The following is a 121,896-nucleotide window of genomic DNA, read 5'->3' as shown; positions in this document are numbered from 1 at the left end:
AGGGACCGAACCCGCAACCTCATGGTTCCTAGTCGGATTCGTTAACCACTGCGCCACGACAGGAACTCCTGACCTCATTTGATCTTAATCATCTCTGGAAAGGCTCTATCTCCAAACATAAGACACTCTGGGAGTTAGGGCTTTAACATATGAAGCTGAGGGGGACACAAAACATATGATCCATAACAAACATCTTACTTGAAAAAGAATGGGACTTCCGATAGCGTTTGAAAAGCTTCTACGCTTTTGAGAGCCCACTCAGACAGAGAAGATGGGAAGGATGGGCCAGAGAGGGCTTTTGACTTAACCAGGCCACCCAGTGAAGGGAGTGGAGGGTGGCAGGGCTGGAGCCTAGTCTCCACACACTAGTGCACACTTGGGGCCCTCCTCTTCCATAGGTTACATGTAAAAAAATCACTGTGACATATAGGTCACCAAGTCAAAGAGAAAGAAATTAAAAGAACACCCCCACCCTCACCCCTGGCAAAATTAGTTTGAGGCTGAAATGCCCTGTGGACTGAAAGCAGGTGGGGAACAATTCTGTTGAGACATGCCCTTGAAGCAAGTGAAGCTCAGAGGGCATGTTTAATTCATCTAGAATGAGTGAAGAGTTTAGTTTTGAGATAAAGACTTGCAGAGATTCAGAAGAAAACTTCTGGGTAATCTTGATAACCCTTACGACTGTGCCTGAGTCCACTTACTTGGACACAGTGGTTCCCTGGCTTCTACCTTTTTTTTTCCTTTTTCTTTTGGCTCCCCCGCAACACATGGAGCTCCCCATCTAGGGATCAGATACGAGCTGCAGTCGCAATCTACGACACAGCTGCAGCAATGCTGGATCCTTGACCCACTGTGTCAGGGGTCGAAACTGCATTCCAGTGCTCCCAAGACACCGCTGATCCCATTGCACCACAGTGGGAGCTCCCTTGACTTCTACTTTTAACCTCTCAGCCACTTTAGCACCTCTTTTCCACTCACAAATGCCATGGAGCAATAAAGAGGTCATGAACTTTTCCAGATGTAACTGCAAAGGATCTCAGCCCTGTATCACCCATCAGTGCAGCATTTGATACATAGCAGCTGGTTCATTAAATACATATCAAATGACTAGAGGAACAAGGGCTAAATGAGAGGGGCAAGGATTAGGGGATCAAGTGGATGCTGATTCACAAATAAAAAACAGATGGCTTGAGGGGGCATTTCTGGAGCCTGGTGCTTGCCTGGTTCTGGTTGTCCACTCACCTCTTGGTGGCCTCTTCCATTTTGGTGGTGCCGTAGGGGCTGATGCCAATTGGCCTGCAGTTCTGGTGAAGCCTGAAGGGGAGGCTTATGTGGGTCCCTTCGGGCCAGTGAGGAAGCACTGAGCCCTCAGGTCTGTGGCCTGGGCAGCAGCTGTCTCTGCGGTTTTCACTCTTCTTTCCAGGGCTGGGACTTTTCTCCTGGCTCATTCTTCCCTCACCACCATGTGGCCTCAGTTTTCCTGGCATAAGGAGGACGTAGGGGGCGGACGGTGCTGGTGTGTCTGTATGCTGTGTCTGGGGGAAGCATGGGGGGAGCCACCACTCTCCCCACCAGGCGGCATTCGGGGTCACATGAGTGAATGGAAGAACGAGACCTGGGTGCCTAAGAAAGGGTGAGACGTCGCTTGGCAGGAGCCTGAGGGGAGGCTGGGGAAGGACCCGTCTCCAAAATCAGGTCAACGGAAGGGGCCAGGAAACCAGTGCTCCAAGGAGGCGGAAGTAACCTCTTTGCTCACACAGGTTTTCCTGACTGAAAAGTGATACCGCTTCCTCGTAGGAAATGGGCAGAGGTAGCGGCTGTAAATCGACCCAGGGTGCGGCGGTGAGGGTGGAGTGGGGGCAGTGCACAGAGCACGGCCAGCCCCAGAAGATTCTGGGTTCCAGGGGGCTGGACTCGAACGTCCTCGGGAGCTGGCCGAGGTCCAGGGCTGGGCGTCTCTGACTCCCCTACCCGCCCGGTTACTGTGCCAGGAACCCCTCACGTGGGACTCTGCCACTCCCTGTCCTTTGGCCCCCAGAGGTGGCCACCCTGGAAGAGCGGGATGGGGGGATGCCAGAAGGCTGGTGAGAGAGAGAGAGGAGGAGCCGTGCGCACCGAGTCCACAATACTTTGGAACATGGGCAGAAAAACCTAAAAGTGACGAGGTTTCCCGAAAGCCGGTCACCAAGCGAGAACGCAGGGATGCGGGCGGCCTTGGGGCTTCTGAAAATACGGCTTCCGGCAGGGTTCTGGGCGTGCCCCGCCGCCCCACCGCCCCGCCCCGCCGCCCCGCCCGTCATGTCAGTCCCTCCCATCTCCTGCTGATCCCAGAGAGGCTTAGAGCTGGCCTTCCGCTCCGCTTCGGACTTGGGGCTGCAGGACTCCAGCTAAAGCGGTCCTTGGCCACGCCCAGCTAGCCTCCCTCCGCCCCCTCTGAGCACCCGCGCGGGGCGTGAACTGTTTGGGCGCCAGGGCCACTCTTGCCGGGTGACTGCAGCATCCTCTCACCTTCCAGCCTTTCTCTCTTGGAGTCTGGAGTCACCTCCCCTCTCTTCTCAGTGTGTTCCCTTTTACCTTGGTGTCTCTAATGGTGACGTGAAGGTAGGGGAGGGGGTCCTCAATAAAGACAATATAAAGATCCGTGGGCCATGGGGACAGAATCAGCGTCTCTGGGCCCCAGACTGCATCGCTTTCTTGGAGTCCCACTCAGGCCGTTTGGGGTGTCGGCTCAGGCCCCGAACTTCCCCAGCCGGCCCCACTCCAGGGCGGAAGACAAGGACCCTGTGTGGGCGCTGGACTGAGGCCAAGTGGCATCTTGTCTCCACAGTGCCGGGCACAGGGCGTGGTCTAGGAAACTGCTGTGGGAGGGCTGCCTCCCCTCCCCGCCCCCACCTGGTTTTGCAAAATGACTGAACAGGCCTCTGCTTTGGGCAGACTTCCGGTGAGTTGTATGTTTCCGGGGCCTGATGTTTTGCATCTGCAAAACCAGCAGGGCAGGTCCTGGTCCTCAGGGACCCCAGATGCTTTTTTCATGACCACCCTAACCCCCCTGTGGACATGGCTCTTCCTCTCCTCAGCTTGGTGAGATTGGCTTTCAGACTTTCTGTCTCCACGGTGCCTGAGGCAGCTGCCCCTCCATTCAGACCTTCTGGAGAGCCTGCCAGTCCTATGCCAATCACCTCCATTTCCTTCTAGGGCCACGGGTCCCACTTGTGTGCACCTGCCACCCCTTGTCCCTGAAGCTCCAACTCTGTGGGAGGCACAGCTGTTCATCCAGGGTCAGGGACCCCAGAGTTAGTGTCTCAAACTCAGAGGTGCAGCTGATGGGGGAGCATGTGCCCTGGGCAAAGAGCAGAGCCCCCTGAGTCTCAAACTGTCACCGTGGAGCCTCCTCCTGGCTGATGGCACCTTATCTTCACAAGTCTGGAGTTTTAAATAAGTTGTCCTGATGTCTTAATGTTGGCAACTAAGCAACATGGGGCTTAGCTATCTTTGACTGATGGGTGCTGTGGCTACTCTCAGTGAGCATTTCACGTGTTCTCAGTAACGTTCTGGGCCTTTCTGCACAGTCAAGTCACCATTACTGTTGTCACATCTCTCAAGCTGGAAAACAAATGCCCTAGATCATGATTTAATACATGGTGTTTGAATGCTAGCAGCCTAGGCCCGGCTCCCACAAGTAAGCTCAAGGCTTCCAGCCCTTTCTATGTAAGACTCTGAGTCCTAACAGCTGTTCTAATGAGCAGCTTCTATGTGCATGCTCAGTACACACTAGCATGTTCAAGCCTCATAGCAGACCCGAAGTCCAGTTAATAACGTCTTTCCATTAGGAGTCAGGATGCTCAGTTCAGAGAGCATGACTTCCCAGGGTCTCTCAGCCTCCGGGTAGAGGGCCATGACCAACGCTCGGGTCTGTCTGGCTCCCAAGTACCAGCTCCTTCCATGCAACCTGGTTTCTCTCCGAATCCCCTGTGTCCGGCCTTGGGCCAGGCTCAGCAGGGCCATCAGGGATGGTACTTGAGTGTCTGAAACTGGGCAGGACTCCCGGGACAGCCTTCTGCGAGGGGCTCAGTGCAGCCTCCCTCCTCCCTGGAGAGGCTCACTGCTCTCGATCCCGCTCTCTTCTCTGTGGGGAGAGGCACTGCCAGATTCCCCTGTGCACCATCTCGCTGCCCAGGGCATAGTTGATGGCGTTGACCGTGGGCACCATCTTGGCGATGAGAGCCGGCACCTGTTGTGACAGAAATGTCCAGGAGAGAAGTTTCAGAGCCTCTGCTCCTCCTTCTGTTTCCAACTGGTGACCACAGTCCCCTAACCCCACTCCGACGTGTCCCCAGTTGCCAAGCATCTGTCTTGGCTTCCTTCTGCAGCCTCTAAGCCTTCTCTGACTAGCTGGTGGGTGAGGCATGGAATTCCATTTCTCTCTGGGTGCCAGTCTCAGCCTCTGGTCCCAGAGTGGCTGCTGTCTGTCTGCCTGTCCCTGTCATCTCACATAAGGCCCAGGTAATGTCAAGCAGTGGCCCTGTGTGGCCAGGGGTGTAAGCAAATACCCAGTGTGTTCTGAAAGTTTGAAGGAATAGAGAAAGAGATTATACTGGAGGCCAGAAAGCCGGAAAGAGGCGAAATAGAGGCACAGAGGTGGAGAGACTTTTGGCTTTGGGTAGTGGAGGGGATCATACCATCTGCAGCTTGGGGGAGATGGAGGTCACATCCGCGAAGGTTGCATATAGATACAGGAGGGCATAGGGACCCCAGGCGAGCATCAGCGTCCTGGCTGGCAGAATGGTGTTCACCTGGGGAGATACAGGCATGGGAGGGAGGCATCGATTTGCTCCAGGTGGCTGGCAGCCCCAGGAGGCCCAGGGACCAGGTTGCCCCTCTGCAGGGCTGTGGGAAGATGCTGAGCCTGTGAGGGAACCTGGGACCAGATGCCTCTCTGGTCTGTTTAGGCCTCTTGTTCAAGCTTACTTGACCTCAGTTACCTTGTCTGTAAAGTGACCTGGTAGTGCCTGCCTTGCCTGGAGGTGGGGGCTAGGGTGGACAATGAGCTTCCATCCTGGTCTGTGCTCTGAGAAACCCAGGGCTCCGTGAATGTGGCTGTGTTCCTGAGGGTCCTCAGGCTGAGCTGCTCTCACAACTCAGTCCCTGATCCAGCTCGCCAGTAGCAGCCGCTGGTAGTTCAATCTGTCCTGAGTTCAAAGGGGCTGCTTTCCCAACAAGATAGTTAGGCAGCAGGTGATGCAGTCCTACCTGTGGCCACAGGAGAGTGCACGACTTAAGCTCTAATTTCAGGGTGGAACCTGCTAAATTCCCACTCCGCACCTCACTCAGATGTTAAAATTCTGAAGCTAAAAATCAGTGCCTATTTTCTCACTGACCCTGTGGCCCTTTAACAAAGAAGGCTACTTAAGCTCACACCCAGGGCCCCTGAGATAATGCGTGGAGACCCCTGCTGATGCTACTGGAACAGATGGTTTAAAGTCAACCCAGAAAAATGAGAAAATCAGGGTGGCAGCCTTCTTTCCCGGCTGATTTAACCTCCGATAAGTGTAGCGACCCCCTGGCAGGGCTAGGGGCTGGCACAGTGCAGAGGACAACCTCTGAAGCCGTGATGAGCAGGAGAGCAGCACAGCCCTGGCCCTCCTTCTGACTCAAGAGAACCTGGGTCCACAGCTAAAATTGATTTGTACTTTTCCAATTCATAGGAAAAAACAGTGATTTTTTGATGTACTATGACTGCCCACTTGGGTGGTGGAGTCCCAGATCTGGGTTTCATTCAAATCTTTTTACTAATTGTGTGGCTTTGAGTTGCTTACCTAACAATTCCCTTTCAGCCTCAATTTTCTAGTCTATGACATGGGGATAATAAACCTTCTTTCCTCAGACAGTTGGTGCAAAAATGAAATGACATAATGCACATCAAGTTACATTAATATCTGGGTTTGTTGTGTTTGTTTTGTCTTTGGTGCTGCTTATGACTCTCTGCTAGAGATTGTTCAGATTACAAAATTAAAAGAAAATTGCGGCAAGATAATATGAATGCAGAAGCTGAGAAATGGCCAGGAGGGCTTATCTGAAGCATTGTTTTTCTTGGACAAATATGCTTGCTGGTGAGATTTTATGGCATGGGTAACACCCTGTGCCTGTGATTAAATTAAACATCTCTAGGGAGTTCCCCTTGTGGATCAATGGATTAAGAATCCAACTAGTATCTATGAGGATGCAGGTTTGATCCCAGGCCTTGCTCAGTGTGTTAAAGGATCCTGCCTTGCCATGACCAGTGGCGTAGGTGGACAGACATGGCTCGGATCTGGCATGGTTGTGGCTGTGGTGTAGGCCCCTACCCTTGGAACTTCCACATGCTGCAGGTGTGGTCCTCAAAAGACACAATGAAGAAAAAAAAAAAAAACTCACAAAAAATCAAAACATCTCCAAGCAATTTAAAAGTAGCATTTAAGATGTGCACAATTTTGTGCCGATCCCCCATGTCCCTGGGAAGAAGCAAATGTAATGGCAAGGATGGCAGGGCACCCTGGCTTTAGGGTTCTAGGGTCTTGGTAAGTCTGAGCATTTCTGATCCTCTCTCCTAGATCTTGGCCAAGACCCAGCAGTGGGCCAGGTGTGTTCCTGCCCTGATACTCCCTGCTTTCTGTACTCAAGATGGATTTTTCTCTTGATCATTGAAAACATAAAGCCCCTGATTGTGTCACATCATTCAGGTCCCCAGTATTCCTGAGAGGGACACAGATTCCTCCTGCTCCAAGAGAGGCTCCTTACCGGGGGACGGCCAGTCTTCCCAAGTTTCTGCTCCATGAGCCGATAGGAGGTGACTGTGATGAAGAGGGGCAGGAGGAAGTTGAAAAAGGCCATGGTAAAGAGGAAGCTGGTGAAGTTTCTGCAGGCAGAGGAGAGGGAGGAGTCAGAATGGCCTCTCAGATCTGATCAGCTGCCCTAGAAAGCCCATCAGGCTTGGCTCTAGACACTTGGAGGTGAGGTCTAATATGAGAATTCAGAGTGTGGGTGCTTCCAGGTCCCAGCTGACTCCCTATGGAGCCAGGGGGCTACTAGATCCTCCTAGAACCTGTAGGAGCTAGGGAGCTGAGACAGGGACAGTCCTCCTTTACCTTGCTGTCGGGCAGTTCAAGGGCTCAACCTTGCTCTCTGTAGGTGCTCCAAGCATAATGGTGAATGGGATGCTTGAGCTTGGGAAACTAAGTGGAGATGTCAGTGGACCAGGAGGAAGGATCATTCAAGGTGTGTTCAAGGATATGGAAGGACCCTGTGGATGGACACTGTATCACTGAAGAAGTCATTGAAAGAACCGGAGAACAGCCTGGGGTCCCAGGTAGTGGTCATGAGGAGGCAAGAGGGCTGACCAGGAGCAGGTGGGGGCCACAGGGAGGCAGAATCCCATTCCCTGAAGGGGAGAACACATCACCTTGGTGCTGTCTGCTAAGGAGGATTGGGAGGGAGGGCTGCCAGAAGGCCTGGACACCAGCTGGGGGAATGCCCTGGAGGGACACTTAGACCAGACTTGGGGTTCTCCAGTGGGTTTCGCCTGGGAAGCCTGTCATCAAGGCAGGTGCTTTATGTGTGAACAGGAATGACCTGCTAAAGCAGATGAATGTCCCTCCCCAAGGCGGTCCCTAGAGGGAGCTCTGGACTCCCCAGAGCCCCGTGGACTGGAGCAGTAGTAAACCTGTGCTCCACGATGGAGTGCGCCACCATGCGTTTACTCCTGTCTCTCCAGGGCCTGGCTCACAACAGGTGCTCAACTCAGGGAATTTGGAGAACTGAACTCTGTGCCAAGGAGATCCTTCCCATTGCAGAGACCTTCTAATTCTTTGACTAGCAGACCAATGATATGGCTCCCTGTGGAATCTGGTAAGTCAGAACTGGGACATCTTTCAGTGCTAAAGATGACAAAAGGGCCATGGGGCCCAGAGACTGTTTTAACTTACACAAGCCAATGGGTCCCTGGATAGCACCTCTTCTGGGGCCCAACTCTGTACCCCAATTTACATAAAATTCCCATCATTTGGCCTGTCTTCAGAGTGGGTTTTCTTAGTCTCACTGTCAGCTTGCCTGTCGATATTTTGACTAAGGAGCTGAGATTGTCTGGCAAGTGTTGACATGTCCCCATTTGGATTTTCGGCTCATACAGCTGTCCTACAGGCTAAAGGCCAAGATTCCCCCCGGAAAGGAGCTGCTCCCCTACCTCACCTGTCCACCCTGGAATAGTCTAGGGTGCAGCACGTCCCCAGCGGCTCATAGTCATAGTGGCCCCAGCCCAGGAGGGGCAGGGCTGCCCAGAAGGTAGAAGACAGCCACACAAAGAACACCAAGGAGACAGCTGTGTTCCAATCCAGTCGGCTGCCTGAAAGGAACACAGGAGGATGGTTAGGGGAGGGGATAGCTTGGCAGAGAGAAAAATAAAAGACTCCACAGTCACACAGCATGTCCCTAAATCCCGGCTCTGATGATTAATCACACAGTGCCTCAGGCAATTTAAGAGTTTCTCTGAACCTCAATTTTTCTCTAACAAAATGGGAATGATGGTCCCTGCCTCAGATGATTGTTATGAAAAATAAAAGGGATAAGGAATAGTGATGCTTTCCTAGAGACACCCTATACCATCTTCTTTAGAGGACACAGAGAAAGAGCAGATAGCAAAGAGACAGGTGTGGTTCCCAAAGCCAAGTTAAGGATGAAGCATGGAGAATGGTTCAGGTGAGGGTGATGGGAGCAGAAGGCAGAAGTTGGGACTTACCAGCATTTTTAGCTTTTGCTCAGAAGGAGGCCACTGTCTCTGCTTCTGGGATACCCTCTGAGAACTCTCAGCTTTGGGGGTGGAGCTCCATCCCAGTGCCAAAGGCAGAGACTGGTTCCTGACAGCATCTTTGGTATGACCAGCCCCACTGACCTGACCTCCTCCATGATCCCTCCACTTATGCCCTTCACAGCCTCCTCCAGCCTTTCTCCCCAGTGGTCCTCCTGGATCTGGCTTCAGATTGCTTTTCCTGGCGCCTCCTTTGTCCCTGGTTTCCTTGCATGTGTGCTCCTTTGTCGACAAGACCCCAGGGCAGAGGACAGGACTCCAGGTGGGGTTTGATCGGTAGAGAAGAGCAGGTCTACAAACTCCCTGATCCCAGCACTTTGCTTCCACTGATACAGCCTCAGATGGAATTTGCTTGGATATGTCCCCTTGCTATGGATTGAATGTTTATGTCCCCTCCCTCAAATTTACATGTTGAATTGTGATCTGCTGGTATTTGGAGGTGGAGCCTTGGGGAGATAATTAGTTCCTGAGGGTGGGGTTCCCATGTTGAGATTACTGCCCTTACAAGAAGAGACACAGAGAAAGGATCTCTCTCCTCCATGTGAGGACAGAGCAAGAACGCAGCCATCTGCCAGCTGGGAAGAGAGCCCTCCCCAGAACCCAACTGTGCTGACTCCTTGATCTCAGGCTCTCAGCCTCCAGAACTGTGAAAAATAAACTTCTGTTAAGCTGCCCAGTCTATGGTATTTTATTATGGAAGCCTGAGCATACTAAGAACCTCCCTCCTATCCCCCAACTGTGGGGGAAAAAAAAAAAAAAAATGAATATCCACCTTGACCAATGTGGCGTATTAGCCTCTGCAGTTTTAGAAACAGATGATGAAAGTGACACATCATCCATTAATGGAGTAGATGAGCTCACACCTCCACTTCCCTCTGTTTTCATGCTGCTCCTTTGCACCCTCCAGCATAGGAAGGCCTTTGATCCAGAGGCCCCTGGAACAGGGATTAACTGCTCTATATTAAGACAGAGAGTCTAGGAGTTCCCATCCTGGTGCAGTGGAAACAAATCTGACTAGAAACCATGAGGTTGCAAGTTCGAGCCTTGGCCTCTCTCGGTGGGTTAAGGATCTGGCATTGCTGTGGCTGTGATGTAGGAGGGGGCAGCCATAGCTCCAATTGGACCCCTAGCCTGGGAATCTCCATATGACATATGTGCAGCCCTAAAAAGCAAAAAAAAAAAAAAAAAAGACAGAGAGTCTATTGCCACTGAGATGGTGTGCATTTGTGTGTTCACGTGTGTGTAATGGTCCAAGGGAGCTTTGGGCACAGGGCTGTGGTAGCAGTGGTGGAAGAAGAGCTTTGTTAACCACTGAGCCAGATAGGGGAGGAGGGGCTCCCCTGCCAGATAGGAGTTTGGACAGGATAAGAACAAAGCCTTTTTTTTTTTTTTTTTTGCCTTGGAGAAAGGCATGTAACTTTGTGGAGAGCAGGGGGGAGTGTGTGTCTGTGGCAAGGGCAGATCTGTGATTTCAAAGGAGATATGCCCAGGGTTTGAGGCTGTGCTAGCCATGGACTCCAGAGTAGCTTCTATGCCAGGCAAATCAGGATGCAGAGCCCAGGAGACAAAGGGGGAGACTCCCTCTGGAGGCATCCATGCCAAACCCACTCCCAGCTCTGCTCCTAGAGCTGTGTGACCCAGGGCAAGCTACTTAACTTCTCTGAGCCTCTGCTTCCCAGTCTGCAGGCTGGTAGGGTTAACTGAGCCATGGCCTCCCCAGAGTATGTTTATATATCTCTGTGGTGAGTGGGATTCTATATGGTCTCTGGGTGAATGTGCTTTTTTAATTTAATGTGTATTAAAAATTATAAGGACATTGAAGTTGTGATTTCACAGACATTTTTTTAGAATGAGACTAAAGCAGGTGTTTAATTGTTTGTAAAATGAGTTTTTTGTTGTTGTTGTTGTTTTTTGTTTTGTCTTTTGCCTTTTCTAGGCTGCTCCCATGGCATATGGAGGTTTCCAGGCTAGGGGTCAAATCGGAGCTGTAGCCGCCGGCCTACGCCAGAGCCACAGCAATGTGGGGATCCAAGGCGCGTCTGCAACCTACACCACAGCTCATGGCAACGCTGGATCCTTAACCCACTGAGCAAGGCCAGGGACCGAACCCTCAACCTCATGGTTCCTAGTCAGATTCGTTAACCACTGCGCCACGACGGGAACTAAAATGAGATATCTTTAAAGAAAAAATCGGGTAAATTACAGAGCAGGTGGTACACTGGTATGGCTTATATTAAGATGGAATTTGACAATACAGCTTGGAAAATTCAGAGTTACACTCATTTTCCATGAAGGCTTTGAATGATGAAAGTTCCATGAAAGTGTAATGTGCAAAGGCACATGCTCAGTTACCCCCTCCTGCACACACACAAAAGCCACCTCTCTGGCTCCCAACAATGCCTGAACAATGCCTATCTTCAAGGGCATTTTTTGTATCCATGATCTCATTTGATTTTCAAAATAAAACTATGAGGCTGATTACAAAAATCATCTTGCAGAGGAGGAGACTAAGGTTCAGAGAGGACCTCTGTCTTGCTTGAGGCTGCAGTGAGGGGACAGCCAGCCAGCATTCCCAGCATGTGCCTCAACACCTCTCCTGCGCTCTCCCACCCTCCCTCCTTTCCTGAGTGCCTGCCCTACTCTCACGCACACTTACACCTACCCACACGTCCCTGAACTGGGAAACACTGAGCAGACCTTAGTCCTGATCACCCTTGGAACGTGGAGGTCCTTCCACTATGGGACCCCAAAGACATACGTGTGCAGTAGTGGTGATAGCGCCCCCAAGCGATGGCTGCGCTGCTGCAGATGCTAGCCAACGCCGTGGCAAAGCCCTGGAAGCCGTGAGCCTGGCAGCCTTCGGAGCCATAGGGCCAGCGCCTGTGGAAGACACTGGGCGTCAGTGACCCTGCCCCCGTGCCTGCCCTCCTCCCACACCTGCCTGGCAGCAGCTTGGAAGGCACCTTCAGCTCCTCAGAAAAGGGCTTTATTATCTGTCTTTCCCATGGGAAAACTGGAGCCTGGGCTGCAGTCTCTGGGTCCTTCACTGCACCTTGGTTGGACCAAAGGGTCTCTCTGGTGATCAGATGACTGCATCAAAGGATACGGAACAACTTGGTTGGGAGGCGAGCTCGTGCCTGAGGCTCAGAGAGGAAAAGATACAGAGCCGAGGTCACATAGCAGATGAAGGCAAGGTCAGAGAGTAGACCCCCAGGACTCCCCACTCTCAGCCCCACGGACCGAGCAAGGCAGAAGTTTCAGTCGCCCCTCCCCCACCCTGGGAAGGGGTAGGAGAAAAGGGCAAGGACTCCACACTGACCCTCATGGTCAGCCCTGAGCTTTCCATACGGTGTGTGTGGGGGGGTGCTCTAGCTTCCGCAGGAATGTCCCATCTGCTTAAGAAAACAATCCTGTAAACACCTTCTGAGGCTACATTGGAAGACGGTGGTTTGCGCTTAAGGAAGTCTTAGACACTTGTCAAAATCCTGTTTGCTTTCACTTCCTAGCTGTGAAGCATTGTTTTAAGCTATTTACAAATGACAATTCAGTATTGCCAACTACCCTATGAATTAGCTAATAATTTACTGAAGAAGCTGAAAGAGAGAGAAAGAAGTCAGGATTCCAAACTAGGCAGCCTGGTTGCAGGGCCCATGCTCTTAATCCCCACAGTCAGTCAGTTCTGTTAGTCAGGTCCAACTCCCATGTTCCAGAAATTGGCTGTGGTTCTACAGGGATAGTCTGGGATTTGGCTTTAACCCAGCTCATTCTGCCCTCTCGCTCCCCTACAGTTTTCTATAGGAAGGAAGAATGTCTCTGGCCTGCTGCCCAGTGCCCAGAGATAGGCCCCAGAGCCCAGGGACTGGGGAGAGGGATGGTACCGGAGGAGGCTGGATGTGGCGGCAACGAAGGCGTTCAGGCTGATCCCGCTGTCTGCCAGAGCCAAGCTCAGCACTAGCAGGTGGCTGGGAGTCCGCAGCTCCGGGGTCTTGCAGAAAGAGAGGATGGTCAGACTATTGAGGCTGAGACCGGAGAGAGCTGAAAGGAAGGGGAGAGCTGGCATTGGGGCTGGAGAGGCCCCTGGGGTCAGAATAAGGTGCTGTAGGGGATGGAGCCTCAGCAACAGTGTTCCCCCCGCCCCCTGGCTGCTCGCACTCAGCATCCATCTCAGGGCAGCTCATCAAGCACCCCAAAAGGTGGGCTAGCCCTCCGACACCAGACGCCATGAGCTGTACACCCTGTTGTCTACCACTGCACAGTCTGATGGGAAGGCCAATGAGGAAGAAATCTAGTGAAGCACAGCATGGTTCGTGCTGGAACCATCGTAATCATGGACAACCACTGAGCACTTATCACATGCCCTGCAGGGTACTGAGCACTTTAAGTGGATCCTCTCACTCAGTCTTCACCTGGACCCTGTCGTCCCCATTTCTAGCTGAAGCACCGAGGCTCAGAGATGCCGGCCAACTTGTCCTAGGTACACAGCTTGTAAGTGGCAAAGCTGGGACAGTAACTCAGGTCTTTCAAACTCCAAAATGCCTCCTCCAAGGGCTGTGGAACAATATCAGGAAGGGCCTTGGAGAGGAGGAGCCACTGCAGAGCTGGAAACTTCCCAGGACGCCAGGCAGCAAGGTGAGCTTGGAGCAGGTGGTCTCCAGCAGGACCCAAACCCAACCTTGAATTTCAGCTTTGTCACTTGCTGCTCCTTATGCTGGGCTGCAGCTTCTGCCATCTAAAGTGAGGAATTGGGAAGGATCCTGCCTTCAAACTGTGATTGTTCAACTAGGAAGACAAGGTGTGGAAGAGCATTCTAGAAAGAGGGAATAGCAAGTGCAAGATCATAAAGTCGTAAACTTTCGAAGTGTATTTGAAAACCTAGAGGGATGGTAGATGGTAGGGTCTCCTGTGGAGGGGAAAAGGGGGCTGGGGCCACCAGACTTTGATGTCTAGGGCCTCCAGGACCAGCTGCTGCTCCCTTTCCACGGTCTGTTCTTTTTTTCAAAAAAAAAAAAAAAGTCTTTTTTTTCTGGATCTGCTTTGAACAAGGTCTGCATCTCCCATCAATCTAGTCTTGGGTTCCACCAACTCCAGGGTCTACCGTCCCACCTCTGGCCTTGGTAAGTCTTTTAAGGATTCTGGGTTGAAGCTTTCACCTCAGGGACCTGAGTCGTCCCTACAGTGAAAGGGTTTAGGGCCAAGGAAATGGGAGTAGTGGAAGTAATGGTGGCGCTGGAGAGGAAAGAATTGATAAACTTAAATCCCTGGATTTCTATCTAGGCGAGCACTGTATACACTGATACCATCTAACCTTTACCACCACCCACTTGGAATGTCAGGGAACTGAGGGTCAAAGAGCTCAAGTGTCTTTGCTATAGTGACACAGATAGTGGGTGGCAAAGCTGTTTCCAGAACCTACCTGGGTTCTACCAGGGACCTGATCTTATACAAGATTTGTAGCAGGTTTTCCATTCTTCTGGCTGTGGGGGCATGAGTGGTTCTTGGTCATGCCCTGGGCAGATGCCTCCCCCTCTCAAAGTCCCTCCCTCCCTGACTTTCACCTGCCTTCTCTCTCTTGGCTCCCAGCCTTCATGCTGTGTCCCACAGGTGCAGCTATCAGAAGACTCTATGGGTACAGGCCCTGAGGAGTAGGGTTTAGAGACTTTGCAGCTGTGACGTGGGTTTTGGGAGCCCACTGAGTTCCCACCCCAGCTCCTGCCTGGCTCACCTTCCACCAGCAGCAGTGTCCCCACCGCCAGCACCTCCAGTTCCCCGAAGCCGGTAGGCAGGGCCCCGGGCTCTGCCATTCTCTGGCCTTCTCACAGCTGACCCAGCTCTTCTCTGGCTCTCCCAAGCCAGGCCCCTCCATTATAAAGGGTCATTCCACGTGCTGGCACATGCAGGTTATTATGCTAGACCACGGGCATCTTTTTCCTGCCCCCTCTGGCCCCCCAAATCTTCCTCTTGGCCCAGGCAGAAGAAACCCATTCATCAGTTAGACAGTGCAGCCTTTGTGAAATGGCTCATTCTGTTCAGCCCCATCGGATTAAGGACCTGGAATCCAAAGGATGCGTGGCTGAAAGCTGAATTAGAAAAGAGTTGCATAACCAAGGGAGGGGTGGGAAGCAAAAAAAGGGATTTGAGCTGCAGCTGAGCCTGAGAACGGGTCAGGAGCCAAGCCCTCCCATGTTTGTAGGTGCTGACAAGCTGCGTGCCTGTGTATACACATGTAACAAACAGCAGGACCCTATGGGGTCTTCCCGGGACAGTCCCCTCCCCTCTATCCTTTGTTGTAGCTCCTCAGTGGAATAACCACAATAATAGTATCTCTGGCATACTGCCTGAACTTTTCAGATGCTAAAAACTGCAACCAAATGGAAAAAAATGATCTACCTGATGATCATGAGCACATAGCCTCCAGACTTTTTAGTGCCTAAGGATTGAGCTCTGTTACCTCACCATCAACCAATCGGAGAATTGCACATGCCACGCAAGGAGAACAGGTGGCATTTGCTCCCCAAACTCTAAACTCCCTGAAGGGTTTCAGAAAAGCATTTTAAAGGCAAGGCAAAGGAGAAGTAGTTGATTCTTGGTGGTTGGTTGTTGCAAATTTCTTTGAGTCAGAGCCCTTTGTTTTTGCAGCTGTTCATGTGGGTCACAATGTCCCTGTAAACCTCCAACAAGAGAGATGTTATTCTCTGTTCTGCAACTTTTTATCTCTCTATGAATGGGAAAGTATTATACCCTTAAAGGTCAGAGCCTTTAGAATGGGATATCTTGTGTATTTCAGGCTCTAGACAACATTCTTACCTCTAAACAAAAGCAACAGAATAACAAGAAACAGATCTAATATGGACTCAGATTTGTTCTTCCCTATTTCAGTACTAGCAATATAGTTAATGTTTATTGAGTGCTCACTAAGGATCAGGCACTGTGCCAAATGATCTTATGATGATTCTTACAACTCCATGAGTTAGATTCTATCTTCCTTTTCATTTCACAGGAGGAAACTGAGGCTCAAAGCCGTTAAGAATGGGCCTGAGATCATGCAGTGATTCATGGGTAGAACTGGAACAGAAGCCAATCTCCCACCTCCCGGGCTCCTGGTCAAGCTGCTTATTTTACTCTGCAAATGTCCATTTCCCATGCCCTTTCTTTCTTTGCTCCCCACTTTTGTCCAAGCTTTAGCACCCCTCAGGGATGAGCTGACAGTTCACATCCTCCTGGAAGCCTTCCTTGATAACCCAGTTTTCACAGTCTTCCCTGTTTTTCCCAATTTCTATCTTGCTTTACTGCAACCTATGTCAGACTTTTTTTTTTTTTCATATCTGCAAGATCACAAAATATTCAAGGGAGGAAAGAAAGTCAGGACGGGCCTGTGAATCAAGGGTCGAGTTTAGGAGAGAAGGGAAGGCATCTCCAACAGAATGAGGAAAAGCCAGAGATCAGAGAATGGGCAAGGCTGGCCTTTTGGTTTGGGAAGCAGGAGATACAAGGGGGAAGCACTGAAAAAATATTGGCTGAATTGGAAGAGAGGAAGGGATGGGAACCAATAGTTCCTGGAAGCCAATACTGTTAAAACAGAACTGGCACAGGCATTTTATATGTGTACTGGGACCACAGATATCTGCCTTGGTCACACCTCACTGGTGTAGGTTTGTCTAGACCCATGGGTATGAGGAGCTGAGGAACCTTCTGGAAAAGCCACAGGAGGAATTCCTGTCATGGCCCAGTGGTTAACGAATCCGACTAGGAACCATGAGGTGGAGGGTTTGATCTCTGGCCTTGCTCAGTGGGTTAAGGATCCAGTGTTGCCGTGAGCTGTGGCGTAGGTCGCACATGCGGCTTGATCCCGTGTTGCCGTGGCTGTGGTGAAGGCCGGTTACTACAGCTCTGCTTAGACCCCTAGCCTAGGAACCTCCATATGCCACGGGAGCGGCTCAAGAAAAGGCAAAAAGAAAAACAAACAAACAAAACAAAAACCAAAAAAAAGCCACAAGAGCCAGGTAGGGCACGCAAGGCCAGAGAGCAAAACCTTGGAGTCAGATGTTGAGAATCAATGAGTACAAGGTAGTATCTTCAGTGAGATGAGTTTGGGGATAGGGGACAGTGGGTTAAAATGGACAGGTCCTTCTCTAAAAGCTCTGGGACATCCCGCTCTGGGACCCTCTTCAGAGTGAGACAACTTGAGGAGGTGGGCACTCTCTGCCCTCATGCTGAGACATCTCGTGCCTTTTTGGCATTGGTGGTTATGCCCAGAAAGGCTCAGCTCAGAGAGCAGTGACTGGAGACTCAGGGTGTCTCAGGGAGGGGGTGCTGTCAGAGTTCATGAGCCCGTGGGAGTCACTTTTGCTGTCGCCCCCAAATACCTGGATCTTCCCAGCACCCCTACAAGCAGGTACTGGAAATGCCAGTGAAACTGGCCACTTACTACTTTCAAGAAAGCTTTGAGGCATTCCCGCTGTGGTGCAATGGGAATGACGGTATCTTGGGAGCAGTGACACAGCTTCCATCCTTGGCCAGGCATAATGGGTTAAGCGTCTGCTGTTGCTGTAGTTGAAGCTTAGGTTGCAACCGTGGCTGGGATATGATCCTTGGCCTGGAACTCTATATGTCACAGGGCAGCCAAAAAAGAGAAGAAAAGAAAAAGAAGAAGAGGAAGAAAAGAAAGCATCTGTTCTGACAAGGTTGTCAGGTTCTGAGAAACTTGGGTTGTTTAATTCTCATAAACACCATGAGTAGAGTAACATTACTTCTCTTTGACAGATGAAGACAGAAGCTGTGAGAGACCTATCCAAGGTCACAGCCTGTAAATGGAAGTGCTAGGATTTGAACCCAGCTGGCCTGACCTGGAGCTTAGGCTCTTTCTAATGCCTCTAGCATTTTCCTCTTATTGCCTTTTCACTATAAGATAGTGTCACTGGACAGAATTCCCAGTGGCCCTTATTAGAGGCCAGGGTCTGTCTTCATCACCTTTGAGCCCAGGCACCCAGTGGGGTCTGTGCAGCCACAGCGTGGCTGACATGGGGCAGCCTTATAGGTGGGTAGCTCTACTGGCTGGGCCAGCAGCCCCTTGCCCCAAGGTGGCTGTCCACCTCTTGCCTGGCCCTGGGTGCTCTGGGACTGGGCTGTTTCTATGGAAAGGGATTCCCCACCCCCATCTTCAGGGCTGGGTGTTTCCAGGAAGCAATAAGCCGTGAGTGCTGTGGCCGGGGCTCCCCTCCATAATCCCCAGCCTGTCTGTGTTTATCCGATGGCTTCAGGCGGGGGTGTGGGTAGCCCATGAGCCAGTGGGCAGCTGCTGGGCTTACTGGGCCGTCAAGACAGAGCAGTCAGGGACAGGGCCCTGCCCGGGCTACAGAGGAGCCAGGAGCCATGAGGGTGGCAGTGGGTCTCCTCTGGCTCCTGGCCCTCAGAGGGCCCCCCCAGGCCGGGAGCACCTGCCCCTCTCAGTGCAGCTGCAGTCTCCATGTCCTGGGTGATGGCAGCAAAGCCAGGTATGGCACCAGGTGTGTGGGGGTGGGTAGCTCAGCCCCCAGGTCTCTTGGCTGGGCTGGGAGGGGTTGGATGCAGGGCCCTCAGACTGAGGCCGGGTGAGACCCCAATCTCCCTGGCCCTCAAGGTCCAAGGGTCTTATGGGGCTAGTCTGTGCTATGTTTTCTTCCAGGCAGCAGGGTGGGGTTCTGCTCAGGTGGTAGCAGGTACCTTTCCACTTGGAGCAGGGATGGGGCACAGATGCGTCAGCTCCAGGAAATCCTTTCTGAGTCCTCCTCCAGGATCCTGTGAGAGGAACCCTTGTTAAGGGCACAGGAATGCTCCCCTTACCTCTTTCTTTTTCTCTCCTTCCTTCCTCTACCTCTCCCACCAGCCTCTATCTCACCCACCCCTTCTTTTCTAGGCCTCTTTTGTTCTCTTGCCTCACCTCCTGGGGGCACCCAATCATACTCCAGGTATTTCTTCCTACCCCATCCATGATGGAACCACCTGCCTCATGCTCTCCCTGCTCCAGGTATCCCCTAGCCCAGCCCCCAGAAGCCTCAGCCTTAACCCCTTTCTGTGGGCTTTTGCAAAGGCAGAGAGTACCCATTCCAGTGCAAGCAAGTGCCCCTCCACCCTTAGCCTCTTTAACTTTCCCCATCCCTCCTCTGATCCCTGAAAGCATTTCCTTCCTTGCTTTTTCCTCTTTCTGGTCTGTTCCCAAAGTCACCGTGGTTTGTGGACCCTTGCTCTTCCCCCATGGCTCATTCCCTGTCTCTCTTTGGCAGTCATTAAACTGTCTTTTTTACCTCTTTAGTTCATCCATTACTGACCTCTGTATTTTCTAACTTTCTCAAGGATTTCAGCCTCTGGCTTAGGGTCTTTCCTACCATCTTTCCAGCCTCCTGGAATTTCATTCTCTCTCTCTCTTTCATCTTAGATGGGTGTTGGGGAGCCACTGATAGTTTCTAATCAGGGTAGCAATGTTATCAGTGTGACTCTTTCAATGATCTTAGCAATGGGGGTCAGGCTGATTGAGTCTGGGTGCAGGCAGAGAATGGAGAGGCATCTCCAAGAAAGGACACTCCATATGGTCTGAAGAAAAGAGCTCCATTTCTGGTCCAAGTTTGTTATGCTCCAATTCATATGGGCCATATGAAATAAGAATCTCCCCAAGAGAATCAGGGCTGAGCCCTGAGCAGTTCAGGAAAGAACCTATGGCCAAGGAGAGTGTGACAAAGAGCCTCCTGTGCAACCTATAGAGAGCACAGGGCTCAAAGTCACACAACATCAGCAGCAGAGCTGGTCCTAAAAGCCAGAGCTTCAGTTCCATTTCCAGAACTCTTCTTACCTGATGATGCTGCCATGGGCAGGGACCAGGGAGGGCTTTTGATTGCAGGTTGGCTTTAGGATGTAAAATGAAATTCCAGAGGCTGTTTCCAGGGCCTCTAAATTCAGCTATTGGTCATGCTTTCTCTGAAGCTAGACCTCTCACCACTGGTTCTACCTGCGTGACAGTGCCCCGCTCATATGCACTGGCCCATTTGCATGGAGTGTCCTATGCTATGAGGGGAGCGAGGTCATGCAAGGCTATAGGGGACCCTGAAGTCCTCACTGGCCACGGGCACAGATTGTACAGGCAGACTGAGGCTCCTTCTGCATCTCAGATGCCTTCCTTAGCACCATCTCTAAAGGGCCTTTTGGAGGCCCAGCTTTTGCATCTGAGCAGCCTGGTGGACCTTTTTGTGCTTTCTGTGTCATGAAGAGAGTGTGTGTACTTGTGGGTACTGGAGTTTCAAGGGGGGATGGGGAAGGTGAGTCTGGGCACCTGAACAGATATGTCTCCATGTCCTTCAGGCCCAGTTTGCCCCCTCAGGACCTAGGCTGTCAGCTTGTGCTGGGCTCTTATTGGTTTCTTTAACCCCTCTTAACCATTTTCTCCCCCTTCCAGCGCATGTTTTCCCATCAACTCCCTTTCTCCCACCAACATCCAGACCTTCCTTCCTACAACACCCAAGCCTCTATTATCATTGACGATATCATTACCTCCAATGCTTTTTCTTCCTTAGCTAGATTATAAGCTGTAAGGGGAGAAGGGCTATTGAGTCTGATAGACTTCTGAATCTCCACAGCACCCATCCCTCAGTAGGGGTTCCACGTACAGCTGAAGAATGGAATACGTGGGTGGAAGTAACTGCCTTGTGGGCACCATTGATAAAAACAAGCCAAAGCCACTGACTTTGAGTAGAGTTATGTGAATTAAGCTGAGGGATGATGCTAGAGTGTGTGTGTGATGCCAGGAAGAATGTTCCTGATATGATATGAGCAATACATTATGAAAGTACAAGAGAATCTCCCTTACTGAAGCTCAGCAATACCTCCAACCCACTCCCCTCCTTCAGCGTGAGCAGATAAGCCCTAAAGATGAAATGGGCTGCACAAGGGCTGAGTCCCTTGTGTGCAGCCTCCAAGTTTTATTCTCTTGAGAATCTTTCCTTTTTACTACTTATATATGTGCTGCTCTCAGTGATGGTGTGTGATACAGCCCTGCATTGTAGGCTCCTTGAGGGTGAGACTGCTTCCTGTGATCCCTCTATCCTCTGCTTTAGAACAAGGTTTAAGTTACTGTTTGGACAGAGGGAACATTGGAAGGAGCTGGTAAGGCTGACCTGATGTACTTACAGTATGGGATGCAGTGCTGGACCCTAACAGTGGTCAGCGGCAATTGGGCTTCTACAAGTGACAGGTACCCAGAACTGGTACACACATGACCGCATTTAAACCCCTAAATCATCCTGCGAGGTGGAGTCTATTATCTGGAGGAAATTGAGGAAAATAGAGTTTACATAACATACTCAAGGATACACAAGCAAAAAGTCCAGAGGTTAATCTAGCCGTGGAGCTGCAAAGTCCCAGCTTTTAAACACCTTGATCATCTCATGGTCCCTCAGAGTCTGGAAAGATTTGAGGTACCCTATGTATGGCTTCCATTTCTGATACCTTTGCCATATATATATTTAAGTGAAAAAAAAGCCAAAGCAGTTACAAAAACATATAATTTAACAAAAGAACACTTTTAACTCATAGATGCAATGCAGGAATGCACAAGATGATCTTGGGATTTATGAACAGTATTAATTCTTAGTGCAGGTGGTGTGAGCAGGTCTAGGTCCTTCAGGCCAGTGAGCAAGATCAAATGGCCCTAGTGGGACCCCTGTGAAATGTTCTGAAAGCGAAGATGCACCCAAATAGAGCACAGGAGGCTGCTTGTTCCCTGCCCATCTCCAGGGCCCATCACAGCCTGGGTTTGTTGTCCTGTGTTCTATGCAGACCAGGATGCCTCTTGAAAGGTCAGGAAAGAGGGGGGATCTCCAACGAGACAAGACCTCTGGTCAAATACTGTCGTTTCTGTGACCAGGACTGTGGTGTGCAACGACCCTGACATGACGCTGCCCCCTGCGTCTGTCCCTCCGGACACCTCCAGACTGCGCCTGGAGCGGACCGCCATTCGCAGGGTGCCCGGAGAGTCCTTCAAGGTGCTGACTCGCCTGGAGCAGCTGTGGCTGCCCTACAACGCTCTCTGCGAGCTCAGCGCCCTGATGCTGAAGGGCTTGCGCCGCCTGCGAGAGCTGCGCATGCCCGGGAACCGCCTGGCCACCTTCCCCTGGGCAGCGCTCAGGGACGCCCCCCAGCTGCGGCTTCTGGATCTGCAGGCCAACCGCCTTTCGGCTGTGCCGCCGGAGGCCGCGCGTTTCCTGGGGAATCTGACTTTCCTTGACCTCTCCAGTAACCAGCTGTTGAGGCTCCCGCAGGAGCTGCTCACCACCTGGGCTCACCTGCAGAAGGGGCCCTTCCTTCCCGGCCACCACGCCAGGCTGGTCCTAGGTAAGAGATGGCATCCCTCACTTGGAACCACCTTGGTGAAGCCTTGTGGTCTTAGGCAAGTTTACTAAACCTTTCTGAATCTCATTTATTTACCTGGAACATAGAAATCACACTTGCCTTCTGGTTTTGAGTGAAGAGAGAGAGAGGCACACATTGGTAGGTAGGTTTAGGAATTCAAGCTGCTAGCCAGGCTGCTGCAGTTCAAACCCCGGCTCTGCTGCTTTCCCCTGTCCCATGAGGGGTTGGGAACCATGGTAGGGCCCTGCTGTAGGATGGGTGGAGAGTATCAGAAGAGAGGCCTCTTGGAGCTCCCGCTGTGGCGCAACAGGATCGGCAGTGCCTAGGTAGCACTGGGAAGGGGGTTTGATCCCCAGCTGTGCACAGTGGGTTAAAATCCCACATTACAGCAGCTGCAGCTTAGGTCGAAACTACAGCTGGGATCTGATCCCTGGGGAGGGGGGAGCTCCAAATGCTGAAGGGTGGCCAAAAATGAAAAAAAAAAGAGAGAGAGGGCTCCTGGCAGATGTCCCTGGAGCATGCCTTGGCTCTTATGGGGTCCAGCACTGGGAGCTGGAGCATTCCTAGAGTGGTTTGGGAGAAGTTCCTGCCTTGAGGCCCAGGAGTGTCTCTCAAGGAGAGAATATTTATTTATTTATTTATTATTTTTGGCCATGCCTGTGGCATACAGAAGTTCCCCCGGGCTGGGAATCAAACACGAACCACAGCAGTGACAACACCAAGTCTTAACCACTGGGCCACAAGGAACTCCAAGGAAGGAATGTTTCCTGGAAGCAGGGGAGGGCATTCCAGCTCTGTCTACTCTACAGACTTTTTCACCTGATAGAGGACATTGTATAAGGTAGTACTTATACGGAAAATATTGTTGTTTGTTCGAAAATAAAATTTGAATATCCTTTTTATATGTATATATAATATATTTATATTATTTATATGTAATATATATTTATATTATTTTATATATGTATAGTATCTTCTTATTGCAATTGCTTCTCCCTCTCCTAAAAGGTAGCCACTGTTATGTTTATTTGCTTATTTCCTATCTTTTATAATACATTTGCATACACATGCATATACATAAAAACATGGACACAGAAATTTTAGCTGTGTGTTTTTACATAAAATTGCATCATATTGTACATATCAACCAGTACTAACTTTTTTTATCCAGCAATATGTCTTGGAGATCTTTGTAAATTACTACAAATGGATCAACTTCATTTTTTAAAAACTATGGCATAATATTCCATCATATAGTTATACTAGGGTTTATTTAGCCATTCCCCCTTTTATGAATCCATGGATTATTTCCATTATTTTGTTAATGTCTATGATGTCACATTCTTGACAATGCATCCTGGTGCATGGAAGACAAATATTTCTCTAGGATAAGAACTGGGAAGTGGAAGTGGAATTGCTAGGTCATGGAGCATATATGTTGGATTTTTTTTTTGCTTTTTAGGGCCGCACCTGCAGTATATGAAAGTTTACAGGCTAGGGACTGAATAGGAGCTGTAGCTGCTGGCCTATACTGTGGCCACAGTAATACAAGATCCGAGCCACATCTGCGACCTACACCACAGCTCACGGCAATGCAGGATCCTTAACCCACTGAGCAAAACCAGGGGTCAAACCTGCATCCTCATGGTTCCCAGTTGGGTTCGTTACCACTGAACCATGACAGGAACTCCCTGGATGTTTTAATATTAATCACAGTCTCGAAAGTGGCTGGGCCAATTCTCATCCCCACCAGTAGTCTGTGTGGCCACCCATATGTGTGTTCACTCTGCAAACTTGTTTGAGTGCCAGTCAACGTGTGAGCTCAATTCTAAGTGCTGGGGATACAGCATTGAACAAGATGGATGAAAATCAGTTCCCCAGTGAAGCTAACAAAGTGGTCAGAATGTTTAACATTTGTCAGTCTGACCAGTGCAGGTTTCATTGTCTGTTAATCTTGGCACTTGCATGAATTCTTGGGGGACTATGTTGAAATGAGGATCACTGAGGTGGTATCTGTTGAAGCCAGATAGCTCACCACCAGAGCTGGGCAGTGACAACTCTACATCTTGGGATGCAGATGTATTATGAAATGCACTTAACCGGTGACACAGGGTAGCAATCAACGGGCTGGGGTTGGGGGTGGGAGAGGAATGGGTGCTAGTGCTCAAAACGACCAGAGAGTCATGGATGTACAAGCAGGTTTTACTCCACCTTCCCCGACCCTTGATATTTCCCCTTGCAAATATATGTATGTAAATATATACTTTGCTATTGATTTTACACTATCAAATTTAATAACAACCCATGGAGGATAGAAAGGACATCACATTAAATGCATTCATTTTATATTTTAGAAATGCAAATATATGAAAAGAAATTGTGTCTTAGAACTGAGGACACACAATACCTCTCTATCTCTAGAAGGTCCTTTGACAGGGTAGGTGCAGTGACCTGCTTTCAGCTCTATGGAGATGTTTATTTATTTATTTTTTTAGGGCTGTGCCTGCAGCATATGGAAGTTCCCAGGCTAGGGGTCGAATTTGAGCTGCAGTTGCCAGCCTATGCCACAGCCACAGCAACGCCAGATCTGAGCCAAGTCTGCGACTTACACTGCAGCTCATGGCAACGTCAGATCCTTTAACCCTCTGAGCGAGGCCAGGGATTGAATTTGCATCCTCATGGGTGCTAGTCAGATTTTTAACTTGCTGAGTCACAACGGGAACTCCAAGAGGTGTTCATTTGAAAGTAAAGAGGGCTGGAGTTCCCACCATGGCGCAGCGGAAATGAATCCGACTAGGAACCATGAGGTTTCGGGTTCAATCCCTGGCCTCGCTCAATGGGTTAAGGATCCTGCATTGCCATGAGCTGTGATGTAGGTCACAGACATGGCTTAGATCCCGCATTGCTATAGCTGTGGCGTAGGCTGGCAGCTGTAGCTCTGATTTGACCCCTAGCCTGGGAACCTCCATATGCCACAGGTGCGGCCCTAAAAAGCAAAAAAATAAAGAGGGCTGAGGATATAACATAGGATTTGATTTCCTGGCATCCTCACTCCTGTCCTCCTCACTCCTATCCTTTTGAGCCTGTGTCTAAGGGACCCTTGCTCAAAACAGCCACCCTCTTTGGTGGGGTGATGCTGAACGTGCCACTAATACTGAGAGGACAGGGGTTAAGAGTCAGGGGTTATGAAGTATTCTAGAAATGGATTTTGACATATTGCAGCTATTGCAGAAATACCCATTGCCTGACCTGAGAGGATCAGTCCAAGAGTGGCAGCAGTAACTGCCAATTTTGTCTGTATGCTGTATGGCTTATCCAGTGCTTAATATGATTTATCTTTAGTTATGCTCATAGCCGCCCTCAAAGGAAACTAATGCTATCATTCTAGATGAAGAACCAGGCTTAAGGTTGCATCACTTAGTGAAGCAAGGAGCTGGGTCTGGAGGCAAGTTCTGTTGATTCTGAGTTCAAGATAGGCCTTCTCCCTGGGGGAGAAGAGGAGCTGGGTTGGGGATCTGAACATCTAGGGCTCACCTCTTGCCTTCCTTCCCACCCCCCGCAGGGCTTCAGGACAACCCCTGGGTGTGTGACTGCCGACTCTATGACCTGGTCAGTTTCCTGGAAGGCTGGGCCCCAAATCTGGCTTTCATAGAAGCCAGGCTGAAGTGTGCCAGCCCACGCAGCCTGGCCGGAGTGGCCTTCAGCCAGCTGGAACTGAGGAAGTGCCAGAGTCCTGAGCTCCGTCCGGGGGTGGCCAGCATCAAGTCCCCTTTGGGCACCGCAGTGTTGCTACGTTGTGGGGCCACTGGGGTCCCTGGGCCTGAGATGAGCTGGACTAGGGCCAATGGGCACCCAGTCAACGGCACAGGTATGTGAGCTACAGGGACCGCTGTGCTGAGATCTTGGACTGGGGCGGGTGGGCCAGCATCCCAAATGGAGGGGACAGATCAGGTTTGCAGGAAGAGTGGGATAGGCTAGGCCAGGCTCTTTACTCCCATCCTATCTGCATGGAGTTGAAGGACTCTGCTCAGATGGGGGACATGGGGACAGTGATTTCAATGATGACAATGGCTCATTAACTGGTCCTGTCATATTCCATCAGCCCCTCTGTCAAAGATTGGGGGCCTACCCTGACAGGAATGAAACTCTGGCTTTTTGGTAGAAGATGCTATCTTAGTAAATATACTATGCATTATAGTACAGTGGCTATGAAGCCAGTATCACTAGGAGTAATTAATGATAGACATTACCAACTATTGAGCTCTTCATGTATTAAATGTATTATGCACATAATGTCATTGAACTTTAAAGAACAACCTGATTCTCCTTCTCATTTTGTGTATAAGTAAACTGAGGCTCTGAGAGGCTAAATGCTTGGTCTACATCACACAGCTCATATAAGGAGTTGCTGAGACTCCTTAGCCTGTGCCCTTTGTGCTGGGTAGACCAACATGGTTCATCTCTGGCACTGGGTGGGGGGTTTGCAGGAGTCATGGCCCACCTACATGCAAAAAGATGGTGGAGGAGGAACAATTACTCAGCATCTGACCAGAACACCTCCCTTCCCTCCCAGGTTTCTTCGTGTTTCCCCCAACTAGCTTGGCAAGCATTGCTCTAGGACCATGGGTTTAAAATCAGTTTACAAACAAAATTGTGCAGGAGCTTCACTAATGTAAAACAGAAAGTTATATATGGCTGTGATTGAAGGGACAGTGAGGCCAGCGAGGGATGTGCAGAGCTCTTCCAGCTGGGCCTCTGCCTCAGGGTCATTCAACCCACCTTGCCCCAGAGCACCAGCACACCGCCCCTGAGAGGTCAGATCTGCAGAGCCCTAGGGCCCTGAAAGACACAGTTGGAACATCTTAGATTTAGACTTAGCCTCAGCCTGAGTCTCTCCAAATTTAAACCCAGGCGATCTCCATCCCCTTGGCTAATCGAAGAAAAGTTCAGTGAAGCCCAGTCTTTCTTGGGATAACAGGGTCTTGGGCAGAATGTACGTAGTCCAAGGCTTGTGAACTTGGCCCTGTCAGGAATCTTAGGGCAGATGGGCCCATGTGTTCTCCCACATGTGCCTCTTTCCCGACAGTTCACCAGGAGGTCTCCAGTGACGGCACAAGCTGGACTCTGCTGGGCCTGCCTGCCGTGTCTCACCTGGACTCCGGAGACTACATCTGCCAGGCCAAGAACTTCCTGGGAACCTCTGAGACTCTTATCTCCTTGGTGGTCACTGAGCCCCAGACATCCACGGAGCATAGCAGGAGCCCAGGGGTGCTGTGGGCGAGGCCGATTGAGGGGGCGGAAGCTGCCGCATATAACAAGATGGTGGCCAGGCATGTCCCCCACATCCCTGAGCTTGTCCCAGCCACCAGGCCCCCTGTGCCCAACACGAAGGAGCAACTGACCCTCCAGCATCTCCAGTTGGGGGCCCCAGGAGACCACTTGGATGTGCAGGCTGGACCCCAGGAGGCCCTCATGGTGAGATCTCTCAAGGTGGTGGGGGACACCTATCAGAGCGTGACCTTGGTGTGGAAGGCCCCCCAGGTTGGGAACACAACTACTTTCAGTGTCCTCTACACAGTCTTTGGGCAGCGTGACATGCAGCGGGTGGTTGTGCAGCCTGGGAAGACCACTGTCACCATCCGTGGGCTGGTGCCCAAGATCAAGTATGTGGCATGTGTCTGCGTGCAGGGCTTGGTGCCCCGGAAGGAGCAGTGCATCATCTTCTCCACAGACGAGGTGGCGGATGCTGAGGCCACTCAGCGGCTCATCAACGTGGTGGTGATCAGCGTGGCCGCTGTCATCGCCCTGCCTCTCACACTGCTAGTCTGCTGCAGTGCTCTCCGGAGGCGCTGGCACAAGTGCCGCACCAGTGGCTCCACTGAGGCCACAGGTGCCTACGTCAACCTGGAGAGGCTGGGCCACAGTGAGGACGGCTCCGAGGAACTGTCCCAGCACAGCCTCAGCGAGGCTGACAGGCTCCTCTCCGCCCGTTCCAGCCTAGACTCTCAGGCTTTGGGGGTCAGAGGGGGTAGACGGATCAACGAGTACTTCTGCTGAGGGCTGTGCTCCCCCTACGCACACAGATGCCTAAACCTGCTCCCCCTCTTCCGCTCCCACAGCTCACTGACACCCGAGTCCATGTTCACCCACTCTTACCCAGTTGGGTACATGCTTACTCACATATTTATACACAACAGCTAATGCTTATATAAGCACTTACTATGTGCCAGGAAGTATTTTAAGTGCTTTATATACATTAACTCATTTAATTCTCATGACAACTCTTTGTAGCAGGCACCAGTCTTCTCCCCTCTTACCTGGATAGGGAACAGGGGGAGTAAGTAACTTGCCTGAATCAGTCAGTTTTTGCTGTGTAACAAAGGCAAAAATCACAGTGGTATGTAGCAACAACTGCTTATTTTCACATAACCCACAGGTGAGTGGGTTGACTGGGGTGGCTCTGCTCCATGTGTCCTATTTGGGCCCAGGATGGAGAGTCAGTGGCTTCCTGGGGCAGGCTTCCTTCATGGATGTGTCAGATGTTATCAGAGAAATGAGTAAAAACATGCAATGCCTCTTAAGCTCTTAATGCTGCCATTTCTGCCCATACTCTACCTGCCAAAGCAAGTCTCATGGCCAAAACTAAATTTTAACAGGGCAGGAAAGGACTGTTCTCCCATGGAGGTGATGGTGAGGCAGGATATATTTTGCTATGCAGTGATCTACCCTTTATTGCCCACAAGTACATAGCTAAGAATTGGCGGATCTAGAATTTGGACCACACATTTGGTTCCAGAACTGATTAGTCCTTACTACCTTCCTATATTGTGTCTTTTTTTTTCTTGGCCACACCCACTGCATGTGGAAGTACCTGGGCCAGGGATCAAACCCATGTCACAGCAGCAACTCAAGCCACTGCATTGGGATTCTCAACCGGTTGCACCACCAGGAAACTCTTCTGTAGGTGCATTTTGATTACACTTATGTTAACTTGTAGACATTCACACAATCTCTTTATGCACTTGCCACATTTGTACAGTCACACACATACACACACAAAGACACATACCATCCCCTCCCTGTGTACACTTAGAGATTCTAACATTTTTTCCCTCTGGGTGCCATCCTACCTAGAGGTAATCATTTGATCTTCAGTACAACCTGAGGGTTGGATGATGCCCAAGAGACTACTGCTCATTTACTTTCATAATGTAAGGGTGGTGGGATCTGAGAGTCCCTCTGTGGCCTTTGGCCCAGTAAAACCAATGCTGTCTGGCACATGGCTCATCTCTGGTCTCATGTAGCAGCCTTTGTGATTCCAACTGAAACGTACCTGGATTCCTGAGGGTGTTTTGGAGCCTTCTGGGTCTCTCAGCAAAACACTTCAAAGGAGGATTCCAGTTCATTTTGCTTAAATCTAGGAAATCTCTGAGATGTCTCTGTGCCCCAAAGAGGGTGAACATTCCCAGATGAAGGGCTGATGTTCTATCTTGTCTGCAGGGCTGAATTCTAAGGAAGACAGGGTGTTTGGTGCCAAGGCCTTTGGGTAACAACTGAGGAAATCTGCGGACAGAAAGTGATGCAAGGAAGCTATTTTGCTAGTATCACCTAAGAGACTCCATATCGTCTTGAATATTTGCTAAATATAAAAACCGGGGTGATGCAGTGGTTTCTAAAATTACTATACTTTTATAAAAGACTTTACAACATATTTTCTTGTTTCCTCTCATTTGACCCTCACAACAACCTGTTAGGGAGGTTCAACTACTTGATTTTACAGATGAGAAAACTGAAGCCAAAATAGCTGAATGATTTATAAAGGATAGTGATGGATTTTCTTGGAGGATCTAAATCTTTGATAACATTCTGGCCAGGATGAGGGTCTTTGTGCTCGTGAATATTCAGTGTTGACCTCTGCAGTTTGACCCACAGCAGGTTTACTATGGAGTTTTTCAAGATGCTGAAACCTGGGATCAGAACCACGAGAGCACCAGTGCACATGAACTTGGGATTTCCACATGTGGATATTTCCTGCCTATCACCTAGAGGGAATATCTGACTATAACTTAGGGGTCATTGCTATTGGTTAGAGGACTTATTTGGTTGGAAGATGGCAAAGCCACAGTCCACATCACAGGTTAGCAAGCTTTTTTTCTGTGAAGAAAACAAGATATGTAAAACGTTAGGCTCTGTTACTGCGGCTCAACTTGGTTGATGCTGTGTGAAGGCAGCCATAGACAATATGTAAATTAATAAGCACGGATGAGTTCAATAAAATGTTCTTTACAAAAACAGATGGCAGGCTGGATTTGGCTCCCAGGCTATAATTTGCCAACCCCTGATCTAGATTTTTAAAGGCATTTCTGCTACGTCTTATGAGACTAAGACTCAACTCTGATTGTTTGACATATGAGATTGACAGGCACTCCCCAAATCAAAACAAATCTAAATACAGTTGACAAAAGCAACCATCTGTTGAAGTGATAAAGATGTTTTCTTTAAATGATTGGCTGAGCCGATCAAGACTGAACCCAACTCACATATAGTTTTATTGAAGCTTGTTTAAAGAAAAATCAGGAACTTGAAGGTAAGAATGTGTAAGTATTTATTCAGCATTGCATGTGTGTGAGAGAGAGAGGGAGGGAGGGAGGGATGGAGCAAAGGAGAGAGAGAGGGATTTTTAACTTCCCAGTGATTTGTGAAGACCTACCTTGGTGGTCTGAATGGAATGGGCCCAGGATGGTCAGCCTCCAATACCCATTGGTCAGCCTCTCTTTGTGTGTTCTGTCTTCTCTGGTTCACTCTTGTAGAGAAGAATCATCCTAGATTGTGCTCATGAATATTCAAGTCATTGGAAAAAACAAATTCACATTGTAAAAAATAAAATGATGTCTGGTTTATATGTTAGTCTTTTGGTATGAGTCTGGTTAGTATGAGTCAGTCCCTGGAAACCTAGTGTCTTCTTACAGTCCTAGGAAAAGAATTTCTAGTCTCCCAAATGCTGAAGACCCAGTATACACTATGGTGATCCCACAGCATGTGGCCCCAGAATCCTTGTTTGGAGGTTGATCAGGATCATGGCATCTTCATGATTTTATTTTGGCAGCGCCTGTGGCATGTGGATATTCTGGACAGGGATTGAACTCTTGCCACAGCAGTGACCCAAGTGGCTGCAGTGACAATGCCAGATCCTTAATCTGCTGCACCACAAGGAAACTCCATCATATCTTTTTTTTTTTTTTGTCTTTTTAGGGTCACACATCTGGCATATGGAAGTTTCCAGGCTAGGGGTCGAATCGGAGCTATAGTCACGGAACTACATCACAGCCACAGCAACGCCAGATCCAAGCTGCCTCTGTGACCTATACCACAGCAACACTGGATCCTTAACCCACCGAGTAAGGCCAGGAATCGAACCTGTGTCCTCAGGGATACCAGTCAAATTTGTTTCCATTGAGCCACGACAGGAACTCCTATCATGTCTTTTTTTTGACTGCAACATTCCTCCTGATATTCCTCTTGACCTAGGGGGAGGGTATGTCTGATATCATTTAATATAGACACAAAGCCTTGCAGGGTACCAAAAGGCAAACAACAGAAACTTTATCCTGGAAAGTAGATGTGGCTATTAAAACTAGGTTATTAAGGAGTTTCCTGGTAGCCTAAAATCATCCCACCAGAAGGGAAATGCAGGTGTAGTATTATCAGACCCCTTCCCTTTGTTGTTTAATCTCTTGACTTTAGGGACACCACTTAAGTTCTAGATAGTTAGGATAAATACAAACCAAGCTGACTTTAACTGTCCTAGTCTCCTGTTTTAACCAACACAGCTACTCCCTAGGCTCATATGCCAAATAAGGAATCCAGAAGATGAGGGGAGGGAGTCAGGGGAGGAGAAGAAGCAGTGCAGAAGTGACCTGGGTGACTCCAGAGATGACATGCCAGTGGGGTGTTCTTCTCAAGCGTCCAGCAGACCACTGGAAGGTTGAGTTGAGCTGATTCATTTGAAGAGGGTAGCATGGGATGAAGAGAGTAGTAATTACAGAGGATGGAGGGCTCTATCCACCTTTATATTTTGGAGTGAGAAAACTCACTAATCATTTATGATACCCATGGACTGAATCATATTTTCCTACAAAGCAAGCCTGATAAAACCTTAGCCCACCTGGTAGGGAACTCTGGAGTGAGAATCACCCGTCAGGGTTGTTCCATATCAGGCCAGACTGGCCAGGGCCCTGCTCCCTAGCCACCCTCAATCTCTGCATGGGCCTGCCTTGGGAAGAGTGTGGCCTCATGCAAGCATTCCTCGTTGCTGAGCATCAGCTCACTCCTGGAAGGGCATCTAAGCAGCACCTCTCCAAGTCGGCCACAGCTTTGTGCCCATGCAACCTCCTTGTTCTGATTTTTACTTTGAGAGGAACCCCAGAGATCTAGCTAGACTGTAGAGTTAGACTGTCTGGATGGAAACCCTGGTGTGTGTAATCAGCTTAGCTGGTGACCCATTTGCCCCCTCGCTGGTTAGCTACTAAGCGGATTTTCTTCCCTGAGGCCTTTAATAGGGTATAACATACATCATGAATCTTAGGGGAACCCATGGAATTTCAAGAGTTATCAAAAATTGCCCCATGTAATGGAAAGTAGACTTTGTTACTCTTCAAGAGTCTAGGAGTTCCCGTCATGGCTCAGTGGTTAATGAATCTGACTAGGAACCATGAGGTTGCGGGTTCAATCCCTGGCTTTGCTCAGTGGGTTAAGGATCCAGCATTGCCATGAGCTGTGGTGTAGGTCACAGATGCGGGTCGGATCTAGCGTTGCTGTGGCTGTGACATAGGCTGGCGGCTACAGCTCTGATTCGACCCCTAGCCTGGGAACCTCCATATGCCGCAGGAGCGGCCCAAGAAAATGGCAAAAAGACAAAAAAAAAAAAAAAAGATTCTACTGGTGTGTGGGGGGTGAATTAAACTTTATTGGGCACCTACTGTATGTTAGGTACTTTATTTTTCATAATCTTAATTTTTCCTAGAAGTGCTATAAAGTACTCATTAATCTCACTTTGCAGGGGAGAAACTGACTTTTCGGAGATCTCAAGACTAGGAAGCATAAGCTAGAGAGAAGACCCCCATGGGACTAGATTTATAACAGTCTTGCTCACCACGGCATTCTTTGCCCCTAGGAAGGGTATGGCTTAGAGGAGATGATCCACATATTCTTGTTGAATGAATAAAGAATGGGAGAGCAAGTATCCAAAATCACCTGTTATCTCACTTGAAAATGTAGGCCTTTCTTTTTTTGGGTACACCCATGGCATGTGAAAGTTCCCAGGCCAGGGATCAAATGCATACCCCAGCAGTGACCTGAGCCACAGCAATGACAATGCTGGAGCCTTAACTCACTGAGCCACATGGGAACTCCAGGCCTTTCATTTTTAACCTATGAAATACACAGTATTCAGGAAAAGTTATGAGATCCAAGATAAGAAAATGCTTTGATTTAATCAGAAAACGCAGTCTTGTGTTATAACCTCTATATTAGGATGCTTCTCTGATTCTGGTCATCCAAGGGGAATATGCAACTGTATTAACGCAGTAGAAAAATGAATCCACCACACGAGGTGTTGGGGAGATAGGAGCGGTTGCAGAATTACTTTGTTAACCGTCATCTGCATTCACTTTTAGGGAATGGTGGAAAATTCTAGGTTTTAGGAGTCAGTTGTGATTGTGAAGTGTTAGATGGATTCTGGCCCAAATCACCCAAACAATGGTGCTCAGAATAGCATTACCCTGCTTGTTTCTTACATCTTTTTGTATGAGACTGAGGGAAGGCAGTATCAGGACTTAATTGGACATCTGGCTTATAGTTTGCTTTCTGGTCTCAAGAATCAGAAAAAGGATGAATTTTCTGACCTTAGATAAGAGAGATAGCTCCCTCTTCTGGGTTCTTACAGAGCTTGTGATCTGGGCCATAACAGACCTCAGAGCACCCAGGACTTTGCTGCTGCTGTGCTGACCTACATTGTTATGGATTACCTATAATAGGATTTTCCACACGGAAGCTTGAACTATGCTTATTTAAAAATTTGTAAGGCAGTTTCTTACAGAAGAATATGGCTTCAGTTTCTCACTATTTCCTGCTAGTTCTGGTCTTTCTGGATTCACATGCTGCTCAGCCATCGTGTCTGCCAGGATGTACCTGCTCAGAGGAGAGTTTTGGCAGGTGTGCTGTGCTAGCAAAATCCTAGAAGGTTGTGGGGATGGGCTTTCTTTGGGGATGATGTAGAGTGGGAGAAGACCAATATTTGGCAGAAAATCAGCAAAATCTCTGAGACTGATGCTAGTTGGTGCTGAATTTTGGTAAACTGTGCACTTTTACAAAAATGGATCCAACTCTTGTATTTTAAGTGAATGCCATTTTTTTCCTTCTAATTCACAGTCTAATGCCAGGATAAGCATGATCCTACTTCCCAGTTTCTTGATATTCATCTCAAAACTGTTCTGGTTTTTTGTACAGGACTCTGCAGTGCATGTCTGTCTCTTTGGGAACAATCCCAAGGAACCTTCCTGAAGAGTTCAAGCAAGTGAGAATTGAAAATTCACCCTTATTTGAACTGCCTCAAGGGTCTTTCATCAATATGAGCACCTTGGAGTACCTTTGGCTTAATTTTAACAATGTCACTGTAATCCACCTAGGAGCGCTGGAACACCTGTCAGAACTGAAAGAGCTGAGGCTAGAGGGGAACAAACTCCGGTCAGTACCATGGACAGCGTTCCGTGCCACCCCACTTCTGAGAGTTTTGGACCTCAAACACAACAAGATTGATGTACTCCCTGAATTGGCTCTTCAGTTCTTGGTCAACTTGACCTACCTTGACCTGTCCTCCAATAGGCTTACAGTTGTATCCAAGAGTGTCTTCTTGAACTGGCCAGCCTACCAGAAACGCTGGCAGCCTGGCTGTGGGGCTGAGATTCTCTCTAGCATGGTGCTGGCACTGCACAACAACCCCTGGCTGTGTGATTGTCGCCTAAGGGGACTTGTCCAGTTTGTAAAGTCCATCAGGCTTCCAGTCATCCTGGTAAATCCCTACCTCCTGTGCCGAGGTCCTCTCTCCAAGGCAGGACATCTTTTTCATGAAACAGAGCTCAGCATTTGCATGAAGCCTCAAATCTCAACCTCCAGTGCTAATGTCAGTATCCAGATAGGACAAAATGTGACTCTGCGGTGCTTGGCACAGGCTAGCCCCTCACCAACTATTTCGTGGACTTATCCCCTGAGCACGTGGAGAGAATTTGATGGTAAGCTACATGCACCCTCTTGACATATCTGGGGGAATGGGGAGGTCTGTAGCCACCCTGTCCTCAATAGAGAAGTTTTAAGCTGGGTCAATCATGAAGGAAGGGTGCAGGTTAATTGGAACAGGACTGAATTATACTCACCACAAGAAGAAGAATTCAAGTTAGTGTTCCACTATTGGCAATATTTTAAATGGTTGCACACAGATCTCTTTAGGATGGGTATGTGTGTATGTTGCTTTAACATATTGTACAAGTATTGTAGATGGTATGTGAACAAATATATTCTTTGAAAGTCTTCTAGATGCAAAACACTATATTGTGTATTTTTAAATCATCAAATTTCTGATGAGAACTTATTTAGAGATTATCTGTTACTTATTTCTTACACTTGTCTGAGGGAACTCACCTTGGGTGCTTGTTTGAAATAAGATTTCCAGGCCTCTGCCCTGGAGATTTCATTCAGTTTGTCCAGAGGAGAGACTGAGAGAATGTATGTTAGTAAGTATTTCCTTCCTCTCCCGTCTCTTACCCCCCAACTAACTCTTAAGACCAAGGAAGGTTGGGAAGTCCTATATATTGATTGAATTTTACACTTCCCACCACTCTGTTGCTCACACCTAATTGGTTTGAAGTGGTAATACTGGAACCCATGGAGAGGTAATGACCTCTGTGTGTCCCACAGCTGGGATCCAAACCTGCCTCTCATTTCCTGGAGCTCATGCTCTGCTTTCAAACCTCAGCTGGAAACAACTTTAATGCCACTCTGCCAGGTTGGGGCACATCGCAAAACCAGGGGTGCCGTCTCTAGAAGTATCATGAGGCTATCTAGAAGACAACTAGAAATATCTAGGTAAAACTTGAGAAATACAGTCACCTTGATATTTGCTATACATGGAGACAAGACTCTGGATGATTAAAAAATACCTAATTAGCTGAAATTTTGACTTTCCCTCTCATCTTACTGGCTTTAGGTTAAATACCAATGAAGGAAAATTATAGGATTTGTAGTTGTACTTTGTTGTACTTAGAGAACTGTAAGATGCATCTAGGTGTCCTTTGTGATGCTCTAGAATCAGTCTCTTTGGCACCATGTTAAATCCATTCTCTCTGAATAATAATAATAGCTAACACTTACTGAGCACTTATTATCAAACTTATGGAGTGAGTACTATTATCCCATTTTGTTGATGAGGAAATGGAGGCCAAAGGAATCTAAGCACTTCATCCAACACCATATACTTAATAAGGGATAGATTCCAGGTATTTGGCTCCAGGGCCTAAGCCACTCTACTTCTTAAAACTCACAATATGGCACAATCACACTTTTGTAAGAAATCTCCCAGAAACCATGTGTTACCTTAGTAAGGCAAAGGTAGCTTGCGGAAGCAACTAGTGAAGTTGAAAGAGTGTGGTCTTCATAGCCGAAGAACAAGATTCCAGATCAATCAGTGCCTCTTAATATTTCTCACTATGGACAAGTTGCTTAATTGCTCCAGTCCTCAATTTCCCATGTGCAAAATCTGGGTACTTACCTTACGAGGTTGCTGAGAGGCAAACACCAAATACATGCTTAATAAATGGCCACCACTTGGGAGTTCCCATTGTGGCGCAATGGAAATGAATCCGATTAGGAACTATGAGGTCTCAGGTTTGATCCCTGGCCTCGCTCAGTGTATTAAGGATCCGGCATTGCCATGAGCTGTGGTGTAGGTTGCAGACGGGGCTATGATCTTGCGACGCTGTGGCTGTGGTGTAGGCTGGCAGCTGTAGCTCCGATTTGACCCCTAGCCTGGGAACGTCCATGTGCCCTAGGTGCAGACCTAAAAAGCAATAAATAAATAAATAAATAAATGGCCACCACTGCCTTGTAACAAAAACCTGGCATTGCTAGATACTCTTCAGCTGTCTATCAGAGAAATGTCTACCAGGGCTGTTTTGCTCTCTCTCCACCCAGTGCTGACCTCGTCTCCTGCAGAAGATGCTGCTCTGTCTGAGCTGGTCATACCTGCTGCCCACCTGATAGACAGGGGCAATTACACCTGTGTGGCCTCCAACTCCATTGGCAGGAGCACCCTTGTCATCTCCCTTCACGTCCAGCCCATCCAGACCCTGCCTGCACCCCATTCTCTTTTCTCCCCTTCGGAGGGCAATGCTTATGTTGACCTGCGGGTTGTCAAGCAGACTGTGCGTGGGATCCTACTGGAGTGGTTTGCAGTGGACGACACCCCTGAGAAGTGGTTCACCCTCTACATTGCGTCAGATGAAGCCCTCAGGAAGGAGGTGGTTCACATGGGCCCCGGAATCAACACATATGCCGTCGATGACCTCCTCCCTGGTACAAAGTATGAGGCCTGCCTTAGCCTGGGGGGTCAGCCACCACGCCAGGGCCGGTGTGTGGTCTTTGTGACAGGCAGAGACCACAGCCGGCTGGAGGGGCGGGAGCGCCTCTTGCATACCACAGTGATCCTCTGCATCGTGCTGCTTGCGGTGCCCGTGGGCGCCTATGTTTGGGCTGCTCAGGCCCCCTGCAGCTGCAGGGAGTGGGTTCTGCCCCTCTGTGCTCATCGTAAGAGAGCCCCCAGGTGCCCCCTTGCCATCCCACAGCACATGGACCGCTCCTATACAGACGACACAGCTGTCTGTGAGGAAGGCCTGGAGCACAGAGATGCTGAGGGGGAGGGGGACAGGCAGAAAGAGAGGGAGATAGTGGCTGAACAGCCTTGGGCTGGAGAAGGTGAGGGGAATGCTGCAGGCCTCTAGCCCCTAAATTTTTTTTTCTTCTTTTTAGGGCTGCAGGTGTGACATAAGGAACTTCCCAGGCTAGGGGTTGAATCAGAGCTTCAGCTGCCAGCCTATGTCACAGCCACAGCAATGTGGGATCTGAGCTGCATTTGCGACCTACACCACAGCTCACAGCCACTCCAGATCTTAACCCACTGACGGAGGCCAGGGATTGAACCCGTGTCCTCATGGATTCTAGTTGAGTTCATTACTGCCGAGCCACAACAGGAACTTCTCTAGCCCCTAAATTAATTCTCTGTGACAGCTCAATTTGGCTTGCCTCTTTTATTCAACAAGTATTTATTGAGAACCTACTCAGTTCCAGGCTCTGAAGTTGACATAGTGATGATCGAGACAAAATTCTTATCTTCATGGAACTGATGCCAATGGATTATTGTCCCGTCCAATTGACATTGTATTATCCATAGCGATTGGACATGAATAGGGATCTTTTTTTTTTGTATTTTTTTTTAGGGCCTCACCTGTGTCATATGGAGGTTCCCAGGCTAGGGATCTAATTGGAGCTACATCTGCCGACTTGCACCGCAGCCACAGCAATGCCAGTTCCAAGCTGAGTCTGCAACCTACACCACAACTCATGGCAACCCCAGATACTCAACCCACTGGGTGAGGCCAGGGGTCAAACCCGCAACCTCATGGTTCCTAGTTGGATTTGTTTCCGCTGTGCCACGATGGGAACTCCATGGACATTAATAAATGTTATTTTATATGTATATATATATAGCTCTATAACATTTACATGTTTACATGTAACATTTACATATAACTTCACATGTGGAATCCCACTGGAGAAAGGTAGAATTCCACTCCTCTACAGGTAAAGAAATGGAAGCCCAGAAAGTTGCAGTGACTTGCCCAAGCTTACCCAGCTAATAGGCAGGAGGCACCACCCAAAAGAGGTTTCTAATTCTATTCTTTCCTTTAAATGTCTTCTTTGAGGTCTTCTTATGTCTCCCATTATTCAGAAAGTGTTATTCTTCCTTTCAATGGCAAGCCCCCAGTTGAGGTCACAAATGTTTGATGTTCTAAAAAAGCTCCTTTAGGGGTGATGAGAGCCTGGTGGATGATGTGAGTCTCTATTCAGGAGTGTTTGCATCCCTGTTCTCCCGAAAGCCTGGTGCCGTCATCCAGTGATTGTTGGAAAGCAGAGTCGAGGGAGCTATATTTGGAAGGGAAAAACCCCTCTATAAGTGGAGTTCCCATTATGGCTCAGTGCTAAGGAACCCTATTAATATCCATGAGGACATGGGTTCGATCTCTGGCCTTGCCCAGTGGGTGGGTTAAGGATCCGGCATTGCCATGGGTTGTGGTGTAGGTCCAGATGTGGCTTGCATCTGGCTGTGGCTGTGGTGTAGGCCAGCAGCTGTAGCTCTGATTGGACCCTTAGCCCAGAAATTTCCATATGCCACAGGTGTGCCTCTAAAAAGGGGGAAAAAAAAAAAAAGACCCAACCGCAATGCCATCATTATACCAAGGAACATGTATTTTTGAATTATATGTACCTATATAGTTACATACACTTGTGTGTACAAATGACACACACATATACGTAATGTAGAGAATTTGTTCATGAGAAATTTTTCATGATAAATTTTGAAGTAGTCAGAGCAGGGCAAGAATGTACTTCCATTGGCCACTGGGTCCCTCCTTCCATAGGATCAAAGGCCTTGCACGGGTCTTGGAGGATGCAGCCTTCAGTAAGTGGCCTGGGTCTACCATGAAGGCAAGGGTGGATGTTCTGGCCTCCACTTCTGGCAGAGGAAGCTTTGTGGTGGGGGCGGACAGATGGGGCAGGAGGAGGGGAGGGGCCAAGGAAGAGGAGTGTAGCCTAGCAGGAGGGTCAGGAGCATGTCAGGAGCAGAGACCATGTTCAGCTGCTTCTGTGAACATGGTGATTTAGGGAGAGGGAATACCACCTGGAGAGAGGTTTCTGGGGATCTGGTATTTTAAGACCCTTAGACTGTCCCTTAAAAAATCCTATAGTAAATGTGCACATTACGCAGATCAATTAGGCAACATGACAGCAGGGATAATAGCTTAGACTCTGGAGCCCAGTTTCCTGTGCTTAAATTTTGACTTTGCTTCTTACTTACTGGCTTTGTGACTATTTTCCTGTGCCTTAAATTCCTCCTCTGTAAATTGAGGTTAATAATTGTACCTACTGCACAGGATTATCCTGATGATTATATGAATTTTTACATGTAAAACTCTCAGAACAATGCCTGGCACATAGTAAGCCCTCAATAAATGCTATCACCATTTAAGGCATGTGTGTCCATTTGTGTTTTCTTTGAATGTGACTCAGCATGCAAAACAGATCTTTTGGAACATCAGATCTTATTAGGATTACATATATGTGTATGTGTAGAAATACATGCATATAATATATATATAATGATACAAAATCTATGCTAGTATCTTTCACATTCTGTTTAATGCTTTATTAATGTTCTGTTTTGTATAAATAATGTTTAAAAGATGCATATTTTTCATGCTCTTGGGATTCTTATCTGTTTAGAGCTTAGCCCATGATTTTTTTTTCTTTTTTTTTTTTTTGCTTTTTAGGGCTGTAGGTGCAGCATATGGAAGTTCCCAGGCTAGGGGTCAAATAGGAGCTTAACTGCCGTCCTACACCACAGCCACACCAACTCGGGATCCAAGCCGCGCCTGCGACCTACACCACAACTCACAGCAATGCCGGATTCTTAACCCACTGAGCAAGGTCAGGGATCGAACTCACATCCTCATGGACTAGTCAGATTTGTTTCCGCTGAGCCGCTATGGGACCTCCCAGTCCATGCTATTTTAAGGCAAGTGCCTTTGATTCAGGAGACATTTGTACACAGGGTTACTTGCTTTTACAATGAAACGATTGCTAGTCTAGGCCTCTGCTATTAGCAACCTGAGAGAGGTATTTATCTTTTTTCTCTGTTTTTCTTGGTTGTTAGAGCCTGTATCTCTAACACCTAGAGGACAGTTGGCACAGATGACATACTCAGATATGTGTTATTAAAAGAATGATTGAGGAGTTCCCACTGTGGCTCAGTGGTTAATGAATCTGACTAGGAACCATGAGGTTGCAAGTTTGATCCCTGGCTTTGCTTAGTGGGTTAAGGATCTGGCGTTGCCATGAGCTGTGGTGTAGGTTGCAGACATGGCTTGGATCCCGCATTGCTGTGGCTCTGGCACAGGCCGGTGGCTACAGCTCCAATTAGACCCCTAGCCTAGGAACCTCCATATGCCGTGGGTGCGGCCCTAAAAGGACAGAAAAGACAAAAAAGGAAAAAAAGAAAAAGAAAATACTTTGAAACACTTTCAAAGAAGTTTTTCAGATTTTAAGAACTTGTGAGAAAGCAGAACATTTCACCCTGTGGCCGCTGGCACCATCTCACCTCCGAGTAGAACTGAACCCAGAGCCATCAAGGCCCTTGCAGCCCTGAGGTGCTGTGTCTGCAATGACGTCAGGGTTGAAGTATACCCCCAGATGGCAGAGCTCTGGCTGCACCTGCGTATTCACCCTGTCCTGGTGGGGCTAGGCGTGGGGGTGAGAGTAGGGGAAGGTGACACCTCTCTTCTGGGAAGCCTGCTGCCAAACCTGCAAAGCACAGAACAGATGCTAACAAACAGGAGCCATCTCAAGCCTACCTGCAGTTCCCCAACTGCTGGCAGAAGCGGGAAACCTTGGCATCATCCCTCCTCCCTGCTGCCCAAGTCAATAACACTTGCTCTGCTGGTCCTCTCACCCTTCTCCATCAAAATCCACATTTGCGAGTGGATCTGCTATGAGTTATTTAGGCCTGGATTTCAGTGTGTTTTTATTTTATTTTATTTTATTTTTTGGTCACGCCCACAGCATGCCTAAGTTCCCAAGCTGCAGGACAAACCCAAGCCACTGTAGTGACAATGCCACGTCCTTAAACATTAAGCCATCAGGGAAGTCCTCAGTGCATTTTTCTTTGTCCCAAGTCATGACAAGAAAAGTCAGTCATCATTATGCACTGAAGAAGCATTATACCTCCTTGAGTACATGTGGGAGGTTGGTATTTCTTGGAGACAGGAGTTCCCATTGTGGCACAGCGGAAATGAATCCGACTAGGAATCATGAGGTTGTGGCAATCCCTGGCTTCGCTCAGTGGGTTGAGGATCCAGCATTGACGTGAGCTGTGGTGAAGGTTGCAGACATAGTTCAGATCTGGTGTTGCTGTGGCTCTGGCGTAGGCTGGCGGCTATAGCTCTGATTAGACCCCTAGCCTGAAAACCTCCATATGCCATGGGTATGGCCCTAGAAAAGAAAAAAAAAAAAAGAATGATTGCATACATTATGGATAAAAACATGCCCTTTCACTCAGCCAAAGAAGTGAATTTGTACTACTTGATAATGTCACCAACATCACCAGCCCATCACTATAAAATAAGGTCACTTCTTTATTGATCAGCTTATGGTTGCTTAAGCCATCACCACCTCATTCTGGAAAATAAGCCCTTCTGAGAACTGCCCTCCCAGACTCAGTTATTTCTGTGACTCTCCTAAGGAGTCCTCCCTGTGTCCACAGTCTGCAGCCTTAGTCCTTAGCATCATCCTCCCCATTTTCCCTGTCCATCTCTCCTGGCCAGGGCCCCTGAAGACTGTCAGGGAAGCATGACTGCCTGCCAACAGATGCCAACATCCATGCCCGGTGAGCTGACCCTGGATTTTCTCAAAGCTTCCCGTCCTCAGAAAGGCAAATTCCTGAAGCCTGCAGAGAAGCAGAGGACTCTGGCTCCTCCCCAACTCTTGCCACAGCTGACGGCTGGACTCTGGATGACAGTATTCAGTACAGGGCCCACTGGTCTTCTTAGGGGGCAGTCTCATTAGTTCCTAACTCTCTGGGTGTGAAGATGCTCAAACGCAGACTGTAGGGCTGCCCAGGTCATAGATGCTGTGGCTTCTGCCCCACCCTCCCCCACTTCCCTCCTGGTCCACTCTCCTCTCTTCTCCTAGTGCACAAGAATGGCCCCCAGGCCCTTTGGGGGTAGAAACACCCTGAAGGTAAGGATGAGCAGAAGGAGTCTAGCATGGGGAGTGCCAGCTGTCCTCAAATGCCCTCTTGTACAACTAAGAATAGCATCTTCCTCCTGAGCTTGTATCAGCAGAAACAAAGCTGGTGGCAGGTGCTTTACGCAGATTAGCTCCTGTCATCCTCACAACAATGATTTTTTTATTTTGCACCACCTATGGATGAAGAAAATGAGGCCCAGGGAGGCCTGGTATCTTGCCCCAAGTCACACTTAGGTGGCAGAGCCAGGACTCAGACCCAGGGCTGTCAGACTGTAAAGTGCGGTGTTATATTGTATAATTAGAAAATCTGAGCTCGACCACAGGAAAAAAAAACCACACACGCATAGTTCTGCAGATATTTTTGGAGTCACATCTGTTGGTTGTCCATTCGTCACAGGGCCCAGGAATGGGAGAGCTGGCCCAATTCATCACCCCTGCCTCCCAGCTCTTTACCTTGAGGCTTAACATTGTGCCTGTCCCCGTGTGACAGAGCAGGCTGTCCCCTGCCCGCCACTTTTCCCTGATGCAGTGGTATTTGGCCTGGCCTCACTCCCACTGGCTGGGGGACTCCTTCAGCACCACCACATTTGCTGGTCCCTCGGGGTTGTTGGTGTCTTCCTCCTCTTTCTCAATATGGCTCCGGCTGGCCACCAGGCACTTTCCCCATACTTCCCAGCACGAGGGTTGTTCACATGCCCAGTTTCCAAGATTGTGTCTGCCTTGGTTCAAGTCCCTGGCCTTGTCCTGGATCCCCCATCCCCTGCTCTGGGACCTGATACTGTAACCAAGCAGGGCCCTGTGGAGCTCCTGGGCACAAAAGGCTGTGTCCTCTGCATCTTAGTTTTAGGAAGTGGGCTTCATTCAGCCTCCATGCCCTTCCCTGAGCACCAAGGGGCAGGTTCAGACAGTTGCTGATCAGGAAAGGGAGGGGATATAAAGACCAGGCAGGAATAGTCAAGCAAAAATAGTACAGCCTTGGGGCAGGATCCTGGTTCCCTTTCAAAGGACACACATAATTATATAGGCATCTTATATACCTAAGAGAAAATTTATATTCCTTATGCTTCTTTTAGAAATGAATACTTTAAAATCAAACAGCTTAGAGCCCTTCCTTAAGCTTCTCCCTCCTTTGACTGCACCCTAAACACAATCACCTGTAAGCTAAAGATTAGGCACTGTGAGCACAATTGCCTGTGGGTTAAAATTATTAGCACATGATGTTTTTCTGGAACTTTCCTGGTTTGTTCCAATGTCTGATCAATATGTCTGTTTTGCGAGTACTATTATTCTAGGCAATAACCCAGAAGACCACCACCAGGATCAGGCCGAGATCTCCTGACTCCAGCTCCGATGAGTAAGATTCCACCAAAGAAAGAAGCATGCAAGTTTGCCCCAATCCTGATTCTTATCTGAAACCTTGTTTTTCTCCATTTAGACTATAAAACTCCCTGCAATTCTTCCCCCAGGGGGGCATGGTCTTTAAGGCATTAGCCTGCTGTGGCCTCCTTTGCCAAGCAAAGCAATAAAAGCTATTTTTTTCTCCTTCACTCAAAACCATGTCTCCACGTTTCTGTTTGGCACCAGTGGACAGAGGCTGAGTTTTGGCAACAAAAATGGCCTGAGATTCCAGCCCAGGGCCACAGTCCTAAAGACATCACTGGCTTCCTGGGCTTTCGTGCCTACACCAGGCCTTCCAATTCCTGCTCTCGCTGGCTGGGTTGGGGGATAGTTCTAGCTCCAGATCCCATTCCTCCCCAAGCAACCCTGCCAGGGCTTGTCCTGCTCAGGAGACGAGCCAGGCCGTGGTAGGCTCACTCAGGTAGCCAAATACCCTGCTTTTAGATGTGTATGCATGGCAATTTGGACAAAATTTTGCAGCTCCCACAGTTAGATCTGACATTTGGGGAATGCATCCCCCCACCAAAGAAGTTAGGAGACAGGCTGAGCTTGGCTGTCAGGAAGACTGGTCTGTACGAGTCAGCTAACACTGATGTTAAGCAGGGAGCAGAGGTCAGTTTGGCTTTTGGGTAACAGGTTTATTTACCATTTACAAAAGAGGTTGACCGCATGCAAATTAAGGATGCTGAATTGCCGGTGGAGGGCAGACATGATCAAGTCTAGCCCTGTTTTGAACCACTGGTTGCAAAGTACCTCTTTGTTCAGTCTGGGCTCCTGGCTTGTTAGAGCTCAACTCTTAATCTCTCTGGGCTGAGGACAGCAGAAACCCCTGCAAGGAGCCTGCATGCCGGAACAGCTGAGCAACAACTCCAAACAGACTCAGAAATCAAGCTAACCATACGTGCATATGATCTGTTTCAATAAAATCACCGATATTTTCTAGAGGGGTCATTTGTAAGTGGAGTGAAATGCAAAGAATGGCTCCATTTCTTTCGGTGGGCATACCTCTAGATTTCCTCTGGACATATTTCCATAAAGTTATCTGGAACTTCTTTGCATAAAAAGGGCTGCGTGTTGCCTCCGCTGGGGGCGGAGGTGGTCACATGCTAACTAGGTGTGCTTGGCTAGTGGAAAATGCTGAGGGTCCCGGAACCCTCAGACCAGCTCCCTGTCACCAAACTGCTGTGTGGCCTTGGCAATCATTCCTTTCCTGGGAACTCATTTTCGGCATCTTGGCAAAATGGAGTCTTGGCTGGATGTGCTGCCCAGCTCCCGTCCTCTCTGATGGGGCCTGGGCTGGTGGAGGGGGGGTGGAGCTGGAGGGGCGTGGGGCGGGGGGTGGGGAGGAGACCTGGAAAGGGAGCAATGGCAAGGTCCAGCTCTGCCTGTGGTGGATCAGTGGCAGCACCCTCACCAGAACAGCGCCACCTGGGGGTGCTTGGCAGAATAGCGGAGAGGCTCCTAATACTTTGTGGAAGAACGGCACCTGAAGAACTGGCCTGTGGAAAAATACTTTATATTGGTGCCGCTTTGCACTTGGTTAAAGCCCTTGTCACTACTACTTATTTTGATCCTCAGCTTGGATCTGTGAATGAGGCAGACTCACTTGTTTCATTTTCCGGATGAGGAAGATGGTGAGCAGGGAGTGGAAACAGCTTTCCCAAGGTTACACCATGGGAGCGGAAGAGCTGAATGAAAATGGAAGTCTCCTCAGATCTCGGCCCAGCACTGTCTCTTCAAGGACTTCTGGTGGAGCAGCTCCTAAGGGGACTTGACTTCCAGAGGCTTCTAGGGCTACCAGTGTGGCTCTGGCCATTTCTTGGCCCAGGGCAGCTCTGGCTGGAGCATCTGCCCTCACTCCTGCAAGGTCCATCTTACACCTCTGTCCCTGGTCCCGTACGGGTGCAGCAGGGGCCCATAGTCTCTGCCTGGATCCCATCCTCCACTTTCCCAGTGGCTTTTAAGCAGAGGCCGACAGTCAGCGTGAGTTTTCAATGCCTCCTTGCCCTCCCGAGCTGCATTTGCTCTCCTGCAGCCTGTAAGGTTTGCTGACTCTCAACCTTAGTTAGCACTGAACCTCCTTTTCCTGCTCCTGCTCTTAACTGGAGGCCTCAGGATCCAGGTTCTAGCTGGCCTTGTCATATGTGGCCAGGACCCCTACTCCTGGACTAGGGAAGCTGGGGCCCCAGCAGGACCCGAAGGTCACTGTGAAGTCTCAGGTTGATGAGCAGAAGACACAGAAGCTGGCTCCTTGTTGACTCCCAGCCTCTGCAGAATGGGGGGCACTGCTGCTGGGCCAAGGAGCTTGGTTACGGAGAAGCACTTTCTAATTGCATCCACTGCCAGAGAAATAAATCCCTTGTCCAAGGCACTATCCAGAGCCTTGGATACGGGGGTTACACCAGCGTACAAAACGGGGGTGACTCTAAGGACAGAGTTGGGAAACATGGCCCAGACAGCAGGGCAGTTGGGGTGAGGAAGAGGGACCACAGGACGCACTCTAGAAGTTAGCCTTGTTATGCACATTCTTCTTCTCAAACTTTTGCCTGAGCTCAGACACCAGAGCTGACTGGACAGGGCTTCCCACGGCCTTGGGTTTTGGTGACCGTGGAGGCTGCCGAGGGGCGAGCGAGCCAGAGACTGTAGGCACCGTCCAGTGGGCCGGGCCCATGCTGGGTGGTGGAGGGGGAGCAGGGGCTGTGGGGGGCGGGGTGCTTCCCAGGCTGTTGTTGTTACAGTTCTCATTGGGACGATCCTCTCTGAGCACAAACTTGTCAGCGGCCTTGGTTCTTCCGAACTTGAGCCACTTGATGCGGACAGTGCGGGGTGCAGGGCTGGGCCGCTTGCGGAGTACTCGCCGCACTGGCAGGACCTTGTTGGACTTCTTGTTGCGCCAGAAACTGGCAGTGGATATGAGGACAGTTATGGCCACAATAATGGCCATGATGCCGGCGAGCACGCCCACGGCCTTCATGGGGTTGTCTTTGGTCTGCATCAGAAAGGCAGCCATGGGACTTCGGGACTGCATCTGGAAGAGAGATACATTTAGCTGCTCCTGCCTGGTCCCCAGAAACGGAGCAGGGGCCATGAGCTCCCTTAAGCCTGATGGTTTTTAAGCTTTCTGGGGTCAGGCATCCCCCAGAGAGTCTGATGAGCACCATGGGCTTCATTCCAGAAAAAAATGCACACAGAGAAAACACGATACGTACAGCTCTCCAGAAAAATTGGCCCAGAGAGAGTGTGGTTCAAATATTTCTCTCAGATGAAGAACTACTGCATTAACTGGTACAGCTTTCCTTTGATTGTAGGGGTCACATCTGTCCACGTGTCTTGGGACACCCCCACCCCCAAGGGATAACTCTCTGTTGGACACTGAGCTGAGAACAACACATAATGATTTTACTTTTGCTTTCAACACCCATGTGAAGGAGGCATCATCAGTCCCGTTTTACAGGAAAGGAAGTGGAGGCTTAGCAAAGTTCAAAGTCACTCTGTTAAAAAGTGTTGAAACTAGGATTTTGACTTGATTTCAAAACCAATGTGTTTGATGGCACAGGCAGTCTTTGTGAAAATTGGTTGTCTTTGGAGGAAGGTAGTTGTTCTCTCTGTGGCCATGTTGCAGCAAGGCCTGAGCTGACCCTCTTCCCCAACCCAGGGTTCATACCTACCTCAGTGTCTACAATGTCAATCCTGAGTAAGGCCGTGGTGCTAAAGGAGGGGGAGCCGCGGTCCTTGGCCTGCACCTCTAGGGACCAGATGCGGTCCCCGTTGGGTGTGATGTTGTGCAGGGCATCCAGAGAGCGGATGGAGTTCTTGAGCCGGATCTCCCCCGTGTGTGCGTCGATGTCGAACACGTTGGCTGGCTCTGCATGGGTGATGGAATAGTCCACCAGGTTGTTGGGCTCCTCTGCATCCTGGTCTGTGGCCTGCGCACAGGAAGGGACAGATGGAGCCAGTCTTTGAGGGTGATACCTGTGTACCCTGGCTAAACAAACCAGGCTTGCTGGGTTGATGGGAAATGGTCCTGATCCTATTTTGAGTGAACTGGGCCAGGAGATGAATTGAATGAGCCAGGGTGGGTCTGTGCTTGGCCCTCTATGTGTGCTATGGGAGTTCATTCTCAGAACAGAAGGCAGTATTATGACAAAACAAAGCTTGGTGGCTGAGTGACTTGTCTAAGGATACAGAAGTAGAAGGAGGGGAGCTGGGATTCAAAGTCAAGTCTGTTGGGTCTCAAGGTTCATGCTTTTTCCATATTGGGAAGACAGTGCAGTGGGGAAAGCAGAGCTGAGAAAGCAGGTAGACCAGCTCTGTGGGCTCAGGCAAACCAAATGTGGAACCTGCTTGGGCTGCAATTTTTTATGTGTAAAGTGGCAATAATATCTTCTTTCTCAGAGGTTACTTCTGGGTTGAGGTGGGCATGGGGCCATATATAGTACTTTAAAAACTCTTGCTATTTCAGGAATCCAATATATTTTATTTTATCTTTAATAATCCAATATATTTTATTTAATTAATTTTGTTTTTTATGGCCACACCAGAGGCAAATGAAAGTTCCTGGTCAGGGACGGAATCCGAGGCACAGCCACAACCTACACCACAGCCTTGGCAGCGACAGATCCTTTAACCCACTGTGCTACATGGGGATCAAACCCACGCCTCCACAGCAACCCAAGCCATGACAGTTGGATTTTTAACCCCCTGCCCCACAGTAGGAGTTCCCCAATATATTTTCAAAGAAAATATTATGCCACAGTGCTGGTTTCAGTTGCTAGGACAAAACTTTTAGGGGAGCTACCTTCGAAGCCCACCTCGATTTTCACCGGCGTCCCCAGCACCATCGTCTTCTCCTGGACCCTCTTTCCAAACTGGGGGTAGTGGTCATTGACATCCAGCAGCGTGACGAACACCTCGGCCAGGCTGTACTTGCCCTCCATGTCCTCTGCCTTCACATAGAAGTTGTACCTGGCGGTGGCCTCGGCATCCAGGCTGGCCCAGGGCTGGGTGTAGATCATCCCAGAGGATGAGTGGATCAGGAAGCTGCCGGGCACAGAGAGCACAGGCACAGGTGTGCCCAAGAGTGTACACACACACACACACACACACAAACACATGTGCCTGCAGTAATCAGCTATCTCCAGGAAGGGGCAGTAATGCAACAGGCAACTTTTCCAAGGTGCCTCTCCCCATCTGATCGCCCATCTACTCACCTATTGATGTTGAACTTCACCGGAATCACAGCCTCTCCCTTTCCTCCCATGCCCCCCACCCCGCCCCAGTCCAGCTCTGCCTGCCTGGCCCCTGAGGCCGTAAGCCCAGCTCTGGGCGGTGATGATGACCATTCTTCTCTCAGACTCACCTCACCTGCATGTGTCCCCCCACTGCCGCCTTATACTCTCCAATGTTTCCCTCCACTCTTTGCCTCCATGCTCGCCTCCTTGACCCAGGTCCTGTTCTTTCCGGGTTCTTTCTGCTTTGGCACAGACTCCCTCCATCCTCAGCCACCCAGACTCCTTGCCTGAGGCCATATCTGGGATTCTTGGTCTACTCACTAGTCTGCCCCGGATCCATAGATGGAGTATTTGACTTCACCCCAGGGACCTGTGTCTGGATCCACGGCCTGGAAGAGAGAAAATTCCCAGTGGCCCCTGCCCCTTTGTCAGGGCACGTTGGCAACTTGCTTTCAAAGGCAAAACAAGGGTTTTGCCCCCCTGAGGACAAACTGATTTGGAGGCCTCCTCTGGAGCCCTAGTTTCTCCCTGAGGAGGTCTCCGGGGTTGGAGGAACCAGATCTGGAGGCCTGTATCCCTCACTATATGTCTTCACTATAGTCCCGTGAGGTGCGGCTATCCCTATTGTATAGATGAGAAACTGAGGCTCAGAGAGGGCAGGGAGCTTATCCAAAGACACAGCTAATGAGTGCAGGCTTTGCCATTCAAACTGGAAACCAGCTTTGTCTGCCTTAATAAGGCCCTCAACTCCGCCCCTGTCCCTAGGCGAGTCCCCAACCCACTGTGACAGCCACCACATTGGAGCCTCCTGGGGCATTCTCGGGGATCCTGGCAACGTAGTAGTGGGAAGTGAACTTGGGGACATTGTCGTTGGTGTCCAGGAGCTGGATCACGACATCTGCTGTAGAGCTGAACTTCTCTGGGGTGTTCACTTCAATGGCCAGGAGCTGAGGAAGGAAGGAGAAGGAGGTCTTGTCTGGGTGGCAGTTGCTCTGCAGAGAGCCTGCCAGGATCCTGTCTCAGCGTTGTCATGGCAATCCCCCCCCCACCCCCTGCTTTGTTTCTGGTTCTCACTCTCAGCTGCCAGCCAGCTATTCCTGATCCCACCTGCAGGGGGCACCTCTAAGGTATACCTCATTTCCTCCAATAACTGCAATGCCCATTAGTTCCCCTTACATTGGGACCAATTTCTTTTGCTCCACTGATTTGCATATTCCTTATCTTTTAACTTCCAGTTTTAAGAATTATTGCATTTTGGGAGTTCCCTTCACCCAACTAGGATCCATAAGGATGCGAGTTCCATCCCAGGCCTCACTCAGTGGGTTAAGGATCCGGCGTTGCCATGAGTTGTGGTGTAGGCTGATGCCTACAGCTCCCACTTGACCCCCTGCCTGGGAACTTCCATATGCCACAGCTGCAGCCCTAAAAAAAAAAAAAAAAAATTACTCTGTTTCCTACTTTATTTATTTTTGTCTTTTTGCCTTTTCTAGGGCCTCCTGCGGCATATGTAGGTTCCCAGGCTAGGGGTCTAATCGGAGGTGTAGCCACCGGCCAATGCCAGAGCCACAGCAATGCCAGATCCGAGCTGCGTCTACAACCTACACCACAGCTCACGGCAATGCCGGATCCTTAACCTACTGAGCAAGGCCAGGGATCAAACCCACAACCTCACGGTTCCTAGTCAGATTCGTTAACCACTGAGTCACGGGAACTCTGTGTGTTTCCTACTTTAATATCTGTTAGAACAAATTCCTGCCTTATCTTTTTTTCCCCCTGAATTTTCCTGACTATTCTTATAGGCTTATTTCTCCAGATAAAAACCAGTGTAATTGTGTCAAGCCCCCACCTCTTCCCCTAAGGAAATTCCAGGTAAGACTTAATTGAAGTGGCACTGAGAATTTGCATTTGTAGACAGGGTGTGCCTTTACATTTCTTGCCATCTTTATATCTTTTTGTTAAATGTGTGCATTTTTTTGGTCATTTAGATGCTGCATATTTCTTGGGCTAATTCCTAGGAGTTTTATCTATTAGTTGTTACTGTAAAAGCGAATCTCTTATTCCATTATTCTATTTGCTATTTTTTTATATGTAGGAAAATTATTGGATTTTGTGTATTAACTTTGTGATCAATCATGTTAGCAACGTTTCTATATGTCTAACAGTTTTTCCATTACTTCTAAGAGATTTTTTTAAGCAAACAACCAATACCTAAAAATAATGATAATTTTTTAATTTAAATTTAAATTTTTTTGCTTTTTAGGGCCACACCTGAGGCATATGGAAGTTCCCAGGCTAGGGGTTGAATTGGAGCTACAGCTGCTGGCCTACGCCACAGCCACAGCAACACAGGATCCAAGCCTCATCTGTGACCTATACCACAGCTCATGACAACACTGGAACCTCAACCTACTGAGCGAGGCCAGGGATCAAACCCGCAACCTCATGGTTTCTAGTTGGAGTTATTTCCACTACTCCACAACGGGGAACTCCCAATAACGATAATTTTATCTCTTCCTTTCTAATGTCTGTGCCTCTTATTTCCTTTCTTTAGCCAGGAATAAAGTTATTCCAGAATAGTGTTGGAGAATAGTGCTGATAATATGCATCCACACTTTTTAGATATTGACTTCACAGAATGCTTTTAGAATTTCACATTTTTTTTTTTTAATGGCCACACCTGCATTATATGGAAGTTCCTGGGCCAGGGATTGAATCCAAGCCACAGTGGTGACCTATGCCACAGCTATAGCAATGCCAGATCCTTTAACCCACTGTGTCAGGCCAGGGATCAAACCCACACCTCCAGGGAGCTCAGTGGTTAATGAATCCGACTAGCAAACATGAGGTCGCGGGTTTGATCCCTGGCCTTGCTCAGTGGGTTAGGGATCTGGCATTGCCATGAGCTGTGGTGTAGGTCACAGACACGGCTCGGATCCAGCATTGCTCTGGCTCTGGCATAGGCTGGCAGCTACAGCTCTGATTAGACCCCTAGCCAAGGAACCTTCATATGCCGCGGGAGCGGCCCTAGAAAAGAAAAAAAAAAAAAAAAAAAAAAAAAACAAACCCCAAAAAACAAAAAAACCCCACACCTCCACAGCAACCTGAGCCATTGCAACTGGATTCCTAACCCACCACGCCATGGCAAGAACGCCAGAATTTCACTTTTAAGCATTATTCTGGCTATCAGTGTGCATACATGTATAATTATAAAAAATTACAATAATTTAAATAATATCAACAAAGTATTTTACTTTTATAGCATAAATTATTCATGTATAATATGCATGTATAATATGCATTACTGATACATATTTATCATTTTAAATAATTGCAAATACAAAGGAATATTTTTTCACCTTCTGCTAAAGTTTTTAACCGTATAGATGAGAGATGTCAAATGCATACAAGAAAACATCTGCCGCAATGATCAAATTGTTTTTCCTCTTGCTCTATTAAAATGGCAAATTATATTGGCTCTATTAAAATGGCACATTATATCAGTTTTTCTTCAGACCCCTGGGAACAGTCATAGTTTAGAAGTGGGAGCCCAGTGAGGCTGTGTGAGCAGCAGGAGAAGGTCCTTGTATAACTCTTCTTCTCCCCTCCCAGCTGCTCCCCACATCAGCAGGAAGGGCAGCGAAACTGAGAGGAAAGAGGAGAGCCAAGTGGGGCAGGGTGACAAGGGACCCCTCGGGAATGAATCCAGATGCTGTTGTGACCCCCCCCCCCTCCCCGCGCTGTCCCCATTCAGGTTTGTGCATAGCATCACCCACCTTGAAGGTTAACACTTTGAACTTTTCAAAGTCAATGGCAGCTGAATTCTCCACAATGATCGTGACTTGGGCTTCATTCAGGACAGTCTGCGGGACCACTCGGAAAATGCCTCCAGGCCCCACCAGCCGCAGGTTGAATTTGGCATTGGCTCCCTGGGCAACAGAGGTTGGAGAGAGGAAACAGGGAAGATGAATGAGAATAGAAACTCAAGATACAGTCGTGCTCTGCAAGGAGCCTTCCCTTGAGCCTTCTCCTTGACCCTGGGAAGCAAGTATTATTACTTCTTTCTTTATGGGAGGGGGCGCTTGATCAAGAGTCAGAAAGATTGAGTAGACTATGAGGACTAGGCAAGGAAACAAGCCCAAAAGGCCTAGCCCTGGGCTGAGCACAGGAGGCAACAGGATACCTTTGCAGTGTCCAGAGACTCAGACGCAGAGGTGCTTTTTATTTAACTGGCTTTTTCTTTTTAATTGATTACGAATGTCTTTAGGCCAAACAACTAGTCTTTGATCATCTACCCTCCCTCCTCTCTCTTTCTTGGTTACCCACTCTTGCTTCATTCATTCTGTGACGTGCCAGGCCCCTCTGACATCAGGAGGGGACTTGGTCTGGTGCAGTGCGGAGGCAAGCAGGGTGGAGGGCAGAGACACATACCTGGTCTGAGTCATTGACGGTGATCTTGAGGCCCCGCAGGATCTCCCCCTGGGGCGGGTGCTCATACATGGACAACTCAAATCTGTTCTGGGGTCCACTCTCTCCATAGAATGTTGGTGGATGGTTGTTGAGGTCCACAATCCTGATGGTGACAGGCACCATGGCCTGGGCAGCTGGGGTCCCTGCAGAGCTGACCTCAGTCACCTAGGGTGGGGATAGGCGGCTATGGATGAGTGGCAGGCTGACTCCAAGATGATCCCAATGATTCTCTACTTCCTGGTAGGGATCATGACCTTATGCAATATCCTCTTTTTAAGTGTGCCCTGGACTAATGACCTACTTCAAACTGATAGAAATGGCAGGGATGATGAGTTACAACTGTGATTAGATTACAAGAGATGTAACTTTCATCTTCCACTGTCTGCCATCTTTTACCATCTTCCACCTTTGGCTGGCTTTTATGAAGCAAGAATTATGTTGGAAAAGCTTATGTTTCATGGAACTAATGGTGATCTCTAGCCAACAGCTGAAAAAAAACTTTTTTTTTTGTCTTTTTAGGGCCATACCTGCGGCATATGGAGGTTTTCAGGATAGGAGTTGAATCGGAGCTACAGCTGCTGGTCTACCCCACAGCCACAGCAATGCCAGATCTGAGCTACGTCTGCAACCTACACCACAGCTTATGGCAACGCTGGATCCTTAACCCACTGAGTGAGGCCAAGGATTGAACCTACGTCCTCATGGATGCTAGTCAGATTTGTTTCTGCTGAGCCATGATGGGAACTCTAAAACTGAGGTTCTTAATCTAACAGCCCACAAGGAATTAAATCCTGCCAATAACCATATGAGCTTGGAAGTTAATCCTTCCCCACTTGGGTCTTCTGATGAGAACACAATCCTGGCTGAAAAGTTGTAGGCAGCCACATGAGAGACCTTGACACTGAGGACCCAGCAAAGCTGACCCAGGACTTCTGAGTCACAGAAACTGCAAGATATAAATATATGTTGTTTTAAGACACAAAGTTTGTGGTAATATGTTAACAATAGTCTTAGGAAATGAATAAAGCACTCTTGCTATTTCCATTTTACAGCTGAGGCAAGAGGGGTGAAGCAGTTAGCTGGGGTCACACAGCTGGAATAGGAAGATGTTAGGAGGGTCTGACTCCTTAGGTAGTGTTCTCTTTACTCACTGCACTGCCCTCTCTTTATAGCCAGACATGGTTCAAACCCTAGTGTTGCCATGTTCTGCCCTTGTTTCCATCCGGCCAAGGGGAGGCTACAAGGAAGAGAGGTGTCCAGATGCAGCAACAGACAATTAACACAGGCTTCCAAGCCAGGGCCAGGAGTGCACAGGCACCTCATGAACCATACGGCAATATCGTATGAGGCCCTACAAGGATGTCTTCCCCTTTCCTTTGAGCATGCTCTGGTCTTACCTATCCCCCCAATTACCCTTCCTGGTCCCCACTCTGTCCACACTAGCTGCTTCTTAACTCCCCTTTCTCAGAAGCTCACACCTTCTGCCTCCCACTCCATTCTCAGACTGTCTCCAACTCAGACACTTCACACTGACTCCCGTGCTGCCCGTGGCACTGCCACTCTCCTTCTTGTCCCCGAGTGCTCTGTCCCTTCGGCTAAGGTGACTCCACTTTGCAGGTTGGCTTTGACCCCCTGATCTCTCCTTCACCTGCTCCCCCCTCTTCCTCGCTCTTAGCCTGGGATGCTCCCACAGCAGTGCTTTGGACCAGCGGCTCCGCTCTTCCCACAGCCCTCCTCTGGGTGGTCTCATGCCCTCCCATCCTTTCACAGACACCTGTAAGTTGATGCTGTCTCTCCTGAAGTCCAAACCTGCAGTGTCAAGTCTGGATGTTTCAACTTGAATGTCTCCAAGGCACCAAAAAGCATCATGCCTGTTCTACACAACTTGTCTCCTCTCCTGTGTTCCTGATGGCACTGTACCACCCTGGGCTTCAGCCCTCCTTTCTTCTTCACCACTCATGGCTGTTCTGCAGAGTTGGCCCCTTTCTTAGTTTGCAGTTTGTCCATTTCTACCTTTCTGCCTCCCTTCATCCTTATGGGCCCTCAACATCTATCGCCTGAGCTGATGGCTCTGCCTCTCTGCCTCTTGTCCAGTACCCTCCAAACCTGAGCTGGGATAGGTGTTCTCAAGTGCCAAGCTGAGACTGGTGCCAGAATCACCTGGGAGCCCCAAACATGCAGAGTCTTGGGTCTAGACGCACTAAATTCCTGTCCTCAGAAGTGGGTCCTAGAAATCTTTGTTCGCCAAGCTCTCTGATTTTGAGACTCCTCCTGGTCTAGTGAGCAGTCAGAGTGAGCTTTTAACAAGACTCTAACCCTTCTCAAAACCTATGGCTCTTCACTGCTCTGGGGCAGGACTAGCTACATAGTTTGCAGGCCCAGTGACAAATGAAAACATGGGTCCCGTGTTAAAAAATCATTAAGAAATTCAAGACAGCAAGAGCAGACCATTAAGCCCAATGTGACTTCTAATTTTGGTCTCTGTGTAATCCCACTGGTTTCATGTCGACAAAGCCGGCCCTTTTGCAGGGAAAACCCATACCTCGTGTTCAGGGTCTCTGCTCTTCCAGTCCCATCTGGGGTCCAGGTATTCCTCCTTCTACTGCTACCTGTGGACTCATGGCTCCAGCCCCACTTGGCTCCTTGCTTTCCTTCTGAAGTATCATGTGCTCTCACCCCCAACCTGGGCTCACTGGGCTTTCCTAGTTTGCAATGCCTCCACCTGCCCCACCCCAGCTGGTTCCCTCCACTCTCCACCCGCTGCGTTCTACCCAAGTTCAAGGTATTACTGCTTCTTTCCTACCTCCTCCTTCCTGGTCACAGCCACCCCCCCTTCCCAGGGGGGTACCTCCTGTAGGTGCTCCTTGAAGCAAAATCTAGATCTTTCCCCAAAATGTTAGCCCTGGGCTGTGAGGGAGCAGCCTGGGTCTCATCACTTTTGGAATCTTCCAGGGCCAGAGGGTGGTGAAGGCCAAACTAGAGGGAGGTTACCTGTACATGCAGCTCATACACGTCTCTCCGGAGCTGGGCAGGGCTCTGCATGACGTAAATGGCTCCAGACGTCTCATTAATTTCAAAGGCACCATCGCTCCCTGTCAGAGAGGAGATGTGCCCTGCAGTTCTAAATAGGGCCACATGGTGGCGCAGGGGAGTAGTGCCAGGCTCGGTGCCTTGCGCTCCTCAGGGGTAATCTCATTTGTCTCCTCTAAGGTATCATCTGGGTCTTGCCAACGAGGAGACTGAGTCTCAGAGGAGCTAAGTAACTTGTCTGAGGTTACAAAGTGAGTGCAGAGCTGGGACTTAAATTCACCACTTTCTGGGTCGCAGATTCCTTAGCACTTTGCTTCTCTCATGCATTGTGCATGTCCGTGTGCGTGTGCGTGTGTGTGTGTGTGTGTGTGCTGGAAAAAGAGAGAAATAAAGAGGTATAGAGGGAGGCCAATAAGGTAAGGGAGAGAGAAAAGAAGAGAAAGGAAGGGAGGGAAGGGAGAAGACAGGAGAGAGGGAGAGAAAAAAAGACTAAAAAGACTGGAGAAGGAAGAGTAGAGGGAGAGGCAAGAAACTAGGAGGGGAGATGGGGTGGGGTGGGTGCCTGGTGGTTGAGTGGAGCATTGCAGTGGCGGAGGAGAGGGAAGGCAGCCAGAGGTCTGCATGACTGGGGAGAGAAGCTGTGTGGGACGGCGGGCAGGTTTTTACGTGCGTGAGCTGCTGGAAGGGGACTGGGCACCAGGCACATCCCAGGGACAGGGGCGGAAGAGGCGATGGTGTCTGAGTGAGAGCACTGAGATGTGTGTTTATTGATACCAAGCACCAGACGTGGTCCCCATCCCCACCTGGGAGGGGCCTGGCCCCCTTGGGGACCAGCTACTGAGGGTTATAGAACCTCCCTAGGGCTGGCTCCTCCTGCTCAGTTGCTGCCCAGTTGTGCAAAGAGCCAGCAGGCTTAGGTTCAAACCCAGTGGGAAACTGGGATGATTTAACTCCTCTGAGCCTCAGTTTCCTCATCCACACAGGGGGCTAGTACTAGAGATATGCCGAATCATTGTTGCATTTAATTCAATTGCATGCTCCACATTAAAACATTTAAAAGAATGAGGGCGAAAAGAAACATAGCAGTTTAAAGAGCATGAGAAATCTTGCTACCCCTTCCCATCAATGAGCAAATGCCCAACAGTGGGTGGGAACATGAATTGGCACCACTACCCACCACTGCCCTGCCCCAACCTAGCCCAAAGCATCTCCTGTTACTGGACATAATGACAAGCAGATGCCCAAGGAGACATCCTGGAGAGACCCAACCTCTCCTCTCCATGCATCTTGTGCTTCTGGCCTGTATATGAGGAAACTGGGACCCAGAGATGTGGGAGAATCTCATTCTGGTCACCCAGCACTGAGCCCCAGACTCACCGTTCGTGAGGCTGTAGAGAATGCGGTTGGGTTTGCCCTGATCTCCATCCATGGCGACCACCGTCAGGACCTCAGAGCCCTTGAGGGAACAGGAGCAGCTGCCTGAGGCCCATGGGGGAGGCTGAGGCTCTGCCCTCCCAGGACTCTGTCCCCATCACAAAGGGGAGGTGCCGCCCCGATTCAAGAAAAGAGCCTGACCTCTGGGTGGCCCAGTTCCTGCTCTACAGGGAGCTTGTTGCCCAGGGACTCTCAGGCCTCCTTGGCCTCCTCCTCACCTCTTATACAGCCTCCTTCCCCACATACCACTCTCAACCTCCAGCCTCAACCCTGCTGCCCCATGCATCTTTGGCCCAAAGAGAGGTAGGAGAGGGGCCAGGCAGAGGGGGTCCAATGCAAAGTCTGGGAATTAGGATTTTATTCTGTGGCCTGGGGGAGGAGTGGGGGTTGGGGGGAGGGACTCGTTTGAAGGGTTTGGGAAACTGCCACATAAAGCCCTACTGGACTGTGGCCTACTGCCCCCTCCTGACCTTCCTACTCAGGCCCTTGAGGCTTATCCGTCCTCAAGGCTGCTTCCTGACTCTCTGAGTGCTGCCTTCATCTCCCTTCAGCACCTCTTTCCCCCTTAGCTCCTCAGCAAGACAGTCTGGGCCTCCCCTGCCTTGCCCTGCAGCCCCCACAGGGGTAGCCCGGCCTTTCTCCCTTCTCTGTGCCCATCTCCATCGCTTGGCTGCCAGCTTCTGGAAAGGGTTTCTTAGCATTGGCCCAGCACGTGAGTGGTCCTTAGTAAGTGTTTTCATTGTCTTGTAAAATTGGGAATAATCAGAACATGGGGAAGTGAAAATTGAGAACGCAATTGCATTTCATGGAGAGTTGTTGAGCTGTGGCCATGTGGAGTCAGGTTATGGCCTGTTTTGTGGCTGGGGGCTCATAAACACATGGGTTCACCCCAAGGAGAGGTGTGCTCATAGAGGGGTGTGCATAGCATGGGAGTTGGGGGGGGCTCCCATCTCAACCAAGATGTCAAGGAAAGTGGTGCCTGGCTGAACCAAGAAGGACAAGGGGCATCAGTCAGAGGGAGAAAGGTGGAGCGGTGGCAGGGGGAGGGGGGAGATGAGTAGAGGATGGTGTGGGCTGGAGGGAAGGCTGGCCTCAGATGCCAGGCCAGGACTGGAACCTTCCCTGAGAGGCCAAAACATTGGGAAGGGGGGCAGAGACTGCACTGAAGGGGGAGCAAGTTGAAGCCAGCCTTGGAGCTGGGCCCATGTTCAATGTTTGATAAGGGTCATGGTGATTCAGCAACAAACTGTGGGAGAACTACTGGTCTGAGGGGCTACTAGCTTGGCAGGGTTGGGGTGGGGTCGAGGGGAGGCCAAAGGAATCTCACCTTCTGTAGGAGGTGTGGGAAAGGCCCACCTGAACCAAACTGTCACCTCTCTTCCCAGGCTCTTCTCAGCCCTGTCAAAGGGCTAATGTTTGCAGCTGGGCTGGGCTAAGTCTAAAGAGGGCAGAGTGCCTTGCACAGCCTTGGCCTGCATGCTACACAGGAGCACCTGCTTCCTCCCCCTTCTACTTCTGGAAGCAAAGTGACTTGTTTGTAGCCTGAGCCTGAGCAAGTCCAGAGCCAGCCCCCTGAGTCCAGAGCTGGCTCCTTCAGGAGGAGGGCGACCCCAGGCTGAGCCCAGCCATCTCCAGCAGGGGCATCTGCGGGCAGGACGAGGGACAGGGCAGGAGGCGTCTGGAGGTGACACTGGGCTGAGGGGTGTAGCTACCCACCGGAAGGGTGTCCTCATACACATAGCCATAGTAAGGTGTGCCCAGGAAGACAGGGGCCATGTCCTGCACATCCTCCACATTGACCGTGACCGTGGCGGTGGCTGAGAACACCACGTCGGCCCCTCGCAGCTGCCCTCCACCATCCTGGGGAAGAATCAGAGAGCAAAGTATCAGTAGACTCTGGTGGAATCTGGCTCATGTGCTCACTGGCCTCGAGGCCATTTTCCCTCCCTGATTTCTGTTTGCTCCTGTGTCATCTGGAGATAATTTCCCCTCACAATAGTGTTTGATAAATTAGATGAGATGATGCACAAAGGTCTTCAGTCAATGGTGGGTATTCAGTAGGAGCTCAAAAGCATTCCTTTGGAAAGAGAGTAAGGTCTTTCTCGAGGGAAATCATGCCCAGTGATTAGCAGAGGAGGAGGAGACATGAGTCAAATCTCCCCCTTCCCAACCCCTCACCAAGGCTCAAACACTCCTGAAGAACTACTCAGAGCAGGACCAGGACCCAAGGCTGAGCTGTGCATATGCAATGGAAGAGTGTGCCCAGCAAGCCAGCCCTCAGGCAGTAACCAGCAATAGGCAGGGCTGGCTCAAGCCTCCTGGGGCAGGCTGAGGGGGATGCCCTGGAGCCAGTATGTGAAGAGCAAGGACCTTTTTGGAAAACAAAATGGGGGCTTAGAGGGATGGCTGGGGTTTCCAGCCTCAGGAGGTAGAGCAGCCACTTTGGCTAAGCACCTGCTGAGCTGCAGATCCCACACCATTCACTTAGAAATATGAGGAATTTTGTTAAGCCTCGGGGTGGGCAACTGAGGAAACCAAGGCTCAGTGAGGGTCACTGGTCACACAGAGAGGAAGAGCTGGGGTGATCAAGCCTGGGCAGAGAAACAGAGGTGCCCAGAGGTCAGGCTGTGGGGGATTTGAGGGGCCTGAGTCTCCAGGCAAGGCTGCCTGGTCCTTCAGAGGGGAGCCTGGCTTGTCAGTCTTGAGGGGTCCACACCCTCTCCCAGGAGGAAATATGCCCTCTCTGGCCTGCAGACACCAGGCTCCCTGGAGAGCATGTCCACGTCTGGGCGAGGTCCACTCACCACAGATTCTGAGCAGCTGCAGCCCACCCCTACCCCATCATAACTCCTGCCTCCCAAGCTGCCCCCATTCCACTGTAGAACCTAACTGTTCCAACCTCAGGGCACCTTCTCCCGATGGAGGCTGAGGAGAGCCTGGATGCTCCCACTCCCCCCTCTCTATTACCTTGGCAACCACAGTGACAAAATGGGTCCGGGCCTTCTCATAGTCCAGGGTGGCCCCAGGCTGGAGGCGCAGCACACCGCTGTGGCGGTCCATGGCAAATTTGGTGGAGTGTGGATTCTGTAAGAGCGAGGGGGTGGACTGGGCTTTGGGGAGGGGCCCAGGATGGCCCCAGGAATGCCCGCTCTGCTTACTCAAAGGGGGGTCTTCACCGTCCAGTGTCCCAGCAACTCCAGCCTCAGGGCTGAGTCTCAAACTCCAGGGCACTTAGGTTTTCTGGCCCCCAGGGGCCCCCTTCCCAGACTCTGGGCTTCCCCTCCCCCTCCTTCAAGCCAGCTAAGGCGTTCTCTTCCATCAGGTCCTCTGCTCAGCTAGAAAACCACTGAGCCCCCTTGAGGCTAAGCTGTGGCCTGGAGATTCCAGCAGTTGGAAATGTCAGCAGAGCAGGTGTGGCTGAAAAGCGCAGTGACAGAGGGAATCTTCAGGAACTTCTAACCCCATCATGTAAGTGGTCATGGGCCAGTCCCAGGCAACACCTGGTTTGGGGGGGTGGCGATGGGGTTGAGTGGGGATAGGAGGTGACCCTCAATCTGAAGAAGAGTCACTGTGTCAGCAGCTGTTCTTGGAGCTTTCCATGTATTTGATCCTTGCAACAATCTTCCTATTTTATATGCGAGGGAACTGAGCTGGGAAAGTCAGATAACAGTTGGGGCCCCACAAGTGGGAGGGGCAGGTCTCTCTGGTACCCATGCAGTCCAGGGGCTTCCTCCAGAACCTGTTTTTAGCCACTGAACTGCACTGCCTTGAAAACTATGAGAGCAAGTGATTAAATGTGGAGAGAAGAGGTGATGCTGGGAAACAGAGGCTGAAGGAAGGAGAGCAGTGGGTTCTAGAGGAGCCTGGGAGAGCAGGAGGTGCTGAAAGGGGGTGGTGTCTGCTTTCGACAGGGTGGGAAGAATGGACAGGGGTGAGTGGGGGTGTCACAGCTCTGCTCCTTCTGAGAGTCACCCTTTTGCCCTCTTTCTTACTGACAGTTTTAAGCCCGGACAGGTTTTTTTTGTTTGTTTGTTTTTTGTTTTTTGCAGCGACCCAAGCCACTGCAGTGAATGCTGGATCCTTAATCCATTGTACCACAAGGGAACTCCCAGACATGTTTCCTTTACTATGTGGGTACAAGGTGCCCAGGTGGTCTCTTGGGGAAGGGGTTGGTGGGCAGAGAGCTGAGAATCCTAAGATCAGGGAGAGGAGTAAGCTAATTCAGAGGGAGCCAGGATGGGCAAGGGAGGGGAAGATGGCTTCTGCTCAGGCCAGTCTCATGTTCCCACCTGTCCATCCCATACCTGCATTTACTAAAACCTCATTGGGATTTGAGGCACCATCTCTGACCATCTTTGGGAATAGTTGAGGCTCTGACCTAAGGGCCTTGGTGATGGAAGTGGGGACTGCCTGGGTGTCCCCTCTAGCCTATTCCTCTGGTTACATCTTGTGTGCCTGACCTTACCTGCAGGAAGTAGGTGACACTCCCTCCAGAACCTGTGTCCCTGTCCACTGCATGGACCTTGGCGATACTGCTCCCGGCAAGTATGTCCTGAGGGGGTCACAGCCACAGAAGGTCAGTCCCAGGAGCAGTGACAGATGCTCAGGGAACCGGGGTGTGGGGGCACGGAGAGGTGGGGTCAGGGGAGTGAGGGGCTAAAAAGAGGCGAATAGGTGGTGGTTGACCCAGGGAGCATCGGACAAGGGGAGGGGCCTTGATGGAGAACACACACTGGAGTCAGAGTCAGGGCAGGAGAGGAGAAACAGACATCCTCCTGCTGAGAATGGCTTCCAGGAGTCAGCAAATCAAAAACTGACATGGAATAGACAAAAGGTTTAAATATGAAATGACTATAAACAGTAAACCTGGACAAATTCAGCATCACCAGGGATCACAGCATCACCAGGGATCTAACATGCAGTTTAGAGCCAGAATGAATATATTTCTCCTACTGAATTAGTAACCATTTAAACCTCTAAGAATCCACAGTGTTGGCTAGGAACCAGGAGACAAACCCTCTCCTACATCCTACAGGAGAGGCAAACAGGTGCCATTCTGGAAAATCGATATGGCAACACCTCACAGGCACCCATGCTTTGATCCACTAATTTCCAATCCTGGATTATATCTGAAGGAAACCATTCCACTTAAGGAAAAGGAAATTTTTGATCAGAGTTTGAGGTTTCTTATGACAGCAAAAATTTAAAGCATCTTTAAAACCCAAATATAAAGGTCAGTTCAGTTCAAGCCGGAATATGCACTCAAGGAAAACTATTAAAATGTTAGTTTTCCCGGGAGTTCCCTTTGTGGCTCAGTGGTTAAGGAACCCCTATAGGATCCATGAGGATGAGGGTTCGATTCCTGGCCTCACTCAGTGGGTTAAGGATCTGGTGTTGCCGTGAGCTGTGGTGTAGGTCACAGGTGCAGCCTGGATCTGGTGTTGCTGTGGCTGTGGTGTAGGCTGGCAGCTGTTGCTCCGATTCAACCCCTAGCCTGGTAACTTCCATATGCCACAGGTGCAGCCTTAAAAAGCAAAAACAAACAAACAAACAAAAAGTTACCCCAACTTTACAATTTACTGAGGAACATGCTTGTGTTATAAATTTACTGAAAATAGTATACGGAAAGCATATGTTTAACATGGTCACAACTATGGAAAACAAACAGAAAACAGGAGCCTATAATCATGAAAATGACTAGAAAGAAATAGACCAAATTTTAACAATGTTGTCTCAAGTGGAGGAATTGAGGGTGATTTTTGAAACTCTTTTTTTCTGCTTTTCTGTATACTTCACATTTCCATAGTAAGAGTACGTGACAATAGAAAATGGTAAATGAACTTTCTTTGGAATAATAGTGAATGTATGAGGGGATGGTAAGGAGGTGAGGGGAGTACGTGGAAGTGAAAGTCCCTCCACAGGGTGGCCAGCGATAGAGGGGCTCCAATGCCCAGTCCTGTTGGCCATGGACCTGGGGTGGGAGTGCATCGGCGCCACCTGGTGGCCCCTTGCTCACCTCGGGAACCTGGACAACATAGGGCTCCTGGATGAACGTGGGTGCCTCATCATTGGCATCAGTCACCAGAATCGTGACTTTTTCTGCCACCTGAGAAGGAGCAAGGGGAAAGGTGTTGAGGCGGTGACCTTCGGGTGATAGAGGGACAGTCCTCTAACACCCCAGGTGTGTGTCTCTGTCCCCTCCTCTCACTTCCCTTCCCTTTCTCCCTCCCTCCCTCCCTTCCCTGCTTCCTTCCCTCTTTTATTCATTCACTCAATACATATCATTAAATAACTACTTGGTGCCAAGCTCTGTGTTCCATCCTGGAGACAGAAGACACAATCTGATGGTGTGAATTTTGCAGGATGGAGTGGTGGGCAAAGATCAGCATATAAAAACTGGAGGTGATAGCATTCAGGGTGACAACAGCATAAGCTGGGCACTGAGGGCAGGGGCCTGCACTGTGCCACCCGGGTGCACCATGGGCCCCAGCCTAGGTAAAGGCATCACTTTTGGTGGTTGCATCCAGAGGCTCTGAGCAGAGGCACCTGACCCAGCCTGAGGTGAAGGCCAGCAGGGAGCCCTCACAGAGGTGTGAGAAGCAAGGTCTGCAGCAGTCTGTCAGGCGAGAGGGGAAGCTGGGGGAGTGGGAAGGCGGTGTGTCAGGAAGAAGGAGCAACGTGTGCAAAGGCAAAGATGAGTGAAACACTTAGTGAGTTCAGAGAACCTGAACAGATTTAGGGCTAGATGGCTGCTAAGGTGAATGTGGGAGAAAAGATGGGTGATGGAGCCTGAGAGTGGGAGGCCCTGAGTGCCAGACTGAAGCTTGGATTCCATCCTGAGGGCAGTGTGGGCCAGCTGCTAGTGCTTTCTGAGCCAGGATGTGGCCAGGTCTGTGTTGGGCAGTGATGGCTCCACACGTGGATTGGGATCTGGAGCCTTGGAGAGAGGGGAGCCCCGTGATTATCTGGGAAGCACTGACGAGGGCTGGGCCAAAGTGAGGCTTTGGGGAAGGAAGAGAGGGAGGAGAGGTCCAGGCGCCCAGCTTGGGTGATGGGCTGGAGCTAGCGCCAGCTTGGAGCAGATGGATGGGCAAGCAGGTTTGAGGAAATACCGCTCAAGGAATGTGGGTGTGCTCTGTCAGAAGCACTGGGTTTGACTGGGTCTCACTCTCTTTCCTTCTCCTTCTCTTCCTCCCCCACCATTCTCTGAGTGTATTGGGGCCCGATCTTGTTGCACCTTAGCTTGGATTTGCCAAGAGCTCCCCCTACCAGGGTGGAACTGTGCTCAGACCTGGGGGGCTGCGTGCCGCCAGGGGGCTGGCTGGAGTGCAAACTCACCAGATTCAGGCCATCAGAAATGCTGATAGTGGCTTCAATCTCATCCTCCCTCTGTGAAGTACAAGGATTGGGGACCGTTCAGGAGTCTGAGGCACCATGGGAACCCTGAGGCTGAGGGGAGCTCTCCCTGCCCCCACTGAGCATGTCAGAGGAGGCCTGGGCATTTCTAGGGAGCCCTGGAGCCGGGTGAGCAGCCAAAAGTGGCCTCTGGCTGTGCTTGGGACCTTGTTTGGGACTCAGCCCATCAGGGGTTCTCATGAACGCAGAGGGATTATTGAGGCACCAACAGAAAATGCACCCCTGCTAGAATGAGGAGAGATGCTAACTAGTGTGCTGGAAGATCCAGAAAGAGGGTTAAAAAAACTTTTTTTTTTAAAATTTAAAAAATTTGCACTTTCTCCTCCTTTTCTTGCCCACACCTCTCCATATTCCACCTGTGGGGTCTCAAGCCCTCCCCAGGACACAGTGGAACCTCAGTGAGGAAGGATGTTGATGTCCCCAGGGGTGCCAACTCCTTTGCTGTGTCCCCATACCTGTCTCTGACACCCACCTTGTCTTTTCTCTGTGCTGGTGGAGATGCCATGAGGCTAGAGCTGGCAGCATCCCACAGCTGAAGTCCAGGTATCTGGTCCACCAGCCTGGTATGGGGTTTCACAAGGGAAATGTAGCCCATGCCCTGTCCCCCGCAGGTTAAAAGGGCACAGAGGGGCAGAGTTTTACCAAACTTAGGCCTGTGCTGTAAGCCAGTCTTTCTAGCCTTATCTGCTATCTGTGACTTATAGGATCTCTACAAGGATGCTCTCTAGGGCCCCTTCCAGCCCATAGAGGTCTGTCTGCACACCTGGCAGGCAATGCTCCACACACGTCTCCATACCTCTCTGTCCAGCTCTTCAACCAGGGTGATGGTTCCAAAGTTGGGGTCAACAGAAAAGACGCTTCTAACGCTGGGGTCAAAGCTGATGTGGTAGGAGACAGGGTTTCCCTCAGGGTCTGTCCCATTCAGGGTGTACACATGAGAGCCTGAAGAGAAACAGAGGGGACACCTAGAATCTGGGACCCAACTTCCCCTAAAGGTGGCAGCTGCTCAGGACCAAGGATTCAACCCCTGGTACCAGCCCTGAGTGGAGCACTCACTGCTGGCCCCATCCCATCTGGGTGCTTCCCACTCTTTACTCTTCAGGACTATCAGTTAGATGTTAGTGTCTGCCACTTTACAGACTGCAATCTACACTGCAGATGACAGAGAGCTTCAGGACTGCTGGCCTCCCTCTAGGGTTTTTGTCTGGGAAGTATTCCTGTCCCAGGAGTCAAGACTGGGGGCTCTCTGGGGGTGAAGGATGAGGGGAAAAAGAGGAACCATTAAGGCCAGAGGTAATGCAGGAGCAGCACTGCTCCCCACACCTGAATTAGTTCTTCAGGGAATTCTGAGCAGGTGCCTCTTTTACACTGCACAGTAGGTACTTTTGCTCAGGGTTCCCAGACCTGGTGGGAGAGATGTGCCAATATCTCCCCTCCCTCTCCTTCTCCCCACCTCTTTGTGGATCCCTGCGACTTCGACTTGGTTGTTCTTGGGCCATTTTTTAAGCCTAGAGCCCTGTGGCTCTGGGAAGTGAGTAGTTTGTTCAGGGTCACACATTGGGTAAGGGAGCCCCGGGTGGGGAATTCTGCTGGCTGTCTGGGGTCGGCTCAGTCCCTGGGCTCGCAGCTGAGTCTCCAGGACTGGCGGGGCTTAGGTCTCCAGGGCTGTTGTGCCCTCCTTTCCTACAACTGCCCCAGGGAATTCAGAGCACAAACAGGGCATCCTGGGAGCGCCCGCAGCCTGGCGATCAGCTGCGTCTGGATAGGTTCCCAGGAGTCACGGGTTTGGTCCCTGTGTACAGGGGAAACTGGGCCGCCCCTCTGGGAGAGCTATGCTGGGCGGGAAGTAGGGCTACCCACCTACAGGGGTGTCCTCCGGGAGGCTGAAAAGGGCCATGTTTCCGTTGGTGCTGCCCACCCCGTTGTCGAAGAAGTGGGGGGCGAAGTTGGCTTGGGCTAGGAAGAGAACACACAACAGAGGATACCCGGACACGCGGAGGGACATCTTTCCACTGGCGTGGTCCCACTTCTGGCCCCACCTGCGGGCAGGCGCGTACTCCCCTCCCTGACCCTGGCACGCCCACCGGGTCCTTCCGCTACCAAGTCCCTTGAGCTTGGGCTGGGCTGGGCTCGGGCTGGTCCGCTACACGCACCACCTGGGGCCCTTGGAATACAGGCAGGGCCAGTCTCAGCCTCAGCAACGGACAGACTGGGAAACCGAGCCCAGAGAGGGGCAGTGCCCTGACCAAGGTCACACGGTGAGTGGGGACACCCTCCCACAGGCCGCAGAGCAGCCGTCAAACCTCCGAGCCTCCTTCGGAAGAAGTGGAGGGCAGCGAGGGGCCGGCCCCCAATCCGGAGTTTCCAGAGTACCGTCTCTGGACAAGTGCTTCGGTAGCGGGAGTGCCCCTCTCCCAGCCAAGCCAGGCAGCTGGAGGAATCGCCTCCTTCCCTCCCCGCCTCCCCACCCCGCGTCGTGTCCCGGTCTTTGTCCCGCATCCCAAGCCCCACTCTGGAAGTAAAAGGTCCAGAACTGTCTCTGGGTCCACCCGGGTGGAGCGAGTACCCATCCCCTCATCCCCAACGGAGCCCGCGGGACCCTGCGGCCACTCACCCAGGCGGAGGAATAGCAGTCCCAGGGCCAGTATGGCCCGCGGGCCGCGCCCCATATCTCTGCCGGCGGGTTGTGTCGCTCGCCACAGCCAAGGCCCAGCGCCGGAGCGCGGAGCATGCCCTGGGCTGGCGACAAGTGCAGAGCTGACAGTGGGGGCGACAGCGGCGGCGGGAGGGGGCGCGGGGCGGGAGCGCAGGATGGTGCGAGGGCGCTAAGCGGATGACACGGCTCGGATCCGCGCCTCGGGAGCGCTCCCGCCCGCCGCCTGATGAGACCAATTAGTGGGTACAGAGCTGAGCGGACAGGCTCCTAGCAGCGGGTGGGGGTGAGGGTGAGGGTGAGGGGGGGGGTGAGGGTGAGGGTGAGGCGGGGGGTGAGGTGGGGGAGAGGGACTAGGGTACTCCCCTCGGATCTGGCTCCCCTGCCCCCAGATCTGGAGCGCAGGAGCCAAGGGCCCCCAGCTGGGGCTTCTCTGAGTCCCCGCGGTTCTGGTAGGACTGAACTCCCCAGGAGTTTTCCCTTTTTATGAACTTTTTGTGTGACTTTCATTGAGTTTGTCCTCTCTCTGAACCTGAGTCCTCCAGCCAGGAAAACAGGGACTGGGAAACAGGCCAGTCTCAGCATAGGAGGATTGCTCCCTCTAGTCTCTAGGAGAAATGAGAGCAGCAGAGAAAAGTGGGTGGATCCTCTTTGGGGAGGGCATGGCCTTAAAAATCTAAATAGAGGAGCTCGGGTTGTGGCTTAGCAGAAAAGAATCTGACTAGTAACCTTGAAGCTGCAGGTTCCATCCCTGGCTTCTCTCAGTGGGTTAAGGATCTGGCATTGCCTTGAGCTGTGGTGTAGGTAGCAGAGGCAGCTTGGACCTGGCTGTTGCTGTGGCTGTGGTAAGGCCAGTGGCTACACCTCTGATTTGACCCTTAGACTGGGAACCTCTCTATGCCAGGGTATGGTCCTAAAAAGACAAAACAAACAAACAAACAAAATACAAATAAATTCCCTCTAGATCTGTAGATTCCAGGGTTGTGCCTCTGAAGGTTTTAGGGGTAAGATCAAAAGACAAAAAGGAGGGTTGTGGTAGGTAAAGGGGCAAATGGTGAGGGTGATCAGGACCACCTCTCTGGGCAGAGGGCTCTCAACCCATTCCTGTCCTGCCTCCCAGGCCAGGGCCAGCTCTCCCAGGGGGTCCAGTTATTAGTCTGATCACTCATGGGGTCCATGTGTGTGGTGGGCAGCAGAAAGGGCCTTCAAGTCTCTGCTCAGGGGGGAGGCAGTAATTACCAGGCAGCAGGTTAGCCTCCCTCCCCATCCTCATTGCCCAGTCTTCTTCTTCTTCCTTTTTTTTGGGGGGGGGGTAAAGTTTTTTTTTTTTTTATTATAGTTGATTTACAATGAAAAATATGGAATCCTTGCTCACAAATTTGCATGTCATCCTTGCTCAGAGGCTATGCTAAGCTTCTCTGTATCGTTCCAGTTTTAGTATAAGTGCTGCTGAAGCAAGCGCCCCACTGCCTGGTCTTGACCATGGGGGAGCAATAGACCCATTCAAGCCTTGTGAGGATGAACCATTTGAAAACATATTCAAGCCCCAGCCTGGGACAGACTTGCTAACAAAGCTGGCCAAGCAGGTATGGACTTTCCCAGAAGGCCTGAGCTCCCCATCCCTGGAAGATTATTAGACAAAGCAAAGAAATGCCATGGAGGCCCTGGGTGCTGACAACTAGGGAAAGCACTTAAGCTCAGGAGCCCTCCTTGTTGCCGGTAAATTTCCCTGGGCTGGACCCTCATCTTCTTGCTCTGACAAAGGAGTCTGTTTAAAGAAGCAGCCTGTCCCCCTTATATTCACAGAGTGCATGGGGTGGACACTTCAGGCCCAAGCTTGATCACTCTCCAGGATGCCCTTGGAATGGTGTGTACACAGACAGAGAGGACCCCTTTATGCGCTCCTGGGAGAGGCCTCCCTGCCTGGAGCCCCGTTTCCTCCCCCAAAGGCCTTCACAGGAGCAGAGCATTCCTCATCCCCTGGGCCAGCCCTCTTCCACCTACTGTTAGCAAGAGTTAGGGAATCAGGTCAAGAAGATGAATGAACAGAGTGTTTGGCAATTTCCAGGCCCAATTAACCAAAACATTTCTCCCTGATCCTCTTGGGCTTGACCCTTTGGCTGGAAAGATGCATTTTATTTATTTTTTAAAGGTTATAATAGTTATTTTTATATTTTAAAAATTTTACTTATCAAAGTATAGTTGATGTATAGTATTATATGTTGTAGGTTTACAATATAGTGATGAACAATTTTAAAGGTTATATTCCATTTATAGTTATTAGAAAATATTGGCTAAATTCTTTGTTATACAGTATAGCCTTGTAGCTTATTTTATACCTAATAGTTTATACTTCTTTTTTTTTTTAGGGCAAATGGAAGTTTCCAGGTTAGGGGTCGAATCAGAGCTGCAGCTGTCAGCCTAAGCCACAGCCACAGTAACTCAGGATCCGAGTCACGTCTGCAACCTACACCACAGCTCACCACAACTCGAGATCCTTAACCCACTGAGTGAGGCCAGGAATCGAAGCTGCATCCTCATGGATACTGGTCTGGTTCGTTACCATTGTGCCACTATGGGAACTCCTACTTTGTACTTCTTCATCCTCTACCCCTATCTTGCCCTACGTCCAAAGGGAATCCTCTCCCCACTGGCAACCACTGGTTTGTTCCCTATTACCTGTGAGTCTGCTGCAAAAATGCACTTTGAATTGCAGATATTTCTGCATCCTTGGTGTCACAAAATGTTGGAACAAAGCAAGGGCAAACATTTCACAAGTTCTGTACAGAGAGGAGGAGACTGAAGCTTGCTGTAGATCACCCGTTGAGCTGCAGGCAGAGACAGGGATTCCTGGGGCAAGTGTCAATGTGTTGAGAAGAACCATCTCTCCCTGGGCCCATCTCCATCTCATCCAGTGGTTCTGGCACTTTTGACTTCTCAGTTCATTCAGTCAACAGACTTGCACTGGAGAGAAATGGAGAAGGAATACCCCACATGCTGTGTGTGGGGATGGGTAGATGGGTGATGATTTTTTGTCTCTTCTTTCCAAAGGAAAAAGTTAGAGCACAGAGAGTGTAAGTCACTTGCCCAGGCTCACACAGCCAGTGAGGGAAAGAGTCTGGGTTCACACCCAGTTTGGTTTGGCTGCAGAAATAGTCGAAATTCTTTCCATGGCAGGGGAAGGTGACCATGAAGCTCCTGAGGCTTCAGTCCTGAGTCCCTTTCTCACATGTCCGTTCCGTAGCCCTAACTTTATATTTGTACTTTTATGTTTTTTTCTTAAAGAGACTGTCCACCTTCAGCTGTACAGGTTCAGATCTGCTATAGTGACTAGCAGCCTGGTTTGCCTGGGACTGAGGGGACTTCCAGGGGTATGGGACTTTCAATGCTAAACCCAGTAAGTTTCAAGGTAAACTGGGATGATTTGGTCACCTTAAATGGTTCCCCTGTCCCCACAGTATCTGCGAACATAGGAAAATGGCAGTTCTTATGGAGGTTCTCACCTTGGACCCTGATTTGAATCTCGTGGTACTGAGGGTCTGGCAGCTCCCTGGAAGGCTCGTTTTCTCATAGCTGGGAAGGAAGTTTCCACCTGCCATGAGATGTAGGGCTTGGTCCTCTCCCAAAGACCCTGGGCAGCCTTTGATACACCTGTCACCTTGTCCTCCACATGCCCATCACTGTTGCAGGGTGACCAGCTCCCTCTCCCCTGGACCTCCTTGCCAAGGAACATGCTGTGAAATATCAGATCACATCTTCTCTAGGTCAGGTTCTGACAGCTCTTCCTCAGGCAGACTTACAACAGCTCTTTCTCAGGCAGATGTACAACAGATGGTCCAGTGGTTAGGAAGTGGGAATTTGAGTGGCAGCTGCCAGCCTGGGCAGGTGTATTCTAGCCCCATCTGCCAACATGCCAACCTAGGCTCTTATGACCTCTTTGCTCAGCCCTGATCTGCTTGAGTGTGCTAACCCACAGTGCCTTGCCCATGTACACACACACATGCACATTCACACAGCTTCCCAAAGACATATCTGAGTTCTAGTCCCATTTGCAGATCCATTGTGCACAATTATATACCAATGAATGGCTTATGTGTCCTCATGTAAACATGCATGCCGAGGTCATATATGCACACCTGCACCAGGAGAGGTTGGGCACAGAACTCTCTGAGTTCCTTCTGGTGCTGAGGCTGTGCTGAGCAGCAGGTGCCCGCTTTCAGGCTCATCTCCCTAATGATGCTGATCTAGGAGGCGGACAGGGAAGGTCTCCAGCACCCTGCTTCTGTCCCACATGTCTGGGATGAGACGGTCTGGCACACTGATGTCAGCACCCCAAGCTGCTCTGCGCAGTTGCCAAGTCCAATAAAATAACTTCTTATGACAGGGAAGCTGTGGTCCAGGATAGGATCTGGTACTGCACATGAAGGCATAGGCTTGGGGGATGTACCCTTTCTGGACAGGACTGTGAGGCTCCACCTATCCCAGCCCAGTTGAGGTCCTAAAGTCTGGGCCAAGTGTACCCACCTAGCTGGAATTTGGGAGTCCCTCCCCACAGTGATGGGCTGTGGGGTTAGTAGCTCAACTGTGGGGCTGGGGAGTCCTAGACACTATCACCTCTGAAATATGGCCATCCCTGTCCCCTGGCTGTGTCCAGGCCAGGTATAGGGTGGCTGCCTCAGATTAGTCTGACATGGAGATGGGGTTCCTCCTCTTATCTGTCTAAGGGCCTTCCTGTTCCCCTGAGGGACTCTGTGGGAGCCTGGGGATGCCACTTATTCCCCCAGTCCCCATATACCTGGGACTAGTACCCATTGTCTGGGATTTCTGTGTTGTAATGCTGGCTCTTGGTCACTGTGGCATTCACACAGGTGGGCAAAAGCTCCAGCCCTGCCATTGCCTCTTTTTACCCTATAGTAGTCTCCTTTGCTATTTCAGCCTGGCCCATGGCTCAGCCTGGGTAGGGGACACACCAAATAATATCTTCTCCAGAAAGTTTTTTTTCTTCTGGCATGTTTCTGCACCAAACAGAAGTGCTCCCTATTGGGACCTTGACAGGGCCCTTAGGAGAGCTTAGTGCTGTAATCTCTCTGCTTTGGTGTCTCCCACAAAATGTCATGAACCATTTAGGGGAGAGACCATGTTTCGTGAATAGGTTGCTTCAGTATCCTTATCAGACCTGTCCCACAGTGGGTCCTAATGAACAGTTGTTGATTGGCTGAATGACTGACTGAGTGAATGAATTAAGATTGTGTCCTAAGTCCTAGTCAACGACTGACCTTCTGCAGGCCATTGACATGCTCCCTCATCCTCCACCCATCCATGAACCTATAGACTGGAATAGCCAAGGGGTATACACTGAAATGCCTGCTGAGCCAGGCAGGATGTGGAACTGTGTCAGATGGCTGAGGGATATGCAATAGGGAGTGGTGCGACTGCTACACACATATCCATAGCGTATTTAAACATTGAATTGAGCAAGCAAAATGGTTGTATTTCAGTGTGGAAAAGGATCTCTTCAGTTCTGCTATCTTGTAATTTGACGCTTCCCACCCTCTGGTTTGTACTTTGCAAGGCCTGAGGGCAGGGCAGTGTGATAGATTAAACAGCAGATAAGCCAAAGACCTCTTCCAGAGATGAAGCTGTTGATAACAAGCCTGCCAGCTGCCTCTGGAGCTGGCCACATGTGACCAGGCTGCTTGTAAACAGGCAAGGTCCAGCCACCACTTGGGAGACCAGACTAGGTACCTGGACACACCCATATCCTAGAAGTTTTATGAGGCTTCCACAGCAGGGCCATTGTCTGCAGAGTCAGTTGGGGGAGTCACGTGTGGGGTCCCGCATGAACATTAACCAGCAGAGACATGACCACAGCAGGGCCCCAGAAACTGGTTTACCCTGGACAGTTTGCCCAGAGATAAGCTTGGCAATGAATCAGCAGAATGAGTGGGCACACAGGGCTGTAAATTGTGTGTGGTGCCCAGTGGAGGTTCTGTGATCGCTGGGGATGAAACTGGTCCTGGAGGCCCTTGTCTTGAACAGGAGTGGAGAGGTGAGGAGGCCTGGATCCATTTAGTTCAGTGGAAGCAGATCCATGATGACTCTTTGGCTTCTATTTCAGAGCCAGCCTTTTCTTCTTTCCTCATTTCCCTCCCTAACAGCCCTCTGTGATAGGCGTGGTGGCCTCATTTTCCAGATGGGAAACTGAGGCTCTGAGAGGTCATCTTGTTACAGCAGCTGCCTGCAGTCCTGTGGCTGCAGTGTGTCAGCTCTAGCAGCAGCCCTGTGGCTGCAGTGTATCAACTCCAGCGTCTCTTTTACCTGGCGAGAAACCAAGTGAGCACTTGTAGAGTTGAAGAACTCAGGTTTATTACGCCAGCAGGCTCAGAGGAGATCACTCCCCAGAGTCTGAGCCCTGAGGAAGGGTTTCACAAGGCTTTTATAGAATAGCCCTTCTGGGTCCATGCTTGGCTGGTTGGATGGGAGTGAGAACAGGCAGGGTTGTAATTGTGGAAGCAACAAACGTTACAGAAGCATATATGTCGGGGAGGGGTGGTTGGGGCAGTTGGCTGGACTTTACTTAGTCATCATGGCCGGGGTCTCTATTTCCTACCTTTTTATCGGGACATTTTCTCCTACAATCTGACCTCCCTGATGTCACACAGTGGGCATGCGACAGAGCCATCGTTTGAGCCCAAGTCTGTTTGGAAAGCCTTGCACTATCAGCTGCCCCAGGGTTCCCAGCCAGTCAGGCAGCAGGGGCCCCTTTAGTTGCCATGGAGACTGGATGCTTTCTCTAGTGACGCTATTGGAACTTGCCAATATGTTTAGATTCTTCAAGGAATAAATTAAGGCAACAGAATATTCCGCTTTTATAACACAGGGTCACTTCCAGGTGTTTGGGTTTTCTCGTAACCTCTTAGGGTCCCCAACAGCCTTGGAATAGCCTTGTTCATAAGACTCTCCCTGCCCAGCTCATTCCATCTCCTCCTGATGGCCCCCCTGCATTCGCTCCTGCTCACACAAAGCTCTGGCTTTCCATTGTCCTCAGGATAAATTCTAAATACCTGGTAACATTTATCTCTGGGCTCTCTCGGTCCCAGACTGAAACTCCTCCACTTCCCCTTTGTCCCCAAATCTTTATTTATTTATTTTGTATTTGTTGGCTGAATTTGGAGTTCTTGGGCCCGGGATCAGATCTGAGCCCCTGTCAAGACCTAAGCTGCAGCTGCAGCAATGCAGGATCCTTAACCTACTGTGCCAGGCCAGGGATTGAACTTGAGTCCCAGTGCTCCCAAGACGCCACCAATCCCATTGCACCACAGCAGGAGCTCCTGTCCCCCAATCTTGCTGCCCAGTTACGAGATTCTTCTCAAATATTCAACTCTTCACCCCTGTTTCACCACAACACACACACACAAACACATACACACACCCCTCCCTCTCCAGCTGGAACTCCTCCATTAACTCAGTGCAAGCATCAGCTCCTCATTTTTTCACTCCTGATCTCATGCCCAGCCCTCTGTTCTTACCTGACAACTTTTCAGGCAATGATGACCTCTCAGCCTGCAAGGACTGTATTTGCTCATCTCTGAGCCTCAGAACTAGCACCATCTGATACTACCTACCCTGGGAATGAGTGAGGGAGTAAGAGGGTGAACCCATGGGTGAAGTTTCTGGAAGGAAGGGAAAGGTCTGTCCTACAACAAGGTGAAGATTTCGGGTTTGCTCTGGGACCACTGTCCCCATTGCCCAATGCCAGAGAACTGTTACATCAGTCTTGCACCTGGCGGGCCTGGCATTCTCAGACTTGGCTGTAGGATGATGTGGGGAGGGGCTTCTCACCTTGCCAGGAGAATCAGATTAGAAGGAAACTTTACTGAAGGATAAGCCTCTTAGACCTGGGCCATCTGTTCCCTCTGAGCTGCCTCTCTGCAGTTCTGTGCTCACTTGGGCATAAACACCCCCCAGGGTGGGGGTAGGGAAGGCTGGGGCTTCCCTGAACCAAGTTCCTCAATGTGCCAGGCCGCTTGTGGGCACTTGCTATGTGCCCACATGTCAGAGCCTCATGCCAGCTTTTTTTTTAATTTTTAAAAATTAAAAAACAATTTTTTTAGAGCTGCACCTGTGGCATACATAAGTTCCCAGGCTAGGGGTCAGATCAGCTGTAGCTGCTGGCCTACACCACAGCCACAGCAAAACCAGATCTGAGTTGCATCTGCAACCTACACTGCAGCTCATGGCAATGAGTGATCCTTAACCCAATGATCGAGGCCAGGAATTGAACTCCATTCCTCATGGATACTAGTTGGTTTCATTACCACTGAGCTGCAATGGGAACTCTCCTATGTCATTATTCCTCATTCCCCACTTATCATGTTTAGATTGTGCTGTGATGAAGGAGAGGATTGGCCTGCAGGAGAGGCCTCAGGGCACAGGTTTCCTGTAGCAGAAAGCTGTGGCTCTGGAGTTCCTGTTGGGGATCAGTGGTAATGAACCTGACTACTACCCATGAAGTTGTGGGTTTGATCTCTGGCCCCGTTCAGTGGATTAGGGATCCAACATTGCCGTGAGCCTTGGTGTAGGTACCGACATGGCTTGGATCTGGCATTGTTGTGCTGTGGTGTAGGCTGGCAGCTGATTCTACCCCTATCCTGGGAACTTTCATATGCCTTGGGTGTGGCCCTAAAAAAAAAAAAAAAAAAAAAAGCTGTGGATCTGACCTACCACCAACTTTCTCAAACAATGATGTGCCTGCCACGCATGTTGTTTATTTACTTGTAATTTATTTCTTTGAATGCTCTTTCCAGCAGGCTCATACACATTCAGAAAGTCAGGAAGGAGTTCCGTCAGGGGCCATGGGATGTGGGATGATTAGGGGCATAGGATATCTCCGGACAGCTGGGCCTTGGCATGGCCAGTTGGTGGCTCTTTGGTGCCTGTTACTCTGTACCCTAGCAGGCCCGGAAGTCTCCAGATTTGTAGCTGCCAAAAGTCACGGTGAAGTCTTGACTATCAGCGCTCAAGGGCCAGGTGGGGACTGAGGCCAGGTGGGCTGATCCTGGCTCACAATAACTCTGAAGGTTGATGGCATGACTGACACCAGGATCTGGAGTTCTGGAACTCTCCCAGGCCTTTGCTGTCCAAGATGAGGCCCTCCAGCATCCCAGCTTGCTGCCATGAAGGTTGAAGCAGGTGAGTGAAGCCTGTTGGTGCCTTCCTTGAATATTTTTTCTCATTAGATTTTTTATCTCTGAACCCAGCTTGAACCTAGAGGGCCTGAGTTATTGTCCAAAGCCACATGGCGAGACAAGCATTCCAGAGCTTTAACCTTTGAATCCATGTTGTAGTTTTCAGAAGGCTCTGGTTCAGGCTTTTCTAAAAGGCAGCATGAGCACAATCCCACATGGCAGGCAGCAAGTTTTGTGTCTTTAAGAGGGGAGGCTCAGGTTCATTGGCAGAGGCTTCCGTGGGCCAGAGCCCTAAAGATCACTGCCATTAGCCCCAACGTTGAGAGGAGCATCCTGGGGGAACCTGAGGCTTCTGGGTGCCTCAGGCATGGGGTATGAGGGTCTCAGCTATATGGAGCTTGGTTTGGGGAGCACTAAACCTGTGGGAGTGCCCCAGGCACCACCCAAAGTTGGGGCTTTTGCTTGAACTTGCATGGTCTGCAGATCCTCATATGGTGTCCTGGGAAGAAGCAGAGGGCAGGTAAGAACGGGCAAGACCAGACAAGAGGCAGAGATCCAGGGAGAGTCGAGGGTAGGGAGTGGGGAGGAAATACAATTGAGTCATTTCTAGATATAAAGATTTTTTTAAAAAATCAAAACATGAGTCAGATTTTACCCTCCTTCCTGGAGACCCAGAGGGGCCTTTCATGGCAACTATGGCCAGCCCAGTCTATTTCAATTCCATCAGGGAGAAAACTGATTTACTCACAGAAGATGGAGAGAAGGTAGTTTATCTGCTCAACTGTCTCTGTCAAGAGCAGAGTCCACTAAAGCTGAGAGATCTGGAGGCCTCTTTTTTTTTTTTTTTTAAGTTTTATTAAAGCATAGTTAATTCACAATGTTGTGATGATTTCTGCTTCACAAAAAGTGATTCAGTTATATGTGTACACACATCCACTGGAATGTCTGTTTCTGATGGTTGTAGTGGGAGGGTTCACGTTCACCTACTTGCAGACCCTTGGACTCTCAGGCTGTCTCCTTCTTATGTTTCAGGTGATGTGTATCTTAAAGCTACGTTTGCATCTTTTGTCAAACAGTCCCATTTATGGGAAGAATAAGCCACAGGAAAGAAAAAACTGCATGCATTAAGCTGGGCTTCAAAGTGTTGTTTTTAATAGCAGAAAAAAAATCTGGAAACAATATTAGTAACTTCATAAGAGAAATGGTTAATTAAGTAAAGGGTAGCTTGTGGTGAAGGAAATGTTTAACAGTGATAAAACCCTATGATTATGAAGACTATGTAGCAACCAAAGAAAATGCTTACAATACCATGTTAATTTTAAAAATCAAAAAATGAGGCACAATGAAAATAAAACTAGGTAAATATGTTTGCATGAGCCCCCCCCCCCCAAAAAAAAACCCCAAAAAACAACCCCGAAGGAAACGTGAATAAGAAGGGTTATTAAATTACGGGGTAACGAGACTCCTCTTTTTTTGAGCTTCTGTTGCCAGATTGTTACTATATGTAAGATGGTGTGATAGTTAAAAACATAGAATCTGGAGCTAGATTATTTGGATTTGAAGCCCAGCTCTACCACTTACTGACTAGCTGTATGACCTTCAACAAGTTACTAAATGTCTCTGTGCACCTCATCTGTGTAAATGAGGATAGCTATAGTATCTAACTCTGGATTATTGTGAGGGTTGCAAGTGAGTTAGCAGATGTAAGTGCTGTGCAGTAAATGCTGTATAATCACTAGCTATATGAAAAATAAATTTAGTGATCATAATTCATCCATAGCTTCATGTCTTAGTCATAAATAAGGGCTAATATTGGTGTAATTTTCCTTCTCTTTTTCTTCCTATTCAAAAGTGCTTTTGCCTTCCCATAGTGATAATCATAGTAATATACAGTGTAAACTACTCCATCTATTACTATCACATTGTGAGAATTTTCCACCAGCGTTTCTGATGGAGGACCATGATTTCCTGATCACTGCTTTCCCTCCATCTCCTGTCCCCATCCTCAGATAACCCTTTTATCACTGTTAAACATTTCCTTCACCACCCCAAACTCTTCTCTGGCTCCAACAATAAATACCATGGTTAACTGATTGCAAATATAGTCACAATTCTCCACCCTTCCTTTGCAATGTGACTTTGCAGCTTCTCCCATCAAGACAAAGGGTCTATTTCCCTGCTCTGTGAATTTGGACTGGCCTGGTGACTTGCTTTGGCTAACAGAATACAGTGGAGATGAAGGTGGATGGGTTCTGAGGCCTCAAGAGACCTCATGTACTTCCACTCACATAGGTGGAATCCTGCAGCCACACATGAACAAGTCTATCCTGTTGGAGGATGAGACATAACGTGGAAGAGAATCCAGTTGCCCAGAGACCATCCTAGCTTCAGACCATTGACCTCCAAACATGTGAGAGAGACAGCCCAGCCAAACTCAGCAGAACTGCCTTGGAAGAATGAATGAGCCCCGCCAAGACTAGAACCGTTTAGCTGACCTGTTGACTCATGGAAAAGGATAAATACTTATTGTTTGGGGCCATTGAAGTTGGAGGTAGTTTGTTTTGCAGCCATGGCTGACAGATATAATCACGAAGAACAGGACCACTAATCTGAGCCCCTCTGATTGGTTCCCTGGGCAGGATGGGTTGGGCACCCTCTCCACCTCTTCCCCTCCTGAATCCCTTGTTCTGGGTCCTCGTGTCCACCCTGATACCACCTAAAGTTGTCAAAGCCCTCAAGTCATCACATTTGTGGTCCTTGATGGGTAACCTTTGTCCCTGCAATCTGGGCCCCTTTCTGAAGACAGCCCCATGGTGGGGGAGGAATGAATCTATGCCCCTTGGAGGCCCTGTCTCCTCTCCTTGTGGGTCAAGTCATTTTGCTGGGCTTCAAAGCAGAGGTGGGTGGCACAGAGCTCTCAGGCCCTGGGGAGTCTGTGGGAAGGACAGGTGCACTCTCAGGCCCTAGGACCTCTCCTACAAGGCTTCCCCGGTCTCCCTCAGGAGCTACCTCACTGACAGCCTCAGGACACATGGAAGGAAGGCAGCCTGACAGAAGTCCCAGGATCACAGGATTTTCCCAGCTGGTGGAGCCTAAACAGCTGTCAGTCTAACCCCAGCCTGATGCCCCTCAGGTGCTAACAGAATCAACATACTGAACATCCCTTAAAAAATGCTGCTATGACAATGCTGCCATATAGATTGCTATAAACTTTTCAAATACTTTAGAGAAAGCCCTTTTTAAGTAAATTGGTAAATGTGGGAAGTTCAGCAAATTGGCCACTCAGCACATTGATTTTGGGGAATGGTCTTATCAAATTGATCCAGAGTCCTGTGCCTGCCACTTCCTGTCACCTCCATGGGCCTGGCACAGCACTTAGGTAAAAGCCACGCTCAGGAAAGACGTCTTAGATTGAAGAGAAGGTGATCTTGGCCTGCGTGTGTCACATGCAGCTGTGATGTCAGCTCAGGGATGTCCTCCAGGCAGCCCTGGGCTACTTTCTCTTTCGACAGACAGTGCACAGTGTCAGTGAACTGGAGTACAGAGGCTAAATTCCCAGAGCCTGGCACACCCAGCACCCCTTCTGTTGATTCCACAGTGATGTGTGAACCCCAAGATCTGTCACGGAAGACTGTGGGTGGAAACCACCAAGCCTGGGCGAGTTCAGACTTCCTGCAGGGCAACAGCAGGGCATGTTTACAAAGGAGCCTGGGCAAGGCCTATGCCCGTCTTTATAGTCATGATCGCACTGACTCCTCCCCATAGCTGGAAAGGTAGAGTCTATTGTTCTACTCTGTCACAGGTGAGGAGACTTAGGCTTAGCTGAGCTGGGGAACGTGCTCAAGGGTGCACAGCTGGCAGGTGGTGGAGCTGAGATTCTAACCCAGATGCAGCTTTCCTTCCTGGAAATCTGCAGTCTCCCTTGGGCATGTGTGGCTCTTTGTAAGTCTGCTGCAGGAAACTGTGCTGCCTCATAGTCTTTATGAACCTCAGTTTCCCAATCTGTGAAATGGTGACCATGCTTCCCTGGGGTAGTTCTGAGGATTTGCATGAGATCGCATGAGAGTAAAAATGTTTGTTTTTCTCTTCTTTTTCTAAGTTGTTTTGCAAAGTTCTGCAGTACATCCCTAATTTCTCTTTACTGTGATAAAAGAAATTCTCTCATATTGAGATATAGGGAAGTCATTCTGGCTTATACATGAGTTAATTTTGTGCTAACTGAAATAGCCTATGTGTGGCCTATCGAACATATATTGTAGATATGCTTTAGTTATTATTAAAGAAAAGGGCATGTTGACCAGAAGTAAAGAATGTCCATCTTAAAAATCAAGACTAAATGCCCCTCTTCCTGGAATGCTAATGCTGGTGCCCCTTCAGTGATGGTAAGACTCCCTTCCCAGGAGCCAAGCCCATACTGACTCTCTGTGTACATGCTGGCTTTTTTTTTTTTTAAACCAAAAAACCAAAAAAAAAAAAAACCAAAAAAAAAACCTCCTTGAAATGTAACCCTGACTTGTTTAACATTCTTTGTTCTGACAAGATATAGAACTGTGCTGAAAACCTGTGTTTCTCTGGAGTGGTTTCTTAGAATAATCACGGAAGTGGGCTTCAGGGCCAGTCCTCAGTTTAGCTCAAATAAAACTCTATTTTTTTTTTTTGGCTGCCCCCTCAGCATGCGGAAGTTCCCTGGCCATGTGTTGAACTTGCGCCACAGTTATAACTAGAGCCACAGCAGCCCCAGATCCTTAACCTGCTGAACCACAAGGGAACTCCTCTATTCTTATTATTGACAGCTTACTGATTATTTTCATGGACAACTGCTTCTGAGCAAGTCCATCCTGGGGAGGGGTTGCAGGGTTTGAGTGCACCCTGCCCTCCTCTGTGGGGAGGGCCTCGCGGAAACACACCTCCTCAGCCAGGCCAGGGCCTCCAGGGAAGCAGCCAGCCGGAGTGGAGGCACCTTGCCTGGGCAGGGGCCTCACACTTGGGTTCAGTGTGTGAGAACCGGTTATTTTTACCCAGCCCCAGTGGGATGTGATGCCAGTCAGAAGGAGGGCCTCTCAGCTTCTCCAGAGAAATGGCCTGAGGCTGAGCCCCACAGCCTCCCTCCCTCACCTTCACACCCAGGCTCCTCCTGGGGCACAGGACTCTGGAGATGAGAGGGGTATGGAGGCTCTGGCTCTGGTCATAGGCTCCCTGGGCCATAGAGGAGACATCTCAGACCCCTGAGCGGGGCCTTAGGCTGCAGAGAGTGGGGAGCAGGAACCCTGAGTTTGAGTCAGGCCTGGCTGTTTTTTCCTACGGGGGCTCTGCTTGCCTCAGGCTCCAGGATCCTCCTACAAAAGGTCAGCTGAGGTCCAGCTGTCCTAACCTCACACCCTCGGTCAAGCAACTCCCGTGTGTCACCTGCCCCAGGCCTGGTGTCCTAGTACTGGGAGCTAGGTGCCTGCAGCTCTCCATTGGCCCATCTTCCTCACAGCCCAGTACTCCCCAGGCCTTGTAGGAGAGGGCAGCCTTGTTCTTCCAGGCCTCACCCTGGCAGGGAGCCCAGCTCTGCACCTCTAGCCTGGAAGCCTGGGGCTGTCTGCTCGCAACTCTGGGGTTCCTTGGACCTGTGTGCCCCATCCCCACCTGGTCACCTGCCTCATGTGGTAGCTCGGTCATGGGGCCAGCCCTGCCTTGGTTCATAGTCCATGAGTGCCTCCTGACCCCCCACTCGCTATGTCTTCCAGGCCACTTCTTGCCCATCTCATGCCTCCATATCGGCTTCTTCCTTGGCCTGCACTGTCCCCTCCACCCTCCTTGCCTTCTCTCAGGTTCTTACACCTGGGTGGGTGAGGAACTTACCTTTACGGGGCATCAGGTCTGGGACAGGAAGTCGGGGACAGCAGATCCTGATTTTCCCGGGCTTGGCAGGGTTCCTGGGATGCCTTCTCCCTGCGGGTAGACACAGGGGGACAGATTCCCTCCCTTAGCATGCCTAGGGACACCAGGGAATTTCCACTCCCAAGGCCAAGGTGTTCAGGAATGTTTATTCAAGGAAAGTCAGGATGGGCCAGGCTACAGAAGAGCTCTGGGAAAGAGTAGGCTTTGAGATGCCTTATTTTTCAGAAATTGCAAGTCAATGGGGGGGATACTCTGCCCTCAGACTATGTCTTCCTCGTGTTCCTGGGCGAGAAACAGTTCAGCACCATCACTCAGAAGTGTTATGCCCATTGACACAGTAATTCTCCCCTTGGCAAGAGAAGAAAATAACCCTAAATAGAGAAAGCGTCTTATGGTCACACATGCATTTTCCCATATACTTAAAATAGTGCAAAGTTGTGAATCATCTAAAGGTCTAAACATGTAAATTCATCATAGCACATTCACTTGACGGCAAGTTATATCTAAAAATATCATTCAATAACACCAACTTGGAAAATCTGCCAGAGATATTCTTAACTAGATAGGAAACTTAATGGGGAAAAGTATTCATCTTCATTGAATTGTCATTAAGGTAACACTGGCAACTTCTAACATGTCCAAAGTCAAGGACTGATAAACTGCTTTGCTATGGACTGTGTAATTGATAACCAATTACAGAAATGCTTGTATGCATACTGAAAAGAAACAAATGAAATACCGTACATGACCATTCTTGAGTCTTGAAATTATGGGTGTTTTTTTTCATCCCTATTTTTATTTCTATATCCCTAAACGCCAATTAATGTTAAAATAACCATACCTGCTAACATAAATAAATAAAAGTAGGCAATTTCTAGAGGGCTAGGCAAGAGAAAAACCTCAAAATATTCAGCTATCTGAATTGAGAAAGCCAGGAGAGCTAAATAGTCATATTCATAGAGATGCAAGGGCCATCTACCCTACTTCTCAACACTCATGGCCATGACCCCCGCCCCCAGCTCCTGTCCCATCTGCCACGAGTACTTCCTGTCCATGAGATTTAGGGGATGTTCAGACTCAGTTGGTCTGCTAATTAGTTTATTCATTCACTCAACACACATTGACTATGCCCTCAGTATTAAACAAGTGCAAAAGAGTGGCTCCTGAACATCTAGCATGAAGCAACCTGGCTGCGAGGTTGCGTGTCCACGTGGCAAGTGCTCTGTTTCTACTTAGCTCATGCGTGTGTCTGCGGGACTGGGGCTCTGGGTGGATACTGTGGGGTGGGAAGGCTCCCAAACCACCCCCGGCTGCTGCCACTGTGGAGAGAGGTGCTATACAGGTTCAGGGGCGACAGCCTGTATTTCCAGGGCCCAGGACTGCCTGTGGGGAGGGGGACTGCCCTCCATTTCCTGACATGGGAGTCCCTGCTCAGGGACCGAACCCTGGGTGGGAGAAGGGACAGTCTTACCTTCTGCAGAGAAGAAGGACAAGCAGAGAAGCAAGATGCAGAGCAGGCTGGTGAGGGCTAGAAACCTCATGGTGGTGGGATGGGAATCTCAGGTCCTGGGGAGGCTGCTGTGCCGCAGACGTCCTCCCTTGGGGCCACCTGGGACCTTTATAGAGTGACACACAGAGAGGTGTTTCCTGATGGGCAGGGCACCAGCAGCCTTGGAATTCTCATAAAGGGTAGAGCCAGCCCCTCCCAAAAGGGCAAAAACAGCTTTTCAAGAAGTTGAGAGCATTTAGTGAACTGTAGCACACAGAGCTATAAATGCCCAGCCCGGGGAGGGAGCTCCCAGTCCTGGCCGCAGGAAACTCCTGACAGGGAAGAGCCACTTCCCAGAGTTGAACTTTAACTTTTAGTGTCAATAATCATTCCATCAAATACAGGTTTCCCTGCTCATTCCTTAGATGTGGCAGGGAGAAGGACCAAAAAAACCTCTGCAAAGCCTCAGGGAAGAGTCTTGGGCATCAATTGAAAAGTAAGGAGCACAGGGCTGGGAATCAGATGGTCTGGGTTTGAGTCCTTGCTCTGCTACATATTTGCCGTGTGACCTTGAATTTGCTGTTGAGCGTCTTTCAGTCTGCTTCCTGTCTGTGAAATGGGCACAGCATTCTCTTTCCCACAATCCTGAACAAGGACATGTGTGAAAAGCTGTCTGCAACATGGGAGATGCTCCTATGGCTGGAAAGGAGGTGGATCAGAGGCTGGACCTTGATGGGTGTTTAGGACGATGATGAAGCCAAAGGACAGGTCAGGTACAGGATCAACCGAGTAAAGATGTGGAGAAAGAGAACATTCCACAAGGGCAAGCATGGGGCAAAGCCAGCTGATGCCACCAGAGGCTCTGGTGTCACCTACTCCTTGGACATACAATGTGGGCTCAGCCATGTGCTTGGCTCCAGGGACACAGAAGACACTAGGCCTGGCTGGTCTCAGGGAGCTTCTGGTGGAGGAAGCAGTCAAGCAGACACACAGATTGCATTTGCCCTTGTGATGTTGTATCCATCTGTCCTTTGTCCTGATACGTGTGCTCTTCTAACCCAAGAGCTGGCTCCGTTTCCCACCCTGAAAGGGCGCCGTGAAGACGGTGGTATCAAGTTCAACACTCCAGGATCATCCTGGTTCCTGGCAGTCAATTCAGACAGTCCCTGCTGCCTGGGACCGGTCTGCTTCTCTTGCTAAGAGATTAGAGATTCAATTTAGATCACATGCTCAAGACAGTTTGGTGAGCAAATCCATTGCCAGGGAGTATTTTGATAGCTTGTGGGCTTTCTTTTGTTTTCGAAAAGTTTAAAACTAATCCACACAAAGAAACTGGTTGAGTCCACCAGGCTTAAGGCCCATGCATCATTCTGTGTTAGTCACCTATCCAGCCCCAGCCTGCCTCCCTTCCCAGGCTGTGTTCTGAATCCTGCAGGCTGTGCTAAGCAGGCAGTGGCTGTGGCAGAGGGTGTGGTTGGGAAGACCTAGGGGTCTGCAAGGAGTAACTTCAGAGCTGGTGCCCAGGAGAGTCTCGGGGGTGGCCATTGTATGAAGGAGGGTCAGGAAGGTGTGGCTCTCGTCTTGAGGCTGTATCTGCTAGCTCTGCACACATGTCTTTCTTAGATTGCTTATTACAGGTCCCTAAATGCAGCAAAGTTTCCCAAAGATGTTTCCTGAGATAAGATTACATCCACGACTCACATCAAGGACTGTTAGCACTATTCTGTTTTCTATCTGGGGTTCATTTGTGGTGCCAGGACTGAGTTCTCTGGGCAATAGTGTACCTTTGGCTGCCACTCACCCATTACCTGCAGTGCTCTTTGCAATGGCATGATTTCTTTTTGCTTTTGGCAAACCCTCACCAGACGGGAAGGGAAAGAACTGGTTACTTGGCAGAGAGGGCAGGGACTGGGCCAGATCTTCAAGCTGAACTCTAACTTCTTAGCAATGGGGCAGGAATTAGGAAAGACTCCCAGGCTATGAAGAGAGAGACTGGTTTGGGTCTGCAGTCTAACTAAGCCAGGACTTGAGATATTTTCCCAGGACTCTCAGCCACGGAGTCAGAAATAGGTTCTCAGTACAGCTTTTTTTTTTTGTTTTGTTTTTTTGTCACCAGAGGACTAGCCATAGGGCACTAAACAGCTAAAAGAGCAGGCAACCTCAAGGGCTCTGTTCTCAACACACTGACACATACGACTCACAGATTTGCAGGGGCTCCTGGGACCATATATTGAATAGGAAGAGTAGATTCAGATGTCAGAATTCCTGCTTTTTAAATGCTTCTAAAAAATTACTGAATCAATCTATGATGCATTAATTTTAATAACACAGGGCATTAAGTATAAATTCCATTTGAAACTCCACTCTCCAGAGACAATCTTTGTTCATGGATTTTTCACCTGCTTTTTTTTTTTAACTTTTCAAAGATAGCTGTTAACTTTTTACTTTAAAAAAAGGAAGAAACACCTCTGGCTCTTGAATATTTGAAATCGCGTGTTGAGCTGAGAGAGGTGAAAATGAGAAGCATTTTAACAGGAATACCTGTTAGTTTTAAGCACATGCAGTTTGGGTACAAAAATAATCAAATTTGAGGCTTTGAATAATTTCCAAAGATGACAGTGAACACTTGGCAGCCTTCCTGAGAAAAAAAAAATTCTCCAGAGACACACCTAACACACAGGGGAATTCACAAGGAAGAAAACCTTTTCAAGGCAAATTTGTGATTTCTAAGATCAGTTAGGAAAACGCTTAAAGTGTCCTTCCCTTTACGGTTAAAGCATTTGGGCCTGTGTCCCTCATGGTCACCACAATCTTCTTCAAGGCTATTTTTTGGACCTTGCGATTGATCAGAAAGGACTCTCCCTCTTGTATTTGCTCAGCAAATTGCAGAGCAAGGGAGGGGCCAGAATCTGGTGTGATCTTTCAATTGTCTTCTCATTTAACCCTTCCCCACCTTGGGGAGGCTGGCATTTATTTCCATCTCGCAACAAAGGAAAGGGAAGTTTTCCTACATCTAAAAATAAACAAACAAACAAAGAAACAAAAAACATGTTATGGCAACCTCTTACCTGGAATCAGGTCTGATTGCCTCCAAAGCTAAGGTTCTTTCCTGACCTCAATTCCACAAGAGGTCATGAGTAGTTGAAAATAACCCACAAGGTTGATGTTTAGCTTGCGAGCACCCTCAAATTGTATCAAAAGCTGATAGCTTCCTGTTTTTTTTTTTTCTTTTTAGGGCCACACCTGTGGCACACAGAAGTTCCCAGGCCTAGGGATTGAATTGGAGCTGCAGCTGCCAGCTTACACAGCCACAGCATCGCCAAATCTGAGCCGCATCTGCGACCTATACCACTGCTCATGGCAATGCCGGATCCTTAACCCAGTGAGCAGGGCCAGGAATCAAACCTGCATCTCCATGGGTACTAGTCAGGTTTGTTACTACTGAGCCATAACGGGCACTCCTTCCTGTATTTTTTACAGTTAATCTGAACTTCCTCATAAGCCTATAACCAGTGGGTTTTTCTTGCCTTGGGTGTCCTGCTTTTGGTGTCAAGGCTGATAAACCTGGTGTCTGTTGCCTCCATCTTTGACCTTGCTGGTTCCCTAGGTACTCACTGATGCACTGAATCCTCCCACAGTTACTCATGCCCCCTCCGAAGCCCACTCCCCCCGGGCCCTGTGTGGGCTGTCTACCAGCTGTCATGCCTGTGGACTACCCTGCCTCACCACGGTGGCTGCCAGCAGATCTGCAGGCTCCTTCATGGGGATGTGTCAGGGTGTGACCTTCTCTTCCACACCACAAAGGCACCAGGGGAGACTAGAAGGCGCTGTCTTTTCAACCCTGTGGCCACTTGTGAAGCCCCCATCTCTGAGTCCCTAATGGGAACAGTCCCATGGCTTTCTGCTTTCCACTCTCTCTCTGGAGTTCCTGACCTTTTGCCTCCAGCCCTTCACTCCCACCGTGTGGTTTTAGCCTGGAGTAGGGGACTTAGGATATTTGCCTTTCATGTCTATCTCTCTATCTCCCCTACATTCGTGAAGAGTGCAGACTCTAAAACCACATGATCCAGGCTTGAAGCAGAGTGTTACCATGTGATCCTGGACAGGTTGCTCAGCTTCTCTATTCCTCAGTAAAACAGTAACTGAAGTTGGAGAGGAAGAAATGCTTTGGATGACAGTGGAATGCTAATGCATCCTGTCATACAAAAAGAAGTTTTTGTTATATTAGGCCATCACATGCTGGCAGTGGGGTACATAGCTTCCTGTCCCTTTTTCAACAGACCTGTCTCCAAGAAATATCAACCTCCCACTTGTACTCAAGGATGCATAATGCTTCTTCAGTGCAGAATGATGACTGACTTTTAATGCCATGACTTGGGGCAAAGAAAAAATGCACTGAGGACTTCCCTGGTGGCTTAATGTTTAAGGACTTGGTATTGTCATTGCAGTGGCTTGGGTTTGTCCTGTGGCCTGGAAACTCAGGCATGCTGTGGGTGCGACCAAAAAATAAAACAAAATAAAAACAAACACACTGAAATCCAGGCCTAAATAACTCATAGCAGATCCATTCACAAATGTGGATTTTTTTTTTGTCTTTTTGCCTTTTCTAGGGCCACTCCCATGGCATATGGAGGTTCCCAGGCTAGGGGTCTAATAGGACCTGAAGCCACCGGCCTACGCCAGAGCCACAGCAAAGCAGGATCCGAGCCGCATCTGTGAGCTACACCACAGCTCAGAGCAATGCCGGATCCTTAACCCACTGAGCAAGGCCAGGGATCGAACCTGCAACTCATGGTTCCTAGGCGGATTCGTTAATCACTGAACCATGACAGGAACTCCCACAAATGTGGATTTTGATGGAGAAGGGTGAGAGGACCAGCAGAGCAAGTGTTATTGACTTGGGCAGCAGGGAGGAGGGATGATGCCAAGGTTTCCCGCTTCTGCCAGCAGTTGGGGAACTGCAGGTAGGCTTGAGATGGCTCCTGTTTGTTAGCATCTGTTCTGTGCTTTGCAGGTTTGGCAGCAGGCTTCCCAGAAGAGAGGTGTCACCTTCCCCTACTCTCACCCCCACGCCTAGCCCCACCAGGACAGGGTGAATACGCAAGGTGCAGCCAGAGCTCTGCCGTCTGGGGGTATACTTCAACCCAGACACAGCACCTCAGGGCTGCAAGGGCCTTGATGGCTCTGGGTTCAGTTCTACTCGGAGGTGAGATGGTGCCAATGGCCACAGGGTGAAATGTTCTGTTTTCCCACAAGTTCTTAAAATCTGAAAATCTTCTTTGAAAGTGTTTCAATGTATTTTCTTTTTCTTTCTTTTTTTGTCTTTTCTGTCCTTTTAGGGCCGCACCCGCGGCATATGGAGGTTCCTAGGCTAGGGGTCTAATTGGAGTTGTAGCCACTGGCCTATGCCAGAGCCACGGCAACGCCGGATCCTCAATCCACTGAGCGAGGTCAGGGATCAAACCCACAACCTCATGGTTCCTAGTCATATTCGTTTCGGCTGTGCCACGACAGGAACTCCTCAGTGTATTTTCTTTCCATATGGATTTTTTAATTAATTTTTTTTTTTTTTTTTTTTGCATTTTAGGGCTGCACCTGCGGCATATGGAGGTTCCCAGGCAAGGGGTCGAATCAGAGATACAGCTGTCAACCTACACCACAGCCACAGCAACATGGAATCCGAGCCATGTCTGTGACTTACACCACAGCTCAGGGTAATGTTGGATCCTCAACCCACTGAGTGAGGCCAGGGATTGAACCTGCATCCTCATGGATCCTAGTCAGGCTTAACCGCTGAGCCATGAAGAGAACTCCTGGACTTTCCTTTTTTTTAAAAAAAATTACTTAAGAACAACTATAAAATACCAAAAAAACAAACAAAAACCAAACAAACTCAAACCTGAACACCCCATTTTCCTTTCAGATGCCCACTTTTTTTTTTCTGGAACTTAGAATTAGCAAAGAAAGAGTGAAAATCTTATAATTTTTCCAACTTCTTTTTTTAAAATTTTAATCCATACTAAATGGCCACACCCACGTCCTGTGTAAGTTCCTGGGTCGAGGACTGAATCCGCACCTCCTCATCGACCTCCACAGTTGGATTCTCAGCCCACTGCACTCCAGTGGGAATGCCTCTCCAACTTCTTAAATGCTTCTGTTATTTAGATGAGGTAGGTGGTCCTACTTCTATCTTTTCTGAGGCACTCTGTAAAAGGGTGGCACATTTGGATTGTGAGCACACAATCAGAGTCACAAACATATTTGGTTTGCAGGCAGAGAAGGCTGGGTTCTCTGCAAACTAGGTGGAGATACTTCCCATAATGCTGTGCAGGGAGGCTGCCCCAGACGTGCTCCTTCCCGCTAAAGCTGGGAGCCCCCTCAGCCACCAGCCCTACTGTGCTGGTGTGTGTAGGACATCTACGTTCCCATGGGCACCCTGGATGAACTCCTTTAATGATTAGTCTGGATAATGCCTTTGTAGCTTCTGAATAATGACTTCACAATTACCGTGGGTCATCTGTTTGTGACTGTTTCTCACATTTTTAATGACATGGTACCAGAGTGTTATCTCTTGAACTGATCTCTTAAAAAATGTAACTTGAAAAGATTAATGCTGTTGTTTTCAGGTTCCAAATTCCCCACCAACAGTAAAGTTTTCTATCTCCAGCATTCCCTGCTCCACAGTCCTCTCATGAGATTTCTCCTAGCCTCCACCCATGGCCTGTGCCCATCTGAGGCTGTCTTCTAGCTGACGTGTTTCCAGCCAGGCTGTGACTGCAGGGCAAAAGGGGTCTTGTTCATCCTGGTTTCTCCCCACAGGTGGTGCTAAGAGTTCATTCCTTCGAGGAGTACCCAACTGAATAAACCCTATTAATCCCAGACGCTTCTTAAAAACAATCAGATCTGAGTTCCCATTGTGGCTCAGAGGTAACGAACTCAACTAGTATCCATGAGAATGCGGGTTCGATTCCTGGCCTCACTCAGTGGGTTAAGGATCTGGTGTTGCTATGAGCTGTGGTGTAGGCCGGTATCTTTAACTTTGATTCGACCCCTAGCCTGGGAACTTCCACATGCCACAGGTGCGGTCCTAAAAAGACAAAGACAAAAAAAAAAAAAAAAAAAGAACAGTTAGATAATACCAAACCACAAATGCTCTGTCACTCAACTTCCATCGGTCTTCCTGCTTGGGAGTCATTCTGCATTGCTGGGAAATCAGTCCATTCAACCTGAGCGAGGTACATAACTGGGTGGGGCCAGGTCACTGCTACTTTCTTGTGGAAGATTCCCTCTGAATCATCAGTAAAAATTGCTATAGCCAATTATCAAGATAATCCTTCAGATACCTGTTCTTACAGGACAATGAGCTATTAGAAATGGAAAACAAATCATTACAAGATACCATTATTTCTTCAATTCTAAGAAGCTACTCATTTAAATATATGCTATTTAGTTTTTCAAAAAAAAATAATGAATTTGAACACACATATCAGAAATCAAGTGTGAAAAATACTGCATCTTAGAACAGGTAGCATGACTAATGAGCTAATTAATTAAGATATGACACCTTTGCTAGGAGACTGTCCTAGGAGATTTGAACCTCATTTCACCAAGCTCTGCGATGCTATCTATGTAAAACTGTTTGGGGGCACATAGTGAGCAGTCCACATGTTCCAGGCATATGGAAGGCTAGCCTGGAAGAATGATGGCCACCTGACACCATATTTACAGGTGATCAGGCAGCAGAAAGCATTTAAAATTTTATTTTTCATTTTTTTGCTTTTTTAGGGATGCACCTATGGCCTATGGAGGTTCCCAGGCTAGAGGTTGAATCAGAGCTACAGCTGCTGGCCTACAACACAGCGGCAGCAACGCCAGATCCTAACCCACTGAGCAAGGCCAGGGATGGAACCTGCATCCTCATGGATGCTAGTCAGATTTGTTAATCACTGAGCCACAATGGTAACTCCCAGAAAGTATTTGTTTTAAAAGTAAAAAAAGTTTCTAAATTTGCGAGTTGTGAGAATGTCATTGGTCCTGCTAGAAAATATCAATTCTATATTTTTGGGTACAGCCACAGAGACCCCCTCCAAGACTTCTAATTCCCCCAGTGAGGTTGCAACACAACCTCTCAGCTGAGGGTGGAAGGCTGAGAGGCCCCTTAGGGTGGCTGGTATTTCAGTAGGTGAGGAATGAATACAAGCAATGAGCAAGGCAGAATGGAATGCTGACATGAAGGAAACAGACTGTGTGGGACCTACCCTCATGCTAACTGGCAGCAGCCCTGTGAGATACCGGCCAGAGTAGTCCATATAACCCTCCTTCCCCCATCAGACTTGTAATTGATTTCATGTTTGCTACTGGCATAAGCTCCTTTTGCTGTTTTCAAGTGTTAATACCGAGGGAACTCCTGAATTATTTCATAAAAGACACAAAGTCCTCAAGGTCATAGCTTTCATATCTCCCCCTCAATGGCTTCCATTTTGAGTGTTAACTAAATTGAGTACATTTAAGGAGAATCCCATCTTACTGATTACGTCCACCTTAAGAAAAATGGTTTGACTGTAGCTGAAGTGGACTGGGCAATACAGAAAAGGAGTTCATACGGTAGGATCTGGGGAAGGAAAACTTAATGATTACCATCCGTTTACCCTTCAATGAGGTTAATCCCTTTTGATAAATACTAAAAGTCTAATGTTGCAGGTATTTTCAGCTAAACCTCAACCTGCCTATTGAATTTGTTTAGTGCTTTTGATTCTCAAATAGGATGTCAGTGCTATGGCATTCATCACAAACTTCTGTGTAATTGGTTAGAATGTCCAACTCAACCACTTCATTCTTCCCAGCTGTATGACCCTGGGCAAAGATTGAATTTTTGGGACTCAGTACACTCCTTGGCAGTGGGGACAGCAGTGCTTAGCTCAAAGGAATGTTAATTTAAGCAAAGGGCTCAGCATACAATATGGGAAAATTTCAATTCAATCATCAGCTATTACCAGCATATCTGGACCCTTCTACCCTATTCAAATGACACAAATCTTGAGTATATTCAGTTTCAGGAACTTTAATGTGGATATACATCCTACACAGATGGAACACCTATAAGGAAAACATGATTTTCTCCCCCAGCCCTAACATTTTAAAGTGTTCAGAAAATACTCAAGGGTTCAGGGTCCTCTGCACACATACCTGCAGTGAGTAGGACATAGGCTTCAGGGAAAACTTTGCTTTTCTTGTCATCTATCTTGCTTTCCTGTCTCTCCTCCTCCACCACACTTTTGGGGTATAAAAGGGCCTCGTTACCTTTTTTATGTGCTGTAACTGTGTTTACACTTGAAGACTTCCTCCTTGGACACCTTGGAAATTTACTCTGTTCACTTCTCTTATGACACTAACTACAACAGACTATGGTTGTGTTTACGTGAGGTGCTATGGCAATTTCTATTCCCTCCCCCACCCCCCAACCCCGGTCCATTTAAGCCTGGTGCCTGCTACACTTGTGTTCTCTGAATGAATGTTCCTTGGATACCAGTCTAAGCAAACCAAATGGGCCTTTTATTTCACGTGCGATATCTTTTTTTTGGCTGCACCCGTGGCATGAGGAAGTTCCTGGGCCAGGGACTGACCCCATGCCACAGCAGTAGCCAGAGCCATAGCAGTGATGATGTTGGATCCTTATCCCGGTGAGCCAGTGGGGAACTCTGTGTGATTATCTTTAACCACGTATCTCAGTTATCATTTAACAGTTCAGATGACATTTTAGAAAATGAGAAACGGATTTTTTTCCCCTAAAGCCTATCAATTTGTAGGCCTTCACTCTTCCCTATGAGTGATGAGAGGAAAAAACACCCAGTGGTGTGTCAACAGGAGCCAGGGAACTAGTGATTTTTTTGGTTATCATTTTATATCTATTACTATTATTTTAAGGGCCACACTTGTGGCATATGGAGGTTCCCAGGCTAGGGGGTCAAATTGGAGTTACAGCTGCCAGCCTAAGCCACAGCCACATCAACATGGGATCTGAGCCGTGTCTGCGACCTACACCACGGCTCACAGCAACACCGGATCCTTAACCCCCTGAGCAAGGCCAGGGATGGAACCTGGATCCTCATGGATGCTAGTCAGATTAGTTTCTGCTGTACCATGATGGGAACTCCTGTATCTATTATATTTTAATTCATATATATTCACATTTTATATTACTCACTTTTTTGAGTTATAAGAACTTTTATTGCTATGCTGAAAAGTTTACCATTTTTTCATATTGCATCATAACTGCCAATCTAAGTGATTTATAACAAACCTTATTCTGCTCATCTTTGATCTTTGTCTTCTATTACATCTTTAATTTTTTAATGATTTTTATTTTTTCCATTATAGTTGGCTTACAGTGTTCTGTCAACTTTCTACTGTACAGCAAAGTGACCCAGTCTCTCTCTCTCTCACACATACACTTTTCCTCACATTATCCTCCACCATATATAACTCACATTTTAGGGAGTTCCCGTCATGGTTCAGCAGAAATGAATCTGACTAGCATCCCTGAGGACGCAGGTTCAATCCCTGGCTTCACTCAGTGTGTTAAGGATCTGGCATTGCCGTGGAGTAGGTCACAGACAGGGCCTGGATCTAGTGTGGCTATGGCTGTTGGTACAGGCCAGTGGCTATAGCTTCGATTAGACCCCTAGCTTGGGAACTTCCATATGCCACAGATGTGGCCCTAGAAAGCAAAACAAACAAAACAAACTCACTTTTTATACTGAAAAGTCTTATCTTAGAAAAACCCGAAGTCAAGTACTATAATAAAATAGTGATTAAAAAAAAAAACCCTTGATTTTCTAGATAGGTCTCTGTCTGATACCCATTGTTGAAATAATATCATTCTGCATTGTGTATGATACCATCCAAATATAAGGATATATACTTTGGGTTCTAAAATGTGATTGACAGGAGTTCCAGCCATGGCTCAGCAGAAACAAATCTGACTAGCATCCATGAGGACGAAGGTTCAATCCTCGGCCTTGCTCAGTGGGTTAAGGCCTTGCTCTGAGCTGTGGTGCAGGCTGCAGACTCAGCTTGGACCCCGAGTTGCTGTGGCTATGGTGTAGGCCAGCAGCTACAGCTCCGATACAGTTCTTGGCCTGGGAATCTACATATACTGCGGATGTGGGCCTAAAAGAACCAAAAAAATATAATAAACTAAAAAGTGACCGACAACAATAGGACTTTTAAGATTTCACTTTAAGGTCACACACTGTATCAGGACCAAGGTTGAGAAGGAAAAAAAACAAGATTTACAGATCTTTCTTAGGAAACACCCTTCAAAACAAGCCAGCAACAGCAGCTAAAACAGATTAAAAGGTTTTTAAAGTGCTTACTAAGTACCTGAACATTTCGCCTCAACTCAGTGAGGTAGGTTCTATTACCATCTTCATTTTACAGATGAGAAAATGGGCACAGAGAGGTTAAGTAAATTTCCCAAGGTCACATAAGGAATAAGTGGAAAAGTTGGGGGTTCAAATAAATGCAGTCTAGCTATAAGTACCACAGTCATAATCATACTATACTCTGTATACTACATCGATAAGAGAATAAGTTGCTTTCTTGAACAAACTGCTTACTCAATGGTATGCATATGGCTCAGCTAGAAAAATTACAGACCAATCACCATCTGGCTGGAATCTTTATTATTTCAGAAATAAGCTTCCTCTGTAACTTGAGATGGTTAGAATAGTTATTTCTGGATTGCTTCAATAAATATCAAAAACATCAACCATCTTGAAACCATACACTTATTTCATTTATAAGGACTTCCAAAAATAACTCTTCTGTATCAAAAACTTACAAATGGCAAAATAATGGTCTATGGAGAGAGAAGGAAAGCTCTGCTAGGGAAAACTCTAAGAATGCCATTTTCTCTGTTACATTTTTGATTGATACATATTCATTAAAAAAGCCTTGCTTTGCTTTCCTTTTTTAAGTGATTCTTCTGAGAGGGAATCCAAAACACCAAATCTGAGGGGAAAAACCTCAAATAGGCTTTCCTGATTAGCACTTTAAAGCCTGAAGAGATAAGAAAGGGAAGCATGTACTCCTTTAAACATTTCAATATGCAAAAATATTCAGCAATTATGCATACTGTTTGTATACTTAAAAGTGCAACAATTTTCATGCTCTGATTATTTTATCCTATATATTTTGACAATTCAAAAGTAAGACTCACACACACATGTAATATATATTCTACAACAGAAACTCTTGATATGGTTAACATCCTGGACTCTCCTAACAATGTCAAACAAAAAGCCAGACATGATCACATCTATACTGTAAGGAGAACCCTGAGAAGGGAGAGCAGGAGAAAGAACCACCTGTCTTTGTTTTCTGCTCAATGCTTCTGCAAAGTTGAGCAGATGTACTGTGGTGACTTGTTTCCAAACATCTAAACCCCCTCAATGGCTCACCAGTTACACAAGTACTAAGTTCTAAGTATTCAAAGAAAAACTGCAGGTGACACTTTACTTCTCTTTGGTCCCTTTATCAACCCCCTCTGTTACTTATGATATTACTTGTTAATCTTCCACATTCCAAAAAAAAAAAAAAAATGCAGGTACATGATTTCACTTAACCAAGTAAATTTAAAAATAGATAAAATACTGAAATTCCTGCAACATAAACCTTAGTTTTCACATTCATTAAAGCATTTTAGAATTACTCACACATGAGAACTGAAAATATATGTGCTATTTGGAAGACAACTACTGAATTTATTCTCCAGAAGAAAAAGCAGACCTGAAGCATCACATTATTGAAACATTTGAAGCATGGTGACAAAGTTCTTATCTTCTAAACTTCAATGAAATCTGCTTGCACAAACTATTTAATGAATATCTGCTCCTATTTAACAAGACAGATATCTGATGTATTAAGGAAGTCAGAAGCTGAGTCACTTCACTTCTTTCTGTTGCCTCCAGTTGCTAGAATACTGGCAACTCGCATAAATATGTTTAATGTATCCATGTAGATTCCCAGCATCCTAGAAAAGAAATAATGCCCATTAAACATGATGTAATTCTAGTAACAATGACAAAACTTATTTCTGTTTGTTCTGGCTACAGCATGCAGCAGCTTGCAGCCAGCAACTAGACCCAGGCTGCCACAGTGAGAGTGCCAAGTCCTAACCACTACCCCACCAGGAAACTCCTCCAAAACCATTTCTTAATATAGGAAAGAAGAAAACATAACCCTGATTATCTGTCCTAGGTATATAAAATAGAAATTAAAAAAAAGATACCAATTAAGGAAGTACTGGACTAGAAAACTGTCAAGATTTTCCTTTGGTGGATTAATCTTTAAAATCTTAACGAGCAGTTTTAAAAATCATTGTACACTCTAGCATTCTACTATGAGTATAATATTTTGTGAAAAACAAAAACAAAAACACCCCATCCCAAAACCATAAGTGACAGACAATGAAATAATCAAAATCAAACCAAAGAAACACCTTTACCAAAACGTGTTAGACACAAAGTCTGGCATTTTTAAATATAATACATTCCGTCAACACTTCCCTGCTTCTGCCCCAAAGAAACCTGCTACAAATCTGTAAGCATTAGCAGCATTAAAAAAATTACATCAAGTTTTTAAAAAAGAAAAATAAATTAAGAAATGTGATAGACACCATGAAACTCAAGAAAATTGTTTTAAATAAAATAACATACTTTGGTAAAAGGGAGAAGGAAAGGAAAAACATTATTATATAACGTGACATCAGCTAAAGTTGGAATCTCCAAAATGGAATTTTCAATTTTTAATACAAAATTAAATTTTGAGGTGTTTAAAATTTTTAATAAAATAGACTTTTTTAAAATTAAAAACTCCAAGTCAATTATGCATAATTTCCAAAAAATAATACTTGATTAATACATTTTTTCTTCAGTTTTAAAATCTGTTAAATATAAACTACTAAAAAAAGTTAATTGAGGAGTTCCTGTCGTGGCTCAGTGGTTAATGAATCCGACTAGGAACGATGAGGTTGCGGGTCCGATCCCTGGCCTTGCTCAGTGGGTTAAGGATCTGGTGTTGCCGTGAGCTGTGGTGTAGGTCGCAGTCGCGGCTCAGATCCCGAATTGCTGTGGCTCTGGTGCAGGCCGGCGGCTACTGCTCTGATTAGACCCCTAGCTTGGGAACCTCCATATGCTGAGGGAGCGGCTCAAGAAAAGGCAAAAAGACAAAAAAAAAAAGTTAATTGACCAACAAGAAGTTTTTTTTTTGGCTTTTTAGGGCCACACCTATAGCATGTGGAGGTACCTAGGTTAGGGTTCAAACTGGAGCTGTAGCTGTCCACCTACACCACAGCCACAGCAGATCCGAACCAAGTCTGTGACCTACACCACAGCTCACGGCAACACTGGATCCTTAATCCACTGAGTGAGGCCAGGGATCGAACCTACATTCTCATGGATACCAGCTGGATTTGTTTCCACTGCACCACAACAGGAACTCCCCAACAAAGACATTTTAAGGCCAATTAGAAAAACAGGTAAAATACTGTGAATTCAATACATACCTAACTATTATATTTAGTTGCAATATAATCAAGTGTTTTGTGTTTACAGTTTACTAGAGAGAGAGACTAGACCAAAGAGAAACAAAATAGTAAAAAAAACTTGTTGTAGGTTAAACTCAAAAGATACGTTCAAATCCTAATCCATGGTACCTGTGAATGTGATCTTATTTGGAAATAGGGTCTTTGCAAATATAATTAAGAGGTGAATTAAAATGAGCCAATACTGGAGTTCCCGTCGTGGCTCAGTGGTTAAGGAATCTGACTAGGAACCATGAGGTTGCTGGTTCGATCCCTGGCCTTGCTCAGTGGGTTAAGGATCTGGCCGTGAGCTATGGTGTAGGGTGCAGATGCAGCTTGGATCCCGAGTTACTATGGCTATGGTACAGGCCGACAGCTACAGCTCTGATTAGACCCCTAACCTGGGAACCTCCATGTGCTGCGGGAGCGGCCCTAGAAATGGCAAAAAGACAAAAAAAAAAAAAAGAAAAAAAATGAGGCAATACTGGAGTGGGGTGAGCCTTAATCCAATATGGTATCATTATAAGAAGAGAGCACAGGGAGAACATCCCATGAATACCGAAGTAGAGAGTAGAGTGATATTATCTACAAGCCAAGAAATGCCTAGCACGGCTGGCCATGATGAGTAGCTGGGACAGAGGCATAAATAAGATTCTTCCTTACAGCCTTCAGAAGGACCAAACCTGACGATAACCTTGATTCAAACTTCTGGCCACCAGAACTGTAAGAGAATACATTTCTGTTGTTTTAAACCACCCAGTTCATATAATTTGTTACAGCAGCCCTAGGAAACTCCTATTGTCGTGAAACAAAAGAGGCCCAAATAAACACAAATGACCTTATGCAGCAAAGGAGAGACATTGAAGACTACTTACGAATTGATGGGATCATATTTTTGAACTCCATACATTGGTACTACTTCTGCACGTTTGATTACTTTCTGTGTATCATACAGAAGAAACATGCTGAAAAGAACTAATCCACCGTAAATTGCCACTGAGTATAGAGTGGCACCAGCCACAGTGGTAGGTGGAAGAAACATAGATCCTGAAATCAAAATGGGAAAAAAAAAAAAGATTTTTCTGTAACTGGATTTATGATTAGCATTACTTTTTTTGGCATGCTGAATACATAAGGTAACATCTGTGCACTATCTAATTTTATATACATTCAGTACAAAACCCATTATACTCACTCCTGCAATGGGTCATTTGCCCACATTATTGGAAGGCTCTTGCATCAGAGCGATTTCCATGTTCTCCAGACCAACTTTCCCATTTTAGATGTATTTGGTAAAACCAATAATAATAGTATGCCATGATGCCAAATAGAAAATCCAATCAAATTAGCATGTATCTTTTAAAAATCATTATAATAACTGTGTTTATTATCATCATCTCTCAGTTCAGTCTATAGTTTGGCACACAAGAATCTGCTTCTTTTGCTGTTTTTGCAAGCAGAGAGTATCAGTGATGCTTTGATAACAATTTCAGCTATAAGACATACACAGTCAGTTGACCCATTCTGCTAATGCACTCAATAGCCTTATAACTACAAAATTTCCCACTTCTTATTTTTAATCAGTTCATTAAAACCACTTACAAATATCACTACCGGTAGGTCTAATCTCAAGAATGAAATGTGCTTTAATAAATTCTGTTTCTCAGGATGTGGCCTCCAAGTCTTACCTGGTACACAGACATGGTGACTGAACATCACAGCATATATCTTTTAACCAACTTAAAAAAAAATGACATTTTCTAAATACTCTCCATTAGGATACCTGAGTATGTCAGATGATTTTAGGCCATTATAAAACCAAGAATCAAAAGTCAAGGCCCAGTTGCTTACCCAGTGAGGATACAAAGACGAGACCCAGGCCCACGCCCAGGGGTGCTCCCATGTTCAGAAATTTCTCACTGGGAGCACACATGGCCACAGTGGAGAGGCCTCCCACGATGCCAGCTGTGTACCATGCAGCCCTGATGAGAAGAGGTCCCCCTAATATCGTCAAAGGAGCCACCACCGCACCCATCACACCTAGAGAAAGAGCAAGTGGGCAGTTAAGTATTTCTTAAATAACCAACTCAAAGAAAAATGCCTCTTGTAACACACATAACATTTGAACATATTTTAGTTTCTTGTTTAAAGAAATGTGATTATAAAAAGTTTTCCCCTTATATTTAGGTAATATTACCCCCCTCAAACTCCACAACTAAAACCTGTACCTATCCAAATTCTAAATCATAACAGTAACACTATTCCTAGTCAAACAGTCACAACTAACAACTATAAACACTAAGCTACATTTTTAGTAATTTTGTCAAATTCAGTGTAGTTCACTATTTGTATCCGAGTTTATCAAGTCTTTGTAACAATACTCACACATGGAAGGACTGAGATGAAAGGCTTAAAAATCAAACCTACTGAGCTGACAGAGAACAAAGTAAAAGGAACGGGTAAGTATATGACGCTAATCCTAAAGTAGGAACATCAAGGGCAGACACTACCCTGGGAATTTCCATATGCCATAGGTCTGGCCCTAAAAAGCAAAAAATTAAAAAATAAAAATAAAAAAACATAACCAGAGTTGGTAGATGAAAAAAAAATTTTTTTGAAAAGAAAAGAAAATGTCATTCATGCTGTGCAGAAGAAGGTTAACATGGCAGGCCTAAGGCTACCTTTACGAAGACCTGCTTGCAAAGTTAGTCTTTGGCTGGCACCTGAGGCCAGGGATTAAACCTGTATCCTCATGGACAGTGTGTTAGGTTCTTAACCTGTTGGGCCACAATGGGAACTCTGAGATATTAAATTTCATAGAAAATGCATATACTATGTTTTAGGTAATTTTTTCCTTAAAATCTGGTTATTGGTATTAGAAGAAAATATTGGGACCACCTCCCTCCCAACCACAAGGGTTTTGTCCTGTTAAGCCTCATGGAAAATATCTATGGTTGAATAACCTAAGACTTAACGGAAGAGAGACTCAAAAACCAAGGCTGACAAGTCATCCTGTCTCATGTTCACCAAAACAAAGACAGCACGTGAAGAATGTAAATGACGTATTTCATGCTAGAAATTCATTACCATGAGTGCCCCAGATCATTTACTAACTTCCATTTACCAACCCATGTTAAAAACATTTCAGAGTCTGTCTCCCTGGAAGTTTCAGGGAAATGCTTCTAAAATTTTCTTGTTCTGTGGTAGAGAACACATATCTAAGAAGTATTTTTGTTTTTGCGTCTAGTTGATTCTTTACTTTACCCAGAGGCAGAATGCCCTAGGATAGATACCTCAAATGGAAAACACTTTACACAAACTTTAAAATATCTGTTTTTCTATAATTAAATAAAATATTACACACACCTAAAAGAATATTAAAACTGTCCTTGGGAGTTCCCTTTGTGAAACAGCGGGAATGAATCTGACCAGTATCCATGAGGATGCAGGTTTGATCCCTACCCTTGCTCTGTGGGTCAGCAATTCGGTTTTGCTGTGAACTGTGGTATAGGTCGCAGATAAGGATAGGATCCAGCGTTGCTGTGGTGTAGGCCAGCAGCTGTAGCTGCGTTTCAACCCCTAGCCGGGACACTTCCATACGACGTGAGTGGGGCCCTAAAACAAACAAACAAACAAAAAAACTACAAAAAATGAAACAAAACAAAAAACAAAACCCACCCCTGCCAAAAAAACCCCATAGTGTCCTGCAATACCAGGGTTGGGTTGGACAGCCTCTTCCTGCTCATGGTAACTTTGTGCCAAGAACTATCTAATTGTGACCCAGCTCATTGTATCAGATATCCCAGTGGCTCCACTGCAAAAACCTCTGCTCCTGTTCTTTCACATGTCTTATCTCCCCCTTCTCTGGCAGAGATTGCCAGGTCCATGTTTCTAAAGATACACAAGAACAACTCTCAAGCGATGTGTACCAGATCTGAAATTCTTGTATTAGATAAAATACATAAAAGGAAATCTCGGCATGTATTAGCCTGTCATAGGAGGCAAGTGTAATACCGTGGGGGGATGTTCACGATCTTAGAACAAAATCATTAACTTCCCAGAGTAGAGGTCTGGCAATAATATACTCAGGAGTAAGTGCAGAAAACTGTGTTTAGTGAACATGAGGCTTAATTAAATTATGTACATATCATTTACGATTGTGAAGAGTCACCAAAAAAGGTTTAATAACAGTTTAAAACCAGAACATACCAGAATGTAGTAACCAAGCAAGATGCTTTGGGCCTGGGCTCCGGTCATATGATATTGATTGTACCAGCATTCCAGCTCCAATCATGGCTGCAAAGGTTGCACCAATTGTCTGAAAGACATGTACTACTAAGAAAAATCGATTCTTATACAATAACAAAGTAGAAACCCCTGAGCTCCAAGTTCAGTTAGTTTCTCCAATAAACCATGTTTTAAAAGATGAAGGATAATGAACTGAATTCTACATTTTTTCTAGCACATTAAAAAGCGTTATGATTGGAGTTCCCGTCATGGCGCAGTGGTTAACGAATCCGACTAGGAACCATGAGGTTGCGGTTCGGTCCCTGCCCTTGCTCAGTGGGTTAATGATCCGGCGTTGCCGTGAGCTGTGGTGTAGGCTGCAGATGCGGCTCGGATCCCGCATTGCTGTGGCTTTGGCGTAGGCCAGCGGCTACAGCTCCGATTCGACCCCTAGCCTGGGAACCTCCATATGCCGCAGGAGCGGCCCAAAAAATAGCAAAAAGACAAAAAAAAAAAAAAAAGGGTTATGATTATTTGTTTGGCCAAAGTGGAAAGAGCGCCCCCTAATGTCATACATATAAAGTTTTGCAGATAACTTCAAGTGAATGAGCTGAGCTTTTGATTAATACCATCATCTTTAAAAAATTTATTCTTGTTAGACAGAGGTATAATAAAACCCCTTTAAGAGTAATTATTTTAAATTGTATTTATTTTGATATAGTACCAAGAGAATTTAAAAAATTAGTGATGATATATACCAAATAAAACACATACATGTATATATACAGCACATTGCTCTGAATTCCATATTTGAAAAACAGAGGCACATGGAAAAGATGGAAACTAAGATTCTACGTTTCCCTCCTCCCAGCTTTCTGACTGACTTGGTCGTCAACTCTTTTCTTTAGATTTCCACTGCTACACATTTAAATATTCCTTGTGTATAACAAGGAAGAAATATTTGAAGTGGAATAAAGATGATAATCTCTTCAGGAAATTTAAAGCAGAAATTTCAAACTTATACCCTTGGGTAGAATCAGAAAGCAGATGTTTTGTTTGGCCAACTGTTCAAGAAATAGTATTTTTCCTTTTTTTTTTAGGGCTGTACCCAAGAATATGGAAGTTCCCAGGCGAGGGGCCAAATCAGAGCTATAGCTGCCAGCCTACAGCACAGCCACAGTAACTCAGGATCCGAGCTGTGTCTGTGATCTATACCACAGCTCATGGCAACACCAGGCCCTTAACTCACTGAGCAAGGCCAGGGATCAAACCCGCAACCTCAGGAGTACTAGTTAGATTTATTTCTGCTGTGCCACAATGAGAACGCCCCAAAATCAATTTTGTGTGAATACTTTTAGTTGGGAAGGCTTCTCTAGATGCCAGTAATCCAGTGTGATACACCAGGCCTGCCTCACTCATGTGCATTATCCTCTGACCCATGGACATCTGAATGGTCAAGCTCTGAGGTAAAGTACAGGTAATCGTATCAGCTGTTTTTGCTAAGAATTGGAAAGGCTTCACTCATAATACAGAAAAGCACACTGGGTTCTACCTTACCATCTTCCAATGGAGAAATAATTACTAAAAACTACTTCATCTATCTCTGTGCAAAGCATTTTTGGGATATTTAACACAATTACATATTTTTCTTTTAAAGTCCTTCATGTTCCAGGTCCATTTTTTGCTGTTTACCTTCCTATACTGTATACTCCAGCTACAATGAATTAGTAGGCTGCAAACACGCCCCACTTCCATGCCTCTTTAATTCTGTTTATTGTTCCTAAAAATACCTCATTCCCATCTGGCTGACATATTTAAGGATTACCTCCTAGTCTGGAAAGTTTTTCTGGTAGGTACCCTGGCTGCCACAAGCAATGTCAGATACCTCTACACTGTTCCAAAAGCACTTGGTATAAGTTTTGACATTACCTGTATGTATAGCTGTCACCTCCCAAAGGCTTCATCTTCATCTCTGAGCACCTGTCTGGCTTCCTAAACTATTTTCCTTAAGCAGTTCAAAGAGCAGGTGAGACTAATCATATGCCCACAGGCACCAGAGAATACAGACTAAGCACTAAACTTCCTTGAAGTTTTAGTTTAATAACTAAATTTTTGTATATTTTAATCTTTCATGTTTGCTTTATTACAAAAGAATTGCTAGAGGATGCATGACACCATTTAAGAAGCAAGACCCTCATACTGAAGTGTCCAAATGGCTGCAAAACTGCAAAAGGTCCTCCTTACAAACATTACAGATTTGGATTACCCATGGCAGGAATTGGTGGGAATTTACTGTGGGAAATCTGTATTATATAAACTCTATCTCCTCTTCCCTTCCGTCTCACATTTTATTGCTCCAGTCTGCATCTTAACCATCCATCATTTCAGACCCGGAAAAGGCACAGCTGGTACAGCTGGCACGTCTCTTCCTCATTAACTTTTTTTTTTTTTGTCTTTTGTCCTTTTAGGGCTGCACCTGAGGCATATGGAGATTCCCAGGCTAGGGGACTAATCGGAGCTGTAGCCACTGGCCTACACCAGAGCCACAGCAATGCCAGAGGCGAGCCGAGTCTGCAACCTACACCACAGCTCACAGCAACGCTGGATCCTGAATCTACTGAGTGAGGCCAGGGATCAAACCCACAACCTTATGGTTCCTAGTCAGATTCGTTTCTGCTGTACCACGATGGGAACTCAAGGCTCAGGAGTTCCTTTCATGGCTGAGCAGTTAATGAACCCAACTACAATCCATGAGGATGCTAGTTCAATCCCTGGCCTCAATCAGTGGGTTAAGGATCCAGCGTTGCCATGAGCTGTGGGGAAGGTCACAGACGAAGCTTGGATCCCACATTGCTGTGGCTGTTTTGTAGGGTGACGGCTGTAGCTCCAATTCAACCCCTAGCCTGGAACCTCCATATGCCATAGATTCGGCCCTAAAATAGTGAGAGGGAAAAACAAACAAAAAAACTCTTAAGGCTCAAATGCAAATCACACTCTTGCTTTTTCAGCATCTGCAAGAGCCTCTGACTTCTGACTTCTCAGGCACTCTCCTCAGCTTGGCAATCAAACGCACCCTTTCTCATTGTGTCACCTTCACACTCCAGACCTCAAACACCTGAACTTCACCCCAATGGGATCGTAAAGTCTTTTAATGGTGGCTTCTCTTCTCTGTCCAAGCTGTTTTGCAAATCTGGATTACCATGTTTATTGCCCTCTTGGCACTACAATAAAAAATGCTGGCCTTCAACAGCCCTGATGAAACCAATGTCTCCTTCATGGAACTTTCCTACTAGTCCACGCCAAAAACTGTCTTTTCACTGATTTTACATTTTCAATTTTTACTGCATATTCTTTATCGCATACTCTAATTCATCATCTCTTGAACAGATAGAAGAAAAATGGGTACCACATTTGAAATTATTTTTTGGTATTTAGCAAAACAACAGGTGCTCAAGAAACTCTCACTGAATATAAAACCTTACACAGGGGCAGGAAAGTTCAGAATAATAGTGGCAATACTAGTCTATTCACTAGCATAGAGTATTTGGGTTTTAGTGAAAACTATTTTACACTGACCTTTAAGATGGATTTTCACCTGCCTTATTTTTTAGTTAATTACTATAAAATAGAGCCTGTTTGATATTTGCTGCTGAAGAAGTAGGATGTTCCTGCAGGTCTGGGTTCAACACCTTTGCCGCTATTTTTTTTTTTTTTTGGTCTTTTTAGGGCTGCTTCCTCTGCACATGGTTCCCAGGCTAGGGGTCAAATCAGAGCTATAGCTGTCAGCCTATGCCACAGCCACAACAATGCCAGATCCGAGCCGAATCTTCAACCTATACCACAGCTCACAGTGGCACTGGATCCTGAACCCAGTGAGCAAGGCTGGGGATCAAACCTGCCTCCCTATGGATGCTAGTTAGATTCGTTTCTGCTAAGCCACGATGGGAACTCCAACCTTTACTGCTATTAAAAGACATGTTCAGGAGTTCCCACTGTGGCACAGGGGAAACAAATCTGACTAGGAACCATGATGTTGCAGGTTAAATCCCTGGCCTCGTTCAGTGGGTCAAGGATCCAGTGTTGCCGTGAGCTGTGGTGTAGGTTGCAGACGTGGCTTGGATCCCGTGTTGCTGTGACTCTGGTGGAGGCCGGCAGCTACAGCTCCGATTAGACCCCTAGTTCAACATGGAATAATAGCTGACTTACCTCAGAATGTACCTCCTACTTTGTTTCAGCTGCACTAACAAGTTGTATACTAATTTGAACAAAAATTTGTTAATATAGTAAGGTATTCTTTCCATTTAATACCCTTCCAATAGTTTTCATCTAACCTGTTGGTATTTCGTGGAAAAGGAAAACAAAAACAAGCTGACTTACCACCCAAGAGCCTTTCATCATGAAGTTCATGAGAGCAGGCGTTCTGCTCACTGCCAGAGCAGACATAGCTGTTAAACCAATACTTCCTGCTAAGTACATATAAGTTGAATGAATTCTATCTTTCACATACTGAGGCCAAATTCTGTAAGAAACACAACACGATCAACTTACAGAATTATGAATGTGAATTTTGGTTGCATCATTTACTAATTGGGAGACCTTGAGCATATTACTTTATTGCTCTAAATCTTATTACATTATCATGAAAATAATGATGAATATGTTGGAGTTATCATAAAAATTAAGTAATATAAAAACATAAGCCCTTGGCACATACACAAAACATTTTCTCCGTGCTTAAACACATATTACTAACTTTGGTAAAAGATTTTTATTTATTAAGTTTTAATAAATACATGCCAAAGAAATAAAAGATTCTATTTTTATTCATGTATATTTTTACGCAATTGAAACACTAGACATAAAACACTCCAAAACTGGCAAAAGATTAAAAAGGAAGAGAAGAAAATTGGAACCTTTAAGACTAGAACTGTTTCAGAATACTTTACTTACATGGCCTTTTCAATAGCTCCAATCTCATTAGACATTCCCAAGCCATAGTAGCACAGCGCTCCAAGACCAACAGCAGCCCCTCCAGCAATAAACCATCTTCCCATCTGATCAACTGCAGAACACAAGAGGAAATGCATGTTAACATTGTTGTCTTGACAAAAATGATCAGACCTAGTCTTTAATTTGACTCCAACAAAATCTGAGGAGACAGTGTATCTATAGATGTAGGGTACTTCCACGATATATGTTATTTTATTCATAAGAGGCTGGGGTGTGTTCTTAAGACACTCTTTTCTTGAACAGCTAGGTCTTTATTAACATCTATATTTTAGTCATTTACTCTTGACCTGAAACATACACAAGTATTACGCTTGAAGGAAGACTATGCAACTTCAAATAAACTTAATTAATGGACTGTACCTTCCAGATCATGGCATTTTAATTAACAGTCCTTTTTAAAAAGGGTGAAAATAAAAATTTTTCTGGAAGAAATATGACTGGGAACCACTAAACCCACTGTGAAGTATAATCTTTTCAGCGTCATCAGATCCCTGAGAATAATTGCCTTTTTTTCCTCACAAAATGCACATATATACATGTTTGCATTTTCTTTAAGGAGGCTGTTCATGGACCTCTTAAAACACGGGTTAAGGCTGCCACATACTTTTAAATATTTTTTCCACTGATGGTTCCAAAGCTGCCTCCTTGAGTTCTTGGCCAGTTTTCCCACGGCGGATCCCAATTCTTGTCTTGGTAGCATATTCCTGATTTACACGAAAACAGACCACCCATACCAAAACAGAATGTTAGCAATAAAATAAAACAGAAGATCCCGTCACACTAGAAAACTACATAAAATAACTTGGTACTATGTATGTAATTTCACTATTAAAGTATGTTAGATAATCTAAAAAATTAAACGTAGACCCTACCTGTGCTCTATCTTTGAAGTTATTCACTAATTCATTACAACCTAATTTCTTAGTTTAAGCTTCAGAATTATTTCATAAATTACAAATTTTATTTATATCTTTATAATTACTATATTTTAAACACTAACTTCTAAAAATATGCATTCAGTAAGTATTAGCTACATTTTTTTCATCTGGGAAATGGGCTCAATCTTTCCTTTAACATAGAGCCAAAGGGAGGAAAAACTACTTCTATTTTAGCTCTTTGCCAATAGTTAATTTATTTCTCTTCTAGTTTCTGTATATTTTCTTATGCACATCACATTTCAAAATTTATGCTCCTAATCTGAATGCTAGAGCAGAAATCTTTTGACATGGATTCTCTTTAACCTGACAGATTTTATTTTACTACTCTCTCAACAAGAGCTGAAATGACATATTTAGTAACTGATTAATAAGTTATTGGTCAACTGGTAATATTCCTGGGTTCTAAAGCTTTTGACAATAGATTCCACCACCTCTTTGTGTTATTGTATAGCTCTCAATCCCTCACAAATTACTCTAAAGTCTCTCAATGAGAAACTCCAAAAGAGAAGTTATAGGAGTTCTTTTTCATATAAGGATGGAACAGAATGATAGAAAACTAATGGGGGGAAGCAGCTGATCTGGGACATTATCAGGGCTGTTTCAATAAATACTGAATGGTATAATAGGGAGCTTCACACTTTCAAAAAATGGTCCCTGGGGCATGGACAGAGAGAGACAATATAAAAATAGTTTGGAGTTCCTGTTGTGGCACAGTGGAAACAAAGATGTGGGTTGGATCCCTGGCCAAGTGGGTCAGAGATCTGGCATTGCCGTGATCTGTGCTGCAGGTCACAGATGCAGCTTGGACCTGGGCTGTTTTGCTGTGCCTATGGTGTAGACCAGTGGCTGTAGCTCTGATTCACCAGCCCCTAGCCTGGAAACTTCCACTTCCATATGTCTTGGGGTGCAGCCCTTAAAAGGAAAAAAAAGTCAAGACTATCTTTTTTTTTTTGTCTTTTGTCTTTTTAGGCCTGCATCTGTGGCATATGGAGGTTCCATATGCCACAGTCTAGGGGTCAAAGTGGAGCTGCAGCTGCCAGCCTACACCACAGCCACAGCAACACCAGATCTGAGCCATGTCTGTGACCTACACCAGAGGTCCTTAACCCACTGATCAAGGCCAGGGATTAAACCCAAGTCCTCATGGATACTAGACTGGAACTCCAAAGTCAGATTATCTTTACCCTGCTGGGTGTTAAGAGCCATTGATTCTTTGTGATGGAATTCTTCACAACAGGGGAGGCCTTGGTGAAAGTTGGATGGAAAATTCTGGAGGGTAGAGTCCGGAGACACACGAGTCTTGCCGCCAGCATGGTGGCACACCAGGTTTACCAAGCAGATCTGAAATGCTAGTTAGAGACAGAGACAAAAAAATAACCCATTACCTAAGGAAAGACACAGACAACCTAGAGACAAGAAGAGTCAATCATCTCCTAGTAGAAAAGATGAAATGATGAATACTCTGCTTGTCCCTTGTTAGTTTAAGAAATTCATCCTACAAAACTGGTTTGGGATGGATCACCAAAATAGGCTTAAATCCCAACAGGAACAATAATAAAACAAATGATTCTTGTTTAAATTATGTGCCTAGTACAGAATGGATGTTTATATCTTAGAAGAATTACAAGGTGTGTGATGGAGTTTATAAATGTGGTTTTGGCTTAAAATTTATACCAACATTCAACAAGAAAATGTACAAGAATGCTAGAACAACTTCTGAGCAGAGGAAAAATGTCTTCCAGGAAAAAGATGACAGCTCTTCGAGGTCATACTATATTGCAGGGCTATAAGACATCAGCGGAAATCAAACATGCCAAATACTACTTCCCTTCGAAACATGACATAAGAATGTTCAAGGTACTGAATCCTGGGACATATCTTAAAAATGTAGACATTTGGGTCTAACTCTGATCCTGATGATTTAACTCCTAGGAACAGGCCACAGTAATACATATTCTAGCTAGCACTCCAAAAGCTAAGAATCCTTTCTTTAAAATACTTATCTGAGTGTAATTCCAGCTCTGTCACTGGATCTACGAGGGATGTACAAAACTGGACACCTATCCTTCGGGAAAACACCGAGTCATTCCAGCACTTTCACGGCATTACATCACCTCAGCCTAAAGGGGCAGGGCCTCTCAATCCTCAACACATCTGAGGGTCTGCTCAGACAGAGTGGCCCCCAGGGTGGCAATTTTGCTTCTGCCACATGCTAGAAGTGGCCTCGTGAGAGTGTTTGATCTCCGAGAATAAAGTTCCTTAGCTACAAAATGAGTAAAATACTACCGATCCCGTAAGCTTCTGTGCACATTTGATGAGCACCTCGTCCCCTAAGACAGTTTACCCAGATCACAAGACTCCAGCCTTCCAAAGTCAACGTACGACTCTACAAAACTCTCGTCTCAGGCATCCCCTTATCTACCAGGGTGGCGGCCCAGCCCCGGGGATGATTCAGCACCTCGTTGCCCAGGGAGAAGACAGCAGAGAGGACGAGCCCCTGCCTGCCCACCCCAGGCCCCACAGCCGCTACCGCCATCCACCCGGTCACCTGCAGTATGACCCTGACGCGCCACCAGGCTGTGACGCAACCCGCTGCGCCGCTGCCTCCAGCCCTCCGAGACGCACCCAGAGGCCCCGCCGGGCCGGCAATCAGTAGCACGGTGGATCGCGGTGACTGTCGCCCAGGGGAGCCGTACCTCAGTCCCTTGTCACCTCAAGCGCGCAGTTCCCTTTCGCCGGCGGAAGTCACCCGCGCACACCTCCTAACCCTTCCGCCCACCCCTTACGGACTTTGCGCGCAGTCCCTTTTGCTCACAGTGACGCAACATCCGGAGAAGCCGCAAACACTACAGATAGCCAATCATGAGCGGAGGCCTAACGGAGAGGCGGCACAATTATGGAGGAGGGGTTCCGGGCTGGAGGGGCGGGGCCAGTGGAGAATTGCTGGAAGCGTCACAACTTCCATTGTGGGTTTGGGGAGAGAAGGCATTTCAGCCATCTTAGCTATGGGTAGCGGGTCTTCATCTTTGTCCCATCATTTTACTTGCGTGATCATTTACAAAAATTATTTTTAAATTGAAAGAGGGTAGTTTAAGAAATAAAACTTATTCCGTCGCCCAGTTTCTTTCGTTTTGTCAACTTTTTTGTGCCCTTCTCAAGAATATATCCGGAGATAGTGTGCCAATTGTGGCTGTCTCAGACCGGAGCCAACCGGTTTCTTAGGTCTGAAGTGAAATCTACAAGAGTCTGAGTCCTGCAAGGTCAGAGAGCGACCTAGCCCGGTTTTAGGAGTTTTTTTTAATTGCTCTGTGACTTCCCCAGGACACATTCTCAAGGTTCACTGAATACTTGTTATAATAGGGTTGATGCAACAAGTTCTGCCTGTTACCCAGGGTTATTCTGAGAATTATTCATATGCCTGTAATTTGTAATGTAAAAAGCCATTTTTTTTTTTGGCTACAGGAGGTTTTTTTTTTTTAACCCCAATCGTGATCATTTACCCATTAAACAATATTTACTGAGGCTCACTTTATACCAAGCTCTGTACTCCAAATAAAAGACAAATTGTACCATTGTTTTTGCAAAACAAAGCCCTTGCCCTTAAGGCATTTACTTTCTAGTGGAGACAAAAACTAGACAAAATGTTTGTTAGTGATAAGTACTGAGAAGGAAAATAAAGCTGGGTAAAACCCTAGAGGGGCTCTATTTAGATAATTTATAACAACATATAAAATTCATGAACCTCATCTCCTAAGCTATTGTTAATTGTGATTTACGATAATCCCCTAACCATGTAAATCTTGACAAACATAAAGGTTTGCGTTTTATGTCGGTAATAAAAGTTTGGCAGCACACAGTTCTTATTTCTCTACCCTGAAAATGGCAGGAAAACACTGTAGAGAAATCCGTTACTTGAGATAGTGAACGGATAGAGCATGATCAATTTAATCCAACTTTAGATCTTCACCAATTTGATTAGCTAGCAAATTAGTTCTCTGCCTAGCTCCCTAGTGCTATTATTTTCTGTAGAATGTCTGTTATCAGCAGAGAAGGGATTCACAACACAGTACCTGGATAAATGAAAAAATGAAATACCTTTTGATATCCAAGTTATTTTCTTCAATATTATTAATTAAAGTTTATTATCTTCATAAAAGAAGATTTTCCGATTTCATGGTTTTTTTTTATTCTCATGTATGGGACTAGTATAGCTGTTTCCACAGATGTTAATTGTTTTAAGGCAGGAGAGTTACCTGGTTACATTGGTGCCAGAAAGATTTTATGGAATCTGGGTTCTTCCTTCAAGCAGTAGAAGAATGACCTCCACAAACACACAGGCTGCAAGCAAGCAAAGTCTTTATTACAGGAAAGCGAATAGCTCCCAGAGCTGCTGGGAGGGGGAGAAGAGCCCCCCCCCCCATTGTCCTATAGGGGTTTTCATCCCTTAAAGATGGGGGGGTTACCGAGGTGGGGTCCAGAAATACATAGTTTTCTCCCATTGGCTTTGCCCAATTACCTTTATCAATCCTTGTCCAATAGGGGTCTTAGGGGTGGAAATGTCCCATAAGTCTCATGGTTTCTTTGCGTTTCTTTCCCCTTAGACTGAGTCACCATTCCTCTCATTCCTTTTCTATCAGTTGAGGGGTGGGTTAGAGATTAAGGTCCATGTGGGCATAGGTACACTTCCTATAATAAACAAGGCCTGGGGGGAAGGTACACTTCCTATAGCAAACAAGCCCAGTGGGGAAGGGGGGAAGAAACACTACCTATTCGAAAACAAGTCCTGTGGAGAATTACTCTCGGGAGCCCTTAAACCACAAATGTTAATCAATAGCCATATCGAAGAATGCATCATAGCCCATGCTCCTACACTGACTACCTGAGTTAATATTCTGCCTCAACATCATTGGGAAGATATGCTTAGTGTGTGTGTGCGTGTGTGTGTGGTCATTGACTGAAACCAATTAGGAATTTATTGCAATTGTTAAAGCAAAGAGTGATGAAGGCAAAAATTAAGGCAGGAGAGGGACAGACAGTGTTTATGACAGAGATAAACAGGAGGAATTTATAGGTTTTAATGACTGATTGAATATAGCTGATAAGGATGAAGGCTGTATCCAGGATAATCCCTCTGTTCTGAATTGAGTGAAATTGGGTGGATAATTGCCCCATTAATTTATAGATAGGATACGGGAAGAGATACAGATGTGGGGGAAGTAGATAAAACTCAAGTATGAAGTTGTTATAGTGTAAGTTTTCTGCTTCTAAGACTTTGGAGCATAGGACAAATAACAGAAAAAGTCATGAATCACAAATCCTAATGCTGTATGTATACTACAATTTTTATTAAAGGCTGCTGACTTGTTCCTTATCCTCCACCTGCTGGCTAAGTGGAGAGTGCTGGGTTATAGAGGAGAAAAATCAGAGTCAAATACTAAAGAAAAAATATTTTATTGATTTTCAGTTAAAATAAGTCCCTTCACCCTGTCCAACTCAAACTAAGCAGGAACCTGTGGGATCTTCCAGGGCACAAAAACTTTCCAGGCCTCCTATTTCTTATTTGCAGAATAAAGCCCTCCTAGACCTTCCCAAGTTACAAAGGGCAGATTCAAACATCTACTAATCAGGGAAAGAGGGGAATATAGAAACAAAGGAGGAGCAGCCAAGAAACAATAGTGCATCCTTGGGGCCGGGTCCTGGCTCCTTCTCAAGTAATATAATAGCAATATCTTTGAGTTCTTCTTCAGGAACTAAGGCCTCCCCCAACTCCCCTCCCATGGAGGATGGTAACGTCAGGCTGAGCACAAACTGTATGTTCAATATATATTTTTGTTTCCCCCATTAATCAGTTCATTATATATATATATATATATATATATATATATATATATATATATATATATATATATTTTGCTTTTTAGTGCTGCAGGTGCAGCATATGGAAGTTCCCAGGCTGGGAGTTGAATTGGAGCTGTAGCTGCTGGCCTACACCACAGCCACAGCAACCTGGGATTGTGGAAAGTAACATAACGTCTTTTCTATCAAAGGAAATTTTGGTTACTCCATTTTGCTCTGGTTTTGGCTGAAACGCCCCCTGCAACCCCCATCGTCTTTACCTCTTTTACCAGCAACAATTTGTTTCAATTAGCCAACCTGGAAGAATGTGCGCCCTGACCTGACCAATGAGAAGGGGACAGGTAAATCACCTGTGTTAGGGATAAATAGGGGAGGGTCCTTTGTTCAGTGCATGCGCTTTTTGGAGTACCCACCCACACCCTTCTGCAGAAGTAAAGAGCCTTGTTGAGATTTCTCCTTGTCCACGTGTCTTACTTTCCAACACTGATGACCCAAGCCAGAGTTATCTTTATTTCCAATAGGATCCAAGCCATGTCTGTGACCTACATCCCAGCTCACAGAAACGCCAGATCCCTGACCCACTGAGCGAGGCCAGGGATCAAGCCCAGATCCTCATGGATACTAGTCATATTCATTTCTGCTGCATCATAATGGGAACTCCTAGAAATATTTTAAGTTCAACCATTTTGTAAACATATAAGCTCCTGAAAGAAGAGAGGTAACATAGGAAGAAATATCAGAAGCAATTTAAAGCATCTATTGTTGCTGAAACTTGGCTTCTGTCTGCCCCTGTCATATAGAAATGCAGAAACAGTGTTTGGGGTGAAGGAGAAAAGATAACTTTATTGTTTGCCAGGCAAAGTGGGCCACAGCAGGCTAATGCCTTAAAGACTGTACACCCCTTGGGAGGGATTAGGAAGTGGTTTCACAGTTTGGGGAGTAGAAAATAGCACAGCAGATGAGGCTCAGGGTAGAGGCAAGCTGGTATTGTCTTTCAACACTGGTGTTTAGTGACCTCCAAGACTGGTTCTAGTGGTCCTCCTTCTTGGAGTGAAGAATGCTTCATCAAGTAGTTCTTCCATTTTTTGGGGGGCCTTAGTTCTGCAGAAAGGCTCAAAGATATTGTTAGGTATATTTCTTAAGGAGGGACCAGGACCCTGCCCCAAGGCTGTACTACTTTCTCTTGACTGGTCCTTCCTGGTCTCGGCATTCCCTCCTTTCCCTGATTAGCAACTGCCCTTTTGAACTCAGGGCAGGTCATGGAGACTGAGTTTTTATTTCCTAAAAACTAGAAATGGAGGACACAGAAAGGTTTGTGTGCCTAGAGCCATACAGGGCAGTAGCTTGGTTACGTTATGAGATGGTCTCTCTTTCTTTAATAGGGATGGAGTATGCACAGGTAGTTGTAGAAATTCCAATAAAGGATCATTGATAGAGAGGGAAATCTAGGGGATGTTGGGAGATCACTGTAAGTTAATAATTGCTCAAGGAAGCCATCAGAATGAGGTAGGCTTGCTTGAGAAGTGGAGGCACGAGACATTGGGTGGGGGATTGGGCATGGCCTGCATTTAGATTTAGACAAAGGGCAGGAGTTTGAGGACTGCCCTTCTGCTGATTTGAATACACACCTTACTGGATACCCAGGAGGAGTTACTCCCAGAAAGGAAGAGGCAGGCTTTTTCAACCCCACTCCCCTTGGATGATAAAACTGTAGCCCACTAATCCTTGGGGCAGAGCCTCCTTGCCTACCTGCTTGCATCTCTCACAAGCATCCTATCTTAATAAATCTATTTCTTGCCTATCACTTTGTCTCTAGCTGAATTCCTTCTGCACAGAGGCATGAAGAACCTGAACCTTAGTGAGTCAAGATGCTGGGTGAGTAATTCCAATTTAAAACTGGGAGTTCAAGTCCTAATCTGGCTTTAGGCTGGGTTTGAGTCCTGGTACACACGTTCAAGTCCCAATCTGTGTTCCAGCTAGATTCAGGCCATTAGTGCTGTCAGTTTCATCTCCAGTTGAGTCTGTGAACTGGAGATTAGTACTTGCCATCTGCCTCTACATGGGTGGTTGAATAATGAGCCACTGAAGCATGGACCTTGACACCCCGTGAAAGGAGCTCAGAGTGGAGATTAATAGTGAGGAAAACTGGCAGAACAGATCTTCAGATAGGTATTCTCAGGAGAAGATTTTACGAGCCCAACACTTGCATCTCCTTGTATCTAGAAAAGTACTAAAATCCTTCATGGTGATGTCTACTCCTCATAACCAGCAGTAACTTTCTGTAAAAATGTGTGCTTAGTTGCATGTACTTCCCCCTTCACCAAAATCACACATATACTAACCTTCCCCCCTGTCTCTTTGGAGTGGCTTTTCAGAGCTATCTGAAATGCTGCCTCCTGGGCTACAGTCCTCATTTTGCCCCCAATAAATTTAACTCTCAACTTTTAGGTAGTGAATATTTTTTAAAAGTCTACAAATCACACTGAGGCAGGAGGTAGATGGGCCCCTGGGCTGAGAACAGCTGGGACTTGTTAGGCTGAGTAAAGTGGGCCTTGCTTCCCTTTGACACTTGAGGGAGAAAGTTAATGACAGGAGCTGAACTCTGCTGGAGTAAACAGATAAGATGACTACATCAATCACTCCTGGGGTCAAGGAGACCTCCCCAATTACACATGCACAGGAAGACTCCTAGTGATAGGAATGGAATAGGAGAGTTACACAGGTAGTTGTTGGAGTCCCAGTTAGGGACTCTAGATAGAGAGAGAAACCTAGGGGACTTTGGATCCCTGTAAGTAAATAACTGCCCAAGAAAACCTTCAGAACAAGTCAGGCTTATTGACTAGTGGAGGTGTGAGATATGCCTCAGGTCATTGGGTGGGGATGGGGTGAGGCCTACCTTCAGGTTCAGACCAGGGGAAGGAGTTTAAGGACCACCCTTCTGCTGATTTGAATAAGCACCCTGATAGTCCTAGTTTGACCTTATAAAATCAAATATTCTCTTACTGGAGGAGAGAGTTCTACTCCAAGAAAGAGGAAGAGGCAGTATTTTCCCACCCCCATGCTCCTTGGATGATAAAACTGTAGTCCACTAATCCTTGGGGCAGAGGCTCCTTGCCTGCCAGCTTGCATCTCTCACAAGTGTCCTATCTTAATAAATCTAGTTCTTGCCTATCACTTTGTTTATCACAGAATTCTTTCTGTGAAGAGGCACAAAAAACCTGAACTTCAATGAGGTGGGTTTTTTTTTCCTTTTCTTTTTTCTTTTTTGTCTTTTTAGCATTGTACCCGTGGCATATGGAAGTTCCCAGACTAGAGGTCCAATCACAGCTGCAGCTGCTGGCCTGTGCAGCAAGCACAGCAATTCCAGATCTGAGCCAAGTCTGTGACCTACACCACAGCTCATGGCAATGCCGGATCCTTAACCCACTAAGCAAAGCCAGGGATCGAACCCACGACCTCATGGATTCTAATTGGGTTCATTACTCTGATCCACAATGGGAGCTCTGGGGTGGGTGATTCTAATTTGAAAACTGTGGGTTCAAGTACTGATGTGTGTTTTGGCTGGGTTCAAGTCCTGGCACGTGGGTTTAAATCCCAATCTGGGTCCTGGCTAGATTCAAGTCATAAGCACTGTCAGCTTCACTAGAGGTCAAAAAGGGAGTAGGCACCACGTCATAATAAGTCCTGATACCATCCCATAACCTTTTACTCTGGAATCCTCCTTGGCCAAAAGATGGGCAAGCATATGGGAGAAGGCCCTGGATCTGGTCAGGTGTGAGAAATACAAGACAATTGGCCAAAGGAAAACAAAGACCTGGAAGAACTGTCCTATATAGGTGACTTAAATCACCTATCTGGAGTGGTCCTCATTGAGGGGGACATCCACACTCACACTCCTTCTTTGGGTGTATATTACTGTTCTGCTTCTGCCTTAGATAGACTAATTCTCTGTGTGCTCCCATACATGTTAATTGTGTTTCTAAGAAATTTGTACCTGTTTTTACAGCCTTTGCCTCTTTGAAACAGTCTTGCTTTCATCAGGGGGCAAGAATCAGCGGTTCTGCCTTTAGCCTCTAGCTAGTCTGGTGGCTAGTGTTCCTGGTTTTCACCCAGGCTGCCCAGGTTCAATTCCTGAGCAGAGAATTAAGATCTCACCCAAGCCATCGCTCACTGCTGTCTCTGCAAAATCAGTACCTTCAAACTTATTCTTTGAAAGGTTAGGGAATGCTGATCCTCCCCCCCCACACACACACACAAATATCTTGGACAAATCGCATATGTTTAAAATTCATTCTTGCATTTATTGGTTTTGCAAAATAAGGCATTATCTTACACAGTATTTGTAATTAAAAGCGAATCATGTGTTTTTAAAAAGCAATTGCAAAAAGAAATGTTTTTGTCCTTTATGGTTCTCGTTAAAAGAACTATAGCAAAAAACAAAACAAAACAAACAACTAGAGCATAACTGGAGGGACCACTGCCCTGTTTGTTACCTCACCACCAACCAATCAGAAGAAAGTCACACACACTCCAGCCATCATCCCAAGTTTTGCCAATGAAAACTTCTCCCTTAAGACCATTGGGGAGTTTTTTTTTTTTTTTTTTTTTTTTAAGAACAAGCCACCTGTTCTCCTTGGTTGGCCCTGTAATAAACTTATTTCTGTTCCAAACTCTTACGTTTTGGCTTTTTTGGCCTTACCGTGCAGCAGGCATACAAACTTGTGATTGGTAATACTACCAGACTTTTCCATCAGGAGATGTGGTGTGCGAGAGTTGAAAAGGGAGTTTGTGAGCTTTATCTTCTGCCTTCCCCAATGGGACCTTATGTGTTCACTGTTTTCCCAACAAAGGGAAGGTGCTCTTTGCTGAAAGCTTGGTGATGTTTCTGAACATAGGGGACCAACTGGTGGTTGCTCCTCATATGGTGTTAAGTGGCAGAAAACAGCAAGTGTGAAGGAGTTAAGCTCTCCTCCTCCCCCATTTTCTCTTGGACTTAAAGTTTGCCATGTCAGAGAGTCCTAGAACCCTTGGGTCCTCTATAAACCCAAGACCATAGTCATGAGCGTGGCCAGCTTGTTTGCACCCTTCAAGACTAGTGAAGGGAATACCAGAAATATGCATGGATAAGACACCCAGATGGGCATCCACAGACCATGGGTGTTCCATGTGACAGAGCCAACATCTCTGTTTGGGTGAGAGACAATACTGTGCCAACATCAACACTTAAATCCTTCTAGCAACTGAAGGAAAATGAAGCCATGGATGAGAAGGGGGCTTCTCCCTCTGAGACCAGTTGAAGGCATTTACCTGGGAGCTGGTACTAGGAAGTGGAGGGATAGAAAACAGGCCACCCCTTTTCCTCTTGTTTAATGTGAATATCTTTCTTCCTTCTCTTTCCTTCCTTCCTTCCTTTCTTTCTCTTTTTTCCTTCCTTCCTTTTCTTTTTTCCTTTTTTATAGTAATGCTGCTCTTTATTTTTACTTTTTGTATTTTACTCATTAAAAAAAAATTAAAAATCATATAATTTGTAAAGTTTACTTTCCACTTACAGTTATTAGAAAATGTTGGCTATATTCTCCATTGTTGCACAGTACATCCTTGAGCCTATCTTACAGCCAATAATTTGTACCTCCCACTTTCCCACCCTTTTATTCCCCTTTTTATATTCATTAGTTTGTTGTATTTTTTAGATTCCACATGTAAGTGATATCATACAGTACTTGTATTTTTCTGTTTGACTTATTTCA

At 47.5% G+C, this 121,896-nt stretch overlaps 6 protein-coding genes and 1 non-coding gene across 11 annotated transcripts; 2 read left to right on the top strand and 5 right to left on the bottom strand.

The window, feature by feature from the left end:
• Positions 1–3,598: 3,598 nt before the first annotated feature.
• Positions 3,599–14,715, bottom strand: RGR (retinal G protein coupled receptor). The gene is made up of 7 exons (XM_047762263.1): positions 14,562–14,715; positions 12,718–12,874; positions 11,598–11,719; positions 8,224–8,377; positions 6,778–6,895; positions 4,680–4,793; positions 3,599–4,231 (listed from the first exon to the last, which is right to left on the bottom strand). The coding sequence occupies exons 1-7, from the start codon at positions 14,638–14,640 to the stop codon at positions 4,100–4,102; spliced, it is 876 nt and encodes a 291-aa protein (XP_047618219.1). The 5' UTR covers positions 14,641–14,715; the 3' UTR covers positions 3,599–4,099.
• Positions 14,716–18,132: 3,417 nt separating this feature from the next.
• LRIT1 (leucine rich repeat, Ig-like and transmembrane domains 1) lies at positions 18,133–29,066 on the top strand. Its single transcript, XM_047761245.1, has 4 exons — positions 18,133–18,330; positions 21,729–22,195; positions 25,776–26,081; positions 27,300–29,066. The coding sequence occupies exons 1-4, from the start codon at positions 18,209–18,211 to the stop codon at positions 28,268–28,270; spliced, it is 1,866 nt and encodes a 621-aa protein (XP_047617201.1). The 5' UTR covers positions 18,133–18,208; the 3' UTR covers positions 28,271–29,066.
• Positions 29,067–34,733: 5,667 nt separating this feature from the next.
• On the top strand, positions 34,734–38,262 carry LRIT2 (leucine rich repeat, Ig-like and transmembrane domains 2). The gene is made up of 2 exons (XM_047762667.1): positions 34,734–35,506; positions 37,431–38,262. The coding sequence occupies exons 1-2, from the start codon at positions 34,734–34,736 to the stop codon at positions 38,260–38,262; spliced, it is 1,605 nt and encodes a 534-aa protein (XP_047618623.1).
• A 7,095-nt stretch (positions 38,263–45,357) lies between these two features.
• Positions 45,358–69,250, bottom strand: CDHR1 (cadherin related family member 1). 3 transcript variants are annotated; one of them, XM_047761233.1, is made up of 17 exons: positions 68,933–69,250; positions 68,179–68,274; positions 67,115–67,260; positions 66,241–66,291; positions 64,919–65,008; positions 63,368–63,454; positions 61,870–61,986; positions 60,619–60,762; positions 58,846–58,924; positions 57,430–57,530; positions 54,400–54,603; positions 53,745–53,897; positions 50,754–50,918; positions 50,293–50,360; positions 49,552–49,780; positions 48,409–48,666; positions 45,358–47,768 (listed from the first exon to the last, which is right to left on the bottom strand). In XM_047761233.1, the coding sequence occupies exons 1-17, from the start codon at positions 68,985–68,987 to the stop codon at positions 47,241–47,243; spliced, it is 2,571 nt and encodes an 856-aa protein (XP_047617189.1). In that variant the 5' UTR covers positions 68,988–69,250; the 3' UTR covers positions 45,358–47,240. The 3 variants fall into 3 exon arrangements, with proteins under 3 accessions (XP_047617189.1, XP_047617190.1, XP_047617191.1); XM_047761234.1 differs by having other exon boundaries at positions 68,179–68,482; positions 68,933–68,948; XM_047761235.1 differs by lacking the exons at positions 63,368–63,454; positions 64,919–65,008.
• A 1,073-nt stretch (positions 69,251–70,323) lies between these two features.
• LOC125117091 (U6 spliceosomal RNA) lies at positions 70,324–70,433 on the bottom strand. Its single transcript, XR_007132468.1, has one exon. It is a non-coding gene; the product is annotated as a U6 spliceosomal RNA (small nuclear RNA).
• A 7,301-nt stretch (positions 70,434–77,734) lies between these two features.
• GPR15LG (G protein-coupled receptor 15 ligand) lies at positions 77,735–85,815 on the bottom strand. The gene is made up of 3 exons (XM_047761680.1): positions 85,517–85,815; positions 84,007–84,096; positions 77,735–78,658 (listed from the first exon to the last, which is right to left on the bottom strand). The coding sequence occupies exons 1-3, from the start codon at positions 85,584–85,586 to the stop codon at positions 78,573–78,575; spliced, it is 246 nt and encodes an 81-aa protein (XP_047617636.1). The 5' UTR covers positions 85,587–85,815; the 3' UTR covers positions 77,735–78,572.
• A 10,939-nt stretch (positions 85,816–96,754) lies between these two features.
• GHITM (growth hormone inducible transmembrane protein) lies at positions 96,755–113,137 on the bottom strand. 3 transcript variants are annotated; one of them, XM_047760936.1, is made up of 9 exons: positions 112,919–113,137; positions 111,478–111,642; positions 109,960–110,059; positions 109,296–109,407; positions 108,723–108,864; positions 104,328–104,436; positions 101,970–102,158; positions 100,994–101,165; positions 96,755–98,567 (listed from the first exon to the last, which is right to left on the bottom strand). In XM_047760936.1, exons 2-9 carry the CDS (start codon positions 111,604–111,606, stop codon positions 98,483–98,485), a joined length of 1,038 nt encoding a protein of 345 aa, XP_047616892.1. In that variant the 5' UTR covers positions 111,607–111,642; positions 112,919–113,137; the 3' UTR covers positions 96,755–98,482. The 3 variants fall into 3 exon arrangements, with proteins under 3 accessions (XP_047616892.1, XP_047616891.1, XP_047616893.1); XM_047760935.1 differs by having other exon boundaries at positions 112,990–113,137; XM_047760937.1 differs by having other exon boundaries at positions 112,842–112,958.
• Positions 113,138–121,896: the final 8,759 nt, after the last annotated feature.

Source organism: Phacochoerus africanus, chromosome 15 (assembly GCF_016906955.1).
Source record: "Phacochoerus africanus isolate WHEZ1 chromosome 15, ROS_Pafr_v1, whole genome shotgun sequence".
NCBI classification, from domain to species: domain Eukaryota; kingdom Metazoa; phylum Chordata; class Mammalia; order Artiodactyla; family Suidae; genus Phacochoerus; species Phacochoerus africanus.
This window is presented reverse-complemented; position numbering and strand designations above follow the sequence as displayed.

Coding starts and splice junctions, on each gene's coding strand:
- RGR (XM_047762263.1), bottom strand. CDS start 14,640: ATGGCAGAGCCCGGGGCCCTGCCTACCGGCTTCGGGGAACTGGAGGTG. Junction 12,875..14,561: donor GACACTGCTGCTGGTGGAAG/GTGAGCCAGGCA, acceptor CCTTCCTTTCAG/CTCTCTCCGGTCTCAGCCTC. Junction 4,232..4,679: donor TCTCCCCCAAGCTGCAGATG/GTATGATCCCCT, acceptor CTGTCACAACAG/GTGCCGGCTCTCATCGCCAA.
- LRIT1 (XM_047761245.1), top strand. CDS start 18,209: ATGAGGGTGGCAGTGGGTCTCCTCTGGCTCCTGGCCCTCAGAGGGCCC. Junction 18,331..21,728: donor GGTGATGGCAGCAAAGCCAG/GTATGGCACCAG, acceptor TTCTGTGACCAG/GACTGTGGTGTGCAACGACC. Junction 26,082..27,299: donor GCACCCAGTCAACGGCACAG/GTATGTGAGCTA, acceptor CTTTCCCGACAG/TTCACCAGGAGGTCTCCAGT.
- LRIT2 (XM_047762667.1), top strand. CDS start 34,734: ATGTCTGTCTCTTTGGGAACAATCCCAAGGAACCTTCCTGAAGAGTTC. Junction 35,507..37,430: donor TGGAGAGAATTTGATGGTAA/GCTACATGCACC, acceptor AATGTCTACCAG/GGCTGTTTTGCTCTCTCTCC.
- CDHR1 (XM_047761233.1), bottom strand. CDS start 68,987: ATGGGGCGCGGCCCGCGGGCCATACTGGCCCTGGGACTGCTATTCCTC. Junction 63,455..64,918: donor ATGTTGTCCAGGTTCCCGAG/GTGAGCAAGGGG, acceptor TGACCCCCTCAG/GACATACTTGCCGGGAGCAG. Junction 50,919..53,744: donor TCAAAGTGTTAACCTTCAAG/GTGGGTGATGCT, acceptor TTCCTTCCTCAG/CTCCTGGCCATTGAAGTGAA.
- GPR15LG (XM_047761680.1), bottom strand. CDS start 85,586: ATGAGGTTTCTAGCCCTCACCAGCCTGCTCTGCATCTTGCTTCTCTGC. Junction 84,097..85,516: donor GTCCTTCTTCTCTGCAGAAG/GTAAGACTGTCC, acceptor GTCTACCCGCAG/GGAGAAGGCATCCCAGGAAC. Junction 78,659..84,006: donor AGACCTGATGCCCCGTAAAG/GTAAGTTCCTCA, acceptor GCTTCTTCCCAG/GACACCATATGAGGATCTGC.
- GHITM (XM_047760936.1), bottom strand. CDS start 111,606: ATGCTGGCGGCAAGACTCGTGTGTCTCCGGACTCTACCCTCCAGAATT. Junction 108,865..109,295: donor GGAGCTATTGAAAAGGCCAT/GTAAGTAAAGTA, acceptor TGTTTCTTACAG/AATTTGGCCTCAGTATGTGA. Junction 101,166..101,969: donor CGTCTTTGTATCCTCACTGG/GTAAGCAACTGG, acceptor TTTTGATTTCAG/GATCTATGTTTCTTCCACCT.